General features: G+C 40.2%; 1 protein-coding gene across 3 annotated transcripts; it reads left to right on the top strand.

Moving 5' to 3' along the window:
• Positions 1 to 44,279: 44,279 nt before the first annotated feature.
• On the top strand, positions 44,280 to 125,851 carry clmpb (CXADR like membrane protein b). Of its 3 annotated transcripts, none has more exons than XM_086261238.1 (7): positions 44,280 to 44,771; positions 97,925 to 98,076; positions 104,320 to 104,524; positions 107,424 to 107,591; positions 116,917 to 117,039; positions 117,543 to 117,684; positions 119,910 to 125,851. In XM_086261238.1, exons 1-7 carry the CDS (start codon positions 44,723 to 44,725, stop codon positions 120,244 to 120,246), a joined length of 1,176 nt encoding a protein of 391 aa, XP_086117364.1. In that variant the 5' UTR covers positions 44,280 to 44,722; the 3' UTR covers positions 120,247 to 125,851. The 3 variants fall into 3 exon arrangements, with proteins under 3 accessions (XP_086117364.1, XP_086117366.1, XP_086117365.1); XM_086261239.1 differs by lacking the exon at positions 44,280 to 44,771 and adding an exon at positions 68,027 to 68,505; XM_086261240.1 differs by lacking the exons at positions 44,280 to 44,771; positions 97,925 to 98,076 and adding an exon at positions 68,025 to 68,505.
• The last annotated feature ends 18,328 nt before the right edge of the window (positions 125,852 to 144,179 follow it).

Raw genomic sequence — 144,179 nt, 5'->3', positions numbered from 1 at the left:
CTTTTTACCACAGCAACTCAAGTCTTATTTAGTCGTTTAATGACGAACCATGCTGCTGAAGCAGCAACGCCTCTATGCTAGCACACTGTAACATCATGACATCAATAACACTGGACAGTTTTCATTCTCTCCTGTCTCCAGTAGAGGAGTTGGCAACGTATAACAAGAGAACATAATGTCTGAAAATGATACTAAAATACATTATCACTACTACTGTTATTAGAATTTTTTTTAGTGGTGCTGATTAAAGTTAGGGGTGCCTGAGCCCCCCCAAAAAGAGTCTAAACTCGCCTATGCGCAATGTTAATCCTGTATGACACCATGAAATTTGAGGGAGAAATTAAGCATTCAAAAACAGGACTTAATGATACCCCCATGTACAAATCACGAATGGTAGAACAACTAAAATACGTGTAGTTCTACTCATCTTAGACAAAAAACATTGACTTTTCTACAAATCTAATGAAGTTCAGCACTGATTGTTTGTAGAGCTTTTTTGGCTTAAAATATTTCCTGTTTTGTTGCTTTTATTTGAAAAAGTTTAAGAAATCATTTTGCTCTCATTGATCCCACAGAACCTACAAAAAAGGAAGCCAGTCTGGTATGCGTGACCTCAGGACATTAGTGCACTCATAGTTTTGTGGTGCTCTGTTGCCATCCTTATTAACCTGCTCTCTCTGCCTTTTTGTCTCTCTCCTCTGATTCATTCCAAGTGCTGAAGGGTTGAAAAAGAATCACTGCAGGAATATAAATCCAGAGGAGGTGGCCTCTTCGTTGTTCTCGCCTCCTACCTCATCTCCACGAGCAAAGGCCTCATTCCATTATTGCTGCTATAGCTTTGTTTATTAAGTACAGGCCAAGTGTGAGTTACCAGCAGTACTGTTTTCGGTTTTGGTTACTTTTAGCTTAGTTTCCAGAACCAGGTTTAGGGAGAAGTCTGAATACAGTGGCCCATTATGCAGCTGGTTCATGGTCTGTTTTGATTGTTTTAGCTGGGGCTACCATTTTGAATTGTGTTCTCGCACCATTAAATAAGTATTTAAACCTGATGGTCAATTTAAAGCCTTTTATGTCAAATGTGTTAATTTTTGGTGGGCTGTGCTTCTACCACTTGCTCAGTATTAAGATGATGACCTGCTGTGTTGGTATAGTTTGAATGTGTCAATATTCATTTGTTTTGTATTGTTTGGCGCCCCTTGTGGGCACCGTTGGTACTTAGGAAGCAGCTAGTTCAGTACAAGTGTGCAGTTAGAGGTGAAACCTTGGCCCACGCGTGCCTGTAACTTTCCATGGCGTATTATAATCTTACTATTTGATTTGTGCTGCATATTTAATGCAAGCATACTGAGTTACTTGTTTAGCTGTGTGTCTATGAATCATTTGTAAATCAAGTGCTAGCGAATATATATCAGCATGTCTTTGCTAACTTGTTATGAGAAATAATGCTTGTTCACTGAATGTTATGTTTGATTAGGGCTACTTCGAGATTTATATTGTTGCAGTTTGTCACATTTTACAAAAAAGAAAAAGGAGGAAAAAAGTGGAAAATGGATAAAAGATAGCATGTATACAAAACTCAAAGTAGTGTGTCATTTTAATAGAATAGAATAGAACAGAATAGCTCTTTAATGTCATTGCACATGTACAATGAAAATATGGGTGCTCCACACCAACTGTGCAGGAATAAAATATAAATAGTAAGATTGCAGGAATAAATAACAAAGAAGAGAAATATACAATCAAGAGGAATACATAGAAACTAGAGGAACAATAGAAAGGAAAACAATGGAGAACAAAGTGCTTAGCAATAGTGCAAAGGCCTAAGTGAATATAGTCCGTATGCAAGTGGCCTAAGTGATGAGGGTTATTCAGACTGTGGCTCAGATTGGTGATGTGCGTGGGCAGGGGTGGGGTATGGGGGGGATGGTGTTTGTTGACAGTCCAAATGGCCCAGGGGAAGAAGCTGTTTGTGTGTCTGGAGGTGTGGGACCTGATTGAATGTTAAAAGAGCTCAACAAACACCACACACACAGACTGTTTCTACACAATTTGTGTCTAATATACAGTTGCTATATGCCCCAGGAAGAGGAAAAAATCTGCACTAATGTGTCATAAATTAGCGCAATCTTTCAGAGATTGGGGGGAAAAAAAGAAAGGAGAGGAAGATGAAAGAGTACTTTCAAAGGTAAGGAGTGTTTAGCAAGTCAAATTTTATAAAGCAGAAATTTGAATTTGCATGAAAATACTGCGCTATGGTTGTTTGTACAGTTTAATGCAGGTTGAACTGGTTACTTTGTGGTACTGTGATGAAGTTTACAGTGATGCACTCGACCGGTGCAGAGCAAGCTGTGGTGTTCATGGCCAATGTTAGATCACATGAAGTGTAGTAGACAATTTAAATTTACTGTGATGCTGCTAATTAGATTCACTCACTGAACTTCTGGCATAATCAATGAAGATAATTAAAGCTGTGGACTCATGACTCAAGTGGAAGCATGACCCAACATACACAGTGTATCATTTTAAAAGATTTATTTTTCAGGAGTTTGGGATTAAACAACCGGAATTTGCAACAGAGAGCCACAGGAGAGCTTCAGTTCACAGAGCAGGAGGAGACTTCTGTAAGAGAGGAGAAGTAGGTTAATCCTCGTTGCCAGTGAAATACTGAAGACTTAGAAATTTGGATTGAATTGGATTCTTACTTGGACTTCCAGGTGAAACTGGCAGCTGAGAAAGCAGCTGGCCAGAGTTTCCCAGGAGATAAGAAGATGGTGTTGGGTGAGCAGGCAGGTGACTTTGCAGATAAATGAAAACACAACTTTCTCCTTTGCTGGAATGGACCAGCTCAGGATTACAGCTAAACAATTTCCACAGTTAGAAGGCCCTTCAGCTTACAAGCAAGGTTACTAAGAAGCACAGAGAAGTGGCATCATCAAAGGTTTCTTGTGAGGAACTTCAGCTGGTATTAGAGAGGCTGAATATCAAAACCACCACAACAGGAGAGTCCTAACTCTCAAAGGCTGAACTGGTTTTTAAAGTCATGGTCACAACTTGGGATTGACATCACTCCTGAGTTAGCGCTCTAGTAGGTAAGTGAGAAAAGTGAGGTAGAACAGGATTTGTTTTGCTTTTTAGCAAGGTGGAGCCATTCAGGTGTCACTAGCATTACACTTGAGTTTTGCACCCAAGAACACTGATGCAGCACATTTATGGATAGAGCCTGATCAATGTTCTGTTTGTGGCCTATTTAGCAAATCAAAAATACACAGAAGTATGAGGACAGATTAAAAGTTTTATAGTTTTACTACTTGATACATTCACTGCTGCTATCTTAACTCGGGGTTGATGGGGCTGCTGGGACTTAACAAGTTGGAAGAATCCAGATGAAACTCCGACTTCTGACTTAATCTGAAATGCCTGATGAGGAATAGGTGCAGAAAATGTCCACCAGCAGGCAGAGCCCAAGGAGGGAATTGCCCACCTCCACCTCAGCGCAAAGGTAAGGAAAAAGATGAGACAGGGAGCAAAAGAGGGAGAGAAAACCTTGAGCACCTAGACCAGGGGTCTCAAAGTCTAGTCCTCAAGGGCTGGTGTCCGGAAATATTTTCATGTGTCCCTTTTGCAACACACCTGAATACAATTAGTAGGTCATTAGCAAGACTCTATAGAACTTGCCTGCATGCTGAACTGGCAATTCAGCCATTTGATTCATATCACAGCAGCTCATAAGTGAATGAACATGGTGCAATGAAAGTACTTTTAGAAGTAAATTCTTCTAAACACTTACATTTACTTGAGTAGGGTTAGGGGTTGCCAGTTCAGCATGCAGTCAAATTCTAACTCTTGCTAACCTACTAATTTTATTCAGGTGTGTTGCAACAGGGACACATGGAAAAGTTTCAGGACACCGGCCTGAGGCCTGGAGTTCCCCACTCCTGGTCTAGGGATTAAAACTCAGCCATAATAGCTATCATAACATCTGCTTTTTGTTGAATAAACTGGATAATTCCACAAAGAGCACTAAAAATTTGAGTAATAGCACAGCCTGAACACAGACAAATCAGCTTGAAATAGTTACAAAACTATAAATCACTAAAACTAAAGTTACTCTTTTAGTTATTTCTAAGTAATTCTTTACCACGTTATTTTTACTTTTAGAGTTGTTTAGTAAAACTCTGAATCCAAGGAGAATGCCTGAATCCCTAAAAGACAGGTGTTCTTTTTTTGCCAAATAAAGAATTTATTTTGTCAGTAAAATGCCCTTACAGTACAGAGAGTAAACACTGCAGGTCACTAGAAAGGACTTCAAACACATGCTACAGGCTGGAGTCTGTCAAATCAATAACACCTCCTGTGCATCACTGCCAAAACCACTCTCTTGATGACATTAAAGGCCTGTTGCAGACTGGGAAAGGAACTTTCCTGCAAGTTTGTGAACAAAGTAGCCAAACCTTAATAATTAAGTCACTGAACTTCATACATACCCAACAGAATAGCGACTTGCACTTGATTCTTGAAAGTGAACACTGAACAAAACTTTAGTGATCATCAGAGAGTCATTTTTCTTAAAAGGGTATCCAATCAGAATGTTTAGGCGCTAGAAGCTTTGTATCATAAGTTTATACAACATGCCTGATATATACAAGCATTTTTTTCTATATCTAAATGCTTTCTATCTGATGTTCACACTAATAATAAACACATTGGAGAGCAACTTGGCATTCAGCATCTTGCCAAAGAATTACAGTGACCCTGAGAGGTCACACCAGCAATAAAAAAATGCTGCTAAAGCACACAAAGAAGTGAGAAAAACACAAGGGAAGTGTTTCTGGGGAGACAATAACCCGACGGACCAGTTGCAGGAACCCAAAACATGGTAGGTGTGTTTTATCATGATTCATATAATACTGATGACGGATTTTTAGGCTAATAGTTAGGCTAACACACTTACCTCATCTTTTCTTTTCTCACAAAACCAATAGATCCTCAACTTCTTTTAAGTGTCTCCCAGCGCAATTCTTTTCATATTTTGGTTCCTGCAACTGGTCCTTCGGGTTATTGTCTCCCCAGAAACACTTCCCGTGAGCTTTTGGAAATCTATTTTTTCCTATTTCTGCTTTCTTTTTTCCTATTTCTGTTGTGTTTTGTGTGCTTTTGCAGTGTTTTTCTTATTGCTGTCCATTTGGCCTCTCAGGGCCACCGTAAAGAATACTCTGGCATGCAGACTGCATGGAGAAACCAATCACTCCAACCTTCCGATTAACAAATGACCTGCTCTACCTTCTGAGCTACAGCCACCCCGAAGTATCAGTATCAGAGGTTGAAGCACTTTTCACAGATTAATACAAATATTAAAGCATTTCGTAAATGATATCTCAATATGTATTTTATATGTATAGACACTATGATTTGGGACACTGACAACCAAATGAATCTAACAACCAGAACAATACTTTTGACACAAGACTGGGATGCACTCACTCTTCATAACCCAGGTAGATGCTTTATTTCTTTCTGGACAAATGCATTATTTTACAGAGAAAATCAGGCAAAGCAGTGTTTGAAAAGTTGTCACTGTGAATAACTGCCAGAATGTTGTGAACCACTGAACCGTTGCCAGTGTTGTGTCCTGCTGATATTCATTTTTGCTGACAGTCTCTTCCCAAAACCCCCTTATCACCCATTCTTGTGGACATATTATTGTAGCATGTCAAAGGAAGGTCTCTCTCACTCAGTCACAGGGATTCAACCATCCAAAAGCAGACACAAGAGTTTTTAGGTGTCGCTAAAGTATTCTTCAATCAGCTGCCCCATTCAGTGTGATGATAAGGAATGAGTTGAGCATGAGAGAAAAAGGAAAACAACAACACAGTGTCACTCGACTTGAGCGAGTGACTGCCTCAAGTTTTTTATCGAACTGTGCAAAGCTGACAAATAAAAAAGGAGATGAAAACATTCTGTCAGTTCTTCAATTTCACGCAAGGCTGCCTTGCATCATTGCTGTGTATCCCTATAATAAAGAGCCTTTGCGTTCTGAATAGTGATTACTTCACCTTCACTGTGGCAAATTGCTGCTCATCTAGCTATTTTTAGGATTCCTCACAAACAGCTGTTGACCACAGTTTAGTCACATAATGAATGAACAAGTATAATGTTTGTTTATTTGCTTAAGACTTTCTTACATTGCTCACTGGCAGCATATTACAGAAGGAGCCACAGAAGCAGGTGACTTCCCATTTTTGCTTTGTCTTTGCGCTTTCCCTATCAGCTGGGACACCTGTCACATGAACATCTCTCTAGGGTACTGCACCCTTGTGAGGGAAAAGAAAAGAAGGAAAAACAAGCAGCACAAGAGGAATTAGGCCGACAAGGACGCCTGTCAAACTGGCCAGCAGGTTGCCTGACACAATCTTGCAACTGTGTATGTGAGCAATAATTGCCTGATGTTGCAGACAGATGCACTGACGCGCACACAAGCACACATGTTCCCCGAGCTACAACCATCTCTATTCCCTGATTACCCTAACTCGTTTATTTATGTGTCCACTTATGCCAGCAAGAAAAATGTCTTGCATCAGCATTGTGCCACTGGGCTGTGTTTGCCATTAAGCTTTTGATTGCATTATGGGACATAAGCATGATTGATGCAAGTGGGGAAAATGGTGATGCTGCAGAGGGAGGACAGCACCTCCACGGATAAATCAATTCGTTTGCAGACGGATCATTTTGATCATTGTGTATAGCATTTGCTCAAACCAGGAGTGTTGGAGGAATTGTGAACAATGTAGAATTAAACCACACTTTGGCTACGTTCACACTGCAGGTCTTAATGCTCAATTCTGATTTTTTGATCAAATCTGATATTTTTTTGTCTGGTTGTTCACACTACAAATAAAATGTGACAGTAAACGTGCTCTAGTGTGAACCGTTCAAGTCCCTCAAAGTGGCCCGCATGTGCAAAAGAAGACGTCACACACAAGGCGCTCTTTTTACGGAAGTAAAAATGGCGGCTACAGAGCTAGTAGGTGTTTTTGCAGCGGTCTATCAATTTCTGCACAATCGTAACTGACAGAATTTTGACAAATGAATTCAAGAAAGAAGGACACTGAGAAAAAAAAGAGAGCCCATGCTTTAACAGTGGCCTTGTTTGGAGCAGTGGTTGCTACCTCCGTGCAGAGGTATATATGGACACAGACACGTTTAGCTTGAATAGAATTGTCTCCCCATATGCTAATCAAGTCCAGCAGTTGCTTTAAAAACATCAGAATTGTATCGGATTCAGTACAACATACAAAAGTGACCCAGGTCGGATTTAAAAATATCGGATTTGTGCCATTCACACTGTCACACCATGATTGTATATGGGTCGCATAGGGTCAAAAAAGTCGGATTTGATGCACTTTCACCTGCAGTGTGAACGTAGCCTTAGAAAAACAAAAAAATTAATAAAGCTGACCCAAACTATACATATTCAGACTTATTGCTGTCATAAGCAAGGAGTAATAGCCTAAAAGAAAACACAACAAGCATCACAGGAAAATTGTTTACAAAAGAGACATTTTTTGCTTTTCATGTTAAAGAAAGCTGCTTAAAGTTAATAATAGTAAGTCCAGGTGCTATAATTGCAGGCTAACTAAAAGTAATCCAATCCAGCTTGTTCACACAACACAGTAAAGTGTAAACTAAGAATGTAAAGAGTAATTACAGCAACGCTTGTGGTTTTTAAGTGCTTTGAATGTAAAAACATCACACTAATGAAGTGTTTTAAAGCCAGGAAGTAAAGCTGGGAAAAATGTGGACAGTGTAGGTTGATAGCCAGTATTGCTCGCATATTGCTAAGGTTCAGATTTATAATTAACTATAATTATAACTGTTGCATTGTGTTCATTGTTGCAGATAGTCCAGTAGCATATGAGGCAATTTTAATCTTTAATTTTTAAGCAGCAACTCTGGTTGTATGAAATGGTCTGACAGCAAGTAAAGCACAAACTTAAAACAAAAATAATTAAAAGCAGTAAGGAGGCTTGCTTGCAAATTTTATATAACGTCAACACAGTTTTAGTGCTTTGTTATAGGATTGCATTGCAATTTTAAGGCCTTAACAAACAATAATACTGCTCTCCAACTGCTGACAGCCAGTGGGGGTAAAGGAGTAGCCTAAAGTTGCTCCTAAAAATCAATAATTCTTGAGACAATCTTTAAAACTATGAAGCATCTTACTTATACTTAATGCATTTGGACTGATGTGACTTTGGACATGATGATCTCTTAACTTTAGCAGTACCTATGCAGCATTTGTTACCCTTGTGATGTACCCAAGTATGAAGTGAGCCATGTGCATATGTCAGGGTAAGCCCTAAACTTACCTTGCTGAAAAGCAAATTTACATTCACTGTACATACGTGTACTGCACCCATGAAGAGTCAGAGAAAAGGAAGAAGGTAAGATTAGTTAGACTGGATTCATTGGATTTTGTATACGTGACATTATCTTTTAGCTACATTAGTAGATTTATTTTGTCAACATGCAGTACAATACTAATTGTGTGTATTGACTGTATTTTTATTCTCTGGGTGTGAGGGAGTGTACTAGCTGAAATTTGACATAATCCCCTTTCAGTGTACTATCTTAAATGACATGATGCCAGATAAACTGAAGCTAACAATAATATGAACATGTACGTGATGTCAAATCTTAAAAGTATTTAGAATTTTTTTTTCAGATTTTAGAATCAAATAATGACCATAAATTCTGGACGATAAAGATAACGGAAATTAATTTTCATAATGCTGTGTTATTTGATTCAGTTTATTCTTTTATAAAACACTGACTCTTTTTGAAACGGTGGTCCACTAGAGTTTCAAAAAACTGCTCAGACACAACGGCTGCTTGTTTCACTCCTGATATGCCTTCCAGCATACAACATGGAACAAAATATGGAAATGTTAGCAAGGTAGAAAAAATTTGATTTTCATTGGTGACCTTAAAATGATGTAATTATGCCTTGGGATATCGCAGTATAAAAAATGAATCTGTCTCTTAATAATCCCCGTGTAATACCATTAGTTTGTAGCCTGATCAACTGAGTAACAAGTAATTCACAGTTGTAATATGGCATTTGCCCTTTACGTTAGGTTTCAGTGCTGAGTCAGAACATTATTCAGCATTGTTATTTCCTAAGCTTCCACCTTAGGGCAGGGTCTGCAGATGATGACTATGACATATGACTCGGTTTTGGTGTTCTTTTTATCCACATATCTGTTTCTAAGCCCTAACAGAACTATCAGCAATAATATCCATTGTTGTCCCTTCTGATTAAAACAGATATGCACAGTCATTGTAAAAAGAAAGTATACCCTCTTTTAATTCTAAGATTTTATGTATTAAGACATTAAAAACACTCTCATCCTTAGCAGGTTGTTTAAATACAACTTTTGATGACCTATAAAACATGACATGATACACTGAGCATGCTGCAGTGCTCTGAGAAACTGCAAAACACCCAATAGCTAAATCTCAGACTCTGCAGCCCTCAGTTAAAGTTGTGAAATGTTAAAGTTCATGATAGTAAAATGAGAAAAAGACTGTGCAAGTATGGCTTTTTTACAAGTGTTTCTGGGAGAAAGCCTCTTTAAAAAGAACATGTTAGCTGAATAAACCATAGGACACAAGACCAAAGTGCAGATGTTTAGCCATGAAGCACAGTGCTACATTTAGCAAAAAAAACAAACTCAGCATATCAGCACATACACCTCTTACCCACTGTCAAGTATGGTGGTAGAGGGATAATGATTTGGGCTTGTTTTGCAGCCACAGGAGCTGGGCACCTTGAAGTTCTTAAGCCAACCATGTCTATTTACCGGAGTATTCTGGAGTCAAATGTGAGCCTATGTGTCTCACAGATAAAGCTTGGTCAAATTTGGGATCATGCAACAGATCTGCACATCAGCAAATCTACGACAGAATGTAAAAGGAAACAATGGTACAGTCAAAGTCCAGACCTCAACCTGAAATACTACAGGGGACTTTGAAAGAGCTGAACTCAATGAACTGAAGCAATGTTGTAGAGAACAATGGGCTTCCACAGCTATTTGAGAACCTTAAAAAAGTCATAGAGAAAACAATTACTTCAAGTTATTTCTGCTAAAGGTTATTGAATCATGGGGTTTACATGGTTTTTCACTCACGGCTTCTACATTTTGGCCTAGTTTTTACAAAATCGGTAATGAAACTGTGTAATATGATGTGGTTTTGTTCATCTGAGGTTGGACCTGCTATAGGTTAGATCATATGCTGCATTCAGTCTTTGTTGTCATTTACTGTAATTTTCGGACTATAAGCCGCTACTTTTTGCACAAGCTTTGAACCCTGCGGCTTTTAGTCAGGTGCGGCTTTTCTATGGATTTTTCATGATTTTTGTGATATCGTAAGAGGATTTGTTTTGGTTTGTTCCGCTGTTGTACGGCACTACTTTGCCTGGCAGAAGGACATGTGATCAGACATACAGTATCGGGGAAAAAGAGTGGTATGTTGATCACATGTCCGTCCGCCAGGCAAAGTAGTGCCATACGAATTAGCGCGAAAAAGAAACTAGATTAGCAAGAGCAAGACGAGTATTACAGAAGCAAAGGAAGCTTTCATTCACAAACCCTCATCATGGCAAACAAAAGAAATGCATATGATGCAGCTTTTAAATTAAAGGCAGTCGATTTGGCTCTCAGCGAAGGAAATAGAGCTGCTGCATGTACCCCTGGTATAAACGAATCAATGGTGATATGTTGGAGACGCCACCGTGAAGAACTGGCTCAGTCTAGAAAGACGAAAAAAGCTTTCAGAGGAAATAAAAGCAGATGGCCCAAACTTGAAGACTTTATTGAAGACTGGGTGGACACACAGAGAGCAAACGGGCGAGGTGTTTCAACTGTGCAGATCCAACTTTCAGTGGCTTTCAGATTTATTAAACGAAAAGGACTGCCCATCAGGGCGCGGACGATGGTGACAAATTGATCTTCTGAAGCCAGCCAGACATGCTCTACTGGGCGGACGTCTGTGTAATAAGTGACAACTGCATGCTACCCAGTTCCAGCAAATCAACATTCAAGATAGAGAGCTCATTCACAGGCCTTATGGACACCACTGGTTCTGTAAGTGCCCGTTTAATGGGCCAGACACATAAATACATACACACAGACACAGAGGAAGTCAGAGGGCATAAAAAACAAATGATTCTGTCTTTCTGTTCATATCTCACTCATGAAATTCCACAGATTTTTGTCACCACTGCCATTTGATTATGTATTACTCCAAGAACTAGATGTTTAAAAAAACAGGATATGCCTGCGCCAAGGCTCAAGGGAACTCCTGTGTCCATTAAATAATTCATTGTCGGACAATCCCAAAGAGACAAACCTGACAAATATGTAACACTGTCTGTGAAGCTGGATTTAAGAAATATGTGCTCAAAGTTTTAAAAACATGTTTAGCTCCATCTTCTGTCAGTACGGACCGTGACGTCATGAGGTTGGTAGTTTGGTTGGTTGGTTGCGGATAATAGACTTGCATTAGTTTATGCTAGCTAATTAGTGATAGAATCGATAACTCAGAGGAAAATAAGGACACTAAAACTAAAAATCACTTTTGTGCTGCCCCTAGCTGCAACAATGAGATTTATGTTGAGAAAGCGAGGATATGCATTTTAACTCTGTCGCTTTAGCAGTAACCAGCTCTACGGTGTTTGGCTAGCTGAACTCAAACAGAAAAATCCACCTGTTAACTGTAATGTTCGGGTTTGTAAAGCACTTGAGGACAATGTGGAGGAGAGCCTGGTTGAGTCAGGTGACAGGTTGTTTATCTGAACCGACAAGCTGGAGTCAGAAATTCCCTTTTCTTCCGTGGCGGCTGTACCCAGCAACACAACCAGCTGATGTGAGCAGTGCTACTTTATGCAATAAAATATATTCTTTGCCCAAGCACATCCAGACAGTTTATTACATAGTTATGTTTGTGGTGTCGTGTAGTTATCTAAGTTTCATCCTAGCACGACCAGGGCCGTCATTTTTAAGCACTTATTTCTTAAATGCAGTTACATCTATGTCAGTTTTCTGTAAATTTGCCTTTATATGTGTAGTGTTTCATGTCCTCTTTAATGATATGAAAATGCAAGATGCTTATAACAACGAGCATCTGCAGACTTTCACCTATAGCCTTTTTTAAACTTGCTCTTCTTCTTTTTTGTTTTCTTGATGGAGTATCTCACAAAGCATACCCCTAGGTAGAGCTGGTGGCAGACAAGAGTTAGTAACCGTCTGGACACTCACCCCAAAGAGCACCCACTAAGGGAAAACCACCCAATATGAGGCCGTGCACCTATCATATTATATTTTGTGTAAAACGATGATGGGTGGCACCTTTGTTGACAAGTCTACATTCTGTGTGTCCCAAATCCCCATCCTGACTAAATCCTGAAGATCATGGACACATTGTCTCAAACACTCATTCAGCCATCCCTCAGAGGCTGGCTGTGGGACAGATGGAGAGAGGTGAGGATCCAATGATGGAACTGTTTTCCCACAAAGGACTCTTAGACTCCTTGTCTGTGCATTTTGATACACATGAGACTGGCAAAGAGTGAATAACAGGGAGCTTTGTGAGAAGAGATCAGCTGGAAAAAATCTCGAGGGCCACAGTGCTGAGATAAAATAAAGTTATATCTGACCTCTGTCAGTCATCCAAGTGAGGGTTAATGGTGTGAACCAGTTCACTTTTGTGCTGCTTTTTCCTTTTGTTGATTACAGAAAAAGTTAGACAGCAAATGGACATTTAATAAATGATTATCTATAATGGTAGTGGTTCACAAGTTCACTTAACCTGTGAGCTATCCTGCCATTTCCACACTTATGTGGGTGTTAAAAGGCTGGAGTCCCCACTTTCCCTAAATAGTAGTGTAGATAGGTCGCAAAGAAGCAGGGTACCATTGTGTGACCCGTGAATTAAAGCTAAAGTGAGACTGTAAAGGGAAACCACTGATGTTCTCCTTATCTTCAATGATGCCTCTCACTAAATGTAAAAGGGCAGGAATCCAATCAGAAAAAGGACTCTGGAGTAACAAGGCGTGATCTGTGGGCCTAGGCCTATGTGAGTGTCTAACCCAATTACTATGATGCTGGCGGTAAATTGCTGTCCAGAGTGTTTTGCTGTTTTGCAAGGCTCATGTTTTTGTTTGTTTGGTGCCATGACCTAACTGACCTAATTGCAGCCTTGACTGGAAAAGAGGAGTTCAGATGTAAACACAAATACTTCAGAGAAACAGAAAAAACGAACACGCTTAGAATTAAGGTTTGTTAAGCAATATAAAAACACTAGAACTAATATAGTAACCCTATAGTAATTGCCAGAAATTCTTTTCTTTTTCCCTTTTTTTATTGAACCTTCTGACTATGACACAGAGTAACAGAGTATTTTTTTTCCCACAATTTAGAAAAATAAAGAATACTGTCTGGACCTGGTCAGGTAGCAAAGCTGAACCAGCTGTGTGATGCCCATGCAGCCCCTTCTGTGGACACCTACATTTGCATTAATTTATGCTGGAGATAACTCAAACAATGGGCTGCGTGATGTCCTGCCAGCATCAGCAATCTCATGTGCTGCCTCACAACCTCACCAGCCGCGTGCTACTGAACCACATCTGACATGCAGGAGGTGACGTCGAATTGTCCTAAAATATATTCAGTGGAAGTGGCACAAAGTCACAAAGCTACCTCACATGTGCCAACAAAACAAATGAAGGGCTTCTCATTTTAGTATCACATCAAGGTCATGTTGCTTATCATTATCATCAAGCTAATGAAATAGAATAGCCTCCTCTTATTCATGTAGTTTGTTTATATTCATTTCAATACAGATTACAGAAAGGTGCACAACAACCTAGAAGTAAGACCTGGAATGGTTTGACCTATTTTAGTAATAATTACAATACTTTCACATGTTATGAATCCTGTCATCACAACAACCATAGCAGCTGCTTCAGATTAACAAATATAGATGGAAAACGTTTTGTTGCAAAAATATTTAAGAAGCCAAATTGCTGAAGTTCAGTGGTCATGTCACAAAATGGAATATGTCTTGCTCCAAGACCTCTGGTTGCCTTTAAGGAGATGTTAGTGAACCATCAGTCAACTCGGAAGGGAGTGCTGCTGATCTCGACTGCGGATAAAGTTAGACTGTTAAAGGAATAATCAGAGGATCTCCTATGGACACACTTTCCATAGAAAATGTACAGTCTGGAAAAAATCTCGAAGGTCACCATGCTGAAATAAATAAAGTTATATCTGGCCTAACAAAGTTAAATAAAATAATTATTTTTTTAATGAGGGTGGATCAGATTTTGCCTTAGTTCCTCGCGGATGTGTGGGGATAGACAGCTTCTTTCCCATTGACTTCCCAGTCGTTCCACCGGAGAAGAGCCAAACAAACACGAACACTTACGATACACTGTTTCACAAGATTCACTGAAATAATTGCATTTTAACAACTAACTACATTATTAAGACAACATACTAATATACACTGTACCATATTTTGACTATATAAATATAGTACACCAATAACTAAAAGCATCTCACATATCATGTGATTTATCACAATTTCGGAGTTTTCAACTTGCACGTCATCCTGTTTATATCTGCTCCCTGTAAATGAAGAGGTTGCTCAGACTAATGTAGCGTAGAGTATAGCTATACTTATACTAAGTGTAAACAGACGATTTCCTGCCTGGTGATCTGGATTTTAAGTGTTGGTTTCTGTCACAGTACTTACCATGTAAACAAAGTCCAGTGTCGCAGTGTGGAAGCAAACAACAACAGTGATGTGTACAAAAAGCACAGGTCCCTTGCTTCTCTGCATGTTGTTGCTGTGGTTATTTAATGTGTGTTTATGTGTGTGAAAAAGAAAAAAGATGGGGAGAAATGACAAAAATGCAACATTTATCTGCCTTTGAAAAAAAAAATCTCCTTTCTTTAATCCACATTTCTAAACAGAAAGGTTTGGTGTAAAACAGAGTCAAGGCAGTATCCATGTCTGAAAGATCTCCTTGTGCTCTGTAACTGCTTTTGCTGCCATTAGTCCAACCAGCTCCTACTGTTCTGCGTAGGCTATTGCCCATCATCATCACAAGCAAGTCAAAGGCCAAAAACACAGACCATACTTTCTTCTCCACAGGCCCATCTCTGCGGATGCCTCACCAACAGATGTCCAGGGATTACCCAGTCCCTTTGGAAAGGCACTGGCTACGGTTTTGTTTGTGAGTTTGCTTTACTAATTTTTTCAAGTATTTTTAGACAAGGTTGTGCTGAAATGCAGAATCAGTGGGTGGAACAGAACATCTAAAAACCACAGGTCTTCCGCTTTGACAGCAGGTGATGCGTCACAACCACCGCACATCTGGAATATGGCACTGTTTTATCTTCCATTTAATCCTGTATACTGTATGACTGGAACAGAATCATTTATAGTTAATAGGACTGAGTATGACATTACTCAGGGAATAGCAATCAAGCTGTTTGTCCTATAATCATGATCTTAGTGTTTAGTATGTATTTTGTTCAGTGGCTAAAGCTATTTATATACCATTTAACATGCAACAGTGAGTCATAACGTTGTGATGACTCATTGAAGTCTCAGTCAGAGCATCTCTATAATGGTAAGACTTGTTGGGTTCTCCCATTCGGCAGTGGTAAGTAAAAAAGGATAGTAGTCTTTGTATTTTTGTATTTCCTTCTGATATCTAAGCTGAGGTAACGCAAAAATTTCCCCATCGTGGGATCAACAAAGTCTTATCTTATCAAACTATTAACCAGACTGAGAAATCCTGAAATAATTCTTGTGTAAGGCAACACCAACATGGATGGATTAATCCCTTCGTAGGAGATACTAAAAAGCTTCTTTATATAAATTTAGTGGTGCTAACAAAAGATATTATTATTATTATTATTATTTTCTGTAGTCATTTATATTTGGTGATATGGCTTCATTGTGGGGACTCCCTGCCCTTCACCGTAAAAACATGAAAAGCCTAATGCATGCTTTCCTGCTCTTCCATGTACATACATAGAAAGCCTAAGGCAGGACCAGAGGGAGCACCCCACCTCAACTACCACTTCTCAGCTACAGAGTAGAGCAGACATTAATACCGACCCATAAGAAATTAATTCAGAGACAGCCCTAAATGTGGGAGCTTGAGTAGAGACACGTTACAAAGCAGCTTGCTAAGGAAACAAGTGTAAAAAGCAGCTTATTCTGTGTAGCCAGCTGGATGTCTGTACGATGTGAACGTCTCAGGTGGCTTTATGAGACATCATATGTATAATAACCTGTAGGGTTGCCCCGCTAGAGTAGTTAATATGCTAGCTAATTAAAGAATTTAGTTACAGCAAGTACAGCTCATATCTGAAAATTAAATTGTTAAATCCAAAAACTGTCAGATGAAATATTGCCAGAATGGACAGGTATATAAAGTTGGTGCTCAAGTGCTGTCGATGCTGAGGTCACGGTGTCTCGCAGAATTTCATTGTGTGTTGCCTCTGCTTCTGCCCCCTCTCTCTGTCTGTCGTTAAAGCTTTTCTGCCTGTCAATTATCTATTCCCACAATGACTCTCTGCCATCTGGCTATCTGATGTACTGATGTAGATTAATGCCACAGAGACCCGTATTAAGTCATAAGAAAAAATGTAGTTAACCCTTGCTCGCAGGAGAATCCATTTCTGTCACATTCGTTTGCATACTGTTTATGTTCTCTGCCTCTTACACATCAATTAGCCTTTTGTTTCACTCAGCTGATTCTTGCAAATTATTCTTTTGCAAAGCCAAACACAAAACTAAATTCTCCACTGGACTAAAGTAAATATCGATCAATAAAACTATAGAGCAGTTTGAAGTGAGATTTTAAAAGCAGTCGCAGGAAGGTGTTGATAAATGCTACGCACACTTTCTCACACATATAATCACTCATACTCTAAGAACTGCTGCTTCAGGAAAAAGGAAGACAACCAGGCCAGCGGCAAGGTGACAGCCTCCAAGCCAAGGTGACCCTTTTAAATCTATCAGCTACTCATAAGTGTGTGCACATCTCAAGAGGCAACAGCATGCTCACTTATTGTAAAGTCTCTCTGGCATAAAGACCAGTGGTGTAGAAAGCATTCGCAGCTTTTACTTACATAAATCTATAACTATATATCTGTGCGGGTATTGTTATGCAATCAAGCCTACTCTTAAAAATGGGAATTTAAATAATAATAAATAAAAAGTAAAATGTAAAGGCAATGCAGAAAAATGTACATATTGTACAGTAATGTCATTAGTTTTCTTAGGTTAGTATTGGTCTTGTATTATTGTAAACTTTGTGCTCATTTTTAATTAGTTTGTATTCAGCTACAAGTTGTGGCTTCAAAAATGTTTGTATGTATGAACAGATTTTTAAAAAAGCAAGTGGATGAATGGATTTTCTATTTCCTTCTTATACTTTGAATTTTCTAAAAGTATTGAGAAGGCTGTTGTAAGTGGTAAAGGATTATCAAGGGCCAATTTTCTGTCAGTTGACTGTACTTGTATAGTTTAGTCAAATGTTAAGTGAGTTCTACATAATAATAAAAATAAATTCTTTGCAGGTTTGTCTCCAAAAATCTTGTTTTCTTTTTTAAGTAATGAATAAATAAAGTACCTTGAGTAGATGTACACACTTCCATTACAATGCAGAGAAGACATGCATGCACAGCTCAGCTGGATGTAACCTGTAGATCGGTGACAGATAAGTGCTTAAGCAAATTGTATCAAAAGAAATATGAATCACCTCAAAGGGCTGCTAAAAGCCACTGACTGTGTCTGAGTTTTTTGTAGTTAAAGGTGGGAGCAAAGCATATCCAAGTGTTAATGTGCAGTAAGGACTTTCCAGCCAAGGTCCTCTCTCAACACAGCTATAAAAAAAAAAATATATATATATATATATATATATCTTCTGTAGATGTAATTAAAGAGATCATCCACTTGGACTGAGAGGCTAGCCCATGCTCCCTAATATGGCGCTAATTGAGGCAAACCCTCTCGTACTTCAGAGGTCACAAGGTTCTCCTCCCCTCTCGCCATAAATGTGCAGCCACAGCTGGCAAGAATCATCCTTCACGAATTGGTAGAAGCATGTTGACAGAGGGATGAGAATATATTCAATGAACCATAATACCTCTGGGTCAGTTTCACTGACGTGCTTGTCCTTGGTTTCTTGTACTTCTATAAATGGTGGCACTTCTTCATTGTCTTTGCCTCCACTTTTTTCACACTTTGAAGCCAACTCCAATCTATTCTCCTCTCGCTCACTCTTACCTCCCGCTGGCAAGAGTGCTGGCTCTTTCCTCCAGTTGCTTTGAGCAAACTAATTACAATAACTACACCTGCGGGAACCATCTTTTGGTTTGACACGTTGGCTAATAGAGAGCGGCGATTAACTGCTGTGATTCATTGTTCACCTTACTGGAGTCATGTGTCATTTAAGGGGTGTCTGCTCACAGATTCTGTAGATACAGGATATATTGTAGTTTTCTTTTCTTTTGTTGTTATTTTTTGGTTTTAGTAATGTGCCATAAATAATCCAATAAATTGCATTTTTCTTTTCAAAAATACTGTTTTAATATACGTGTGATTTAGTATCATTAATAGACACAGAGTTTCCAGTTCTAAGATGTTATATAACACACGACCCTAATGACATTGGCCAGTGGGCACACTAATATGTTCAGTAATTGTATGCACTAAGTAAACAGTGCTCCAGCTGAGAAATTAGCCTGAGGAGCACATAAACAAATTGTGTCCCTAAGCTTGTTAGCCCACCCCCTTTCACAGACTAATTACGACAAAGTTTGACTTTTCCATAAAATGGTCAGTGTTTCCCTGAGAACACAAGCACAAAAGCTCCCCTTTGAGTGACACCTGCCAGCAGACAAGGCATCTATCTGCATTCCCATTAAGGCAGATTCTTCAGGGCAATAGACTCTCCTTCCGTTGTCCTTTAAAATCAAGGTGGTGAAAAAAAATCAATGCTGCTCTACTGTGGTTCTGCATCCGCACATAGGATGCTGAGTGTATGGAGGTGGCAGGCATCACTAGGGGACAGGCTAGTGAAGCTATCTGGAGGAAATCAATAAAAAAAAAGCCCATAATAATAGCAGTAACAGTGTCACAATGTTGCTGAGAGTATTTTCTTTTAGTGTATTGATTTATAAAGACGGAAGCCTTATCTTCACGTGTCAATTACAGCTTTGGAATATAAAGAAAGAAAATGCGAGAACTGCAGGCACTGTTTCAGTCATGCTTCATTTACTGCTCCAGTAATGGCAAAGGGATTTGATTTGGCTGTCCTATAGTCGCTCAGAGGTCCCAATATATCTGCCAAGCCAGAAATGGAAAAAATCTCTTGGAAAGACCTGGAAAGGAAAAGGTTCCTCTGTAGAAAAGGAAAATGATGAAGGCAATCACCTCATGAGTGAAGAAAGATAAGGAGCTCTGAACCAAGGGGCTTTGCTCTTACGGCTTAGCACACTTGACCTCGTGGCCTCGTGAGATCTTGCAGCCACAGTCAAAGCTTATTGTTAACTTTTTGGGTCTCACCAGTGATGACGACTTCCACACATAATAGTTTCATTTGTTAGATAACAATGTGGGCTTTTGTTTGTAGAGCTCAAACTCACGGACATATATATGTTGACGTGAATTTAAATCATCAGTTTACTATATATAATATTGTGGGGCATTATAATATCACATAAAATTAAATAGCCCTAGTTGTCCTGAATGATACATCAGTTATATATATTCAGTTTTATTAAAGTAAGAGATCCAAGACACTGTGAAAATGAAACTAGTAAAGAAACACGTGATAATTAATCTTATTCTTGGAATATTGCATATGTCAAAGTGTAAGGTTCCGATTACTGATATTGTCTTTAGTTACTTGAACTGCATCTCACTGAGTCTCCCACCTGAGATTTTGCTGCTATTGAAATGTACATCAAATGTACATCTATATCCATCCATAATGACTACTTATAGTACTGTGGTTGGTTTGTTATACTCAACTATATATATTTTTTATTTTTTATTTTTTAAACAATTCCCCTCTTGCCACTGCGAGCAGTCTATCCTTCAAGCTCAGGTCCTTTACCAGAGGGAGCTTTAGGGTCCTGCGCAGTATCTTAGTTGTTCCCATGACTGCGCTCTTCTGGACAATGATCTCGGATGTTGTTCCTGGGATCTGTTGGAGCCACTCGCCTAGCTTGGAAGTCACTGCACCGAGTGCTCCAATTACCACTGGGACCACTGTTACCTTCACCCTCCACATCCTCTCGAGCTATTCTCTGAGCCCTTGGTACTTCTCCAGATTCTCGTGTTCCTTCTTCCTGATGTTGCTGTCATTCGGTATCGCTACATCTATCACTACGGCCGTCTTCCTCTGCTTGTCCACCACTATTATGTCCAGTTGGTTAGCCACCACTAATTTGCCTGTCTATATCTGGAAGTCCCACAGGATCTTAGCTCGGTCATTCTCAACCACCCCAGGGGGCATCTCCCATTTTGACTTCAGGACTTCCAGGTTGTACCCGGCACAGATGTTCCTGTACACTATGCCGGCCACTTGGTAATGACATTTCATGTATGCCCTGCCAGCTAGCATCTTGCACCCTGCTGTTATGTGCTGGATTGTCTCAGGGGCATCTTTACGCAGCCTGCACCTGGGGTCTTGCCTGGTGTGATAGACCCCAGCCTCTATGGATCTTGTGCTGCCATGATTAATGCCTCTGTGCGCTCTTTCAGTCCAGCTTTCTGGATTTGAGACACTTCTTCTTTCTGCCTTATATAAAATTAGGTTAATTTGAGAGCTTGTGAGTGATTTTTACATTGGTATTATAGATACATGAATTTTTACTGCATTATAGGCACTAAATCTTCACATAGAAGAATGCTAATTTGTGCTGCATCAATTCACATCTAAACACTGCATTTATTATTTATTCATTTTATTTATTTAAAAGGAGCTACTCTTCTATATGCCAGTGTTAGCCAGCTGGCTTATTTTCAGCTGCAGTTCTTTGGTGTGATGTTCCAATACCATGCAAAGCTGACCATCTGGCAGCATGCAAAGGACGTGGGGCAAGTTAACAATAATTTACTAAAAAACTGTTTTAATTCTAATAATAATAAAAAGCACATATCTGCTTTTCTATAAGGGAACACTTTTTTGTTACATGCATTTTTTTAAATAAGGCTGTCACATGTGCCTAGCATGTTGCACTGATGGTGCCAATGGCTTTCAGCTCTAACATTTTCATTTGAAAGTATAGACACTGACTGATCTTTGTGGAATGAAATCATTGGTTGGGTTTGTCACAAGTTTTCATTCGGCTAATGTTGGGCAGTTACCTACAAGATTTAAATTCTTTAGTGCCCAAGGACATTTGCTGCCCTGTTAAAATCTCCATCTGTCCTGTCCCATCTGTGTAGAAACAGAGATTTGCTCTCTGCTTGCTCACAGGTGAACACGTCCGGTATTCAAGGTGAGCAGCGACTGGCACACAACGACTGCTACTCTTGAAAGAGACTTTCAAATGCATTGTTTTAATAAGGAAATGGCTGCTGTACACTGCTGGTAGTGCTAACCCATGTCATTCTCACCCATTACCTACTGAAAAACAGGCTCGCCACACATTACTGACATAAATCAATAGTCTGTTGATTTTTGCCTCTTTGAGGCTTCATTTCTGAAGAAACCTTGCCACAGATAGGAAAATCGGCTTCCTGAAGACACATACTAATGCTTATTATTTTTAATATTCATACTCAGATTAATTCTATTGGCTCACCTTATAAAACAGGAAAACAACTGGGCGTTACATGGGCTATCTGTACAGTGAACGTGCTGAAAAAGTGCTGCTGGGCTTTTTTTCTCTAATATCATCAGCACGTCAACAGCGGGACAGTTACTGAAATATTCCTCCTAAAGTCATAATTCCACTGACTAAGCATTGTGACCTTTTTAAAAAAAAATTCAACTGACTAATTCAGCTGCTGTATCATTCCTCATTTTGTTCTATTCAGAAAGACACAGCAAAAAGAGAAAGCCATCTGGCCGTCAGCAGTGCATCGAAACATTATTAAAAACATCTCAAACACAACATTTCTCTCGTAAGTTCCTGCCTCATGTCCTATTAAACAATCAACACAGACCTATTCACATTTGTCTTGATTTTTTTTCCCGTCTTTAATGTTTGTCAATGTCAATGTAATGTCAATCTAGACATCTCTTCTTAAAAAAAATTCAGTGGCTAAAGTGCTTCGGATCCTGACATCAAAGAACAAGATGCACTCGTGTCCATGTGAATTACTTTATAAATTCCAAGGAAATATATTCCTATTTGGGCTTTTTACTGTTTTTAGCTTTTAAGCCTTCAAGTGTGGACAGATCCTATGCTCCTTTGTTGTCAGTTCTATTCCACTCAGCACACTTTGAGCTGTGCCTGTTAGACAGAGGAAGTCTTAAGAAGTTCTACAAAGTTGCTGCCACAGTGTAAAAATGTGTGACTCATTTACAGTGCGTGCACTTTGGGTTAAAGAGGACGCTGAAGCACGGTCTACAGAGTTTTCACTCACAGCAACTATCCTATGTATTTTATGAACTAGTTTCCATGAGACCTAAGAGAAACTGCCCCTTAGGGACTGTTTCTCTTAGGTCTTGAAACGCGTTATCCTAGATTTTTACATGATAGCTTTGGCTAGATCTGCATAGAAAGAAGATACGGGCTGCAGTGGCCCTATTGTCTCTGGACTGAGACCACTAAACACAAAGTGCAATTTCAGCATGGTTTTTCAGCGCTTTCAAAGATGATTTTTTTTCCTTTTACTTTTGTTTTTCAAAACTAATCTCAACATCGTTGAGACAACTGGGTAATTTAATTTTTCTTATTTTTCTAACATGGTATTTTTGTTCATTGGAAATTGGGACGGGACTTCAGCTCAGCATCTTTAACGCTGGTTTTGCCTGCTGTTAAGAAACATTTAAGTTGTTTTATGCCAGTCACTTTTATGCTGGCCACATATTAAGGCATAGACTTGCGTACAGACGGAAGAAGCCCATGCAAGTGATTTGATTTCAGTGCAAAAGTACAAAAATCAGGTTGATGAGTGATTTTTTTCATTTTACAAACTAGCAGAGTTTATCTGATACAATATACATACTATTCTTTGATTTTAAGAATTGTTTTTGTTCCTTTGATAAGACACCATCTTGATCTAATTCTCCAGCTATATGCAGCACCCAGGTTTGCCTGTGAATCTTGAAAGTGGAGTCACTGTGTCAGGAAGTGAAGTTTTAAGCCCTGTGGAGGACCAGACTGGAGCCTCATGGCAGCTTCGCAAAAGGGAGCTTTATTTTTAGCAGTTGAACAACAGGAAGGAGAAAAGGAGGCCAGTTCTACCTGGCAAGATATGTAGGAATGATGACATCGGCTCAGTGGAGTGTAAACTGAGCATGTAGAGGTTGGTACAGTTTGATAGGTTGAACACTGTTGGGGCATGAAATGCGAGTTGAAGAGAGAAAAAAAATAGACAGTGGAGCAGTGACAGAGATCCCAGAGCACAGAACTCAGGTCAGGAAGTTCCTGTGATGAGCAGTCACAGGATTAGCTTATAGGATTTCAAGAACCATCCCATAAAGTACAAAAATAAGAAGTGCAAGTATGCATACACCATATTAACACTGGCTCATAACCCCAGACAAAGTCATGGCAGTCAAGCTATTTGGACATATTTTAATATCAAAAACTATTGTTTGTATCATTAAAAAACAGTAACACCTACAACAAAAACAGCGAGATTTAGCTTCCTAAATAATTCCTAAATAACTAAGCTTCTGACACGTTGTTGACTGGTGACCTGGTTATCTTCTCAGATTTCCTGATTACTGTAGGAGTTCAAATAAGCTTACCTACTGTTGAGAAAAGGTGAAGGATGACTAATGGTGCTCAGATCACCCACAGAACAAACCAGAGCGCTGAAGGTTTGCCTCTCACCTTTGCCTGTGACGCTTTAGATGACCACAACTCTTCAGTGGTCAGAGATCACAGACTTTCATGGCTGCTCATTCCTATAGATTTAAAATGCTTGTCTTTAAGTAAAGTATTTAATTGTTGAAATAACCCCTGGTTTTTTGCTGTTGTTGTTGCTGTTTTTAATAACTGGAGTTCCCAAAAGGTTGATTCTGTTCATCTGGACGTAGCGTTTTCAGTGGGACAAACGTTTCGTCACTCATCCAAGTGTCTTCTTGAGTCTCAGCTGACTGCAGGTTGTTCATTCAGTGGACTGGTTTCAGTTATTGCGCAAATGTACTGTTTATAAGGTTTATAAAGTTGGGGAAACCTTTTGGGATTTACTTACTTGGATGATTGAGCATGCATCAAGATAAATAACTGGAGTTGTTTAAACTCTGAAACTCACACTGGATTCCTCCTTTGTTTCTCTGTATATGTCCTCTTTTGGCCAAATTCCAACATTTTGACTTCATGCACTCAAATGTCACTTTCACTTGTCATGTGTCGGTGCTAAAGCCTGCTGCTTTAGGACCAACATAAGCTTATTTATGCTTTATCTTCCAGGTGGATCACTGTAATCATCTCTTGCTTGGACTTTGTAGGAGGAAAAAAGCTCACATTATGTCCGAGGGGAAATCGAAGATTATCTGAAAGCTTGTTCTAGTTGAATTCAGTGGAATGGCTAAATAGCTAAATGGTGGATTTCTGATTTGGACTCTTGGCTCTACTAGCTTCTGCCCTCTACTGTGATCCGTTGCTGAACTGTTGCTCCGCATGTTTTAACCATTTTAACTGTTCCAACTGGAACAAGCTTTCAGATGATCTTCGATTTCCCCCCAAATCAGGCTATTTTCCTTTCAGATTAAAACTCTCTTTTACAGTATGTGCCAATGAGATATATACACATATACATTTATTGTCAGTGTTTATCTTCACTTATATGTTGTATGTATTTTTGCTGATGTAGATTTGTTTTTATTGTATATGTACCAAGATATATATATATTTTTTTTTTTAAATCCTTGATAAAATAGATATATTGTGTTAGGTAATAATAATTTTTTTTTTTAATAAGAGTCTCGATAGTTACCTTTGACCTCTCTGTTTCCCAAAGCTTTTGTACACACTCAAGTATGCTTTGCTGACAGCGCTTAGAAACCGTGCGTGACTTGTATGCTGAAATCTCAGACTTGGCTCAGTGTGTGACTGGTGGTACTGCACACTGGAGATAGCGCTCATCTCAGTGATAGCCTCTTTTCAGCGATTTGTTCAGGTACCAGAAACCAGTGAATTCATTGCTCGTCTTATGACAGGCTGCAGATATTGTGCCTGCAGAGTTTGGCAAGGCGGGCTTTTCCTTTGCTTTATTGTTAGTTATGTTGTTTTGAGCATTGGTGTAATAGTGTGTGAAAAGACATCCACTCCGAGCCACAATGTAAGCGTTCAGCTACAAAGTGGAAAATACAATATGTGCTCAAACTGTTTGTACGGCATCTATTTGTCAGCCAAGATAGCACAGCACTGCTTTGTTCACAAAAAGAATGAGTTGCATCCTGAAAATGTTTAACGTTTATTAAACTGAGAATTTAACAACAAAAAAAACAATTTGATGTTCAGTAGCCTACAATGAGAAGTTTGAACATCCTCTGTGTAGGTTCTCATTTCTAATCATCTAACAATACAAAAAACAAATAAAAATGACAAAGTCTTAACCCACATTTAAGCTTTTTGTTTTGCTTGTGAACCACCTGTATGCTGCACAAACCTTTGTCTGACCCACCTTCAACCACCTGCCTCTTGAAGTACTGCCAGCACTTTAGATGCAAATAACATATCAGACCAAACAATACGGGAGCCTGTTCAGGGGGCAGTTGTGTAGATAGAGAGCAGTGAATAATTTAACAGCAAATCCAATCTGTAAGTCACAGGGGTGGCATGTGTGTGTGTGTGAGTGTTAACCTGGCTTACAAGGAAGTGCTTCAGGGGAAGGCCTCTTCTTCTTTTCATTACAGAAGGCAGATTGGGAAATGGATCAAGCCCTGCATTCATTAGTGTGCACAAGGAGGAGTGATTATGGCACATAGACTTCCAATTCCTCACCTGTCAGGATTCTCTTGCAGGGAAGTTTTTATCAAGTGGAAAATTAATGTTCGCTACCATAAACACCTTTGAATTTTGAGCTCTCTCCAAGTATGACAACCATTAGCAGTTTAAGTGGCATTAGAAGCAATTAAAAGAAATGACAGGGAGGTAATCGCTTGGTACCCAGAGCTATCACTTCCACTGATGTGTCTGAAATATTCATAGGGAGAAAAAGGCTCTGGACCGGGTTCAGGCTCTAATTAAATGAAAATGCTCCAAGTAACTCAGATGTCATGGAAACAGCTTGATGATAAAGCCCAAGGGGAGGAAAGGTCAAGTTCCAAACCTTACACTGGACAACATGTGTACAAGTTATCTAAGACTATCAATCCTAAGGCAAGTTTTCCAAATAGAAATCATTGAAAAAAAAAATCTTTGATTTAGCTTTAAAAATATAAGGTTTTCATCTCATCTGATCTCTTTAATAACAGTGTTATAAATTAGAGTGCTCAATGAGCCAATTACCAAATATCTGATATCTCAACTCGTGCATTTTTCTTGTTTCAAAACGTTATCAATAAATAATGCTGGCAGCATCCGGGCGGTGAGTGAAATGCAAATGAGATTTGGTTTCTGTCTCCCATGTTCCACCGTTCACTTCTGGTCTTCCAGGGAGTTATTTTTGAGGCAAATTTGGGTCACGACTCACAAGGTGTTATTTTTAAACATCAGCCCCTTTAGCCAGTGTCTGAGCTACAATAAATTCAGCCAGGCTTGATTTGCATTTTTTAAAAGGACAGCTTGGAGAACTGGTGTACTTTGTTAGTCCTGTTGCTGTCTTTTCTCTTTTCCTCCTCCTTAGATGCAAGCTATTTCAAGAACGTGGACAGAAGCGTGATGTCTTGCTTTTGGTGGGGTCTGTTGTGATGTGGAATGAGACACGTTTGAAGATGCTGCGTCTCAACGCCGTCATTCTCAGAATACTGAAGAGCATTCGGCTGACTTGTATGCTTGCATAGCACTGTGTGTCACACAGACTGGCTTTAATTAGTTCCTTAGTTCTGTGTTACAATCTTCAGTGTCTATATTTGGATGTTGAAAGGCTCACTTCTCATATTTGTTCCGCAGTTTAACTTTTAGCCATTAGAGTTCGGCTCTGGTGACTGACCGCATTTTGGCATTGGGTTAAATTACTTCAAGGCTGCAGTGGGCGTGGGTGTCGCTGATGGCTTTTCCACTTGACCCCTTTTCCATTACAGAATTTGACAGAGCTAGTATTTAATATTCTGGCACTATTCTGGGCCTTTCAAAAATCCAATTAGACTCCCGAATTTACTGGATTATGACATAACCATTTGGGATTTAAAAAGCCTCTATTCAGTCTTTGTAAAGGAATCATCGTAGATGTTTGAGACGGGGAAAAATTTAATTGCAGCTCTGTTTATGCGCAAAAGGGTACCAATAAAAAAAATTTGCTCTTTGTTGGGATGACAGATCTTGCACATATTATGTTTTTATGCAAATTTTACATTTATTAAATAAGCAACTTTGGCCTATTACAGTGGGAGAAAATTCCCTGATGTTGCACACAGATTACAATTAAGTGATCAATTACAGTCTGGAGCTTCATGCAAAATCTGAGGATGATTATTACAAAGTGGCGGATGAGCCCAAAACTACAAGAGAGCAGCTTGTTAGGAAAATCTGAAGGCAGCTGGGACCGCAGTCACCATAAACACCACTGGTACGATTACTAAGCTGTAATGGACTGGCCAAAGGAGGAGACAGAAGCCACTGACATGAAGACGAGGAAGCTCCTGACCATGCATGGAGGGTTTCACCCCAAATCCAGCATCCTGAGAGTGTAGGCTAAGCAAAGGGATGGAGGCCAAGGACTGGTGTGTGTCAGAACCACTATCCAGAAACAACAAACATCCACGAGTACAGGGAAGATGGTTACAACCTACCATGTGCTTAGAGCAGCAAGGAAAAGAACGATCATGGATGGACAAGCCCTTGCATGGTATTTAGCACCGGTAGAAAGCAGAAGTGGCTCAAATCCAGAAATCCTTCCAGTTGGTGGACAAAGCTGGACTAAAAGGCAGTGCAGAGACACTAGTCATGACAGCACAGAAACAAGCTCTAAGTACAAGATCCATGAAAGGAGGGGTCTACCACATCTTTTTGCAGTCTGCAAAAAGATGCCCCTGAGACAATCCAGCAGGGTACAAGATGCTAGCAGGCAGGGCATACATGGAACCATAACCAAGTGTTCGGCATAGTGTACAGGAACATCTGTGCAAAGTATGGCCTGGAAGTCCTGAGGTCAAAATGGGAGACGCCCCCTAGGGTGGTGGAGAATGACCGAGCTAAGATCCTGTGGGACTTCCAGATACAGATGGACAAACTAGTGATGGCTAACCTACCGGACATAGTAGTGGTGGACAAGCAGAGGAAGGCGGCTGTAGTGGTAGATGTAGCTATAGCGAATAAGGGCAACTTCAGGAAGAAAGAACACAAGGAGCTGGAGAAGTACCAAGGGCTCAGAGAATAGCTCAAGAAGATGTGGAAGGTGAAGGTAACAGCGGTGCCAGTGGTAATCAGAGCGCTAGGTGCAGTGACTCCAAAGCTAGGCAAGTGATTCTAGCAGATCCCAGGAACAACATCGGAGATCTCTGTCCAAAAGAGCACAGTCCTAGGAACAGCTAAGATACTGCCGAGGACCCTCAAGCTCCCAGGCCTCTGGTAGAGGACCTGAGCTTAAATGACTGAAGGATAAAGAGGATATCATCAAAAATCACTCTAATAACATAAGTAGCCTGGCTTTTACAATACTCTAAAAACTCCACAATAGATTCCTATTTATTTTTATTAGTCTAGTGATCTGCCCTCAAAACACAAAAGCTCACTGAGAAAATTCCTTACGTGGAACATTTAATTATGTAATTGGGTTCACAGCAGCTCGTTGTAACATAAACACATTGTCAATCTGTTCCATTAAATGTACCATCTTGCTTTCAGAGGGAAAAGTGTGACCCACATGTTGTTAACGACAGGATCCATGTTGCACTGCGCATACAATTTGTGCCTGCAAATGTTTCACTCTGAAACAGTATTGCTTTTACATTGCCACGGCAAAGAGCAAATTAGAAATCATATTGCACAAGACTGTTTTCAATTTCCTTCTGAATTTCCTCTGAATGATGCCCCCACCCTTTGTGCGGTGAGGAAGCCTGAGCTCCTCCATACTTTATGACACAGGAGGTCTCGTTGGGTTTTTTTTCTGTCACATTTTGAGTAATCTGTTTGCTGAATCACACCAAAAGCCTCTCTCACTTCAACGAGCACATGTCAGGATCAGCCAGAGTAAAAACATAATGAGAATGATATATTTTTTAAAAAGATTTTCTCTAAGTAACGCTCCACGTCCGTGTAATATTCTATTATTTTCCCCACTTGCGTGACTTGTGAGTAGAAAGGACAGATTGTGTACTCACCGATCACAAACAGCAAGCGACAGAGGATATTCCACCACAGTGGCCAAATATGTAAAATGTCTGGAAATGGATTATATTGAGCGCAGTGCAAGAGTGATCTGCAAGTTAATTGGTTCTGGTTTGCACGGGATTATCTAAAGTAAGGGAAGTATTTAATGAATTTCAAAGTCCTATTTAGTATTATGCTATTGTGGAGGGAAGCATCAATCATTTGTTGGACTATTCCCACATGGCCTTGTGTACTTGACCATGATGTTTCTGGAGTGGTGCTTTGAAAAGAATGTAATTAGAATCGCTGTATGACAACTGAATAACCTGGGGATCTGAGACTTTCTTCTAAAGGCTTCACAGTGTTTCCCAAGCCTTGATATTCCAATCAAGACTGAAAATTATTCCTTTTAGCTTAAAAAAAACAAAGCAGCAACGACAACAAAATGCCATCTTTGTCTTTCAATCTCCATCTATGAGCTCATTAAACAAAGCTAAGGGACTGGGTGAAGTAAGCGGTGAGTTCTCAGGATTACTTTAACATAACGCATCACGCCTCCGGGCATGCTGGTCTGCCTCTCCCATCTCTGTCTGCAGTTGCACAGAGCTATGTGTGTGTATTTGCTATTATTAGGAGCTGAACCGCTGCAAGGTATAGAAAAATGTCATGGAGGGCAGCTATTTTTAACAGTCTGCGCTTAGTGTTGATCCTTCTTTTCTCTCTGTCTTCGTTGTGTGCTGGCTGGACATCAGTGCATTGCTCCCTCCTTCACCTCCATAGCAATTAACAAATAAATCACAAAGTGTCACACCCTTCCCTAAAAATGAACAAATTCACTCAGAAGCAAAAAAAAAAAAAGGGAAAGGAAGAGAAAGGGTATCAGAGACTTATGCGTGCTATTTTTAGAAAATGTCTTGGAATTACTACTCTGTCCGAAGCAAATTAATGAACTCCATAAATAGTTTTTTGCTCAAGCTTTGCAAAAACCCATTCATACGTTCACTGATAGCCACTAGTCCTCGCTGACATTGCAGTGCTAATGCAGGTAGGAGAACTCCTCCTCTTCTACTATGCAAGCACCAGAAGCAGCTCTCCTCTCTGTCCCTCTCTCATACACGTGCTTGCTCTCTCTCTCTGACACCCTGCTCAAACACTTGTCTCCCCAGTTTTGTTTGACTATCGTTTCCTTCCCTCCATCCTAAAGCTACAAAACGTTTTCTTTTAGCTTCAGCTTTTTCTTTGACCTCTAACTATCCCTTTGTCTCCTGCCAAATGAGAACGCAGATGATGGGGTGAAAAAAGAAAAAAAAATCCTCTCCTTCCGCCTCTCAAATGCTTTTCCTGGGAGACACGGAGCACAATGTTATCAACCACTTTAAATATCATCAGGGAAGATAATCTCCTGATTGCTTTGATCATACTGTTTCGGGGGCACTTTTTAAAAGAGACAAAGAAATGAAAGTGATATGACACTGTGATTATATCATCCTCCAAAAATATCCAATTTGTGAGCTGTCACTCTAGACTAGGAGATAATCATTCTACCCATTCATCTGTGGGGGGAAAAACATGATTTAACTGTTCAGGGAGTTATTTTTGGTGCTGAATGTGACAGGTAGAATTACAGAAGCCATATGGTCTTTTCTTATTTGTATTCCCATGGCATGGCTGAGTTTTATGTTGAAATTAACAGTGTTGTCAAGGCTACCACACGCAGCATATGAGCCCATGCAGAACACGCTATTTTCTTGTTCTGTTTTTAAAACCTTGACCACAAGCTGGACTGTGCACACGGCCCCATTTGCTGTGTTCCAAACTTAATGTGACTCGTTATGAAGAGGAACTTGTAGCTGGTGTCAGATTTAAGAATCAGACAGAAGTCTGAAGTCAAAATACATATCATGATTGCCTGTGTCTGCAAACGAAGAGCTGTAAAGCCATCCTCGGGTATTACAATAGCAGTGAAAGCCCTCACCAAGGGAAGGGAGACAGAGCAGAGAAAGGGAAAATTATGATTATGAAACTCTGTCGATGGAAAATGAGACAGGAAGCAACCGAATGAGAAAACAGAGGGGCTGCGCAGCTGGCATCAGCCCAGCAAACTCATTTTCTGAGGCCACAAATCAGTCAGTGTTATGTGAGTCAAGATTCACAACTTGTGTTTGCAGTGGAAAAACAGCAAGTGCTGGCAGTATTGGAGCACGATCAAAGTGGATTGCAGTGCAAGCGAACACATCCACTGAAGTGGACCTGGAAAGCATTTCGCCTTTAATTTACTTAAGTTCCTTCTTTAGCTTATTTAATGAACACTTTTGTTAGAAGCATTAAATACAGCTGTACTCTCCACCTACAGTGCAGCAGCTGACCCTGCATGGTGCAGACCAGTTCAGTCATGCATAAATGGCAACTATCCCTGCAGGGCATGTTGTGTACAAAAAATACCTAGTTTAACCTTACCTTGTTAGTGTATATGCAGTAACACTGACTTTCCCTATTTTAAAGAGAAATCCTTGACTTGGTCCTGAAATCTTTAATAGTTTGTTAATTGCAAATCAGCATATTTGGGCTGTTAGTACCCACATCACAATGCAACCAGAGTGAACATATGCCAGAATGGTTCCTTTTTGTACATTGCAGGGTGTCCTTATTAGAGAAATCTCTATATAGATTGCCTTTTTCAGCAGCTGTAAAGCTTGGTACAGTAATGAGCTAGGTGATATTTAGTGGGTGGCCCTTCTGACTAAAGCAAAGTGACAGCTGCATGCTAGGTTGTAATTTGTTTCTTATAAAACCCCAGTTCAGTGTCTGAGCTCATTACATGTGAGAACATGTTGCAAGGAGTATTTCAGTGGCAAGTAAACAGCAGTTTCAAGCACACTGCATCTTCAGTCTCAAGGGCTGATGCAAGACAACATCATGCTGTATCTCAGCTACACTGTAGTATAGGGTTGTTGTTTTTTTATCTATGATTAGAGTTTCTGTTTCTCTTTATTATTTATTCCACTATATTCTAGTTGCTTCTGTACGTTTTTTGGCACTTAACTACTTCCTCAGTTTTGGTGCTATTTTCACTGTTCAAATTTTATAATATTACTATTTCTATTACTATTTCTGCTCTTTCCTGCTATGACTTTTGGTGCTCATAATTTTTCAGATATTACATTTTTTATGCAATTGTTTTGTCCCATTGAAATGAATGGACCACATTATCAGTGTGGTCACTGATTTTGCTTGCTGGGGTGAGCTGTGTTTTAGCTCTGTGAGATGAGCAGCCGTCCTCAGAGCAGGAGGTCCGGGTTTGAATCCGGCTTATGGCAACATGTTTTTCAATTAACTTTTCAACTTTTTTAACTCGTTTCAACACAAATTTCAGCTTCTTCTTCCTTTTCAGCAGAATTTTCATTTTTTTCACTCCTTTTAAGCAAAATTTCCAGATTCGTCAGTTTTACCACATACCAAAGATGCTCTATTGGATTGAGATTTGGTAATTGTGGAGGCCATCTGAGTGAACTCATTGGCATGTTCAAAAAAATACTTTAAGATGACGTTCTGTTATCTTGCTGGAAGGAACCATCTGAATATGTATTATCTGAATGTGGCAGCAGAAATTAAGACTTATTCAATCAGGCAACGTTACTCCAATGTTTTACCGGCCACTTTTGGTGAGCCTGTGCAAATTGTAGCCTCAGTTTCCTGACTGACATGGGTGGCACCCAGTGTGGTCTTCAGCTCCTGTAGCCCATCTGCTTTGAGGTTTAACATGTTGTGCATTCAGAGCTCTTCTGCATAACTTGGTTGTAACGACTGGTTATTAGAGTTACTGCTTCCTGTCTGCTAAAAGCACACAGACCATACTACTTTTTCCTCAGACATCAACAGCATTTTCACACTGAGAACTGCTGCTCAATGGATATTTGTCTTTTTTGGACAATTCTCTGTAAACCCTAGAGATGGTTATGTGGGAAAATCACAATAGCTCAGCAGTTTCTGACATACTCAGACCAGCTCATCTTGCACGAACTATATATATATATATATATATATATTTATATATATATAGTGTGTGTTATTTTGATGCATTTGATTATATGAAACGAAAACATACTGTTGTTGCAAGAGGCTGAAGCAATTTCTCTATTTCTATACAGAGTTAGCCACAGGGCCTCCCAGAGGACTCTCATACTTGGAACTGCATTTGATTGTGTTTCTTCTGTCTGCGTCTCTCAAGCATTATAGTTTCCACAGTATGTCCCACTTTACCTGATTCAAACATGACTGACATATGAGGCCAGGTGAGCCTCTATTACCATATTCATTACTTGTGTTATTGGAACCTGCACATGCAGCTCTGAACTTTCCCCCTCATATGCAAGCAGCCCTTCCCAGGAGAGTGGTGGGTGCACCTGCCTCTTTCTCCAGCTATTGTTAGTCTTATATGGAATGACTCCCATCATGATTTGTCCTATTGAAGCTGCGACTAGGTGTGCGCATGGGAATGAGTCCATCAGGACAAATTAGGAAGGTCACAAATAAACTTCTCACAGGAAGAAGGTGGAAAATCAAGATGGCATTAGCGTGGCACCTGTGAAGCCTTAAACTGCTGTTATTTGATTTTTTCCAAAAAGTTACCCAGGATAAAATACGGAATCTAACAGCTATGCTTTCATCACAGAGAAGATGTGCTGATCTATATCTCTTCTTTCTTCAAACTTTGATGGCAAATGAAAACTGTGCCCAGCTGAAAAGGTCAAGACAGAGATGGAGACTTGTGCGCTCAGCCAGAAAATAGATCAGTCATAACAGTGATAACTGGAAATTAACTTTTTTATCCTCATGGTGTCTGCTCCATTTTTGAAAATGCGCTGTTGTGACAAACACGTTTGATGTGAGTTGTCGGATAATGTTAATCATTCAAACTGTTTGCAGACACCATCATAAAAAGTAAGAACTGAAAATTGGGCTTTTCGGTAACACGTATTTTAGCTTCCATTTTCATTCCTTATTTTTTGTGTTGCTATAATTCTCCTCGACAGACAACAGCACATATTTAACATAAGTACACTTATATGCTAAAGGGTAAACTTGCTCAAGCGCTGCTTGTGAGAGCTGGAGTCAAGAAATCAACCAGAATCAAACACCAGTTTGGACAGCAAGTGAATGGATAGATCAATTGATTGATTAGTGTGTAAATCCTCTCTTGCAAATGCTCCTAAATCCCCTCTTCATGATTACCGCTTTGTACTGTGAATGCTAAGTAGCCAATACAGCACACACATCCACAGTGGTCGATAAGGATATTATTGCTTTGTGTTGAATTTTTCATTTCTTGTCTTCTTTTCTTGTCAAAGAAATGATCTCGCTTCACTGGTCACTGCATCAGTCACGCCTCAGTCTGTAGTTGCTCTGGAAGATTGCCTGGACTTTAAAATAGTTATCAGCTTGGAGCATGGGATTGTTCTTCAGAAAATGATTTTTTTTTTTCCTGTTAAATTCAGGGGTTATTCAGGCAGCCCCCAAAGCACACACTCACCACATAATCCTACATCATCTTTTTATGTCTAGTTCAAAAAAAGAAAAATCACACACAGCTCATTTTATCCTTCAGCTCTATGTGTCCCTTTTTTATTTATTTGTTTGACTGGCTCTGGAACAACATTTTCCTTATTTTCATGTTGTAAAAATAAGTAGCTTCAAGCACAAAACACCACAAAAAAGTTATCAAGTTGCTCTGGCACAAAAGTCAGAATCCATCCTTGATTACTGCCCAATGTCTGATTTGATTAAAATAAAAGTAAATATAGTAGAATATTTCATGGAATTCAGATTTTTACCTTTACCGACCCAGAACCTACAAACTCCAGTTATTTATTCTCTTGCTTGCAAGTAATTTCAGTTTACACTTGTTGTTTGCATGAACTGCTAATCCCTTCTGCCTTCTTTGGGACATCTGAAACAATGAATTTTAATTGTAGTTATATAGGTATTTCACTCTCCTTTGCTCTTGAGGAAAAGAATTTGTTGTTTAGCAAATAAATATTTAACTATGTTTATTAGGCACCAAAGTTCAATCAAAGCAAAATCTATATGTGATGTAAAACAAACTACAGGGTGGGCCATTTATATGGATACACTGTAATAACATGGGAATGGTTGCTGATATTAAAGTCCTGTTTGTGGCACATTAGTATATGTGAGGGGGCAAACTCCTCAAGATGGGTGGTGACCATGGTGGCCATTTAGAAGTTGGCCATCTTGGATACAACTTTTGTTTTTTCAATAGGAAGAGGGCCATGTGACACATCAAACTTATTGGTAATGTCACAAGAAAAACAATGGTGTGCTTGGTTTCACCGTAACTTTATTCTTTCATGAGTTACAAGTTTCTCTTTGTTCACAGCCATTGACATGTCGAAGAGGTTAACACGTGAGGAGCGGATCGAAATTGTGTTGATATCTGGTGAACGCAGTAACCGGGTCATTGCAGCAGATTTCAATGCAAGACACCCTACGAGACCACCCATCTCCCATGCTACAGTTAGCAAACTGCTTGCTAAGTTTCGTGAAACTGGTTCAGTGTTGGATTTGCCAAAATGTGGACGCAAGAAAACTGTCACTAATGAAGAAACATCAGTGGCTGTCCTAGCTTCATTCAGCAAGAGCCCAGAGCGTAGCACTCGCCGCATGTCACTGGAGAGTGGCATTAGACGAACATCCCTTCGGCGGATATTAGCTACTCACAAATGGTACCCTTACAAACTCCAGCTACTGCAGCATCTCAACGAGGATGACCCAGATCGGCGCACAGAATTTGCAGAATGGGCAAAACAAAACTTGGAACAGGACCCTCAGTTCACGCAGAAGATTTTGTTCAGTGATGAGGCAAACTTTTATGTGAATGGTGAAGTTAACAAACAAAACCACCGCTATTGGTCTGACACTAACCCACATTGGATGGATCCCTCCAAGGCTGTTGGAACAACAAAAGTGATGGTTTGGTGTGGTATATGGGGTACAACGATAGTGGGTCCATTCTTCATCAATGGTAACCTCAAGGCCATTGGATATTTGAAATTGCTACATGATGATGTGTTTCCCTCTTTATGCACTGAAGCTGGCACGTTCCCTGAGTTTTCCCAGCAAGATGGTGCACCACCACATTATGGGTGCCAGGTCCGAGTATTCCTAGATGAACAATTTCCTGGAAAGTGGATTGGTCGTCGTGGACCAGTTGAATGGGCCCCAAGGTCTCCCGATCTGACCCCATTAGACTTTTATCTTTGGGGTCATCTGAAGGCAATTGTCTATGGTGTGAAGATACGAGATGTGCAGCACCTGAAACTACGGATACTGGATGCCTCTGCTGGCATTTCTCCTGTGTTGTTGCTATTAGTGTGTGAAGAGTGGGAGAAGAAATCCAACTCTTTCTTTTTCAAAGTTCACTCTAAAAATGTGACTTTTGCTTTCAGTTTACATATTTTCGATTTCAAATTTTTCTTTTAACTACACAAACATTATGGCCCTGATTTAACTCCATAGGCAGGCGCCTGGCGGAGTGATACGTACTGTGCTTCAACATAATATTACCGTATTGTGTGTGTATAACCTCTTTTTAAGTTTTGTGGATATTATACATGGTTATGCTGAGGATATGTCAGCCAATTTCCATTGGAAATGCCTTTTGGTTAAACTGCCAGCAAGGAATTTGCACTGTTACGTTTTTACATAACTTTAATGCACATAAAAAGCAGCTGCTTGTTTAAGTGAAAATACATTGATGGGGTTTTTTGCACTAATAAAGTTGTGGAGTTGTAAAGTATTTTGTCTAGTGTCAATTATATCGTCAGTTATATCGTTATCGCAAATTTTAAAATGTATATCGTGATAAATATTTTTGGTCATATCGCTCTGCTCTAGTCACCACCCATCTTGAGTTTTTGTTTTTTTCTTAAGAAATGCAAATATTCTGCATTTATCCACTTTACTTGTGTTCATGGGTCTTTCAAACTGTTTGGTGTTGCTGAGTTTACCAGTGCATTCCTTCTTTTTAAGAATATACCACATTGTTGAGCTCACTGCTACTGAAGTTGTTGCTATCCCACCGATAGTTTTGGGGTTTTCAGCCTATGGCCTGAACAATGGCCTCTTTCCCTTGCATCATTATGTCTTCGGAGCTCATTTTAAGAGTTTCTGTAAAGAGCAACCAATTATAAGTTCAAAACTTTGAATCAACTCTAAATCTTTTTTCCATAGAATAATGAGGGAGCTGCTTCTCAGTTAATTTTCTAAGAAAATCTGAACCTCTCAAAATGTGATTCTATGTATAAAAAGTGATGAATTCCTAACTAGCTAATACAGGGTTAGGCAACTCCAGGCCTCAAGGGCCGGTGTCCTGCAGGTTTTAGATGTGTCCTTGATCCATCACAGCTGATTCAAATTGCTAAATTACCTCCTCAGCATGTCTTGAAGTTCCCCAGAGGCCTGGTAATGAACTAATCATTTGATTCAAGTGTGTTGGCCCTGGGTGAGATCTAAAACCCTCAGGACACCGGCACTTGAGGCCTGGTGTTGCCTACCCCTGAGCTAATACAATACTGTGGCGGAGGTGTGGTCCCTGGCTCAGCTGGGGTGGCGCAGTGAGCTCAAGGGAGTGGTGCCAGGGAGGCTGGTGGGACAGGTGGTGATGATTTTCCTAACAAAGTCTCCTTTTTATAGTGAAGCTGTAGACCAGCTGGAAAGTTGGTGAACCGGGTGCCGAACCAAACAAAACTGTATGTGTGAAACGTCAATAAACACTCCTAAAAGTGATCAAGATAACACTGTGTCGGGTTGGTCTTTACAAACACTTTGTCAAATCCCTTGAATCAAAGTCTGCACTTCAGCCACATCTTGGTTGTTAGGCTTAAAATTCATAGTAGTAGCAAAACTACTTTTGGTCCTTAGCTAAGTGACAAACATTTTTGACACAAATGGCTTCAAAACTCCAACCACGCATCTGACATTGCAGGATCTGGAAGAATGCAAGTTGATAGAGATGCACCTGTTAGTCAGTCAGTAGATAAATGGAGCATATTTGTTGAAAAGGCCTTTAACATCACAGCACAAACTTTCATATTTTAATAGACACATAGTTGGGTCAGTTTACCTGGTTGCACTTTGGTACTAGAAGATAAGACAATATCTAGATAAGTTGTTTATTTTTTTTTTGTCTGTTTTTTGAAAAGAACAATGTTTTAATTTCTTTTGATTGATTGTAGATTTGAATCCTAGTGCATAAATAATTCACCTACAGCGGTGTGGACAGACCAAAGGTAATTCAAAAGTGTACCCCGTGGTGTTACTTTTAAAGTGATTATCTACACTTTGGTCATTTTCTATACTGGTAAATGGAGACATGTTGAAGATTGATTCCTCAGCCCACACCTGACACACAGTATGATGCAAAGCATCTGCTGATTTATGCTGGCTCTTCCCGACCATACGGCTCACATCACTCACTCCCCAGTGACTGGGCTGAAGACTTCTTCATCAAAGAGAGGGCAGAGAGGGTAATAGTTGTGTTGGGTATTGAACAAGGGTGGGAAAGGACAGAGGAACTTCTAAATCAGACAAATCAAACAAACAGCACTTCACTCGCTTCCCTCCGCCTTTGCTTATACCTCAATCAAGCCTTGTTTATTTGCTAAACGAAGATGGGATTGTGAGCACTCTGTCCTGTGTCAATAAAGCTGAAGAGGCAAAGCGATCAATGACAAAGGCATTCAATTTATGCTTAAACTTGAGGCTAATCAGCTAATTTGCTAGCTTGTGACAAAGGCTCCTTGAATGTTCTGGTAATGAGCATTAAGACTGTTGTATCATTTCACAGAAGTAAAACTATAAATAGAAAAGTTTGACTACACATTTTCATTTGTATGAGATTAGCCACCAAAAAAAGCTAATCTCATGCAAAACACAGAGAAGACCATTTTAGCGAGCAAGTAAGACACAGAAGAGCTAATATACCCTGTAGATGAATTTTTGCAGATGAGCAGATCATGGCAATTATGTCGAAATGAGTTTATAAGTGATTGTTTTGCTAAAATTAAGTTGACTTGTCAGCAGTATTTGACTAAAAATATGCATTTTTATTCCAGCATGGACTGTATATTTGAGTGATTAAGGTGCAAGGCTGTCAGGTAGCACATGGCACCTTGGTGGTGGTAGTGTGGTGTTCATTCAAAGCCCTACTTTGTTGAAAATCCATGTCTAAATAGCTCATACAACCTTCTCTAATTAAACATTTATTTGATTTTCTCCTTTTGGGTGATTTCTAGAGACAAGCAGAAGACAGCATTTTCCTGTAGCTGCTGGCATGGAAACTGTTAGTGTTGGGGGAAATAAATTCTAAAGCAGCTTCCAATGCAGTGAAAATTATATCCAAATATGATTGATCTGTTTATTCTGGACTGGAGCGGGCAACCATTTTTTAATTTATTTATTTTCTTTATCTCAGTCATGCATTTTCATTGAAACAATCCTGGCTCTTTCATTCTTCCAAATGACCCCATCATGTGTGCTCGGTTTATTCAGTCATTTTCTCTCATTTTGCTTGATGATTTCATCCACATTGTTCATTTGCCCATTCCCATTCAGTTCATTCATTTACCTGCTCACTGCAGACTGAAAGATGTGCCATAGTATAATAAAGCCGGGCACGCTGTTAGCTTCTTTGATGCCATTCTGTTTGGCCTCGCCTTTAATTAGAGCATGATAACATGTTTTTAAACTCCATCCTTCCCTGCCTCGTGTTTCCCGAGAAAGGCTCATAAATAAATTGAGGCGGACCACCACTTCTGAACTCACTGGGCTTTACAGTACACGGAGACAGGCATTGCACTCGCAGGAATGTGGAATGGGAAGTGGTCTAAAACTGGAAATAGCTGCTTCTTCTTTATCACACTGTATAAGCAATCTGCAGTAATGACACCAAAGAGTCCAGCTAACTGAATGATATCCTTTAAAATATCCCCACACAAACACCGCATAATCAGATAATCATGATCCTGTAAATCTATGAACTTTCTGCCATATATGCTACAAAATCTCAGGTTGCTCCATATTTGTGGTTGTTGTGTATACACCATCCACTGCTCCTTAACACATCACCGCTGGATGTCATGCTTATGTGCTTAAGGAGACGACTACAACAACAGATGAAGACTATATTCATTTTATTGGCTAAAGAAGACAATTTGCTTCTGTGGCGTGGTTGCACAGTGCAGGAGGGAAAGAGCTTTACTGAACCATAAACAAACATCCAATTTGGATCAATAAGCCGCGTGGCCAATGTCACCTTGAGATGTTCGCTGTAAATCTCAGAGGGCCGCCCTCTCCCTCATTAAATTATAAAGGATCCATGAGCCGTGAAACACTAACGGCAAAGCATCACATTGGTTGCTAAAAATAGGAAGCCCTAGACAAAAGAGTTTCTTTTTTTTTTTTCTCCTCATTCATATTGTTACTCAAGAATCCTTTTAACCATCCACTTCTATCCTTGCCTTAAGTCAAGTAGAGAGACATGGCCAAAGCCCGACATCCCTGCAGTGCCTCGCGTGTGTTTGCTCGGTATCGTCCTGGCGTCAACAAAACAGTAACACGTCCCTGTGATGTCATGATGAGGGAGATACAGCTGTTCTGGTGGACGGGAACACAGTTGGTGAAGTGCTCCGTCTCTGACAGGAGGTCCGAGGTGCATCTTGTTGCTCCAATTTAAATTTCAAATCCACTTAAAGTACATAAGTCAGGAGTGCTCCCAGCTAAAATGCAAGCCGTGTTGGGCCTGGAAGATATTTAAAAAATCATGGACATTGCACTTGGGAGGATTACATCTTCATGTGCTGAAAGGAAAAGAACGAGGGAGAGTCCCAACGCAGCATCATCATCACCTGAAAAAGGGGGCACCCCTCACAGCAAATGATGTTTATTTTAAAACAATGCTTATCATGCCCTTAGCTAAAGCCTCGTAATGAATCTCGCAACCAGTCATATGCTTTCCGTGCGGTGAGATATTGTCGTGCTCTTGGTGATGTGAAACTAATCAGGGAGAAAGAGTGGTTTCCACACTGGTGACTTTTCAAGGCCCTGTGGTATAAATATCAACCATCTGTGAGGCCATCTGCATTGGGGTGCTATATCATGCACCAAGGCCAAACTACCAAACACAGACAGGTTGCCTTCCGTGGCACAATTTACACTGCATGCAAGACAAAGTAACCTATTGCACAATCGCTACTGTCAACAAAGGATATGCCCTCATACTTCATGTTGCGCTGTCATCAGCTTATACATAACAAAGCTCCTCATTTGAAATGATAGTGTCACTGTTGTTTAATGTATTCTACAGCCACATACTCTCCTCTGCTTCCAGATCTCATTTTTGTGCAGAAAGACTCATTTTAAAAGGGGAAAACTGATATATGTTGGCTGTCAGGTGCATTTTCATTCAAGTGTGTTTATCTGGACTAAGAATCCAGGAGGACTGTTGTCACTGCAGGTGAAACGTGTCTTTTGAACCTGGCGATCCATCAGTTACACTGCTAATATTGCATCAGTTCCGAGGATTCCTTGCTTTTGTATTTCACTACAGTGCATGCTGCTCACTTTCTGTAAATACTGACCTCTGCAGAAAAGAGCTGTGATGAAACTGGGATGTTTTCTTTTTTTCTTTTCATGGAAAAGCAGGAGAAAGAGAATGCAAACAGGGAAGAGAGACAAAAGGGACACGCGACACTAAAGACCTCAGTTTTACCACTACCGCTATTTCTCACAACATCTGGAATTATGTTGTTGAGTCTCATCCTCTGCTTTCTGTGCACATATCTTCTTTTCTGTTCTTCTTTTTTCAAAAGCGTGTGTGTGTGTGTGTGTGTGTGTGTGTGTGTGTGTGTGTGTGTGTGTGTGTGTGTGTGTGTGTGTGTGTGTGTGTGTGTGTGTGTGCGTGTCTACTTGTGCGTGTGAAACATTGTTTCAAGCTATCTAGTTATTGGAACGGAAAGGAATGGCGGAAGGCTGGTGCTGAAGAGCAGGCCTCTTGAGGGGGGAAGAGAGAGAAGAGAGGGGCCACAGGCGAGTGAAAATCCTTTTTTGTTGTTTTGGCTGATTGTTGAGACACAGAAGAGGGGGATTAATTTGTCTCAAGGTCTGACAACAACCATCAACAGACAGCAGCTTTCCCCCTTTTTTTTTCTTTTTGCTTGTTTATATAACTGGTGCCAGTACCGGGTGTGGGATGACAGTTTTGTAAAGATGCACAGAATAATCAGATCATGGTCAAAATATAACATGGTAAACGAGAACAAATATGCCCTATGATTCCAGACAAATCTTTAAATTTAATTCCTTTAATTATAACATCATCATAGCCTGAATAATATAGTTACAAAATGCATACCTTTTGGGGGCTTTAACATGTGGACTTCTGGATTTCCCTGTTCCTATTATAAAGTCACACCAAATCCTCAAAAAACAGTTTAAGACAGCAATATTTGAAATAATGATGTAGTATAGTAGCTGTAGTATCACCAAAAGACAAAGAACTTTCCCACAAATATATGAACATTTGTAAAAAAGTAAAATACGTATAGCAGATTTAAAGAAAAACAACAACGTTGTGTGGTTTTTTGAAACACTGTAGTTATGAGGAATACAAGGAAAAATAAGCTTTAGAGAAAATGGGACAAACATTATAGCCTGCATATTATAGTCTCTTAAAATATATGTTGGCTTCACTGATTTAAAAAAAATTAAAAAATTACTGTATTGAGAAGGCCATTCATTTACACGCAAGCCTTATTATTTCTCATAAAGACACATGACATTTTCTGCAGTGGCTCGTAGCAAGAAGGGACACAAATATAAAGGTGCAGCTTTTCAAGACATTCGGTGTTATCTAAAGTGGAAAAATATTAACATCACAGAAAAATATAATAACAAAGATAGTCTAGCTGCTATTTAACTTCTGGTAACTACACAGTAAGACATGTTATACCAGTTCTAAATTATTTTCGTCTCTAATAACTGGTTGTAAACCTTTAAATGTTTGGTCACACAGTCATGAACCCTAATCACGCCCCTTTTTCCTGTTGGTCCCTTTTTTTTTCTCTTCAGTGGAATAAACACCAGTGCCAACCAGTCAGTGTTTTATTGATACGGAGCAGAATGCTGTAATTTTAAGTGTTAATGGCTTATGTTAAAAAAATAAGAAGGAAAAAATGCAATGATAAAGTTTTGTTATCAAAACTCTGGTTCTCAGGTGGTGAATTCTGCCTTACAAAGAGCATTGTTCATTTACTGTATATTGCATTAATATACAGATCAAAGATACAAAAATATAATTCCAGTGTCTCAACTTCACATGCAGTTTTGTTTAATGGGACTGTGTGTAGCTATTTTTCAGCTTGCATGATTTTCATTCAGTGATATGTAAACAGATTCCTGTCAGACTCCTGTCTGCTGCACCTAACTATGACTCCCAGCCACCCAACAAGCAGAGCGTGTGTTGCCGGATGCTCAAGCATGTGTAAGAGAACTTCAGACTCTAGAGGTCTCCATCCTTCAGCATCCCCTCATCATCATCCACCTATTCTCCCTCCTCCTCCTCCTTCTCCTCTCTGGCATTTTGTGCAGCGGAGGAGGATAGGAGGAGTGACTGCTGAGGAGGAGACAGAGGGGACTCTGAGACAACACGTCCCACGCCAGAGCCAGACAGCCAGGGAACTTTGATTTGACGCCAAGTAGCCTGCGATCAAAATTACAATGAAAAGAAAGAGCCTCGTTTCTTCCTCCTCCTCTTCTCCTTTTTCTTCTCGGGAGGCTTAGATATGTCGGGCGTGTGCAACATATGATGTCGTTGGACTCATAAGCTCAATGAAGATTTATTTATCTCTGATTTCGGTCCTTAATTCGCTGATGGTGCCGCTTCGTTGTGCTTGCGCTTAGGTCAGCCGAATGAATTTGAAGGCAGTCTGAGCGCATTGTTTCCAGCTCCGTTACATATGGGATTTCGAGCCGTGATGTCTGCAATCTCTCGCTCTTTGTTTCTGGGTAAGTCACTTTCCATTTCTTTAAAAGACCGGATTTATTTATGTAAAAGCAGCGCAGGCGTGTTGCTCTGAAAATTGCGGATGTGAACACCGAGGTTCATTTTTCGTATATATTTAAATATAATTCTCTTTCGTTGTTTCACGTGTCGTTAAGACCACATCTGACAGCTTCGGTTCAGAATGATGTCAGAATATATCTGTTGTCTATTTTCTCTTCCCCCTTATGACACTTTAAGATTTGGGTGAGAAATGACTACATTTACATTTAGATTCATCTTCAAAAACGCAAACGCGCTGTAGCCAACCGTGCGCTTTCTCTCAAGCTGGGAGCTCTCGAAAATGGGACAAATTAAAGCAACGTGAAGGGGATAAAAGTTCACCTGACCCCTCCCTTCAAATCTGCTTTCAAGATTTATTGACCCTGCGCGTTCTTGTATTGGCATTTTCTTCAAAGGCAGGCCCGCAGCAGATGCACAAAAACCTCCTTTGTCATATTTAAACAAAGGGAAATAATTCATTAATTTCAGTAACCACCAAGAAAACACTGGGTTAAAAAAAGATCTCTATTCTAGCTCTTCTGGATGTCAGTGATTAGATTTGTTAGGATAATTGTTAGGATAGGATATCTTGAAAGGATCTCTAAAAAGTCTTTTTTTTTTTAAATTGTTACTCTTATTTTATTATATCATAAACCATAGATGGACCTCTTTTTATTTTATAGAAACAGAAGTTTCATTTGTCTCCAAGGCTTGATTTTATCACTACTGCTATTTGCTGTGTTAACAGTAATCCTGCTTCTATTATTACTGTTACTAATATTATGGGATTGTAATGTAGAGGGGGCCTGGAACTGTTTTCAGGTCTGAAGCTCAATGAGGAATGTTTAATTCCACTGTGACCTCTCTGACTGGAAGTTACAGTTAGCACTGCGGGACGGTGTGTTAAAAATGACAGCCAATACGAGGTGTTATTCACCCCACTGCTGTCTCATCACCTGTGGTGTAACTGAGGGGAAAACTAGTTTTGAAAGCCACAGATTTGAAAAGACAAACTAACAAAAGATTTTAAAGTTTGAAAATTGTCTTTGACTGGGTGCTAGAAAAACTTTGAACCCCCACCCTGGTTGAGAGTTAGATTGGTTGAGTGTAGCCATATGAGGAGAAATCCACACGGCTCGTGCGCTCTGGTCTGAGTTCCGAGGTCGTGCTCTGGTAGTTTCTGTGTGGCTTGCTGCTTGTTGCGTATTGCAGTCTGGAGAGAAATCAAAAGACCTCGGCATTTGTTTTTAATTTTCTATTCCATTAGTTTAGACATACAACTGATGTTATTTGCTTATGCTTGATGTGGTTTGTGCTGCAGGCTTGTAAATGCTTGGAGAGTTTGTTATCTTCGTCTCCCATTATTCAGTCACTGACATATTGTGGTGATATGTCTGTGGAATACCCTGTCCAATGCCTAATGCGTTCAGTGGAGAGATCCTCGTCCCTCTGGACCTGGTATAAAATAAATAGATAGTTGAAGGATGGAGATATGTATGGATAAGCTAACCTGTCATGGCTTACATTGGTAGACCAGCAAGTCCAAAGAGTGTGGTACGCTGTAATGCATACTGATCCTCTGTTAAACTAAAGGAGCTGACTCTGCAGAGAACACTGCATGCAAGTAAATTTTAGGTTTAGGTCAAAAAGCACTCTGTAACACTGGGCAATGATGTAGGCTATTTTAAGCTAAGCATGCAGATTATCATAACACCAGCAGTGCTTTTCCGGTAATGACGATCTTAAATAATGCAACCGGCTCATTCAGGAGAAGGCGAAAACATTACACATTATCCCTAAATAATAGCAGTTGTTTGCTTTTCTTAAAATAACCATATGACTGCGCCTTGAGTATTAAATGACTTGTTGCCATGGTGAGGTATTTTTCCCCTCCTTTGTCATGTTTAAGACAACGGAAAGAAAACTAGTTTGTGCAGCGATGTGACTGGATGGCATGTTCAATACAGTTGGAACCGGGGTCACACGTCTCTCATCCAAGAACAAAACATCCATCAGTCATCCAAAAGAGTATTCACCCACCCCCCAACCGAGGGGATATGCAGCTTTTCAAGCTTGGCTGCTTATGGCTGTACCATACCGAAGGACTTTTTTCCTCTGAATTTATAGCCTGCATTAATTCAAGATCAACTAAAAGGCCAAGCAGAGGGAGGAGGTGGCTGTTTTATTCTAAAAGAGGATCAATAGTCATTAATAGGGGCTCCTTTTCTTTTAATTTGGATTTGGCTTCGCAAGTCCTGAGACATCCTTAAATTAATATCTGTTGGAAATGTAATATCCACTGGTCACATTACAGATAAGTAGCACAATTAATTGCCACAGAGAGTTCAATAGCTCCCTTCGGTAACTCTGCTGATGTGAAGTAAGAATCAGAACAAGGTCATACAAAACTGAACAAATCAAGTAACTCAGTAAGAGCACAGGGCACGTGGCAATTTGGCCAGGTAATGGAGACCAGTGATTGATTGCGTGTCTGTCCCAGTGCCAGGATTAAATGATTCTGAATGGGGGGAATTTGAAAGTGAAATGACTGTCCAAAAAGTAATAACACAATCTAAGTCACTTGACGGAAATCTAATTTGAAAGTATGATTAGCTTTTATATGAGAGCCGAACCTTAGCACCTTTGCTTCTTTTTCTTTTTCCTGCATGGCCTTTTGGGCCTCAGTGTCTAAGAAAACTGCAATGTGATCACTGCAGTACAGCAGGCTCTTAGCATTAAGATGTGTGCTGATGTCCACATTCATACAGTATAACACCGAGAAGATGGCAGTGCCTATGCAAGTATGCTAGTGTGTGATGTAGATAAAGAGAGCAGTGGCTCCAAACAGAAATTCTGTCCCATTCTATATTTAGCATGTCTGCCGGGGTAGGCAGAGGATCTCTGAAATGTGAAGATGACAGGAGCCTCCTGAGCCAGAGGTTATGAAGTGACATCTTGATGTGTTTGTGCCTGAATCACACTCCCACACACACACACACACACACACACCCTGCCAAAGACTTCTGACATTCCTGCACACCCAAAGACGTTCCGATATTTGACGTCTAGTTACCATACATTAAGGCTTAGTTTTGATCTTCTTTTGACTCATGTCGTGCGTCAGTGTTATCATTTGGCATCCCCGTTCTATATTTTCAGCTTTGAAGGTATTTTGTTTTTTGTTTTTTGTTTTTTTTTGGGGGGGGGGCGGATATGTGGTGACTCTGGAAGCTCTGCTTTGCAGGACTTGAACTTGTGTGATGTTTGACTTCTTACTTGCATGAAGACTAATCTCATGTTTTTAAAGCATAAACCATTCAGTTATTTTCAATTTTACTTGAATTACCAAGTTCAGTTAATTTTCTTAGTTGTTTCACACATTGGGACTAGTGTGATTTTACACAAAGTGTGTGTAAAAATCCCTATCATTTAGCGCGAATGCAGGACTTACAGTAAAGTGTAGCTGCAGCTGTTGAAGGAAATTTTGTACCAATGCTTTTTGTTGAATGACTTCCCTTGCACCTACAATGTCAGTTATTTTACATGCAGAACGAAGTGTAAAAACACTTCCATCCAGAGAGGATTGTATTACTCAAAACAAAAATGCAGAATCTGACTGGCTCATCAAGGGCAGAGCCCTCTGGAATACAAAACCTGCAACAATGGTGACTGAAGAGGCCTACAGATGAGTGCAGAGGTCCTGCTGTCCTCAAAACAATTGAACCATATCATTAGCAAACACTGATTTGCCTTCCAAGCACTTTCCTTCTGATGTGTATGGCCTTTAAATGACAGCATGGTTCCCTGAATAACAAGCCATCCTCTTTTTGTACCTGGGGGGATTCTTCATGTTTCATTGATTGTGGTGCTTTTAGTTGGAAGGTCTTTCTATTCTGTCGCAGCAAACCGAATGCCACGCTTTGAATGAGAGCGTTTGTAGGTGAAAGTCTAACTGCTTTGTACAGTAAGTGCTTTTATTCCTGGAGGATCGAGGCAGGTTTGTGTTTTCACTGAAACCGAAGACATCCGAAGGAAAAATATACAAAGATTGTACCGCTGGAATCGTCTGCAGTTTTCCACAATATTTCTTTGTTTGGCAGTTCCTTCATCTTCGTTTCACCACACCCGCAATTTCCGAGCCACCCGGTCGTTATTCTGCACGAGCCGTTTGTCGCTTGCGTCCTGCAAAATGAAACACACATGCGTAGACAGAGGTGGGTTTGTGTAGTGTTTCTGACCTACACAAACCCGGCCCCTTTCATCCGTCACTGGGAAAATTACTCCCAGATTGTTTTGGAACGTATGAACAGGAACTGCCTATTTCACTTTACTGCTAATCTATGACAGATGTTCTGGAGAAGCTCACGTTCACATTAACCAGAGACACATGTGCAGTCTATGCTGGGCTGAACAGCAGTATTAATGAATGTCAAGACTCCACTGATAGTCAGGATGATCAGATTGAGTGAGCTGTGACACATTTTAAAGGAAAGTGAATCTGGTTACTGAGTGGAGGAAATATTTTCTTCTATTAAGTCGCTAATATTTTGCAAATGAGCTTTTAGGGCTTAAACATTTTTTTGATCAGTTGATTAACAAATTGGAAGAAAATGAACCATCGCAATTAGGGGGGGAAAAAGGAGAGTAGCTGTAAAATAAAACAGCAAAAGCACATACACTTTACGGGAAACATAATCGTTCCACCTGCATCTGCTTTTATTTTTAATGTTTGCATCTGGCAAGAAAATGTGCTCTAGCCATGTTCTTTACTTGTTTACTGCAACCATTTGATCTTCTTTTACAATATCCATTCATAACAACTAAACCAGCTTAAATCTTATTTATGGTTATGTTAAAGGAACTCCCGTCACATAGGGATAGGGAAAGATTGTGGTCTTTGTTATTTACTGAAAAAGTCAACAGTGGCTATAAGAATGAGACACAACTTGATTGCAGTATTTAGCACAGCATTGTTTAGAGTATTTAATGTTTAAACTAAAACTTCGGGATTCAGAACTTGCCCTCTGAATAGCTAGGATTCACCCCGACCATTTACCAGTGAACTCCATGAGGCAAACAAATCTCAAGAACATGTTGGAATCAAGCACGCAGCAAGAATATGTTTGCCTAAAGTGTGTTGTGCAATCCAGATTCATTCTGTATACTCATCATTTGTTGAAAGCAGTACTGAAACCAGGAACGCCTCCACAGGTTTTTTGTTTTGGCTGTTTCACAACAGGCTGGACCAGATGTCACCTTGGGGAAGGGGTGCATCTGAATTGATAAATCAAAAAATCAATAACTCATTTTGTCATTTTGATCAAGTGTCTTATTAGATGAGCTCAAGGCAGCGTTCACCTTACAAAATAACCCTTCACCTCATCACTTGACCCCACTTCACATAGCTCTCTCACCAGCTGACCTAAGTATATAGATTTAGTTAACCATGCTTTTTCTTTAACCTGCAGCCATCGTGAACAATAAAATATTTTAGTGCTAAGCATGCATATTTCATATGATCATGTTAGCAGTGAATTAAAGTAGCAACAGCCTAGCTTGCTCCCACAACCGATTAGCACGACCCTTTTTTGTTTCCTCTGCACCACACCATATTCTGCTGACTTATCTGCTGATAAACAGATTTGCTCTTTTGAACATCCTTTTATAGTACTGTGCAAAATTCTTGAGCCACCCCTCATTTCTTTATATTTGGCTTCCAAGGAGCCAGATGTTTCTCCAGGATTTCTAAAGGTTTGCTTTTTCACTCCATTCCTTGTTCCTGACCAAGGAATGGTCAGTGCTTAGTCACCATGAGTCAGTGCTTAACACTGACTCATGAATCAGCATACAGTAAATACTGTGTCCTCACATAACAGACAAGTTAGAGCAAAAACATTTCAAATAATGAATTGTTTCTTTAGGTGTATGTTTACTAGCAGACTTGTGTAAAAACATTAGCCGAATTAGCTGAATCTATGAAAAAATAGCAAAAATAATGCTTGTCACAGTGTGTCGAGGTATGTCAAATGATACAAGAACTGGACTGCTAATCAGCTGCAACAGTTCCGAATCACAATTTAAAATTTCTGGTTCAAACTGTCGTCAGTACAAAGGTAGTCAGGAGAGAGTAGCTACAGCCATCTGTAAAACACAGTGGAGGCTCTTTCATCGTCTGGAACTGCATGATATTATAGATCTTTGTTAAAATCCATGGAATTATGACCACAGAAAAATACAGTCACATTTTAATTCACCATGCAATTCTATCTGGAAAGCATCTGATTGGCAAAGGCTTCATTTTTTAGCACGACAGTGATCCCAAACACTCTGCCAGTGCAGTAAATGCATACCTGGACAGAAAAACACACACTGGATCACTATCAGTCATGGATTTGCTTCCACAAAGCCCAGACCTCAATATCACCGAAGCAGTGTGGGATCATCTTGACAGAGAAGAGAAAGGCAGCCAACATCCAAAGGAGAGCTTTGAATGTCCTTCAAGAAGCCTGGAGAGCCATTCCTGCTTAAAGGTGTTCATACCAAAGGCTCCTTAGAATTCTAAATATATTGTTTTGCCTCATATGCTGTATTTGCATTTATGTTTGCACATGTCTCAGTAAATTATCACACCTACTTCCCAATTATTTACCAAAAAATAAAGAAATGAGAGTACAGCACTTTTAGTAAATACTGCCACTTTGTTAGAAAACACGTTCTCGTCCTTTTAACCTGCTTAACAAGCAATAGTGATGGATGGCCTCCATCCATGATCTCGAACACATCCTTGGTTACCAAAGTTACACATCCAATGACAGTGACCATTTCTGTCAAACTAACTTGTAGAAAATTATGGTGAAGATTTATCAAAAGCATTACAGGTTCTGACCAAGTGTCAGTATGAAATGTCTTTAAAGTGAGAACAGGTTGTAAAAACGGGTTGCAGATTTGCCACATCAGGATCAGATTGTACAGAAATGAAGCAAGCTGTTTAAAATTTGAATAAACTATAAGATAAGAGATAAGATAAGATAGAACTTTATTAATCCCTCGGGTGGGTTCCTCTGGGAAATTCGATTTCCAAAAAAAGCACAGCAACGACCGAAGTTACAGTTACAGAATTGTTATATATATATATATATATATATATATATATATATATATATATATATATATATATATATATATATATATATATATATATATATATATATATATATATATATATATATATATATATATATATACACACACACACACACACACACACACACACATAATTCTGATAGGGAGAAAATGTGTAGGAAAGTGAATGAGTGGTTGGAAACATTGTGTTGTTCTCAGCAATCTGTGATCTATTCTACCGTGGCCATTTGCTCCAAAGGGAGGATTCTTGCCTCATTTGCAGAAGTGATACACTGTGAAAGTAAATGAAGCTAACTCGGTTACTAGCTTTATAATTTCTTGGAAAATCTGAAGTGATTTGCTGCTTGTGAGCATAAATGTTTTAATCAAGGTCTATGATTGTGTTATGTAAGCAGCGGGCAGATCAAAGAGTGAACAAAGCTGGGATAAACACTGATGCGATTGGTGAGGTGGAGCAAAGAAGTGTCTCCCATTGATTCACCACACGGAAGGTCTGTCTTGATATTAATTTCTTTGCGGCTATTGACAGTACTAGAAGCAGGATGCGGCCTATTGCCAATCAAGCGTTCTTCAGCTGCAATCAAAATCCACACACCTTGCAAAAACACCATTTAAAATGATTTGTTTATCAGTGGTGGGGGTTGAGATGCTATCATCTCTGAGCTCCCAGCACTGTTGTGGTGCTTTCAAGTGCTTTCTGCCTTAGTGAAAACTGGCAGCGCGGAATAAAGCTGGCATGCTTGTCTTCTCTAAGCAGAACATGCTTTTGATCTATGTTCTCTGTCTCTGAAACCAGGTATATCTCTTGTTTTCTATGCAGCTGTGCAATCCAACTGTGCAGAAAAATAAACTGCTAAAAAAGCCTATTGCTCAGCTGCCTTTCATTTTCAAGCAGGTTGGGACAGGGCTTACACTTACTCAAAGAAAATAAAGTTACACTACTGATTAAACATTTATAAGCAATTATCAGCACACAGCGGTCAAGCATCCATGCCTCACCAAAGTCACCCGGAAGCTTGTTAGGATGATTGAAAATAACAACATGTGAATTTATTGGTTTCATATAACTTGTTTACTCAAAAGACTGGACCTCGACCGAACGCTCGGAAGTCTTCATTTTTGGACAAGTCTCGCGCATGGTTCCATTTCCAGTGTACTGTCTGCCAATAATTGATCATTTCCTACCAGTCTTACTTTAATTGGTCATGGGGTGCACCTGTCAGAACCCAGTGTGTGTGGTGCCTCATGTCACACTGTGATTATTGATTATTGTGTCCAGATTCCAACTTGTAAGTTTAAATGGCATCATGCTGCTTAGATGGGAATCAGCAAGAGAGCACAGCCGGACTATGACCACAGGGAATCATCTCCATAAATCTACATAAATCAGAGAGGATTTTTTTTTTTTCAATTCTGAAATGTATATGAATTAATTCCAGCGTGTCACCAATGCACAAAATATTGATTTGCCTTTCTCTCTGCGTGGAGTTCGACTGTAATTCAATTCCACAAATTGACTGCAAATGAATGAAAGCAACTTGCACTAAGCCAAACAATGAGATCCTAAGTGAGTTTTTCTTTCCACCCTCTTCTCACACTTTTCTGACTGACTGAACAGGAGGAAATGTTCCACGTCGCTCTAGTTAGACGCCTGCCGTTCCTTTCAATTTGAAGCAGTCGAGTAGCCCAGCAAGCAGGACACTCCATTAGGTGTTTTGAATGCGCATGCTCCTTTGTCTCACTCCATTTCCTCTTTTGCCTGCCAGTCTTCCCTAAAGCCTTCGTTGCTTTAATCAGCAGAGGCCCTTCTGCCCTTCAGACATTTATCTTCACCTGCGCTTGGTCATCACAGCGCAGCCAGGAAAGACCCAAAGATGGATGCTGTTGGAGACAGCGAGAATTCGATGGTCATTGATTAGAGAGGCATAAGAAAAAAGTGGTTACCTGCACGAGACCTGAGCACCATCTGGAGGATCCCTTCCTCCCTTAGTGGATGATAGCATGAAGTCAGATCTCTGCCCACTGTCCAGCTGAGATCTGGACAGTTTTATATCAGCAGGGAGGCAAGAAAGTTGTAACTTTAGTAAGTTTAAACAGTGGCCTTAATCTCTTTATGGACTGTAACAAAAGTTTGGAAATGACCTTTTAAAGCTCTTTATAATATGCAATTCTGCTGATAATTCTTCATAGGAATAAAATCCCTTGTCATCAGAACCTCACCTTGTGTAATTGCGCTTTAGTAGAAACTGTAAAATTCCATAATTAGGGTCCAGGCTTGGGTTGGCAGTCCTGTTCTCCTGCAGTGGATGTTGCGTGATGGATGATTTCATTATCCAACCACAATGCCGGCCACTTGGTCTTTCATACCACAGCGAAAACATTGTAAACCGAATATCATTCATCAGCTGCTCCATTGTCCACAAATTAAGTATATAATACCGCTGATTGCATTGCAGTCAGTATTTTCAGATTTAAGCACCCAGAGCCTTTTACCGGGTGAAAAGGTTGAGAAGTTTTGTTGTTTTCACTTTTGATAAAGTAACTTATGCAGGCACTCAGGCTGTGGTCAGGGTACAGCATGATGTCAGTGCTGAAAAAGCTTTTTTCCCCTCTTGCCCTCCCGTCTCTTTTCCCCCCTTCCCGGCAAAGTAGTTCAGAACAGATGGCACCACCACCTTTTTTTCCGACTCGTTAGACTTGACCTGTTGATGAAATGGAGCCTTTACGCTATACTGCCCATGCAGATGTTTAGCTGTACATATTTCTGTGTGTGCGTGTGTGTGTGTGTGTGTGTGTGTGTGTGTGTGTGTGTGTGTGTGTGTGTGTGTGTGTGTGTGTGTGTGTGTGTGTGTGTGTGTACACTCTCCTATAAACTGCCCTGCAGCAAAGGAGGGAGAGTCCACAGCCTAAAGGTATCTAAAGTATAAATGTTACATTTACATCTTAACAGCCTCTATATTTTTTCCAGGACCAGGAAAGCAACTATATGGCTTTGTATAGATATAAAGAGAACAGTGTGGAAAGTTTTTATGTTTGCTACTGCTGCATAGCCACATATATACCCGAGTGCTCTGCAGCACAACAACCCTGCAATTAGCCAATGCAGAGCTCATTCAACAAAAATTATGTTTTTGCCATTCTGTTTGTGACATTTTCTACAGTTTCCCCGAGTGCGGCCCTCTTTAGCCTGGTCTGTCATGGAGTTTGTCAGGCTCAACTTACAGAGTACCACATCTCTTGCTAAGAAACAGACAGGGGCTTAGGACTGCATTCAAGATGCCTGTTATGGTTTGGCAATGTTGTCCAAACTGTCACATTTTGTATGAAACTTGTCTTATTGTAGTTGCTGGATGGAAGTGTTTAAGTGTCTAAAACTGTTGTAGTAGCAAGCGAAAACTGCACTTTACTTCGAGTTTGATGTCTCTCTTAAAATTCTTAAGCATGTAGCTTTTTTCTATTTTGGACTTTCCGTTTTTCTCCCAGCATCAACCCTATTTTTTTTAATGCTATGTCTTTCTTCAATAGGGAAATCAAGAGTGCTATAGCATTTGGCTTGATTTGCTGTCTGGGATCCAAAGAAGCTGAGGAGGAGGAAATAGCAGAGTTTGCAAATTCAAGCTCTTAAAATAATTAAAGTTGGCGTGATGACTCTGCTTTCTAGACGGGACCAAGCTTTAAAAAAAGGCAGCACTGGGAGTTACCACACAGCTACAGCGAGCTGTGTTGTACTCAGAAATTAGGAATAATGAAGGTTGCTATATGCAATATGCAGATAAGATTACATTAAAAATCTGTCAGTGTGGAATGAAATAAAGCTTTTGGCCACTGACCCATCATAGTAGAAAAATAAACAAAATTTTCTATTTAGAAGAGGGAGATGTTGTTTACTCTATTAACCTTTCCTCTCGGTTGCACTCTTGACATTGAACAATGTGGAAGAGGCCGACTCGTCGCTGGCCCTTTTGCTAATGAGGCAATTAAGTCTATCCTGTGTTGGTTGAGCAAGGGGCCGAGAGAGCAAGCCAAGTCATCTGCTGTCTCAGCAAACACCAAGCATCTTAGCCATGCCGCAGTCAGAATATATAACAAGCTCTCCTTTGTTGTAATGGTCTTCCATTCCTTGTGGTTCTCCCTTGTCAGTGTGACCCACAGCACAGCTGGAGATCACAAGCACCATCAGGCTCTGTTTATCTAAGTGCACTGAATGGTGGCAAATGGAAATTGAAGAAAAACACTAGGTTAAAATAATGTTTGAGCTATACTCGGAAGCTGTTGTGAAGCTGTGGTGGAAATTGGGTAGGATAAATTTGGTCATTTGTTAAAATAATGTAAAAAACACAGTGGGCACTATTTAGGAATCAAGTTCCAACCGTCCATCCATTCTCTTTTGCTTATCTTTATCAGGGTCGCGGGGGGGCTGGAGCCTATCCCAGCTATCATAGAGCGAGAGGTAGGGTACACCCTGGACAGGTCGCTGGTCTGTCTCAGGGCTAACACATAGGGAGACACAAACATTCGCACTCACATTTATACCTATGGGCAATTTAGAGTTTCCAGTTAACCTAACCGCACTAACTGCTTATCTTTGGACTGTGAGAGGAAACCAGAGTACCCGGAGAGAACCCATGCAAACATATGGAGTGAATAGAAAGACCCTGGCCTGATGGTGGAATTGAACTCAGGACCCTCTTGCTGTGGGGCAAGTTGCCTCTTTTGGAAACACAGTGATCAAACCCTGATACAAGGTTGGTCAACATATTAAAATGTTCTAACCTGCCAAATTAATAAAAGAATTTATATATCTATACAATTATTCTAATAAGACTCTTCGTAGGCGCCTTTACGCTACTCTCAAACCTAAGCGAACAAAGCGAAATGGAAGGACTACCTTGTAGTTGCTATGCTACTACATTAGCAAAACTAAGCTAACGTACAACTTACTCGCCTAGGAAAAGACCGGTAAAAATGCAATGACTCAACAAATGATATGTAGCTGGTATATTTGTTCAAATACCTAACTCTATTTGCCATGTTTCTTTTATAGTATGGCTTATTTGTGAAGAAAAAAGGAAGACTGAATGACTCTAACACCTCTAATAGACTGCATCCTGTTGTCAGGGGTGGTGTATGTCGTGTTCGGAGTTTTATTTTAGTACATAATGGAGTAGAGTGAGGAACTGATCATAGACTCAAAGGTTCTCTCTGTCTTTTGAACCTGTATGCTGATAATCAGAGCAATCCAGATGCATGTATGACACAAAGACATATTATACAACCACGTGCATACATCATTGATAGAGAAGCTGTCAGTGTGTGAGGCTCATACCTGATTCCCATTCTTGACACATCTGAGTGGCAGTGTGGAATTGTGGCTTCCTTGAGCACTGTCTAGGATAATGTTGATTGCTGTGAAATGTGCTGCATGCATTAAAAACATCCTTGCTACCCATTTAAATGTGTTTGACAGCAATTAGCATGTTTACGCCCTCTTAGCCTACTGACTGTCTGCTATGAGTAGCTGCTGTGTCATACAAAAGGGGCCAGCGTTAGGGCCTAAGTTAATGTGTTTAAGGGATGCACAATTCTAACGAGTGATAACCGAAGGCTTACGGCTGCTCAGAGGGGATTAAGGGACGTCGTTGTCTGTCTTAAAGCTCAGGCTTAACCATCATATTCCTTTTTTTCCCTCCTCCATCTCTCCTCCCTGGTAATGAATCGCCAGTATTCCCTGACACAAAGCATGAAAAAAAGAACATCTTACTCGGTAGGGAATAAAGATGGCTGCTCATTAGCAGCGGAAAGGTGTACCGAACCAGAAAGAGGAGATGTCTGAGTAGATTTGTTTGAAATCAATGCTTGTCTTCTGAAGCTTCATCTACAGTATGGGGCTGCCACAAGATATCAGGCAAGATTTCCAAAGAACTTATGTCGGCATGCAAAAGTGTGTGCATAAGCCACACAGGCATTTGTACATTTTCCATGTTACAGCAGAAGGACCACTAAGGCTCCTTTTAGCATCAGATTTCAGCCTTCTTGTGCAGGTTTCGCTGTTGGCTATAACATATCTGCCTTTCATCACGTGACCTGATCAATACAGAGAGATTAGCCATGCATGGCGTGAGACACGGGTGCCCCCGAAGTTGCAGGACCGTCACAGAGGTGACGGTTTTCAATTACAGGACACTAAAGATGCATAGTGGCAAGGGCACCACAAAAAGAGCACAGTAAGCAACAATCTGCATTGGCAGCTGGCCACATGTGTTCGCTGCATGCTGAAAGCACCAAGCATGACAGATTACATGCCTTTTCAGCAAAATATACTAATTTACCCTGAAAGCACATGAAACTTTCTTTTTTGTCTCGCTGGAAAAATACATGCTTGAGTTGTAGGCCTACTGCAGATGAGGTTACAGCACAAGCCATTAAACGTTTACTTTATGCTTTGGTGGTATTTAGTATGTAGAGCAACGGGTTAGAGGGACAATTTAAAGCAGTCTTGTTACAACAAGATTGAGGCAAATGATACGACTAACCTTTGGCTCCATGCATATACCTGCGCTGTCATTTATCTAAAGCGGGCGGTCCTGTGCTAAGATAGATAGACCAGGGCACAGTTTTTCTGAGGTGACATCAATAGCTCTGTCACTCGCCCCTGTGGCGCCCGATCGGGAGACCTTTACCATTGACATGCAAGTTAGCGCTTGATTGTCATCTGGTAACTGTACTACACCGAGTCTTTGGGGAAATCACAATGCAACTGCATCGGCTTATTTTTGATTATTATCAAAAGTTATTGCATTGAGCATTCCTTGCGACATGGTTAGAGCACCGCCCACTCTAACATCGCCTTCATTTCCATATTTCACTCCTGTTTCAGCACATATAATCGAAATTCAGATTCAGTGGAAGGGAGAATAGAGGTTATGCTGTAGGGGTTAGAGAAGGGTATTTAATCCGCCCTGTCTTGTGGGTGGACATTTCGATGTATTACTGCACACATTATTATCTGAATTAATTAGCATGAGCAGCAGAATGTAGGTTTTGCAAGCCTTCATTATTTTATGTATTGATTTTTGTTTAACACACCTGTAGTTGAGCTCAAGTAATCCTACTTATTGTTTATTTATCACTCCTGCCATAGCTAAAGCATATTTGAGTGAAGAGCAGAAAAACAAATAGATGCCTTTCTTTCTTTCTTTTTTTGGTAGACTCCAAATGTTCTCCTACATTGCCAGTGTTTGCCTGCATGGCATTGGAACGCAATAGAAGCATGACTGATATTTCACTAGACTTACCAGCATGGTCATTAATCCTAATATTTGGACTGTAGCCACCATCCACTCCCAGCCGGGGCTTGACTACGTGTAATCATAGGCGTACACCCTTGTGTATTGGGCTGCAGGAAAAACACTACACGCTCAGAAGCTTAGTCCATCAATCTAAGAGGCCAGACATTTTTCCTCCAACCCCGATGTCAGAGGATTTCACATGGCACCCTCCCCCTTCCAGGCGGAATATGTTTATGAGCCCTTTCTCTTACTGTCCTGTCTCTTCCTAGTCCCCACTTCCTCTTATGAGACGAGGGGGTCTGAGCAGACAGCGCCTGCATAGCTCCCCGCTGCAGGGGCGTGATGGATGGCCACTCAGCTATACGTGCCTTACTCACCAGAGGCCGACCATATTTCTCCTTCACTGCCCGCGTAGGCCTGCATCTGCATGAAGACTGTCAAAGATGCTGTTTTCTGTGAGCTCAGCAGGGCTGAGGCAGAGTATTTGATTAGATGTAATGGAATTAAAGTAATCTGATTCCAAAAAGATGACATCTGTAATCTGTTGCAGTTACTGTAAATATGCAGTAATAAGATCAGAGTTATTGCATTGCTCAGTACAACTGTGGCATCTAAATTGTGGCGTTTCCTTGTGTATTGTGAAATAGTAGATTTAAATTATCCTTATTTAACTTTAAACTCAGGAGTCTGTAATAAATTAACTACCCTTGCCATATTAGCGGCTACAATTTTCTGCAGGTAATCAGCTCTTTTGGTAATTGCTTTTAAATGTAATACTCCTAACCCTCATAAGTGGTAATCCATTGAATAGTGGGCTGTGTGTGTGTTTGGTGCGATGTGTCGGAGAGGTAATAGCTATGGGATGACCTGAGGGCCTTATTGGAGGCCACTGCTCGGTCACAGAAGGAACACATGCTGCAGGATTCTCTGCATGGCAGCGCACTGCTGCTTTTGGGTCAGAGACATAAAGGAGGTGGGAGGAAAGAGAAGAAAGGGAGAGAGAATATCTATCATTGATCCTATGGTATTAGCCGGGGCTGCAGTCCTAATGAAGCTAGTGCTGTGGGCTCTAGGAATGCATGTGTGCGTTTGTGTTACTGATAACTCCTGTAAATATCCACATCTGGAGTGTTTACATCCTGGTGATTAATTATTAGTCATGTGGACACAAATAAATCACTCAGAGTGTGTGCTTGTGTGTGTGTGTCTGTATGTGTGTGTGAGTGTGTGTATCTCCAGATGGCCTGGCGTGAGCATATTGGTGTGTGTGTATGTGTATTGTACCTGTGCAGGTGTGCATGAAACCGTGTATATCTGCAGAAGCCTTTTTGTGAACATCTTGCACGGTACGCATTGTCTTCGTGTGAGTATACTGTCAGTGCATTTCCCTGACTTTGAATGCATGTTTGAGTTTATGTGCGAGGGTGTGTGTGTGTGTGTGTGTACACAGTGGTGAGGCAGGAGAGGCTGCTTGGCAACTCATCCATCATTTTCCCCCCTGGCCTGTGATGCCCTCGGAGGAGCGCTGCACTGTTACGGTGACATTGGGCTCATTTTGGAATAGAAAAATGGTGCATCCGCCCCCAGCGTCATTGCCGCACGTCGTTACCCCCCTCCAGCCAAACAGCCAGCTTAAGATGGTGCAGTAACAATCCCTCTAACGGTCTCAGACACGCTCCCTCGCTGTCAGGTTTACACGCCATATCCACAGGGACAGATTACTAATCAGAGGAAGTGCTCTGTTGAAGGGCCTTGCGATGTCCACGGCTGCTTAGTGAAGCTGCTTTAGGTGGCCTGTCATCTTTTCTTCCTCTCCCTACCCCGACCACTGCTACCTTTTCCACTCTCACCTCCCGCTGGATAACCTTGGAAAGGGTGGAGGAGGGGTAGCAAATGGGGTAGAGAAAGGGAAAGATGAGACCACTTTATGAGTGTCCTGGGTTCCCTGTGCCCAGCGTTTCTCTCTTGCTGGTGCACAGGGTGAGTCAGCATGAGCAACTGCAGTATAGCGGCCCAATCAATTTGTTTACGCTTGCCTCTAAAGAGACAATGCCATTGCCAGTGCTGCTGTGTGCGAGTGGTCTCACCACTTCACTTCACAGATTTCCTCATGTCGTACAGGACTAGCACACACTAGCCAAACTTTCTGGCATTGCTCAGAGTGAGCCACTCTGAGCAATGCTGGGAAATAAACGCACAGTCAAGCAAGAGGTTGGAAAATGGGGAACAGAAAGAAAGCATGGTAGATAAAGAGAAAATTATGTGCTGGCAATCTTTCTCAGCCCTAAATTGGTGCATCTTGCTGCAATAGATGGACGATGGAGTCCTGCTTTTTCATCTAGATTTAGGAAGGCAGAGTGTGTGTTTATGTCTTCGGTTTACAGTGCATGCTTTCTATTTCAGGATAGAGTCTTTCCAAGGGCATTAGGGTAACCTGTGAACAAATTGCACACGGGTGATAAAAACAAATAGCAACAATTCCCACTCAAACACACTCACACACAGAGAGATGTCACTACTCGACAAATAGCACAGACTGTTAGCGCAGACAGTGATAAGCAGATAAATGCATGCAGACGTAGCTCACCTACCAGCTCCCATTATGTAACCGTGTTCGCCACATTTTAATGTCATTCCTTGTTGCTGGAGGAGGAGGGGGATGTGAGACACACAGAGATAAAATAAATAAATAAAGCGAGAGAGGCGAGAAGGGAAAGAACAGAGGAAGACTGGAAGAAGAGAGGAAAAAAAATGTTTGCGCCCCACCTCCCCCGCCATCCTCCTTCGTCCTGACACTTCACACGCACAAGCGCATTCACCGTAGTTTCGCAGATTTACTGATACATCAAAAGAGATGCACACAAACACTCACACACACGCAGCTTTTCCTCAATAAGCCTCCTTTCATAGATAACCCCTCTCCGGCTGACAATAGCAACAATAGCATAAATCCTGATCCCAACAACAACAACAGCAGCGGAGGACAGCCTCGTCCTTCACTGAACTCACGTCAGCACACTGTCCCCTCTCTGTCTGTCCGCCAAACCTGTTTTTTTTTTTAACTTTTAAAAGGATCCGTTTCCAGAGCTGAAGTATTCTGGTAGGACATGCTGTGATGGTGATGATTGATCACCCTGTTCTGTTGCTGGAGATCAATTGCCATCCGTCCTCCTCCACTGAAGATCTTGTTTCCTCTAGTTGCCTGTAGCAGCTTTCCTCGGGACTTTTTATTCCCGAATGACCCCACCTTTCCTAAAAGTCAGGCCACAGGTCAACACCTATTATGAAGTTGTATGACCTCGTCGACTATAATGCCCTGTGCCTGTATTGTCTTTCATACAGTCCTGAGAATAACTTCCTTCCTGGTCGGGAATCAATAATGTAGCTTGGTTTATGAGAAATATTATGCCATTTCCCTCCCAATAATGGCCGGAGTCATGGAGAATGTATGCTAGCCTGCATGAAATCAATAGCCTAAATGTAAACGTAAACCTTTCTATTGTCTTGCTTCAATGTGTTTATGTACATTTCAATACACTAAAAGCTGATTTCTGTCTGAAAAAGCCACACCGAACGCATTTCACAGTACTGGGTTGCAAATATCACTTGCAGTTTTCTTTTGAATATCACATATCCCAGTCTTATGATGCACGGCTCCATGGCCTCTTATCACGGTCTCTCACCATGAAGCAATAGCACGTTTCAATCATCCTGTCATGGGAGAACTATAATCTTTTTCTTTTGCATGGCATATGTCCTTCCACTTCTAACTAATCCTTATTATGCCAGAGAAGCGAAGGTCATTGTCAAAGCCGAGGGGTGATTAAGTTAATCCACTTGTTTTCTGAATCCGATTTACCTCATTTTCCAAACTAGGGAACAATGTTCCAGCACAAAGACATCAAGATGATAGTGTGGCACACATTAAGGAGGAGGGCCCCTACACTGGAGAGGATTCTTTTATCTGTCTTCATCATCTGCATCCCCTTCTGATTCCCAGTTCTATCAGCTGACTTCTAATCACAGCATTCAAAGCTATCTCTGCCATATGGAGAGACAGAGCAAAAGCGAGAGGAGAGCAGACAAGTTAAAAGCAGCATGATCGCTCATATTCCTGAATCAATCTATGTCGCTGCGGTATGAGACACTAGTGAAGCAAAGCACAGTGCCCTGGTGTGTGGGAGTCCTGCAATGTAGCCAGCAAGCCTCTGAGTTACGCAGTGCAGTGGCATACAGTTGACTTCATTAGCAGGTCCCTCCCTTCAAAGGGATGGGTTATTTACTACTGCACCGTGCAGGGCCAGATGCTCCACAGATATTATACAATAGAGATTTGCGCAAGAACAAATAGGTTTGCATTATTGAGTAAAAGTGTGTGTGTTTTAGGGCCAAAGATCTTTGTATCCCTTGCAGTCAGCAGTGAACCTGTAATAAATCCTCAGCAAAAGCATATTTGACTTCAGAGAATGCAAATAAGGTGATTAAAATGCATCCCCGTGTCAGTGAGGGAATACGTGTGGATTATTGTTTTAAACGGCAACTCTGCCTATGAGCTCACATACAGTACAGACCAGCAAACGTCCCTGATTTTAGCATCTGCACCTCACTGTGAACGTGTTATGTATTATGTGCTTTTCTCTGTATATCATGCAAGTCTGCATCTATGAATATTTAATATAGATTCAGTTCAATTCAATTTTATCTATATTATTGTTATGCCAAATCATAAAAATAACCACCTCAGAGAACTTTGACACTATGATAATACAGAGAAAACGTACGACCCCCTGAGACAGTGGGAAGGAAAAACACCCGTTTAACAGGAAGAAAACTCAAACAGAACTGGGCTTAGGGAGGGGAAGCCATGTGACCAGTTGGAGGTGAGGGCAGATTGCTTACTAGTCTGTGTGGCTTTTAGTACGTTGATATCGCCATTAGTTTCTTCCTATCCAGTTTTGTCAATGTCACTTCTCTTTATTTTGTAAAGACCATACTGTATCAGAGAAAATACCATAATAGTCAAGCGCTTGACCTTCAAGGTCATCTGCTTGTGCAGTAAAGCACCACTTTTACCATTCCTAGAAATACACTTGCAATTGCGCCAATATATCAAAACACCAACCCATCATTTTGGAGAAGAGGATGAAATTTAAGGGTCTAAATATAGTGAACTGGGGGGAAAAAGACTCCTGCCTTTTGCTTCTTCAGGCTTTGACATCATGGGTTTTTCTACTGAACATTGTCTGGCCTCTGGAGATCAGTCCTAGTCACCAGTAATGGCCTTTGACATAGAGGTTGGGTCAGTTTGACACAGGTACCAGAACATGAAGAGAGCAGTGTCTGGCCCCCCAGAAGATGACATTAAAGGAGATACTGGCCAATTTACAATACTGTGCAAAAGTCAGACATTTTTTTTTGTATTTTTCTAGGTGTATTTTTTTTAATGTGCAAATAGTATATAAAATATACTAAATAAGGCAAATGTATAGTTTCTAGAAGTGTAATGAGCTTGAAAGTCAGCAATAGGTATAACTAACAAAATTTTTCAACACAGCCTGAAATCTCTTGGGCAAGCTTTATTTAAATTTATTGTAGTCTTCAGGAATAGTTCTCCAGTCTTCTTGAAACTCTTCTTTAGATCACACACACACACACACACACACACACACACACACCCTTTTCTGCACAATATTTTTCTAGATGATGATGACACTTTCTGGATTCATAATTTTCTTCCACACCACTGGCTAAAATACCTCAAACCATGACATAGTCTCCATCGAGTTTTACAAGAGGCTGTAGATACTCGCTTTTATCTCTCCCTCGGTACATCCTGGCCATGATTTGAACCAAAGATAATTATATATTCATACTTAACCCTAGAACACTATCGCTATAAATAGTAGCACAATCACTAATGCCGGGTGATTTCTACCCGATATATGACCAACAAAAAGTACTTGTCATCAAAATATATCAAAATATGACAACACATGACAAATCAGAGTGGTCTGCTTTTTACTTTTAACTGTGCCACATCTAACAAAATGAAAAAAGTGACCCTAAAATAATGCTCCAAATGGAATTCAATTCTGGAATTCAAAAAAATTGCTAAAAAAATAATAATAATGATACTGGAAAGCTGGTCTTTGATCCACCCATTCCTGGGACATTTGAGACTTCCCTGGTGAAGGCACAGTCTCCTCAACATGCTAACAGCTGCAGCAGAGAGAAATCATGTAAATGTATTGGTTCGGGTAAAAATCACTCAGCGATTCTAGGGTCAATATAATTATGAAACTGGTGCAAAGACTGGAATGAAAATGAGTGAAAAAGCATCCAGTATCCAAAGCAAAAGCTTGAATAACTCTTGCTCAAGACTGCTTTAAAAAGAAATACACGTTTGGTTCCATGGAAGGCAAATGTAGATTTGAGGGATCAAGCATTTTGCACAGTTCTGTGTGCAAAAAACCATCAAACAAACTTGCAGTAAATCTGAGTCCTTCTGCAATAAAATGGGTAACTTGTGTGTCATGAGTTGAATGACGCAGTTTTAAAGACGCATTGCTAACAGTGACTCTAACATTTAATGTCCAAACCCAACCTGAACTGCAGTATTCACAATAAAATAAGTCTGACTGTTAAGCCTGCTTTGAGATGGGTTTCAGATTTCTGTTGCACAGTCTGCACAAGCATGAGGGGCGAGAAAAAGACAAAGAAAGGAGAAAGAAAAACAGACGGAAAGGAAGAATGAAAGGGAAAAAAAGAGACTGAATGTGAAGAAGAACAATAGACAGCAAGTTAAAAAAAACAAGGTGTTTAAGAGTATTTAGCTCATCTTATTGTGAAGCTCTCAGTCAGTCGTAATAAGCAGACCTAATGCACAATTAAAACCACCTGGAGCCCGCCCGTCACTTCCAGAGTCAACCTTACAATCATTTCTTTGTGTGCGTGTGTTCTTCGTCAACCCTCAGTCTATCACCTTTGCAAAGCTTTGCAAATTAAGGTGTGACCGAGCCAAAATGAGATCTCTCCGTAGCCAGAACAAACACCATAATAGACATTTCAAACACAGACCCTATTATTTTTGTGTGACGGGTGTGCTGCATTCTGGATCCTAAGAACCTTCCATTCAAAAACACCCACATTTCCCCCTCCAAAGATCTGAATCACAACGTCCTAGTCCTTTCACATAAATGTCTCACTCCTACACTGAACAATTATGTTTACATAACAAAAACGCTTTATTGCTTTTACGTGAAGAACTGGGTAAGACAGATTTCCTTGAGGATAAATTGGTGCGTATCAGGCTCACCCAAGTAGTAGTAGTCTTTTTGCTGCTTTGATTGTTGTGTGGCCTTGGATTTTGAGAAAATTCAACATCGCACAAATAGTGTTACTCTCTTTTAAATTCATAAAACATTGAAAAAAACCTAGCTTTTAATAGTAGGACTTTGGTGGAACAAGCAGATACTGTAGTTGTTCCCATGTATTTAAATTCCTCTCCTTTGGCGTCAGACTGTGAGTGTGAGCAGCAGGATGCATGAGGTGTGTTTAACTTGGACTCATTGTGGGGGAAGGCCAGAAGCTCAGAGTGAAATCTGTAAAAGCTCACATACGAAAGACACTTTTATCTTCTTTGTTTTTCTCCGGTTCATATAATGTGGATGTTTGTTCTTGCTATGCGGTCCCTGATTGTTAATGTAGTGTAGCTTTTCTCTAGAGGTAGACCAAAATAAAAACAGCTCCAACATATTCCACTTCTATTTTCCCTTCTCTGCAGCTCGCCACCCAGCGTTGTTGTGTATCTGCTACATTTCGCAAAGCAATCTTGCTTAAACAAACCCTTTGAACTCTGTCTGATTTGGTCTCATTTAGACCGGGGAGCAGAGGGAATAATCAACTCTAAAACGTCAAAGTTGCACCAATCTAAATATTTAATCACCTTTGACTCTGGATGATAGCTGAGCGTGAGGCAGGAAAGATGGAAGATTACCTCAGTGACTTCACAAAAATAAAATCTCATGACTGTATTGACTATGATTAACACTTAAATTAATAATTACAGAGCATTTCATTAGAGATAAAAAACATACTGGAGGCAGTTGGATCTCAGCCCACTTACCTACTTTATTGTTTGTAACGATGGAGCAGTGTCGGTAGTGGCCAGTGTGGGAGCCGATTCTTATCACTTTTGTTCTCATAGCTCTTGCCAGATGCAGCTCTTGGTGTCAATTTTGAATTCCGACACACTAATGATAGAAGGCCTTAATGGTTAAAGCGTTAAACCTTGTCTTACCACACATCCTTATGAGCTGTTAAGAGTTTATGTTAATTAGCTTGTTTAACAGCCCAGCTGACCTCTCTTGGTCTAATATGTACTTTCTTGAATCCTGCTGCCTGTTAATGATCGCAGGTACTTTAATCAGTGATGAGTAAGAGTTTGGCTTTTTAAAGAGTGTCATTAGCTGATACAGTAGACCCTTCAAATTTCTTTCCATTTGGTGAGGTTATGACCGATTTTATTAACTCTTTCCCATCGCGCGAGTTAAAGTGCATCTGGCCAGGTCAGTGACTAAACAACTATATCACTGTCTACTTTGAAGCTCTGCCTGTCCCTGTAAATTCTCCCTTGTCTCACCCTGTGAGGTGGAGTGCAATGATCCATTTGAGCAAGAGAGACACCTCCCCCATTACTCTGAAATTTAGCTTGACACCCCTAACACTGCCATGCTGGTCATTGACACAGCTGACTAGAATTTGTTTGTGTTTGAGGTAAAGGTGTTTGTGTCTATTAAGTGTCCTTGAATGGATGAATCTGGTGCATTCGAGTGGTTGCACATGCAGCCTTGTCAGAGAAGATTCCATTTAAAAAAGCACAGATTCCAAAAGCCATTGCATAACTGGCATGTCTCGCATCTTATCAAGTGGAAGAAAATCCCCAGAAAAGACTCAGATGTGACTTATTTACACTGATCCCCCACAACTTTAAACCAGCATCACAATTTGTAGGTTCAAAACAGTAGCAAATCTTTTGGTTCCTGATGGTTGTGGGCTAGGACGCTGTCTTCTGGGTTCTGTGCAGTTTTGAGGATAGATCAACACCTTGGCTATTCGTCATGTTTCGGGAGAAGTAGGAGTTTTTTTATGCTGCACAAAATGGAGTTTTTTCCAATTCATGGAGGCTGCTGGCGGTGCAGAGGAAACCTTGCAGCAGAGTGCTTGGTGTGCGTGGTCTGCAACGCTGTATGCTGAACAATGTAAGGTAAGTGTCAGTGGTTATATTGTTGTGGTTGGTCAATGTATGAAGATTTATTGAGAGAAAGGCTGTTTTGTCTTGCAGAGAGCTACTAATCAGAAACATTAGAGGTTGAAGGTTAGTGTGGTCTTTTTGGATCTGTATGTTCATCAAAAACTAAACTTTGTTATTTTTGAGTTATGACCAGTGTCTTTCGCCTCAGCTTGGAGCAGAAACGACGCTACAAGGTTCTGGAGATGAACCAGTTCAGGCTTTGCATTCTTGGCTCGGCTTCTTCTGCATAGTTGCTAACTTGCAAATCACGATAAAGCTGCTAATAGTCAAATATGAAATGGGAATCTTTTCATGATAGTGTAAATCCACAGGCATGCAACCAGCCAGCATGTCTTCTTGAGTATCATTTTCCCAGAGCTATTAATCACTCATTCTTGCTTTGATTTATTCTGCTTTACAAAGGTAATCTGTTCAGTCAAAAGTTGAAATGGTAAGCCCCAACGTAGTACTTGAAAGTTCAGGCTAAAACAATTCTGGAATAGGTTATGATACTTTAGGCAGTTCATTTCGTGAGAAAATATATTTCAAGTTATGTGACGCTACAAGGTTTACTCACTCAGCTGGTATGTTAAAATGGACCAAAGAGGAAAAAGCCAGTCAGTGTGTAACCACAGAGAAACAAGCAAAAGCTTCTTAGATTTATCAAATGAGAGGCTAGTGGTCTGGAAAAATTCAGCGAGTCAGTCGCTGATGGGCCAGGATCGATTGGTTGGGTTGAGTTCCAGATGTTTGTGGACTTACAAATAATATGGCGCAGCTGGTCCTTGCAGCATCCAGAAAAATATGAAAAAACTTGGCACAGTAAAAGACCTTTCTCCTTGCCACAGTATGTTTATGTGCAAACTGCTTAGTCCCAACCCTCTTTCTGCCCTGCGTCATCACCACTCTCAATCAAAAGACCCGAGGCTTTCACATGATGTCATGTGCTAAACTGTTCCGCTTCTTTTTCCTTTTCCATTTCTTAGCACTCTAAACTTTGTTGTGTTTTTCTGATTCAAAATGATGTGAAGTATTTGTTGTAACAGCTTTGGCACCATAAAGAAACAATACAGAAACACATACTGATGATATTGCCTTTATAAAATAATAAAGCCCATTTATATTCAAGGTGTGTAAAGAGAAGCTAATCAAGGCAATCAGCAGCCGGTGTCTTGACAGCAGCTCTTCTCGTTCTGACATCCGGCAATCATCTCAGCTGAGGTTCCTACCTAATAATGATTGTTTCTTTCATCTTTGTGTGCAGAATCAACTGCTTAACAGGTAGTGTAAGATTTAACCAAAAGTGCTTTGACTGTCTTTATAACATCTCAAGGCTCTTAGTCTTCCTGGCCCAGGATTCATTCTGAGTTTATGGTGCAGCATTTTACTAACTTGTCACCATGTCTAAGGGGTCAACCAGAGTGCTTGCTCACTGACCTTACAGGTCAGCAGACATGCTTCACCCACCTCACCACTACATTGATGGAGCACCCATGCGTCCCTGAAGCTGATTAAAACACAGGGTGATGGGGATTATTTACAGCATGGCCCATGTGTGTGTGTGTGTTGTGTTTTCTCTTTATGTGTGCATATGTCTCAAGGACTCTAGTCCCAGGAGGATCCTAGCCTCATAACCTCCCCCATTCCCAGCCATGCCATGGATCATGTAAGGAAATAAGAAATGGGAGGAGCTGCCATTTCCTTCTGCTGGATGTGTCACCTCTTTAGCCTTGGTGAACAGCTAGCTGAAGGCTGAAGCCTGCTGAGAGACACTCAGACCATGACACACCAGAATGTGCTCGATGAGTGTACTTCATCTGGGTACTCAAGATTTGTGTGTTTTGTGCAGCCTGTTAGGACATAGCACATGTGTTGGTACGTGCATGCATGTGCATGTGAGTGTACACCTTAGAAGGCATTGCAGCTGATGGCTTGTCACTGATAGTGGCCCCAATGTGAAACAAAGGTCACAGTACTCTCAGGGTTTCATCTGGCCCTCTCACTGGAGTACTGCTGTAGCTGTCAGCTAATGAGACAGTAGAAGAGTGCAGGGGAAATAGGAGATAGATCAAAAAAAAAAAGTTGAAAGAGAGAAAAAGAGAGCAGGAGATAGGGATTTAATAATGCAACTGAAAGAGGAGGAAAAAAAGAGATTTTCTGTTTTGTTTCAGTGGCCGAAACGTAAGAAAACATGAGAATAAGCACAGAAGGTGGGGGGGACAAAAGAGCAAACAGTGCACTACAACAGAAAAAAAGGAGACATCACAGCAAGTCGTGAGTTTAGCTCTTTTAGAGAAAAAAGCACAAAATGGGGACAAGGAGGGACTAAAGAAAGGAAAAGCTTGAAGAAAATTAAAGGAAAAGTCTGCTTCAGTTCCATCACAGGGAAACCATAAAATGCAGTTTCACAGCAGCAGCTGCAAAGAGAAGCAGTTAGGAAACGGCCCCCTGCAGTCTGCCATACACCACACCCTTAGTGAAACTATCTGGCTCTGTCTCTTTTTAATTTCTATCTGTGCTCTTGTCTTTCTGTCTGTAACTCACTGTCTTTCTGTATTGCTCCCTTTCTGACTTTTCCCCTTTTGTTTTCCCCCATTCCTTTAGAGAGGCATCCTAGACAGTGCCTTGAGGCCACCTAACTCAGGAATGATGGATTGGGTCGAGGGTGCATGGAAACGCAGGGGGTTGTGGTGCACTGCAGTGTAGCATGACTGATGGGAACATGCATTATTTTCCTTGAAGGCTCGTTCAGCATGCACCAAAATACCAGCACGTGTTAAAATGGCCCGAAGCATAAAGAAAAGAGTGCTTTTTAAATGGTCATCCTGTTGCTTTGAATCATGACCTGTTATGCCAATCCGAATGTATTAGCTAATGGCACTGACAGAAGAGGATATTGGCAGATGTTCAGGTTACACTGCAGAACTTACGTATGATTAGCTGTCTTTAAAAGCCTGTTTGTGTGAGACTTGGTTGCTGAGTCACCGCCACCATGGGATGTCATCCCAAAACCAGTTGCCACCCTGCAGTACACTGTATACGTGCATTACTTTGGCTACCATCTTCCCTGTTTTGCTTTTCCTCCCTCAGGGTGAGCACATAAAGTGGAGTCTTTCCAAAACGGCATGAATATCCACCCAGCTGTTCGTGTAGTGCTTTTAATCACATCCCTGTGGTTTAACCCAAAATCAATATTCTTGACTGTGAAGTTCCGGTAACTTCACAAAAAAATGCTTCCATGTACTGTTGCCTTGGCCTGTCTCATTCATTTTTAAGGAGTCAGTTATGACTCCCAAGAGTTGTGCTGGAGACTAAAGTCTTATGGTTCAGTCAGCCCAAACCTGCTGTTGGAGCAGGAAGGTAGGGACGTGGAACCATACAGTGTTTGTAACAGAACAGCAAAGAAGTGCTGCAGCGATATTTGCATCTAGTGCATAAATGGGAACAGAATTATAGCTCTTTTTAAGACTATAATTGTAGATGTATCATTACAGAGCAGAAAAGCAGGAAAGGGAAAGCTCTAAAAACCATAAAAACCATTTACATACCATTTGCATGTACATATATGACAGAACTCAATATATGAAACCATTTTCTTAACCTATTCAATTATAAAAATTTACCATTGCGTATTTGTGTGAAATAACTCGTTTTTCATAAATAGGCCTATTATGGATAGAATAAAGGGAAATTAGCAACTGTGCTTCCACAGGAAATGAAAAGAGTAAGGTTGTCAAAGAAATTGATACTCGGATCCAAATCCAAGTACTATTATCTGCAATGCTGGATACTCATTTACAACAGTATCTATACTGGCAGGCAGGTACACAACCTCTCCCATTACTAGCAGCCTTAATATAAAACTGTTACATCACCCACTGTTTTCTGAAGTGCTGTTTTGAAGCCTTGAGATGAGCCTTTCTGCTGGTGAGGCGGGATGGATCTGACTCTAAAACTGGACGCTCACTGGCTAATGACTTGATTAGCCAATGAGCAGAGATGGGCAGTAACACGTTAATGTAATCTGATTACTTTTTTCAAGTAACGAGTAAAGTAAGGGATTACTATTGCAAAAACGGTAATTAGATTACCGTTACTTTCCTGTAAGCACGCTGCGTTACTGCGTTACTAAAACCGTGATTTTTATGCGAGAATGTCTCACGACAATGACGTAAGCGAGTGCGACGTTCATGACAACAGTTGTGTGCAGATCAACAATGGATAATATATCCAGTGTGGGAGAGAGTATGAGCGTGCAGCGTTTAAAGCGTGGAAGCACTGACCTTACTTTGAGTTTGATTCCATAAAAAGTGACAAAAACATTAGTGTCCGTTGTGCGTGGGAAGAAAACTTCTTTTTACAGCGAAAAAAAACCCTAAACTTCCAAGCAAGCACTGAGTGCGCTACCACGTAATGGGAAACTCACAGAGAAACTCACAGATTCTTCCACTGACCGCTGCGGCACACCTGCACCAGGGTAAACCTCCGCCTACCCCACTCCTGCTATACAGGTGAAAATAGAGCAACAGGACCGCTAGTCTTTGACTTTATTTATGTTCTGCTGTGTTTTACTTGCATCTATTTGAATGACTGAGTGTAAACACAAAAAATATTTTATTTTATGTGCTGGAATGTGCAGAAAATAGGTTTAAATGTTAAACAAATTTCTTCCAGTCAGAGAATGTTGCATATAATTAAATTTTTGCTTGATACATAAAGTTAAAAGATTAAAACTGATAAAAACAAGTTTTAAAATGGGACCTTTCCATTTGATTACATTTTATATGATGGATTATGCAGAAAAAGTAGAATTGGGCTGAAAGATCTATCACTTTATCACCTCTTCAGGTTGTAAATCGTGTTTTTAAAAAGTAACCAAGTAACTAAGTAATTAATTACTTTTGAAAATAAGTAAATAAAGTAAAGTAACGGGATTACTTTTTGGGGGAAGTAATCAGTAATTAGTTACTGATTATTTTTAGCCACATTAGCATTGTTTTTATTAATGTTTTTAGTGACCACAGTGGCTGAGGGTAGTTCTGCCTGTTTGTAATGTGTTAACATGATCATCATTTATGTTGAAAAACGTGTTTGTTTGTTTTTTCACAGATCGAAGCTTGATTAAAGTCTGCCAGTAACAAAACCAAAACAGTAGCAGCCTACCTTACCAATTTTATTTTATCAGCAAAAACAACACATCACCAGAAGCACAGTAGTACCTCTGATAAGCAAAAACAGTCTTTTTTTATTTTTAGCTACCCAAGAGAATCTTTAAAGCCCTTACCATTATGCATTTTTTGTTTGTTTTTTGTTTTTTGTTTTTGTTGTAGTAAATCAAAAAGCTTAAAAATAGTGTTGCTATTGAAATTATTGTTTGTATTATTGTAATCCTTTTTTGTTATGCTTCTTTTTGATATCTTTTGTAACAAAACTGGTATTATGTATTTTCCTGGGTATTGGTCCTGAGTTTGAATTTCTATTGTTGTGTCAACCCTAGAGGAAAGTTATTGTCATGATACATCTGAAATTCTACTGTCAAGTTATGCAGGAAATCATGGAAAAACAAAAATTACCAAGAAAGTAGACTTTGATTGATAAAAATGTGCTTTTGGACTATAGGATCTACATTTGGAGGAAAGTTTAAAAAGTCATTATTGGGAAAATTTTGTTTAAAAGTCAATAAATTAGAAAGCTTCTGTCACCCTCTTTTAATTGAAACTTCCAAGAAAAAAACAATACAAACCAAAACAGGTCATTGTAATTTTAAGGCATTAATTTTATAAGACCTGTGGTATCAGGCGACAGGATTTAAGCAGCAAATCCTTTAAGTTCTTTAAGTAGCAAATTGGAGATTAGATTTGTTTCAGCATCTTAACACTGGTTCATGGTTCGTCCCTACTTTACCTACAACAGTGGGTAGGTTCCTACAAATGCCAGCACAGTGATCAACATTGCTTGTTTGATCTGTGAGTTGCCATCATATTTTGGCCTCATACTGATATGAGAAAGGAAAAAAAACAATGGTACACCTTGGCAGGCCAAAGACACTGCTAACACGTGAAGGGAAACTATAATATAATAGCCATAATGATGTCAGTGATAAAGCCTAGGTATGGTCTGTCAGTGTTGAAACAAAGTCCTCTGCATGGTCCACACACTGAAAAGGTCATCAGTCCTGAACCATTAGTATCAGGCTAAACAACATTTGAGGCCAGTTCCTACAAAAAGATTTCATTACTTCTTTGATTTATACATAACTGTTTTCAATTAATTCTTTATCTATTTTTAACTATTTAGCCTAGCATGCATTAGCCTTACTGCATATGAGTTGCCTAAACTGGTGCCCCATTATACATTATTTGGTTGCAGCTTTATTATTTTCCAGCAGACCTATCAGGAAGCATAGTCATAATCTTCCTCATAGGCTTCTTATAATTTAATGTTTTGGCCACGCTGACCTTGCATAGGTGAGAAAGTAGTTTTTTTTTCTGGTTTATTAATAGTTCAAATGTTTTAATAACCAGCAACAGCATTATTCGCCATCTGTTTAAATACCATTATCATTCGTTAAAATTAGTTTGAGCCAGCATATTTTCCTCCTCAGGTAAGCTCCGTCATGTTCTGTGTCACCACTACTCTAAGCAGTCTTGACATTTTGCTTCATTGCATCACTACTTTTCATCCTTTCCCCGCAACAAACATGTGTAAAATTCAATTTTCTTACATTGCATTAGCTTGGTATGCAAAAAGTGCCAAGATATCTTATGTTATATGTCAGCCGGTGGTACTCTTCTGTGCAAGGATGACTCCATTTATAATGAAGACAGGACTTAGTGTGAAATTAACTTTAGCAGCTGAGAAGCTGATGACACAAAGAGAACTCTTCTACTGACTGCGCTGACAGACCAGCCGCCTCGACTCAGCTTGGATCTCGCTGGAGTCTCTCAGGTGTTTTGGAGTCTGGGAACAGAGGCTTTGCGAGGAGAATAGACTGCTGCCAAACGCCTATAACCTAAACACTGTGAGAGCACACTTCACCCTCTGTCTCCTGTTGTGTGTTCTTTGTTTAAAATGTGTTTTCCCCTGCTTCTGTCTATGTCACATTCCTACTCTCACTGCTTTCCCTGTACCTTTCTTTCTTTCGCCTCCATCTCATCCATTTTCAGCCTACCCTGCTACTCATCTGCATTTTTCTTCCTCCATCTTTCTCTCTGTTTTCTCTCATCCCTCCATCACACCCCTCCTCTCCTGCTGCGAACTAGTCGGGCTGCAGAGAACACAGAGCCTGAGGACAGGATGTCAGGAAGTCAGTTCCCATGAAAGGCAATGGGTCGCCACGATGCCTGTATAAGGCCAGATGACTGGCCATTGTCGTGCGCATCAGTGTGAGTGCGCGCGTGTGCAAGTGTGTGTCTATATCTGCGTGTTTTTTAGTTAAATTTGCTTATCGCTGTCAGCTAATGCGCATGCAGAGGTGTTTCTAGATTTGAAGATACATGTGAACATGTGCATGCAGCTACTTGAGTACATGTCTTGTCATGTGTATGTGTGTATTTTGGTGTGAGTGCAAACCCAGCAGCAGGCTGACGTGTGCCGTGCAGCCACAGAGACCAGAAGGGTTCTGCTCCCTCTCAGCTAATCCAAACAAAGCGTAGGCTGAGCCAGAATGAGGAATGTCTGCGCTGTTGGTCGTAGACGCAAAGGGTCAACCAGCATGAGTGTGCGTTTGCATGTGAGAGAAGAAGGGAAGCAGAGATCTTTTTGTATTTTTTTCCTAGGTTTTTGCTGTATTTGTTCATCTGTGCACACTATGTGAGTGTGTGTCTGTGGCTCAGTAATTCTTAATGTGCACTGTGTCATGGAGGGGCAGCTATTCTTATCCCCAGACTTACCTGATTACCATGTAAAGTCACAGAAAAAGGATACAGTAAAATAACCTCTGCTGGCAGGAATTCAGTGTCTGCTAGAATTAAAGGCAGCACTTCCACAGAAACGCACACCGAGTTACAAAAACAGGCACCATAGCAACAGCTTTTATTTCTTTCAGTATTTTGTAGTTTTCTTTATATGTTTATCAATCTTCTTCACGTGTTTATCTGATCCTAAATGCTTCCTGTGAGGCACTTTGTTCTGTATACAGAAACGACTCATTTTGTTTCCTGAAAGCGGAAACCTCAAGGTTTTGGGTTCTTTTTTCTTTTCTTTTTTTCACTTTTGCACGAGTCATTTGCATTTGGCTCTTTCCTTAGATTCCTGTTGCATTTCAAAACTCTAACCACTGACAGTGTTACTGTGTTTTCCTTGGGGTGACTGGTGAAATACAGATGGGATTTGGAAACTTGACTGTTTGCCTGAGCCAGAAGGATCATTAGGTACTTGTCAGTGACGGGCCTTATTGCATGTCATGGGTTTTCCAGACAGCTAAAGGGGGGCACAGCGAGTTCACAGAGGTTTACATTCACAGACAGCCTTTTGCAGAGATAAAAGAAACGGAAAGAGCACACTGTGCCCCAGTCTCAAACACATTAACAATCGTGTCGGTGCAATCATAAAAATTGACTTTTTGTTTAGAAAAGCCTGACCCGTTCCCTCAAAACACACAAGACAGATCTCTTCCTGCTGCTTACCTTGAATAATGATTCTCTGGGAGCTCATTTACGTGCTGTGTGCTTCAAGTTTTACTGTGCTCAAGGGGCTATTGTGAAGCCATCAGCGTGGCACAAGTGACACCTATCACATACGACTGTCACAATTGTCAAATAGAAGAAAAGGCATGGCAGAGCTTTTAAGCCCCTTTTCTGTTAGTATGTACTTGGATCGACTTGCCACGGTTTGCCCCAACTTGACTCAGATCGACTGTTTTTCATTACAATTTAGTACCTCTTAATGTGTGTGGTCGTTGTCATAGCAGTGTAATTAATATGCGACATGGACGCTACAACAAATGTGGACATCGAGGCAAGAAAATGCATGCTGCTTGGTCTGTGGCTTTTTGTCAGACTCAGGTATGACGGCGTTGTTTTTTGTAGCCATTTCTCTCGTTGCCGGGTTTCAGAAATGGCAGTTTTGATTTCCGTGAATGTGATGCTCTCATGAAGTCTGACAACATCACATTTTAGTACCTGCTCGGATCGCTTGAAATCCGGGTACTATGACCTAATGGAAAACCCTGAAAACCGTGGCGGACCGTGCCAAGTCGATCCGAGTATGTACTAATGGAAAAGTGGCTTTAGGTTGTGTTGTGATACTCAATACTGTTTGTTTCATGAAATGATTCTGCAGTGTAAAGTCACTGATGCCTGTGTGTGTGTTTTTGTGCAAGAGAGCTGTAGACAGCCAGAGAGTGAATATGTGTAACTGATTAGTCTCTATGTGTCCCAGGAGCCCATCGGCATAGGACTTTAGAGCAGCTGTGACTGGTTTGACCTCTGACCTTTGAATATTTTACTCTCGGGGTAAATCCCAGGGTACTGCATTTGCTCCTACAGACTGACATTTTTTTCTGCATTAAAATGAAGTGCATTATGTGTACTGCTTAATTTATACTCTATTTTCCCCAGTATATTGTCATTTGTATTGCACCACTTAAGTTGAGTAGGAATGTTAGGAAACAACTTCAGCATTCATTGAAAATGGTCCTCAGCTTATTTGCAATGGTACATGTTCAGGCCACCATGTGGCACAGGGTATGCTGAATTTGTCAGAATGCAATGAAAGCATAGTCACTTATGATCCATCAGTGGCTTCTGGACATAAATAACACTACCATTTCACAAGCAGGCCAATTAAAAATCGGTGACATTCAGGTGTGGGAAACAGATTGGCATTAAAGTTAATTCCTGCTAAAACCCAGTGACATTAGGAAACAGACAACTAGAGAGCAGGCATTCACTCTCATTCTTAATCTACTGCGTTCTTTAGCAAAAAATGTAGCAGTGTGCAGGGAAATTGCCAGTGGGAACTCAATAGCAATGGGCAGCCTTTCAAATGTCATTGGGCATCTTTTTCTCTGCATTTAGCAGTTAAAATGGCCAACGTACACTGTACAGGGTAGCTTGAGGATTGGAAGGAAGGGACATGGCCTCCTTCTAGTCATGATCAGCATCTAAACTGCCTTTTCAATGAGCGCTTTACCATTTTATGTGCATTTTATGTGCATTTGGGTGTGTTTCCACACGTTAGTGTATTTACATGTATTTACATGTACAAGCAGCGTACTGTTACTGTATTGACACGAATACATTAGCTATTTAGATTGGACCGACTAAAGAAAGGGAGTTGCTGGCCATGTTCCTCTGATGGCTTATGTTATTCCCACTCCTCCTTACTTGCATTAGTGAGGAGGAAAGCATCCAGGGATGAAGGACACTATGGCTTGAAGGTCAAACCATAGAATCAGTAGCAGATTGCTGTGGGCAGCATTGCTCTCTCACATTAGAGTGCTAGCTACTAATGTGACTATGAACTGCCAGGTCTGAACAATCTAAGTAGTATGTACATGAGTGTCATAACATGCTTTTGTGTTTGCTTTCTCAAATGCATAATCAAATTTGCATTGTCCAGAAGAGGACATTGTATTTGTACCTGAACACCTAACCCTAGGCTACACTGTTGTGTTCATTAAACCTTCCAGGAGTCTTCTTGTCATCCCATCACTCACAGTGAGGCTAAATCGGTGTACTGCTCTGCGCGGATCTTAAATGAACGCCAAACGAATGTCTGCACTAATAATTTCAGCATATCTCATTCAAATGCACTCATAGTACATGCACCTTACAAATGCTTTTAAGGAAGACATTATGCATAGATGTACAGCGTGCACGCAAACTAACAGTGGTGCCACATCTCAGGTGGAATAAAATCATCTCTTTCTCTTGCTGTCTCTGTCCCCCATTAGCCTTGCTTCTCATGCAGAGCCACAAGTGTCACATCACATCATTGCGAGGCACCCCTAATAGAAATATTAATAGAGGGAAGGATGATAGAGAAAAGCCATTTTCACTGCCTCTCGTTCTTTTTTTTCCCTTCAGCAAACAGATTAGTACGTAATCCACCAAGGATAAGGCGAGATAAAATGTCCCTGATTGGCTACATTGCGATAAATAAACATATGCCTGCTCCAAATGGATCTTCGCTGCAGAAGGCATTTTTTTCCCCTGATATTTAGCCTTAAAATTGCACTTTCTTTTGGATAATTGAATTCACAATTGCTTTCCAATGCAGTACAGGAGCTTTCCTGAAACAAATGTTTTAGTTCAGGTTGCTAATTACGTTTCCTTTTCTCATAATACAACAAATTCTACTCATTGCGTCTCTTTCTTTAAGCTAGAGTCTGTTAGGAGCTCGGTGTTGGAGCTCAGGCTCTTATTTGGTTCTTCTTCTGTTACTTAGTGATTTATTTTGGAAACAGACATTATGTTGATCTAAGCTGTGGTGAGTTTACACAGGCCCTGCTAACTCCTCTGATGGAATTAGTAGTTAGGGATGTACCTTGCCAGCATGTGGCATAAGAGAAAAGCTAAAATGTCTGGACACTTTCTTGTTGTGGACTCAGGGAAGAACATTTTCATCATCCTGGCATTGGTCCAGCCATGCATGGCTCAGGCATTATGTACTCTCCACTGAGCAGGCGACACGCAGGGCAAAAAGTGTGCTTCTTTGGCAATAACTGACTGTGTGCATGTGTTCATCATGAGATCTGATATATATGCTGAGAGATAGGATGGATGATGGGGATGGGGCGGTGGTGTTGGTGCTATCCATAACCATTTCCCATGTGAAGGCAGATGCACAGAGATGGTTTTTTGAGATGTCTCTGCAATATAACCTATAGCAAGTGAAGTGAAATTCACATACTGTACAGTGATTTATTTTTATTTTTTTAACCTGGCTATCCTCTTCCTTTTTTTAAATTTAATCACGCATAAAGTTTCTATGCTAATCGCAACAATAAAAGTATACTTTGATCGTTTAATCATAAATTCCAATTTAAACTCAGGAATATGACATTTGAGCAGTTCCACCACAATAATAAGGATAAGATTTTATCTCAACAGTTCCTCCAACAATTTTTATTTCATGGAGCCATCCAGACTCTTCTGGGATGGTCAAAAGTTAAAACCTGTGGCTTTAAGTTTCAGGGAGGAGAGGATGCACCGCAAGTTACCTGACCAGACAGACAGACGGGCGCTGTAATTTCCACCAGAGTGTGAATAGATAATAATAGCTCTCCCAGCTCACCCACACAAAACTGAGGTGCTGTTAGTGGACGTACTGTAGGTTAAACAGTTTGTTCTCAGCTTACTGTAATATGCAACACATGGACACATACTTGCACGCACTTGGTAGATAAAATGCATAATTTGTCAGCACAAGAGAGATGCGGGCGTAATGTAGTTTGTTTGAAATACAGCTGAGCTTCACTTTATTTTCTTTTTCTTGTGTTGGTGAAAATGGGAGAAAAAATGTAGGATGAAAAAAAATTGCTTCCCTGAGTGAGGAGAGCATCCTCGGTGGCGCATAAACCTTTCGCTGGTCAGAGGCTGTTTTTAACCTTTGTGTGGGATCCAAAATGTCAAAGAGCCAAACGTCTTTCATTAATCTCGAGACAAAAGCCCCTTACATCAGCAAAACCCGCAGATTGCCAGCAAAGTGAGAATCATATCCCAAACTTTAAGAGAAGAAAAATACGCGAGCAGACCGGGGCTGCTCCCTCCCAATTCTGTTCAAGCAAGCTGCCTACATCGTTTTCCTCCTGCACCTTGTTCTTTTTTTAATTAGGCAGGAAATACTGCCCAAGGGCTGATGCATGAGGGACAAAGCACTTAGCATGTCTGGCCCGATCTAAGATTCTACATTCTGGCTCCTAAAATAAATCCATTTATTGCTTCCTCCTGGGTATGCTTTCTCATGCCTAAAAGGAGCATGATGTTGATTATAGCTTTAGCTGCCACACTCTGTAGACTACCCGAGCTTAAGCTGTGTGGCCAAATGAGAGACTGTGGGACATGAATTTGTATAATACAAACATACCAAAAAAAAAGGGAGAGGGGATCGAAGGTAAAGCCTGAGATGACTTCTATAGCTTCTATAAAGCACAAATTAAAGAGTGTCCTTTCCCCCTCACCACCACTTACATCACCTCCAGATCCTGATTCTATCATCTGTTAAACTACCACCTCGATTCGATGACACATCCTCAGATACACCTCATACACATTCATCCTAATGTTTAATTCACTCGGAATTTGTGCACGCGGCGTGTTTTCCTTTCCCTACGCTCCCTATTTTTCCATTTCCCTGTGGCGATGTCACAGGGGATTAAGTCACGGAGGCCAAGGGACTTGTTTATGATTCATCTGGAGGAAGGCTGGAGCCGGTAGTAGTACCCGCAGGGCAGGCAACTAGCAGGCTATATCCCAAGCTCCCTAAGTTATGCTAACAGGACAGGAGCACTGAAAAGCGTCTAATGGAAATCACAGAGATGATGTGGAAGGAACATTATTAAAGTAAGATTAGACATTTCGTATGACGTAAATGTCCATGATGTAAATCCTGTGTCGTGGTCTGTGTTGTATTTATAGACTTATGTAAATTAATTGTTTATGATCCCATTAGACGGGATTAATAATGTCACACCACAATATGATAAACAAGACAGAAGAAAAAGTGAAAGTTTATTTATATGACTTTAGGGGAAAATATACCCTGTTTTTACTTTTTTTGTCTCATGATCTAATGATCTAAATTGGCTCAACTTTTCTTTACCCGCTCTTATTTTTGTTTTTATCTTTTATTTTGAAAGCACCTCAGGCAGATTGCAGTAGGGTGCTCCTGGAGTGTATTATCCCAATAAATTACAGGCATTTAAACCTTCTGCAATTCAGCCCAACTAATTGCATGTCAAGTTTTTAGGAACCTGTTGGAGTTGATTAACATTTTTAATAGGTGTGTGGGTGCTGCGGTGAGGCTTACATTTAATAAACCCACTCACCATGAGTAAACCACAGCCAGCACTAAAAGTTAGTTTGAAGCACATGTTCAACCTTTCCTTTTTTATATATTTTTGCAGTATTACTAGTCTCATTTGTTAGTAACAAAGTGATTTGTTATTGGTGACAGACAACATTAGAATAGTCTCTTTTTATAATGTCAGTGCACCGGTGTCACAGAAACTAACATATTGGGACTTACTGTCTTCTTTTAATTACTCTTTTAATTAACTTGTGTCTAACCTTCGTTTTGTCTGAGGATGCCCGAGCATGCCATTTAGCACAAGGTAATGAGATTAACCTCTCATTGACCAAGCAAATGTAGATTAAACATTATGGCTAAATGAAATGAGCTGGGCTTTATTTACTCATGTGTGCAGGCAGGCGGCAGGCAGGCGAGCCACAACTCTCTCAGCGGTAACATAGCTGAAATGTCAGGGGGATAGAGGGGAGTGTGTTTGGCATTGAGTCGTGAGTGTGGCCGACCAGCTGCATGGGAAGGAAAGAGAATGCAGCCTGCGCTGGAAAGAGTACAAAAGTCTCCCGTCTCTAATTCACTACCTAAGGAGAGACGACTACAGACGGCCAACAAAAACGGGTCGGTAATCGGTCGGTTCTGTGCATGGAACTTACATGTGAGTGCATCTACAGAACCCAGGCTTCTTCGCTGTCACATTCTCCCGCTGTCTCGCTCTTCACATTCACCCAGAAAGAATGCAAAGGACACCCTCTTTCTCCAGCCACACACATGTGTGCAAAAACATGACCTCCACGACTGTCAAGGCGTGCTCACTGGGTGTGCAGGCTAACTGGTAAAGGCAGTAGGAAACAACATGTGGCATGTTTGGCTGTTTTTCCTCTTTCCAAGTGAATTCTCGTCCAGAGAATGCAACATTGCACAACACTGACTCTAATGTCTGTGGACACAAACATGAACATTATGCCTCAGAGATCTTGGAAATGCAGTCATATCTTGTAAGTATTCAGGAGTTTTTGTTAACAGGCACACTGCACTCTTTAAGGTTTATTGTTCCTTTATGCTTCAAATGATACTTCAGAGGAACAAAGTTAAATTCTCAGGGGAGAATCTTTAAATCTAGGATCTAAAAAGGCCCTACTATTAGTATATTAATACGAGGTATGTTGTTGTTGTTTCTACAATTGTAATAAGAATTCATATTTTGGAATCATATCACAAAACCTGAGTCTAGTAAGACTGATGGCTTTATTTGCTTTTCCCCGTATCAGATTCTTCATCTACAGCAACGTTTGTATGTTAATGACCCTGGCTCTACAATTCAGGCTCTCATTTCCTTTGGCACATCTGTTATTACACATAAGTGGCCTAGTTTAAATATCAAATTTAAAAGCCAACAATACATGCATACCTTTAAGGCATGTCAAATGCATCTTTAGAGAAAGACTCTGGAATTTGGGGGATTTTTTTTTTTTTTTTTTTAAGAAATGTAGGAACTGTCTGTGCTTTTTCAACTGTCTACTGAGAGATTATGTGCAAATTTCCAAAACCTTAGGTGTGACCTTCGCCCCGTTTCCTTCTAGCCCAGAGTTTCTGCAACCAAATGTCCTTCTCCTAGCAAGAGAAAAGCTGCACTGGCCCAGCTAGAGCTGCACCTAGTTTTAATCAGGCTTTGGGGAGTGAAATATGACTCTGTTGAGCAGGCTGTACCCAAGCTCAATTCATCTGGTTTCAATCTTCTCTCCGCCCTCGTATGTGGCCGCGTGGGCATTCCTTTTCGAGACATGGTGGGGAGTAGTGCTGAGCAGCACAAAGGGCAAGCATATTTATTTGGAGGAGTGTGTGTGTGTGTGTGTGTGTGTGTGTGTGTGTGTGTGTGTGTGTGTGTGTGTGTGTGTGTGTGTGTGTGTGTGTGTGTGTTTCTGTATCACAGAACCAGACTGAGACTTACACAAACTTTCTTTTCTCAAAAATGCCACTGAGGACTATTGCTCTTGCACACAGATGCATTCCACACACCTTTAAATATATTAAAATAACAGAGTGGATATGTGTGCCATGTGTTAGTTCAGCTGCACACACATATACAGTGTAAGTGTGTTTTGTGTGTGTCTGTGTAGCAGGTGAATAAGTTTAGTGTCCTGCACGAATGGCCTTAGCTAATCATAAGGACAGATGGTAGGTTGGTCCATTAGTTCTCCTAAATGAGCCTAAGTGAGGCCTTTCCTGGAAACCTCACAGCCCCTGTTGACCTCCCTGGCCATCATACAGCCACCACTCTGGCTCTGTCAGCTACCCCACCAGTCAACACCTTTCAGCATACAGCTGCCAAAACAGACGTAGCATCTGCTCACCTCTGGGGAAATTGCAGCCATTGACGTGTCCTTCCACGTCAGTGGCTTGAACGGATAACTTACCTCTTTGTCCTCTACAGGAGCAGCTACGGCACGAGCGGCAGCAACAGTATCATCCTCTCATTTGTGTATGAGCTGTCCCCTGCTTTATTATTTTCCGCGTAACCAATCAAGTAAGAATGGCGTGTCAAATGCATACCATAAGACCGGCGACAGCCCTAATATGTCAGTGACGCAGCCAGCGCTGGGCGGATGAAGAGGGGGAGTTAGCGCCCCGTCTGTTTTCAATTAGCCGATGAAATGTACAACAGGGGAGCTGCTCTGCTGTGCTCAGTTCCTATTCTCTCGTGGATCCGGCGAAGTAAATTAGCTGGGAGAAGCTTTGCCGTCGAACCCCAGGTGAACTTGGACTTTAGACATTGACAAATAAACACAATGACCTAAATAATGGAAGCAAATCTGCATGTGAAGAAGAAGAAGAGAAGCATCCAGAATCCCCACACACTCATGACTATGAGCTCCCCAAATGCAGTGTTTACATGTCCAGATTGGATCTTATATTGCCTCTAAAGCTAAACTTTAGTGCTGCTACAAATATAACACTAGCTGCAGACTTGTTTTCTTCCTATTCCCCTTGTTCGTCACGTGCCTGCAAACCTAACCATATAGCCCACTGTGGCTTTTATTATCTTCCCACAGGTTGTTAAACGTGTCTTTGAAACACAGCTGGGGCATTGAATTGCGTTTAATAAAAGCCAGGGGTGCTGTAGTTTATAGCGCACGAGGCAGATAGTATTTGAAGTTTTCATCGGTCGCAGATTATCGTGAAGCATCCATCATTTGTGCGACCACGATGCACCCCGCTTCTTGTGGCCATGCACCTAGTCAGCTCTATTTTCAACCTAATGGACATAAAAAAAAATTGCAGATTGCAGCAAAATGGACTTGGCAGCACAAAAGCTTATTAAGTATTGATCCACTGAGGTCAGTCCCCATGTCCAGCCACTCCAACAATGTGAGAGGAGTTCATTCACATGCTTGCCAGCCACAAATTGAGATTAGACCACATAAATAACTGAGGAAATTGAGGAACATTTTGTGAACAGAGAACAGCTCCTGCAGTCACCTGATGTGCCAGCAAAAGCTGTAGGAGCTGTTTATATGTGCGCTGTGGGCTTTATGGCTGTAGCATAACTAGTCCATCTGTCCTAACTCCAGCAGTGCTTAGCTGATGATATCATACCATTTGAAAGCTCAACAGGAAAGCTTTAAGTTGATCAGCAGCAGGAGAACCTGTCTTCTACAGTCTTTTAATGAATACAGCTCATCTTGTTTCTGACTGCACCATCTGTCAGGCATACGGGGTCGAACAGAGCTTGAAGTCAGCAAAGAACAGCCTCCGACTGAGTTATCTATTCGGCTGTGATTGTAAATACGCTAGGGATCTCTGTGATGTATATTTTTCACTCTTATTCTCAAACTCCTACCAACAAAACTCCTTAATGCTGCTGAGATCAAGGGATGGTTGAGCCCTGGGATCAAAGTTTGTTGAATAGAGAAAAATAAGAAAAATGGTCTGCACAGGAATGGAAAGATAGTTTTGTTTGCGTGGGGGAAAGGCAAATCTGATTTCTGCCAAAGCAAATATAATTTCTGTAACTGGATTTGCAGTTGTTTTCGTTTGATATCCCAAATTGCTGACTTACCACTTTGAAAACGAGCAATTGTTTTCTGTTCAGTCGAAGACCCATACGAGAGAGAATGAGTCCCAGCAAAAATATCCTCGGCAACAGCAGAGAGTTTAATTTCAGAGTGCTTTTTTGTGACTTCTTATATATAATGACTGACTGTCCTCTACTCCTCTATTAAAACGTGTTTCCTCAGTGGGGGATGCAGCAGGTTTATTCAAGGCTGCATGCATGTGCTGCAGGGAAGATGTGCCCTTTACACACATTCACACGTACCCACACACAGCTTCAGTCACCTTGGTGATATGTTTCTGTAAGACGTTAACTTCCTCTCTCTCTTCTTTGCTGCAATGCTTTTCTCAGATATGCAGACTCTCACGCAGAATAAAGCGACTATCCACACATGCTGGTTTGTTTAGTCACTGCCAGATGTTGGGAGGGTCTGATGTTGCACAGAGAGGTCACTGTCCAAGCCCCATTTGACTGAAGCGTGTTATCTGGCACAAAACAGACCATTTGACATTTGGACCTTGTTTAGTGTAAAGACTTTGATGGGGGGGTCTTAAATGTTAAAAGGTCTTAAGTGTTTTTTGTGTGTGTTTGTTTGTTTGTTAGTTCCTTTAACCTGAATATAACCCTGTAAACGGTTTTACTCCACGCAGGCTTTTGGAGATTATTCTACAGGTCAGTCTCCAAGATGCATTGCTGTAATTAACATTTTAAATGTGGAGAGTCCTTTATAAAATGATGAATTGGTTTTCCAAAAAAAAAGAAGATGAAGAAGAAAGAAGAACTTTTTGCCAAAGACAGAGTTTTGTTGTTAAAGAGACTGGAGTTTGTCCAAGTCTTCTGCATGTCCGTCTTTCCACTTGGTCTTTTTTTTCATACAAAAGCCGCAGAAAGGTGGAAAGAATTACTCAAACTTCATGCAGTAGTGTGTCGTGTTTCAGTGTTCCCTTTAACTTTGATTATACAGTATATGTAAAATATGTGTTTATCTTCTCTTGGAAAAAAGACAAAACCAAAATTGACTGAATGGTAAAAGCAGCCTCCAGGCTGAAGAAAATGCTACAAAGGCTTTGAGAAGCCTTTGCTTTTTGGATTGTTTTAAGAGAAAAGTAGAAGACTTTGCAGTTGAGCAGCTACACCCAAGAGTGTAGGTTGTGCCACCAGATACAGCAGTGTAAGCAGGTTTCACTGACTCGCTCAGACCCCTGGGGAATGATGTAATTATCTTTTTCCCATTTTCGTTTCTTCATTCTTATTTTGCTAAGGGAAAATGCAGAATACTTTGGGGGAATTAAAAGTGCCTGTTGTGAAACTAATTTCGGATCTATTTTGGGGATCTATCAGCGGGATGCTGATGCCATCTCTTGACATGACAGCAATGACAAGGCCATGAAAGGTATGCTAATGAAGGTAATAACAGCATCACAAGGTGAGCATTTGCCACATCATTCAAACGTCGGTGGTATTTTATCTCCTTTTTCTTTTCCAATTAGTCTTCCTTCTCTTTTCCCATCTGCCCTCCCTCTGCAGCTTCGAGGGATTATTGTGGAAATTATTCTGTTCATTTCCTCCTAAACCCACCCATTACTGCTCGAGCCAGATTTCTTAGAAACTCCTCATCGAAGATGAACAGGAAACGGATGGCCTTCACTTTTACAACTTTTTGTGTAAAGCTTCAGTTTTCTCATTGATCTAGTGGCCCTCATATTTAATAGTGCTACAAATTAAAGAGGTTTAAATATTCAGATTGGCTGTACGAGCTCGTGATGTTGTGATTATTAATGGCCAGGCTTGTTGGGATTAAACTCTGCTTCACCAAAGACATCTGAGAACATGACACAAACATAACAGCACAGGATGCAAATGGTAACAGCAGTGCAAGAAGCCATCAGTTCGAAGTACTTCACATTTAATCAGTGCACGATACCTGATAAGTGGTACACAATATTTTATTTATATATATATATATTAGTAGTAAAGTATTTAATATTGAGTGCTAGATACTTACTGGATCCTGATTTAAAGTTACAAGATTTAAATCAGAGGAGAGCTTTGAGATGACACGTTATTCTGGTTTCTTCCAGTTAATTATTTTCTTCAGAGGAAACCAATGAGTACACCATTTCCATTTGTAATAGTACATAATGCACCTTTTTTAAGAGGTTTTAGCTGGTGTAGTATTGTTTGAGCAGCAGGACGGTACAGAATACCTCTATATTGAAGAACAGACATAAATATTGTATAATAATTTAAAGGGTGGAAAAAAAGGCATCACCTGCATTCTTCAACTCCAAAAAAAAGCCTTGTTACAGCACTTAACATCTGGTTCATAAGTCATTGAATTTGAACCAGATGTTCAATATGAGTCTTAAATCAATGTTACCATGAACCCAAATACCAAATTACGATACCAAGGACTAAGCCAAGGTTGGTACTGCATTTGGAGTGACTGCTTGTCAGTGGTTAGGGATGCGATGCTTTCCATACAGTGGGGCAAAAAAGTATTTAGTCAGCCACCGATTGTGCAAGTTCCCCCACCTAAAATGATGACAGAGGTCAGTAATTTGCACCAGAGGTACACTTCAACTGTGAGAGACAGAATGTGAAAAAACAAATCCATGAATCCACATGGTAGGATTTGTAAAGAATTTATTGGTAAATCAGGGTGGAAAATAAGTATTTGGTCAATAACAAAACTACAACTCAATACTTTGTAACATAACCTTTGTTGGCAATAACAGAGGTCAAACATTTACTATAGGTCTTTACCAGGTTTGCACACACAGTAGCTGGTATTTTGGCCCATTCCTCCATGCAGATCTTCTCGAGAGCAGTGATGTTTTGGGGCTGTTGCCGAGCAACACGGACTTTCAACTCCCGCCACAGATTTTCTATGGGGTTGAGGTCTGGAGACTGGCTAGGCCACTCCAGGACTTTCAAATGCTTCTTACGGAGCCACTCCTTTGTTGCCCGGGCGGTGTGTTTTGGATCATTGTCATGTTGGAAGACCCAGCCTCGTTTCATCTTCAAAGTTCTCACTGATGGAAGGAGGTTTTGGCTCAAAATCTCACGATACATGGCCCCATTCATTCTGTCCTTAACACGGATCAGTCGTCCTGTCCCCTTGGCAGAAAAACAGCCCCATAGCATGATGTTTCCACCCCCATGCTTCACAGTAGGTATGGTGTTCTTGGGATGAAACTCAGTATTCTTCTTCCTCCAAACACGACGAGTTGAGTTTATACCAAAAAGTTCTACTTTGGTTTCATCTGACCACATGACATTCTCCCAATCCTCTGCTGTATCATCCATGTGCTCTCTGGCAAACTTCAGACGGGCCTGGACATGCACTGGCTTCAGCAGCGGAACACGTCTGGCACTGCGGGATTTGATTCCCTGCCGTTGTAGTGTGTTACTGATGGTGACCTTTGTTACTTTGGTCCCAGCTCTCTGCAGGTCATTCACCAGGTCCCCCCGTGTGGTTCTGGGATCTTTGCTCACCGTTCTCATGATCATTTTGACCCCACAGGATGAGATCTTGCGTGGAGCCCCAGATCGAGGGAGATTATCAGTGGTCTTGTATGTCTTCCATTTTCTGATGATTGCTCCCACAGTTGATTTTTTCACACCAAGCTGCTTGCCTATTGTAGATTCACTCTTCCCAGTCTGGTGCAGGTCTACAATACTTTTCCTGGTGTCCTTCGAAAGCTCTTTGGTCTTGGCCATGGCGGAGTTTGGAGTCTGACTGTTTGAGGCTGTGGACAGGTGTCTTTTATACAGATGATGAGTTCAAACAGGTGCCATTCATACAGGTAACGAGTGGGGGACAGAAAAGCTTCTTACAGAAGACGTTACAGGTCTGTGAGAGCCAGAGATTTTCCTTGTTTGAGGTGACCAAATACTTATTTTCCACCCTAATTTACGAATAAATTCTTTACAAATCCTACCATGTGAATTCATGGATTTTTTTTTTCACATTCTGTCTCTCACAGTTGAAGTGTACCTCTGGTGCAAATTACTGACCTCTGTCATCATTTTAAGTGGGGGAACTTGCACAATCGGTGGCTGACTAAATACTTTTTTGCCCCACTGTATATGGACACAAAATGATAATAGTGTAGTAATCATAAATTACTGACATATTTCTAGTAGTAATATTTAAGTAAAGAGTTATTCTGGTTAGCAGTTACTAATTAGTGCTTTGGTCTTATTTGCTCCTTACACATTACTCAATAACGACTCTATGTACCTTATTGTAAAATGCTACTGACAAAAAATTCAATGTCAGCAGAGGGTTGCAATGGTCGCTGGGTGTGAGGCAAAAAGGATTATGGGATTTTATCCCGTCAAAGAGCAGCCTCCAGTCAGGGAAAACCAAACAGCCCGTTTGATTTCCACAGGCACAGTATATATTCATGAGTTGGACCTTGAAACTACAAGGAGACCACTATAGTGCGCCATATGCAAAACATATGTTTTAATGTGGTGTGATAACTTGGAACATTTAAAGAGACTTACCACTTAAAAAGATATGACTAAAAGAGAGGGCTGTGTTTGGATGAGTAAAGGACTCTCTCACAGAGCATGCATGGTGGCTCTTTTTGTAAGCGTTGCATTTGTTCTAACAACTGAAGGCAGCCTCTCGTCTGCTGAAACATGTTTTGCACATTCCTCAATTTTTCTGAAATATCAGAAAAGAAAAGAAAAGAAAAAGGGACAAGATGTGACCTATATTTAGAGATGTACCACACTCATACACTATGCTGTATATGTTTGGCATTTGAATGGCCCGTTCAGTCACATAGGAGAGCTGTGAGTGGAGGGAAGCTACAGCCTATAAAACACGCTGACCTGTGAGTATGTTGCCGTTGTCTCATGCCCTGTGCTCTTCTCCAAGTCAGCTAAAAAACACTAGCTCTATGTCAGCAGCATGGATGGATAAATGAGATTTGTATTTCCTGTGTGAGATTTTGCTAGTTAAATAGATAAAAGTTTGATGAAGTTCCTAATCCAGACTCTCCTCTTCCTCCTTGCCCTGTACAGGGAGTGCAGAATTATTAGGCAAATGAGTATTTTGCCCACATCATCCTCTTCATGCATGTTGTCTTACTCCAAGCTGTATAGGCTCGAAAGCCTACTACCAATTAAGCATATTAGGTGATGTGCATCTCTGTAATGAGAAGGGGTGTGGTCTAATGACATCAACACCCTATATCAGGTGTGCATAATTATTAGGCAACGTCCTTTCCTTTGGCAAAATGGGTCAAAAGAAGGACTTGACAGGCTCAGAAAAGTCAAAAATAGTGAGATATCTTGCAGAGGGATGCAGCAGTCTCAAAATTGCAAAGCTTCTGAAGCGCGATCATCGAACAATCAAGCGTTTCATTCAAAATAGTCAACAGGGTCGCAAGAAGCGTGTGGAAAAACCAAGGCGCAAAATAACTGCCCATGAACTGAGAAAAGTCAAGCGTGCAGCTGCCAAGATGCCACTTGCCACCAGTTTGGCCATATTTCAGAGCTGCAACATCACTGGAGTGCCCAAAAGCACAAGGTGTGCAATACTCAGAGACATGGGCAAGGTAAGAAAGGCTGAAAGACGACCACCACTGAACAAGACACACAAGCTGAAACGTCAAGACTGGGCCAAGAAATATCTCAAGACTGATTTTTCTAAGGTTTTATGGACTGATGAAATGAGAGTGAGTCTTGATGGGCCCGTGGCTGGATTGGTAAAGGGCAGAGAGCTCCAGTCCGACTCAGACGCCAGCAAGGTGGAGGTGGAGTACTGGTTTGGGCTGGCATCATCAAAGATGAGCTTGTGGGGCCTTTTCGGGTTGAGGATGGAGTCAAGCTCAACTCCCAGTCCTACTGCCAGTTTCTGGAAGACACCTTCTTCAAGCAGTGGTACAGGAAGAAGTCTGCATCCTTCAAGAAAAACATTATTTTCATGCAGGACAATGCTCCATCACACGCATCCAAGTACTCCACAGCGTGGCTGGCAAGAAAGGGTATAAAAGAAGAATTGAGATTGAGAACCTGTGGTCCATCATCAAATGTGAGATTTACAAGGAGGGAAAACAGTACACCTCTCTGAACAGTGTCTGGGAGGCTGTGGTTGCTGCTGCACGCAATGTTGATGGTGAACAGATCAAAACACTGACAGAATCCATGGATGGCAGGCTTTTGAGTGTCCTTGCAAAGAAAGGTGGCTATATTGGTCGCTGATTTGTTTTTGTTTTGTTTTTGAATGTCAGAAATGTATATTTGTGAATGTGGAGATGTTATATTGGTTTCACTGGTAAAAATAAATAATTGAAATGGGTATATATTTGTTTTTTGTTAAGTTGCCTAATAATTATGCACAGTAATAGTCACCTGCACACACAGATATCCCCCTAAAATAGCTAAAACTAAAAACAAACTAAAAAATACTTCCAAAAACATTCAGCTTTGATATTAATGAGTTTTTTGGGTTCATTGAGAACATGGTTGTTGTTCAATAATAAAATTATTCCTCAAAAATACAACTTGCCTAATAATTCTGCACTCCCTGTATTTAACAGAGTCTCTATTTGACAGAAGATAAACAGTTGTGGGAAAGATTGGCAGGACTGGGAGATGATTGTTGCTTTTCCCTGCTGCTGTAAGGCTGTAAATGTAACTCAAATGCGACTTGTGTCTGTATGTGTAAAGTAGCGATATTCCAAATCATAGGTCCTGATGTTGAGGCGCTGATTTGCTGTCAGCACGAGATAGTCCCTTGCATCTGGAGTGGAGGTGTCTTTGTGAAAGAGTATCTACCCACATACAGCATAAATCATATACACCGGCAGCTGGGAATTTACATGAAATATAGATGTTTGCACATGACGAAAAAGCAGCATGAATGCACACAGCAGGAAATTGTCAGAAATTGTCAAAAAAGATAAACCAGCCGTCCCTCCTGTCTGTAGGGGCGGGGTGTGTGTGCATATGCTAACCTGTGTATAAAACCACCTTTGTGGCGGTATAATCCTTCATCCACACCAGTGATTGAGCTAGCATAAGTGGTCAAATCAAGGCATTGCACCATTCCTCCACCCCTCCCTCAAGCTATTTCTCCCCGCCCTGTCACTGTCCCACACCCCTCCACCCCGCTTCCCCCCACTTTCTGATGTGCCATGTTTGAGTACCAGAGGTCATAAGCGTCGGACGTGGCAAAGGCCCCAGCCAGGCTGATGTGCTGACTGAGGGGATATGGGGCTTGACTTTGGGCAGTGCGAAAGATCCGGGCCTGTCTTGTTTGTCTGTCTGTCCGTCTCACTGGCTACACTATAATGAGATTGCAGGGCTCTGTAAGGCGGATTTACTGGAGCACAACTCCCCCTAGGGTCTTTTCATAGAAATTGGTTCCTCCATATTTCACCCAAGCCTCTCACTCTCGCTCTCTTTGTCAAATGTGTCCTGCACTCACAATCTCTCTCCCTAAACCTCCCTCTCTTTTAGCTCCCACTTTTGTTAATTATGATTGTCTTCTTTCCTTCCTTTCTTTCTGTGGGTGAAGACCGAACGCAGTCACAAATGGAGGCACGAAACTGAACCAAGCAGAGCTGTAACAAGAAGGCATAATGAGAGAGAGAGAGAGAGAGATAGAGAGAAAGCGGGATAGAGGATATGCTTTGGGATATGGCACAAGCCAACATATCGCAAGCCCGTACCACATTTATCTCCCCCTCAAGAAGACAGTGTTTATTTAGATGGTCTTTTCCATGCCCCTATGGAATCTTATAAGGTCACGTGAAAGCATGCACGCTGCTGTGACCAGGGATGTTACTGAAGCTGAAGGTTATATGGCTCACTTTTCTTTTATTATTCTTTCTGGGTCACCTTAGCTGCAAATTGAAGCCCAAGGTCACGAGCCCATACCAAAGCCAAATAGAATTTCCATAGTGTTTGCAAATCTGCCACAGAGATTAATTCTGATGTGTCTCATAGCTGATGTGTTGATGTTGACACAAATGATGGGGTCTTGCAGTCCAGCCACCCCAGCTGTGCACACGGTGAATGAGGCCAAACCAAATGCAAGCTCAAACTCACATCAAGGCAAGCTTATTTTGGGAGCACTGTGTCATCCATTCCACAGCACAAAAGCCCCTCTGCAAGACCATAAATAAATGGGAAAGTGGGTAGCACGGACTGCATATCGACCAAAAAAACCCCGTCTGATTTGTCTGCCAATTCTTTCTGTTAAAAATGAAAAATATTTTCTGTCACAGATGGAAAAAAATATTAGGCGTTTGCTTTTTGTTTCATTTCTAAGGAATAAATTAAATACCTGGAACTGAAAACTTTACTGTTTGATGATAAAGGGAATATTTAACACCCACAAGTCAACGTTAGTGAGCTGACACAGGTCGCTTTTTTGAAGGTCAGTTTAGAGACAGTTAATGAAAAGTAAAGTACTTTGTGTGGGAAAAGATGGCAATTCCCCTCATTCTTCAGACACATTGGCCCTATCTATCTTTCAGGGGAACTCTTCCATTTACAGAGCCTACAGCTGAAGCGGTGGGCAGTTAAGGATGAGGTGGGAGGCGAGGAGGGAAGCACAAAGCTCTTATCAGGCCAGCTACACAGTGCCGGGTTCAGCCCCAGGCTGCTGATGACTGTGGGAGCACCGATTACAGAGGCTAGCCTGAGGAGGGGAGTGGGCACAGGTCTCCCAGCAGACCCTGTACCACCATCAAGCATTAACTCGAACCATCAAGCTCAACCAGCTGTGCATTCACACATGGCCTGAACTTTCTTCCTCTTGAATATTTTCTAATGCTGCAAAGCCCTCACTCTCTTTTCTGACATTCAAAGCAATATCAGCAGGGAGGCTAACAAGATGAATAACCCCTGAAAATGCTGCATTAAAAAGTCATGAAAGGGGATACCCTTAAGGTGCAGAAGCTTCTCTGTGAGGAGGGGTGGCCCATCCTTTTCTGCTGACTAATGATTTGAACTGGGCAGGTGGGCAAGCAGAGCAGAAGGACCTCAGCAATTTGTCCTGTTGCTCCTCGGGTGCCAAAGGGACACAGAAGCTCTCAGCCAGCCACAAAGTACTTTCAATTCCCTCTCTTTGTTCCTCCAAATGGCAAATTCCAATTGGAAACTTTACATTTAACTGGCAACGAGTAGCCCAAATCTTAAGTTTAGAATGTGGGACTCGGAAAATCAAGACATAATGTTGAGGATTCACACTGTGCACAAGCTTTTATTGCCACTGGATGGCACACTAGAGCATCAGCTTCTCAGAGCAAAACAAACCTAACCAAGAACCCCAGTGAAGCCCTTTAGCAACAGGCATGAATCTATCTTAGGAAAAAGTTGTGTCATATGTGGTCTTGTACCTTTCTTTGTGTTTTTTCACTGGAGAAAAAGTGGAAAGACTAACTTCTGCTAAACGCTTGGGTTTGCATATAAAGTGGCTTTGGAGGTTACTTTCTATCCAGCCTCTCATTCATCTTTTTCTTAACTTCTTTCCCTACTTAGGGTGGTCAGGAGTGAAGCATAACCTGGCTGACGTCAGCTAAAGGCGTGAAAAAGTGACGGGCTATCAAACTGAGACTACCAAAATTTGAAATCACCAGTTAACCAAATAAGCATGTCTTTGGTTTATTGGAGGAAAGAGGAGCAAGTACTTTCTAGTCTTTTTATAAACACAGAAAGGTCCTAGATCCGTTAATATACATGTCTCTCTGGCCATTAAAACATGGAACAGAGAAGCTACAATACACACCTAGGAATTGTGGCACAAGTCTCAGAAAAAAATCAAAAAAATTAGGAATAATCTGTACACAAACCACAGCATAAAAGCCTCTAGCTTAAAACTGTGTTGTCCCTCTTTGTGCTGCCCCCCCCCCCCCCCCCCCGATGGGGAAGTGATTAACACCGCCGCCGATGCGCACAACCTTTAATCAAAACTTGAAGAGCAACTGAACTCAAGCAGATGACGTCATCTCAGCAAGGATGAAGCTCTTTAAGGAGAATTCGTTTCTGTGAGGTTACTCTTCATCTCTTTGTGTGCTGTATCAGCACTGAGTCACCCGTTTCACAGCACTGAGCTGACATTTTCATTGGCCCTGAGATCACTTATGGGATAGGGCGTTAGCTCCTATGAGGGTGAACCGGTTCACAAGTGGACAGGCGCCCAGTAAGCGCTGATGCATTCACATGGCTTCCCGTGGAACGTATATGAGGTTATATTCTAAACACAAAACTATTCTGTCAGTCAGTATCAGCATAACAGACAAAACAAAGTGCACAGCTTTCATTCAGATGTGTGTCCCACACTACGTTTATTTATTCTGTTCAAACAGCAGGCCATGTTGAGTGTCTAGTAAGGTGGCATGATAATGAATAGGAGCAACAATATTTACACAGTCTGAACATTTCACTTCAAATGAGCATCTGTTAGGCAGGATAACTTTAATTCCAAGCAGTCAAATTCCCCTGGAGCTATATGATTATTCAGCACAGCACACTTAAATTAAAGGCAGGTAGTTAAGATGAATATAGCAGGGCCAAAACTGTACGTCACACGTGAGTGCGTAAGCACAGTCAAGCTCTGCAGTCTTTCTAAACATATCTCACCATTGCACCACTGCTTCTTGACACACACAGTCCAGCACATGCACGAACGCGAGCACGCACAAACACTATCCACAGTTTCACTTTCCCAGCATCCCCTGTGACGCCTCTGGCTAATTCCATTCAAGCCCTCTAGGCTGTCCAGCATCCTCCAATAAATTAGCCCTGCTGCTCCCCCACTGATACGCAGGCCACACTAGTCTGGCCAGTGCCCAGAGTCACTCACTTGTGCACACGCTCGCAATTACTGCTACCTTTTACTGCGACTGTCGGTCTTAACTGAGTCGACAGTGGGAGTTTTTGGTATGTGCGTTTTCTGTGCGGTTGGGACTTTCCATACTGACATTCACTGTTAATGGGAAGGTGGCCTGGGATAGCTTTTGGACTTTTTTGCAATGGAAGTGACTCATTAATTGTATCTTTTCGGGGTTTTCTGGCAGAATTGTCCATGTGTCAGATGTGTCGGCACAGTACCCATCCATAATTCCCCCAAACTGCAGCTGTGAATAGCTTTTTTTAGTATTTTTCCTTCAACTCCTCAATCAAACTTTATTCCCTCTGAACAGAATCCATCTGTTCTGTCTCCCTTCAATATTTGGATGTATCCTCGCACCCGGTTTCCTCTATCATTGTGGTTTCGCTTCCTGTCCACAGCATCTGTCTCTTGCCTCAAGCTTAGCTAGTGACCCCGTCTGACATGTCTCTACCTCTGTCTCAAGTTTTTTTTCTCTCTCTCTCTCTCTTTCTCTTGTTCTCCCTCAGTTCTAGTTAGCCTTCTGTCAGTGGGGGCCCAGACAGAGATGAAAAAGGTCGTTGGGGACAATGCCACCTTGCCATGCCACCACCAGTTCTCATCATCCGTCCCTCTTGACATTGAGTGGCTACTGCAGAAACCAAACTCCCCACAGAAAGTGGTAAGATTGTATTCCTTTTTTCCCTGCATTTAATACAGTTTAGAAGCATCTGAATTGTTAAAAGTCCCTGCCGTCTTACTCTGCCATGACTTGGGTAATATTTAGTAGTTGCTGCAAAGTTATTGCAACACCAAGACTGACCTTTACTGGGATGAAATGGCAATGACAGTGACATTTAGGCTAAAAACCAGAAGAACAACATGTGAGGTATATGTATAGACTGTATATGCCTTGCATAGTTTTTCTTTTCTTCCTCTCTTTCCACTTCCCTTTTTCACACACACAAAAAAAAACATTTTAGCTTTTCTCCATTTGGGTTACGCTCGCTGATTTCCAGCAGGACCTATAATAGTTGCACATTAACACAATCCCAAAATTACTAAGGCACTTCAACTTTCAGTGGCATTCACAAAGGAGCAATTGTGTTCACCAACACATTATATATTTCTAACCTTGGCACTTTTACTCTTAACTTTTTTAACTAGTGGGAGATAAACACTGTAACAAGTGGAAATAAAAAACAAACCTAATGACCTTTTCGTTACTATCAAGCTGACAAATTCATCTTAGTTTTGTAAAATATGTAATTATAGAGGCAATTGAAGATTACAGCTGCAGCAACCTTCCACCCCAAAAGGAATTGAAATCAGAAATTAGACCAAACAACAGAATCTGGTTCAAATCTACTATTTAATAAACATACAAGGGCTCACGTGCAATCAGGCATTCAGGGACGCAAGCAGAATTGGCAAGGTTGACAGGAAACGGTCTCAAAACAGATCATACATGAGAACTCTCTGAAAAGTAGTCAAAATCAGCAGTCAGGTAAATGCAATAATCGTACACTGTGGGTACAAAGACATTCTGGCAAATATGTCCAAATGTTTTGGGGCAAGGACATAAAGTACTTAGTTTTGTGCTTCTTTTCTTGTTTTGTTTTTTTGTTTTTGCAGAAGTGTATAGGCTTTTTCTGGAAATAGTAAAATTCAATGCTTTAAAAAAGGAAAACATCTGTTAAACGAAATAAAGAAATTCCTTCATTTTAAAGTTTTTAAAGGTTTAAGTTTTTTTCCCCCTTTGTGTGCAGTCACACTGAATTTTAAATCAAGCAGTCAAGGTGTGCTTTAAGTGCAGTTTCAGCTTTACAAAAAGTATTGCATTAACTGTAAAGGAATTACAGCATTTATAAAAAAAAATTCCCCTTGTTTGTATTTTAAAGTTTTAGTTGGCACAATAAAATATTCTAATTCTGGCTTCATAAAGTCTATCAGCCTGTACCAGGAGGATAACTGAAATCTTTAAACGGCTAATTTGGTTTTGTTTTTTAAAGCCTTTGATAACATTCTGGTATAATTTCACTGGTGTTTGAAAAACCGCCATTTTTTTCACTCAAATTGAGCTTAGAATCTCATAAGAGAGCGCGAGAGAGCAAAACATCTCAACAGCGTTCTGTTGGAAGGAAGGGACTTCCATTTTCTTCTGAACCCATTTCTTCATGCGCTCTTGCGTTGGCACAGAGAAAGGAATGAATAGCAAAGTGTGGAAGGGAAGCGGCGGGGCTAGGAATGAAAGAAAGGGGGAAACTGGTGGCTTACACTTTGATTATTCAGACTGGGGCTGCCACATTGCGATGAATATTTAACGGGAGGATAACATTGAAGGCACCATTAATTAAAATCAAACGTTTGAAAATTTGATTAGGAAAGAGACTACGCCTGTAGCCGAATGAATAAATCATTCTTTTGTTCTGCTCCAAGGCCGTGTTGAGATGGAAAGAGCATCTTGTCAACATTTAGCCTCTGTTAGCAAATGTACAGGCTACATGTGTTTAAGACACAGAGGGGCACAAAATTCAACTCCATTTAGTCAGATGAAGAGTAAAAACAAAAAAAACTGCCCTTCTCTCACTGTTCTCAGCTGTGTTGGTCTTAGATGATGAGAGTTACTCAAAGATGGCATTTTATAGCCTATCATAGTGTAGTTTCAGCAAAGACCAGCGATGGTTAATAAAGATGAAGTTATTAATTTCATTTCCATCCTTTCTTGGGAAATTGCTCCTGCCACAGTGCCACATTAGTTAGTGCATATTGTGTGTTGTTGCTATTTGCTATGCATAATTGCTGCCCTTCAGCATGTAAAACTGAAGATATTGAACTGGCATTATTGCGAGGACAATTATCGTCCACAGAGATGATAAATATATTAGTAGTAGAGTAAAATGACAGAGTCATTGTTGTATATTTGTTTCCTCTGTGTATTCTTCATTGACTATAAAATTATTTATGGAAAACACTTTAAAAACCGAACAGCTTAAATATTTGAATGTTAGCCACACTGTTCATATAATCTGCTTCCAGTAATCTTTAACAAGCTGCTTTGATCAGAGCAGCAATTCTACTGTGTTAATGTTTTTGATAAAATGATGTGATATAAAAAATTCTATATTGTGCTGTGCAAAAGTTTTGAGCCACCCCTCATGTCTTTATAGTTTGCTTCCAAGGAGCCAGACTTTCTCCAGGCCTTCTGAAGGTCAAAGTTTTTCTTTGGACATGTTTCAGTCATTTTCAGTCCAGTCCTTGTACCTTTTTCAGAATTATGCTTTTTGTTTGTTAAGCATAAAACAGGCGCCTGACTCAAGAATGTTGCATCTGCACATAACAGACAACTTAGCAAAGAAACTAAAAACACATCATTTGTTTCCATTTATATACTTAAACCTATGAAAAGTGCGCGACATTCACATGCAGAAATTCTGCCAAACTGTATTTTTGCACCAACAGGGTGATTCCCAAAGCTTTATTAGCTGAAAGCTTTCCAAATCTCCTCATCATGTACAGAATTGCCTTAAAAACATTTGAGGAAACTGGACGAGTAGCTGTCATTAAGTCATTTGAAGGGAAACAAGGAGAAAAGACTGAAGCATGTCAATGTTTGCTTCAAACTGTCCACAGTAAGCATGGGGAAAGTCAGGAGAACAGTACAAGAGTGAGCGTCTACAGCCATCTGTAAAGCAGAAGAAGCTTTTTCATGGTTTGGGGTTGCATTTTGTCATCATTATCATCATTTCATGACCTGTGTGAAAAAGCAGAGACACTTAATTATTTGTGTACAGTATTTTACTGAATCAACAAAACACCTTGCCTTAATAGAACAATTCACTAACAGACCGTACAGACATTACCAGAAGCAAAAACACATATACACATGTAGTTTGGTTTGTGAGTAATTAATGTTCTGATTTCATGAAGGCAACAGTTGCATGCCCACAGGACAGGTACAGGTATGCCCTTTTTTGTTTTGGTGTTAGAGCCCGGTTACTTTCTGTGTGTAGCTGTGGCACAGTGATATGTTTCTGTTTGCATTCATGGTGTGCCACATGTTTGGTAAACGGCAAGTTTGTGAGTAGGTTTGGGTATATACATGTGTGTGTAAATGGCCAGTCATCACCTGTGATCACAGCAGGTCCCCCTGCTTCTTAGGCACTGATGCGCTGTGGCACCAGCATTTAGCGGTCCCCATCTGCAGGCTCTCACTTGCCCTGAGTAATAGGCCACTGTGACAGCTGTGTTTGTTTCTGTTTGTGTGTGTGGATAAAGCAAGAGCGTGAGAGAGCAAAAGACACACAAGGAAAGGCTAGAAATAAACAAAGACAAACTGTAAACAGCCAGGGAAGAGAAAATGAAAGCTTTCTGGTGCAGGTTTACAGATGCTACAAACTTCAAATTAGCTCATTTTTTTCCTTTGAACACCCGGTGTCTGCAAACATCAATGAACCTTGGTGGTAAATAGAAGGGAAAAAAGGGAGAATCAAACAGATTATGTCAATCGCAGGCTCTAACAACAACATCTTTTTGCGTACCTACAAGGAATTTCCGATTAAGGTTATCAGTGTGTTGAGTCCAGCACTCCACTGTGTAAGTGTGGGGTGCCGGTTCATACTCTTTCTTGTAGTCAGAACAGCGGGTGCTCAGGTTGATCTGCCTGGTCTTGGAGTCCTGGTGTTCTGCCGTGTCAAGTAGCTGGTGCTCTGTTGTTTCCAATGACTTTATGAGATTTGCTTATGTGATGACTAGTAACTACATCTTATGGTCTTTCATGTAGCACATGTTTTATTTATGTAAAAGTTTTTCTGTTAGAAAAAACTGCTATTGCAGGAGCTAATGGGGATCTTAATAAACTAATTAACTAACTAATCTCGGTTGCTATGACACCTGAGCTTTCATGTTGCAGAGAAGCAGGTAATCAGCTAGGAGCTCAACAGCTTTGTGCCCTTATGGGGCACAAAACCTTTGTGATCAGGATTGTCCTGCCCTATGTTAGCACCTGTTGTTAGCACCCCAGTTATTTATGCTGCCACGTGTTCTGGAGTGCTGTAAGCTTCTTAAACTAACAGGCATGAGTCGTGTGAGGTACTGGTACTGCCCAGCTATTTTGTTGACCTTTGTCATTGATTTTGTTCTGAGAGGTTGCTGTGGTCTGCTCTTAGGTCCACCAGCCACTTGGAGTTGGAGGCTTTATGACACCACATCCTTGCTCTTACTCAGTCTCAGCTGTGGTGAGATCCGTCCTTGTCCCATTGTTGCCTATCCAAGGTGTTATGGTTGCAGCTGGGAAAACACCTTGGATAGGTCTTTGGAGAACAAGCCATTTATTCTCTCTGGTTGTGTATCCCTTTAACCTAATAGCCAGTGTTATGAGCCTTTGTTTGGTACTTTGTAGAAGCTCTGTTATGAACACATTGTTATCCTGTTATGGATATCTGATCTCTGTGATGATGCCTATCTCCAGCTCTGATAGCCAACTGTAATAGCCAATATCCTTCTGGGCTTCCTCCACAGGCACGCTCTGCACATATTCTTGAGCTTATAACCAAATGTTTCTATGATTACAGTGGCAGTAGCATACACAAACTCACTGGTTTATGTGATACTGGTAGTGGGGGTGGTGAGTGAAGCTGTGTGACTCGCAAGCATTTTTTCTGAGGGGATTTACCTTTCTACCTTAGCTCAAGAAGTAGAGCAGGTCATCTACTAATCAGAAGGTTGGCCATTTGAGAACCGGCAGCTCCAGTCTGCATGCCAAAGATCTTTGGGCAAGATACTAACTCCATGTTGCTCTCCAATGCAGCCATTGGAGTGTGAATGTGTGTGAATGAAAGTACTAAAGCATAAAAGAAAGTGCTGGTGTGAGTGGCTGAATGAGGTATGCTGTATAAAGCGCTTTGTGTGCTCAAGTAGAGTAGAAAAGCACTATATAAGAACCATTTCATTTAAAAGGGACTAATCATTGAGAATTATGGTGTTTGAAGCCAAGCCTGATCATAATCTGACTAAAATGGCCTAAAAGCTGATTTTTACCTTTTCCATTATTTTTTTTTTTTTACATTTTTCTTTTCAGTTTTATTTGTATATCCTTTGAAAAGGGGAGTTACAAACGTGTCATTCTATAGCCATTTTGTATCATCTGTATGATATTATGTACTTTGCTGTTTCTGAAGATGTTTTCTGGTGACATCACTTTTAGTGCCACTGTGTGCACTTTAATCTTTTATCTTAGGGCCAGAATAATAAAATAGAATTGTTTGGGAGGGTGTTGTGGGGGTTTTTTCTTTTTCATTTGACAGCTTTATTTGTGGAAACACCATAAAGAGATAACAACACTCACAGATAATCAGCTAAATGAACACTGGCAGGATACTGGCATTCCAGCAAATGCATTCATTTGTAAAATATTATTTCCCAAGTGTTAATTAAAAAGTGATTGTTAACAATGTTACCCATGAGTGCTGGTATTCTGTTTTTCTCAAGACTGTGCCTCCAGAGAGGAACTACGTGGAACTGTCTTAACTGAGCATACACAGCCATTAGAGCCATGTTATTTAAAATGTAAATGGCAGCCTACCAGTGAAATATATCAAGGGTAATACTGTTGGGACATAGGAATTAAGCGAACCAAATGTGCTGTTAAGAGATGAAAATCTTATTTGGAGAATTACTTGCATAAATCAGTTAAGAAATGACATCACCAGCTGCTAAAATGTTAGTACCAGGTCCAGGAAGAAATGGGAGAATTCCTTCAAAAGAAAGATAGAATCAAGATAAGTAGAACCGGAGCAATTATGAATCAGTCAATCCCTCGCTGTAATACATCAGGAGTTTTTTCACTTGTGCAAGAATTTCATTTCAGACAACAGTCTCTGGTCTGAACTAAATCCTTGATTATCTTTTCTTTCTCCACATCTAGATTATTACCTTCTTTGGGGGAAACGTGTACATCAGCGACCCCATGGATACTGAGCCCAACCATCTGTCCTTTGCTGGGGAGTACCTGGGTGGAGACGCCTCCCTACTCATCAGTGACCTGCTGCTGAGCGACACGGGGGAGTACTACTGTAAAGTCAAGAGTGGGGGAAAGTACCACTGGAGCCAAGTCAACCTCATTGTATTGGGTAAGTGTGGATACATCAATGCACGTGCGCATACCATTGGGTTATGAAGAAATTCATTTGTACATGGAAAATCCTCATACACAAACACACATACACACACTTCTTACACACACAGACCTAATCACTGGATCATTAGCCTGGCACATTTCCTCTGTCATGCTGACTGATCTAATGATTCAATTTGATTCAGACAGTGTGATTTGATTTTGTTCGTGCTGTTTGGGTCCATTTGGATTGGTTTGTTGATGAGGTGAGACCAGAAACATGCAAGTAGGTTTGGCAGGGCACAGAAATGATTGAGTTAGAGACTGCATTACATGGGCAAATTTCAAGCTAGATTCTAATGTACTCGTGTCCTCTATGACATATACAGTACAAGACAACAGACCAGTTTGATGTTCATCATGTTAAAAAGTTAGCTTACATCAGTTTAAGTACAGATAAGCTACTTAGAAATATTAATTGCCCAAGTGACTCTTAGATCTTATAAATACAGAAAATCCCATTTTGGTACGGGAAGCGTGTTGTTCTAATTTGCACATTATGCAGATGGCTATAAATGACTCAACAATACAACTACCTCAGTGGTAATGCGCTTCTCTGTCTGCATATCAGAAATAGCTGAACAACTATGAAGGACAGACAGCTGCAATAGCTGGCCACAAAGTCCGGCGGGAGGAGTGAGATCGTTCTCAATGTCAAAAAAGCATGCGATTTATTAAAACATCATGGGAGATTAGTTCAACCCGTGGTTATTGGTTTTCTAATGGAACAGTCTGTTAATCCTTTCGCTCTCACTCCCCTCTCTCTTCCATAAAGACATTTCAGTGAGTTAGTGCCTCGAATTTTACAAATTGCCCTCAGCTTCCCAGTGACACTTTCGATTTTGAGAGAGGCGAACATTTGCATTTTTTTCTCGCGCTCCCTACGCTAAGATAATGGCTTGGCAGCTGAGCTGGTAGCTGGCTTGGCATGAGACGGCGTGTGTGTGTGCCATAGTTTGTGCGCTTCTCCAGTGGTCGGGTATGTTTCTGTGCAAGCTTGCACAATCACGCCTGAATGAGCGTGTGGATTTGCATGTGAAGATTTTAAATGTGTATATGTTGCGTTTATTAGTATTGGGGTTATGAGCTGAGGTTACGCCGTCCAACTGCTCCTTCTGCAGTTTGGCTTAACCGACCCCGACAGAGCTCAGAGACGCACAGACGAATGCATCAATGCTTCCTGATCAGCTTCTCTCATTATATTCTTTACAAAGTCTGTGAGCAGAATACTGCCTGCAGGGTGTCGAGAAAAGAAAGACAAACAAAAGGAGAAATGCACATAAGCTATCTGATTTTTTTTTTTCTCTCCACTGGCTACTGTTAATTCACTGCATGTTAGCATTTCGCAGTTACTACTGCTGCAACTTCACTGACAAGCATCCTAAGCCAAACACAAAAGTCAGCATTGGAAATATGTCAGCGTGACAAAAATAAAAAATAGATATTTAAATTTAGCTCACCACTGATTTAAAAATGTCACTCGGGAGGGGGAAACAGTATGCTATTTTCATGCTTTTAAAGTGTAGCAGTGCCTTTCAGCATGTATCCAACAGAGCAGGGCTCAGCAGATTCTAGCTATACTGTATTAAGCCTTTAGCTAATAGACTATGACCAAAACCTTTGACATGAGAACATATTACCATAAGTATTCACAGCCAGCCTTGGGGTTGAATTGATCCCTTCTCTACGGGAGGATGTTGCTTTTTTCTTCAATTTGTGTTACCAGAAATGACTGTGATGGCAAGGTAACTGAACATCCCTCAAACAGTTGCACCAATAAAAAATACTGATAGAACACATCAAATAAAGTTTACAATCTACGTCAAATATTTCAGCTTTATGCAGCCTAACAAGCTATGTTATTATCTACATTTTATTTCTTGCTTTTCATTTGAATGTAGTGCTTTAGTCTGGGGCGATAAACACAGGTGGTGGACAGTTTCACATTATAAAATAACTCCCGCTTCAGTAGATGTTATGTTCAAAGAAGTCTATTTCAAACATAACTCAATATTCAGCATTCAAAATAAAAAATGTCAGCCCTTCCCTTTCAAAATAAAGATTCATTTTATGAAATGCAAAGTTCCTATAATTGGCATAGGAAATGTTGTGGCAAGCCCACATGATACACGTAGGCCACGATTTTCTGCAGAGTAGTAATGGAAACCATATTTTAATGCATGCGTCACTGGCAAATTGATGACTACATTATATGCACATATTAAAAATTAATCATTTCGGTGAACGCATTTATTTTTGCTTAATTATTGTATTAATATATATGCTGCTTAACGAATTCACTAGACCACCATGCAATGTAAGGTTTATGTCACAACTGCCCTAAATTAGCAGCAATGTAATTGTAAAATAATTATTGATGTTCCTGTAATGGTTGTATGCATGTGAAAGCTGTTTAATTGACATTTTTATTGCTAAATATATTTTATGTTGTTATCCATGATTTTTAAGATTCACTGTTTTACTTATGAAAAAGCAGAATAAAATAAAGCACATTATTTCCTTTGGTTGAGATGCTAATTTACAGTCTTTTACTTACATTCGTGAACAGAAACATTAATTGTAGTGATTGATTTATTTCTGAACTTCTTGGAGAAGTCCAGTGTGCTGGCTGAGATTTGGATTTAAAAACATGAATTCAGTTTGTTATATGCGTCTTAGCTTTAAACAAGTTTTTGAAAGATGACAGGTTTAGTGTGTTCTTGTTTTTATGGCATGTGGTTTAGTAAATTTGTTAAACACTGTGAGTCTTTTATACACTTTATGTTTAACTGTGATAAGAAGTTTTGTTGCAAATATTGATTCAAGCATTTTTTGATTCTTTTGTTTTCTTGCAGTCAAGCCTTCCAAGCCGAGATGCCGGATGGATGGCAAGCTCCAAGAGGGCAGTGATGTCAAGCTGAGCTGCAAATCCAGCGATGGTTCAGACCCCATTAGCTACAAGTGGGAGCGAGTGCTGGACAAAGGCAAGAGCCTGGGAAAACTGCCAAACCTGGCGCTGATAGGTAAGAAAAATAATCGGCACTACGCTTACATGCTGATTCACTATTCGACCCCTCTGCAGAGGAATGCCACGAAGATTCATTTTCATATTAGTGATTTTCATAGGCTGCTTGTCGAAGGCAAGTTGTGCTGAGCGCGTCATCTTCCCTTCACCTCTTCCCATTTTCACATTCATACATTTGCAAACACTGACACCTAAATTTGCCAGTGCCAGCTATATTGTCTACTGCTGCTCCTTGAGCTGCTTCACTGGAATAATTAACACTTGCAGCACTTTGCTCAAGGGCACTTTGATGGGCTCAGGCTGTCCCAGTTAATCCGCTGATTCTTCATGCCTCTATTATCTTTAGTTCGCCTCTCTCTCCAAATTTGAACAGTAAACCCAGGACCACATAATGTGTACTAGTTTTTTATTTTTTTTCCAGAAAATCAAACAGAACACAGCCTTGTGATTTCTAGTTGTATTCTATTGGGATGACTTATATAAACACAAGAGCTGATGCTGTGATCTGATGAATATTTCTGTGACATTGAAATGTCAGCCTGGCTCAAGTGAATACCTACATGCACGAAGTCAGTGTGACTGTTTGTGTGTAAAGTGGAGAAAATCAAATGTAATAGGCAGAACTGGATTGGCAGCTCAGACTATATTCTGTACCAAAGAGGCACTGGCTCCGCAGTAGCCTTGAGGCATACTTCACTCACATGGTGTGGATTCTGGCATTCCTCTTGAATCATAACCAGGCATATCTGCCTCTAAATAAGAACAGGGATGGGTTGTAACAGAAAAGCTAATAGCAGGGCACCGCCCCCCTATTGTGCATTCTCTAAACCAGGAGAAACAACGTCAGGGTGCCAATCTCTGTTTTCTCTCCTCTGTTACCATCAATATTGGTCTTTTGGTTAATTTTTAATGGCTTGCAATGTGACACAGGCATCCAAAAAGTTTGTGATTCAGTTGGAGTAAGTAAATTTTAGTAGTGTAGGTAAAATCTGTGCAGCTCACTGATGTTGTGGAGCCAACAAGAGGTCAACATTCAGCAACAGTCTTCATGCCTTTAAGCATAAGCCATCAAGAACATTTAATCTAATCGCATTCAGCTTCAGACTCACACCCCTATACTGCCCACACAGATCTATGCCTCTGATAACGTTTCCCAGAAACTCTCTTTGTGCTCTGCTAAATGAGTGTTGGGACTGAAATATGAGACTCTAGGGGCTTTCAAGGCTTGCCTTGATTTACCAAGGTGACAAGTGTGGAGAGAAGTGTTTATCATGATTCTACTTCAACATTTTCAAGTCTGAAGGAATGAACTTTGTTTGTGGAAATTAGAAATTGGTCTACATGGTCTTCACAGTTATGCCGTTGTTACATAAATGTGTTGCTAGTTTTACTTCTTCGCCTGAATTCTTTGATCATATGTGACTGTAACTCCCTTTTTGCATCATGAAACCAAGATAAATTCCTTACATGTGTCTTCAGCATTACTGGGTTTCTGCAGCTCCTGGTTTTCGTGTTTAATATATTCCAACACACAAGCAATTAAACACTATGAACTGGTTCCACAATATTTTGGTCACTTTATGATGGGTAAGTTGTACAAAGGCAGTCACCGATCAGCACCAGAACATTTTGACAATAAACTGTATTTGAATAAAACTGTTTCCTGTAGTTTAAATTATGGCTCTGTACCTCAGTAGACTTAAAGATTTCCTCATAGGGTTAATAACATGTCTACTAACTATTTCATGTCCAAATTACTGCTGAGGGTTACTCCAAAAACTTCCTTTAGTGGCTCTTCATCAGAATGTTTTTTTATTTGTTTACATGAAAATCAGCCACTGTGTATTTTTAACACCTATGTGATGCCATGATCCTGCTTAACATCCTGCCTAAGTCTCGGAAAAGGTTAAGTATGGAACATAATATAAATGGAAAATCTTATATTGCACTCCAAACACAGTCAATGTTAAATGACAGGAAAAATCAGTGCTCTGTTGCAGTATGCAGAGTACTGATGTATCATAGTACAAAAAAACACATTGCTGATGGTATACTTGCACATAAACCACTACATTGGACACTGATGTGTCACTCCATACCGTGCCACCCACTCAAAATGTATGTTGTCCACCTAAGTGGACATGTAAAAAACTCTTTGAAAAGTGCATGTTTAAAAAAAAATGAAGTTCAAAAATCTTTTTTTCATGCCTAAAGATGAATAAAAATACTTAAGAAAAAAATCCAGATTGAGGTTGTCATAATTCATGCTTAAAAGGGTTAATGCAGTTGACACAAATTATGCAGGTTAAGGCATAAAAAGGTAATTGAGGTTACCAGGCTGAAAATCTGTATTTTATCTATGTGCACACAGTCCAGTAAAGACTCTCTTAGATGTGTTTTTTCAGGCTTGCTACTTCTTCTTTTGTCCTTCACCTCCAGAGATGGTCGTGTGGGAAATTCCCACCCAGTAGATCAGCAGTTTCAGAAATACTCAGATCAAACCATTTTGCACCCGTAGCCATGCCAAGTTCAAAGTCACTTCAATCACCTTTCCTTCGCACCATTCTGATGCTAAGTTTGACCTTCGGAGGGACTAAATCTAATTTGCTCCTGACCCCAAAGGCCCCAACATGAACCTTGGAGCGCATACTTTTATACTTCAGTTAATCATTGTCGTGTCCAAATCACCCAAATAGATTTTGAAGTATTAGAAGATGCTTTAGAGTATTTTTTCAGAAATTAGAAGTACAGTAATTACAGGGTACAGTGTGGAAGACTTTTTTTTTTAAAGCCCACAGCTCCATGGTGCCAAAGGTCAAAAACCCTACTGGGAACTTTTTATGGAAAAGAGGAAAAGTCATATTTATTATTATTCACATATTACACAGACTGTGTGTGCTGACTGAACAGGGTCAGACCAAGGAGTGCAGTTCCTGGCCTATTTTCAAGTATCATTAAAGTTACAGTGTGTAAAATCTCACCATTAGATGTCAGTAGATTGCAGATTGCAGTCAATAGAGTCACTTTTCTTATCCTTCCTAATTCAAGTGCATAAACCATTGTTCAATAAATCCTTGTTTAATCTCTTTATTTGCTTTTTGGGGAAGTAAAAAAATCTCTTCAATCATATTTGCTTTGGTGAACAGAAAACAACCTTTGTAGACTGTTGTAGCTGTGTATATACCAGCTGCTGTCAGGCTTTAAATGTATGCATTAGTCCACTGCACAGTCCACTGTGTTGTAAGCCATTGCTTTACTGCATAAGTTCCCATCTACTGTTAGAAAATGAAGATAAGCAAGCATATAATATGAAAAGGCATACTGTAAGTTGACGTTCTATCTTTTGTGATTCATCAGTTTGTATGCATCTTTTCACAGGAGTGACCTAACCTACACTTTATTTACTTATACAATAAATTGTTTAGTGTAATGTAGTGCAAAATACATAGCGTGATTTCTTTTCATTTAATAAGATAAAACTCATATCAAGAGTTTCCATATTGGCTGTTCTAGAATTTTGCATTCTTAAATCAGACTATCTGGTCTTTAAGTGATTTAGGGCTCAAACTGCTCTACTTTTATTAAGGCTGTTGTGTTTTTAGCATGTTTTAATGCTTTTATCTTGTTCTATTTAATCTCAACAAGCCTCTAAAAACAATCAGTGATCACTGTCGGTCTCTCTCGGTTTTTATTACCGCTATTCATTTTAAAGCTCAGTTTTTAAACCTTACGATGTAACTACAGCCCAGGCAGTGCAGCAGTATATTAACAACTAACCTTATATTGTGGATGGATTATCTCAGTTGTTCTCCCGACTGAAGTTTGGTCCGTTTACAGCATCCTGCAATGCAACTGCATTTGTCCCTAACCATCGGGAACCCTCACGTTAACTTTTATCGAGTGGAAAAAAATTTGCATTTATCCTTCTGTGTTGCTAGCAGTGTTGGGTAAGTTACTTTAAATTAGTAACTTAGTTACATTACTAGTTACTTCTATCAAAAGTAACTCAGTTACTTCAAGTTACTCATTACTTTCAGAGTAACTAGTTTACTAGGGAAAGTAACTTTGGTTTTACTCAGAATTCTCTTGTTAATGTGTTGCTTCCGTAACTGGATACCCAGCAAGATTGCCAGTCTTCTAGCTTGCTTACTTGCCACAAGTGCACTGTGTCACCTACCAATAGAAAGGAAAAAATAGTGTGCACATTTCCACGAGAGAAATCCCACGCCTGATTCTATCCTAGCCTGCTTTTTACATCCAACACAAAAACTGCAGTCGTGGTGCTTTCGATTGTACTCAGAACTCGGAAATTCTGCCTTCTGAATAGGAAGATGTAGGTAACACCAGACTGCAGATGAGCTGCATACAGAGCTGGACTGGGACAAAAAAATCGTCCCGGGCATTTTGACTAGAGACCGGCCCACCATTATAGGAAAAACCATAAAGCCTTTGAATGAAAATAAACACTGTTGTGACAGTGATGTACACTGTCTTGATGGTATATATATGTATATATATTGTTTGTTGTAAGACTCAGATAATTATTTTTTTAAAAGTGAGACATTTTAAATGAGAATAAGAAAGTATTTCTTTGTGCCCCCCTCTCCCTTTTAATGCCCTACATGGCCCCCTGGCAACACTTTGCTAGACCCGCCCCTGCACAGTTACCAGCTGTCAGCTAAGTAAAAAAAGGAACCTGGTGTTATTTATCTTTCAGAAACAGTTCATAGCTTCTCTTCAACTCATTCATGTCACCTAAAAGGTAAACCTGTTTCTCCATCACAGCTCTGATGATTCAGTAAGGACATCTCCTGGTTTCATCTTCATGTTTCCCTCTCACCAGATAACCAAACTGATATCATGACCAGCAGGTTTACAGCTGTGGCTCCAGCCAACATCAGCTGATACTAGAAATTAATATTAAATAAACTCTAACAACAGCTGATCAAGCTTAAAAGTGCTGCTGTTGTTTAGCGCGACATCCGCTGGTTTCCTCTTTCTGGCGCAAAGTGGGCGATAAATAAACAAGAGAGAAAAGCCGATCAGCTGATCATTGATCAGTTTCATGATTGAAGTAGAAACAGGAGAGGGAGGGTGAGAGGATGAGAGAAGAAGAGGAAACTTTGCAGCAAAGACACAGAATAACTCCAGCTTTGTGTCTTTTTCATTGTAGCTGAAGTCCGGGACAAACTGTTTCTTTTCACCCCAACACGAAACTCGTAATATTTTCTCTGAATACGAGACGATTCCGTTTTTTACGGGATGGTTGGCAACTCTAATAATTAACCTTACGAACAAAATAAAGTTCAACATCAGTAACATAGCACCCACCCAGCTGTATAGAAACTCCGTCATGCTAGCTAGCACGCAGTACGAAAAAGTCAGTATAACGAAAATAAACTCCACCTAAACTTGGTTTATATCTGACCCAGATGGACTGCAGGTCATAACTTCTTACCTGAAGTTCAGTTCACCTGACACTCTTGGACCAGCGGCCGCTTCGGGTCTCTCCTCTTGCCTCCCTTTTCCTTCATCCACCTGCTGGCTTCCACCACTTGCTAATGTTATTGAATCTGTGGAAGCTCCGCGATAGCCACCACACGAAGTAACGAATAACGAGCCTATCTAACGAGTAACGCGTTCCTGGTTTTGGCATAATAACTAGTTACCGTGCTCGTTACCACAATAATAACGTAGTTACTGTAACGCGTTACTTAATAACGCGTTAGTCCCAACACTGGTTGCTAGCCACCACATAGCACATCATTATATACCAGCTAGCCAAACTTCAGTAACTCTAAAAAAAGTCAATGCTGTTTACTTTACTGTCTTCATTTATGTCTGAAGTGATAGCAAAGCTCAACGTCTTAATTGGTTTCAGAAATCCCTCAGTCAGAACAACATATATTATATTTAGATGGAAGCTAGCGAGCTAATTCCGTGCTAACTTCTAACTCTGTTAAATTTAATAAATTCTGTTTTCGTGGATGCTGCATGGATGTTACACATGGTAGAGCAGCCACACTGATTATTTTATTACAGATGAAAGAGTTTGGACAGTTTTTCAACTCTCAGTGATGCCGCAGTGATCGTTTGACTTAGGGACCTGCAGCGACGTTTGGGCCCAGACACAGCTAATCATGTCAGACTTAAAGACTGGATAAGAACAGCTCATCTGTGCAAGCAAAACCGTCATGTTCAGAGCATTTTCAGGTGAAGATCTTACCTTACGCCATCATTGGAGAGTATTTGACAGTTTTTGTTCCAGACTGCGATACGACTATAACATCTAAATGGAAGCAAGTCGAGGAATCTACAAACCCATCAGGGTATGTGACAGCTTTTGTTTATACTGCATTTCAACAATTTTCAGAATTTGATGTAGAAAAGTTGACAAATTGAGAATCGTTTTAAATAACAGTGAGTAATTTGCTATTTCTTTGACAGGTGTTGTTCAACACACCCATTTATGACACAGCTGTAAAGATCTACTGCCATCTTCCCGGCTACAGGGCTCAGGTAAGACCCAGATCCATGCAAACCAAAACTGACAGAAAATATCAGGAAATTTCTGAGGAACTGAGAGTTGTGGTGATTAAATGTCTCCTTTTACTTTTAGATTGCAATGATGATGGAGTTTCTCAGACTTTAGCAGGAAAAATTTTTATTCTACCGAACACCTAAACTCCTCAGCGCATTGGAGGATTACATTCAAATCCTGAAAGAGAAGCAGCAGGAACCACAAAGCACCAAACTTCCCACCGCCCAGGAGGTGGTGATAGAGGTCGTTCCCCACATCCTGCAGGTTGTTTGGGAGCTTCCTCCTCGTCCCGTCTTGAACATGGCCTCCCAGAGTTTAAGCATACTCTCCACGAGTGTCACCAAGGCCACTTTGGATCGTGTCCCCAAAAATCTCACAGTGATGGAAGGCCATGCCATCTTCACCCACTCCATCTGACACGATACGGTCCAAAGTATCCTGACGAAGATCAGACAGAAATATCCTCAAGAAATTCTATGTAACTTTGCACCAGTGTTGTTCAGGATGGTTGCTGATGTAGCAAAGATCCACATATCCAAAATCTTCAAGCCCCCTTCAAGTTTTCCTGATGGTTCTTCTAAATGAAGAACTTCCATTTGAAAGACTGACAATGTCCAATAGTGTTCCCCGTGAAGGACCTCCATTTGAAAATCTGCCAGTGCCTAAATTTACACAAGTCAAAGAACCTCCTACAGAAATTCTTACAAAGTCTGAAGTTCTTCCCCATGAAGGACCTCCATTTGAAAAGCTGCAAATATCTGATGTTCTTCCCAGTGAAGGAGTTCCCTTTGAAAATCTATAATTATCTGATGTTCTTTCAAATGAAGAACGTCCTTCTGACAGTCTCAATGACCAACATTCCACCAGCTGAAGAATCTCTTTCAGAAAGTGTCCCAGTGCCTGATGTTCCCTGTGAAAACGCAGCTTTTTCTATGGTTTGGGCCTTTTGTCCACACGTAAACATATACATATACACACATTTACATATACATACGCAGTTACTGTCGCTCCATTTAGAAAGACAGAGGCATCACAGTGAAGTTCGGACATCGGACATTTGAATACATTTTTTTAAATTAAATTTGTATATGCTGTATGCATTTTGTTCTTTCCTAGTTGTGAGTCTACACCAACCAAAATGCTGTCTTTAGTTATTAACATTTGAAATTTTGAAGGCACTTGAAAAGTAACACAAAATTATCTGACTTTCCAGCAAAACACAAACTTTTAGGAAGTACTTCAGGTTTTGTCAGTGTACAAAACCCTGTTTAGTCTTTCCCTCCCAGGCTTCTGGACTTCTGATTGGCCAACATTTTGTTTTTAGCATTTACATGTGGATGGAGCTTTTTTTTTCTTTTTTTTTTTTTTTCTTAAACGAAAACGGAAAGTTTCCATTTTCAAAAATACCCGTGTACGTGTGGTTGTAGCCTTAGTAGTTTATTTTATTGCTACCTGTAATTTATTTCAGTTTACTTTCCTGTGTTTAATTGTTTACTAAGTGTTTGAGGTGTGAAATAAACTGCAGTGGAGTTTGAAAACAAAATATGGGTGTGTGTTGATGTACTTTGTGCCGGGTGGGGGGGCGAAATTTTCTTGTAAAACAAAGGGGGGCTTCGGAAAAAACGTTTGAGAACCACTGACTTACAGTATGATTTCTGGCCCTTTTACAGCCAAAATTACCAAGTAAGTCCAGGCGGTCTGTACGATACTTGTTCAGTATATTAAGTAAGCTTTATTCCATTTTTTTAGGCACTAGTTTGCATAGATTTTGTGTTCTGGGAACTAATGAGGTTGTACAGTATACTCAAAATGAATAAGTTGCCCTAACTTAGTCATCTTAAGTAAGCTGTACACAATTTTGTTTTTTGAGGCAGCGAGTCTGCATAGTTTTGTTTTGTTTTTTAGATCCGGGAACTAATTAGATCTTTGATGAAAAACATGTTTAATGGGCTGAAATACACCGAATCATTCACCTGACAGCCAAAGTGCAGAACTGAAATTCACACAGAAGAACTTGGAAACTAGCTGAACAGCCATAAGCAAAACATGTCTAATGGCAAAAGAAAATTTTGAGCTAGAAAACATCTGAAGAAATATTGAAAACTCATATTCCTTAAATCACTGGAAGAGCTGGATTCTGTATTATATGTTTATATGTCTAAACTCAAGAATCTCAAATTTAAAAAATTTAAATTAAATTAAAAAAAAAAAAGAATATTTTCAGAATAGCTGCTGTGTGTGTGTGTGTGTGTGTGTGTGTGTGTGTGTGTGTGTGTGTATCAGCGAGTGAGTGACATGCAGAGAACGATCTGAACTGGCATCAAGTGAACAGGAAAATTAGTTTTAAAACTTTAAATGTTTTGGGGGTTTTATTTTATTTGATTGGTTAATGTGTTTTAGTGGGGAGATAAACTATACAGACTAAACACAGAGACATTAACTTGCATCCATAATTGCACGTGTCCAACTAAAAACCTTCAAAATTAATTACATCCACCAAACAACACCTGTTCAACCTAATTAGATTTCACTGGACAGTAATACACAGCCATTATTTATTGGTCTGGGATGGCTGTCATTGGTGGGGATGACTAAATATCCCATGGGACTTTGGGGCTACATCGGTCTGTCAAACACGCTCCCATGATGGGCTTCTCTCTAAGATAAACACTCCAATGTCTGTCTGTCTCTCTACCTCTAAGTTCTTCCTTCCGTCATTATAGACATTTCAGTTGTCTCTCCTTTATAATTGATATTGCATTGTTTTTCTTGTTCTCCCCAGATCTGAAGAACCCAGAGATTGTGACCCTGAGGAATCTCACCATGGACAGCACAGGTGTCTACAGGTGCACTGCAAGCAATGACGTGGGAGAGGAAAACTGCACCATCGAGGTCACAATAAAACGTGAGTTTGGGGAGAAAAGGGCGATGGAGTTGACCTAACAGCATTCACCTCGCACCAAACTGCCACTCTGATTGATGGTTATTGTTTCAAACAGCAGCTAGAAATACATTTATTCCCCTCCCTGCCTTTCCATCTAGCTCCTTTCACCCTCTTTATTCTCCTTTAGTGCTTCAACTGGACTAAACCAAAATTGCTGGCTATGGTCACCACCCCTGCCCCATGTCACGTTTCACTCTAAAACTAGTACATTGCATCAAAGGCCCAGCACGATTATGGTCATGTGTAGACACAAGGCAAATCAAGTGGTTCAGCATAAACAGTTTTCAATTCTTAACTAGAACTCAGGTGCTGTAGCAAAAAGATAGGGAGTGTTTTTCCAGCAAATGGGCATGAAGGATAAGTATTTGTGAATTTAAGAGTTCATGGGAAAACTATGAATAATATGAGACCAGAGACCGTAAGTGACTCAATCTTTCATCAACTACCTCCTTTCTTGTTCACAGACGTGAGGGATGTGGGGATGGTTGCGGGCGCAGTGGTGGGTATATCCCTCGGTGTCCTCATTGTGATATTAATCATCTGGCTCGTCTTCCGGAAGAAAGAGAAGAAGAAGTACGAGGAAGAGGAGACCCCAAATGAGATCAGGTTTATTAATCATCATTTGTCCAGTGATTGTTTCATTTTTTCACCATTTTGCAGGTTTTATGTGTGTTAGCGTGTCAGTCTTTGTTACTTGTGGGGCTCTGTGGGGCTGTTGCGTTCTGCTTAGCTGCAGTTTAAATTTTTTGTTGAACTCAAACATTTGTTTCCTGGCTGTAATCACTTGTAATCAATGGTGATGACTTTTTTGAGTATTTCTGCATTTTACCCTTAATCTAGTTGCTGCGTTGCACAAATCAGCTGACGACCAGCACATTGATTTTGCAGATACTTGTATTCTGCATACTCTGTATGCAATATATTCTAACCCCTTCAATTTGTACTAGAATGTAAGGGGCATTCCTTTTGTATCATTTTCTGTCTGTATCATTTTCAGAAACTTTCGCAAGGCTAAAAGTATTTGCTTTTAGCGCTGCTGTCCAAAGTGAGAAAGATGCAAACTTCTCTGATTTGCTGCAAGCTTGTGTAAATTTCCTTGGTTGCCGCAATTATGCACACTGCAACGGTTATGACACCGGCAGAGCACTTTTGTTCACTACATCAGTGATGTAGTAGTTCACCTGGCTCATAGTCCTTCACAGTTCACAAGTTACTGAAAAGTGTGAAGTACAGAAAGAAGGTGAGAAGTTTTCTTGTTTAAAATCCACTGAGAATGAAAAACGTGTACGTGACCTTGAGCACAGTTTGGGTGAAGAGCTGTTAAGTGACCACTGTGTGCAAGTTTCACTAAAATCTCACCAGTAGCCCAGTAAAGACTACCTGTTACAATTTTTATGAAAAACATAAATATTCTATTAATAATTTATGCATGTTTAAGTGTCCATGTGACAGGTTTTTTTTGCAGACAAAAATGAAAACATAAAATAATGAAATATTTAAAAAATCGCCCTCAAGTAAAAATTGTTATATGACAACATGCTTCTGAAATAAGATAAGTGTAAGACAGTTTAGCTGCAGCGCTGTGTAACACGTGGTTGGTTGGATGAACTGATGTTGATTGGTGCATGTTAACCTGCTGTGTGTGAGCACTGATTCCACTGGAACGGTTTTAAACTACAGCTAAGCAAGTCACATTCTAATTGAAACAGCCACAGCCCCTTTATGCCTGCATGTGCTCGATGTCATCCCGTCGTGCTGCCTGTGCTTTTTTTGTGTTTCTGTGTGTCTAAAAGGGGAAACAACTACAAGGTAGTTTTCATCGATTATCTTTTAGGAGCTTTCTTTTCAAACCACCCTTGTATTTCAGTGTGTGCCTGTGTGCTCATGGAGCTGAGATCTCACAATAGTTTTTATTTATCCCTTTAAGACCTGAATGCACAGGTGGACTCTGTGGACCTTGTAAGAGCAACGTTTTTGTGACAGAGTGGACTTGGTGTAGGTGCATATTTACCGATGTAACAATGAATAATGCAGCATAGCTTAGGAGTAAATAAAGTAGGTGTAATGAAGTGCTTTCTGTTTTCATAACATTCTACGTCTGAGCTTTTCCACTGTTGTTGCTGTACCAGACCACCAGAGCGATGCAGATCTCATGGGTACGGCTTTTGAACCACCCAACACTGTTTAAAAACTGTTCACTTTATGCAAGGGCTATGGGACCCTCTGTGGTGTGCCTGGTGAGACGTTGCAGTGTTGCCAGTAGTGCACAGCTGAGAAGTTTCTATTTCTAACTTTCTGAACAGATCCTCACTAATTCAAGTACCATCCAAACACCAATGACAGCAAAAATGTCTTCAGAGTTGCTGTTTAATGGTAGGGTCAGGGACAAACTCTTTCAGGTTACTTTTACCCAGCAGTTTATTGGAATATTTCTTGGAATATTTTAACCCTGTTATTAAAAGCTGAGGCAAAAGTAGAATTATAAAGTTTTCACTGTGTTCACAGCAAAAACTTTTTATCCCCCCCTTGTAACAATTGTATCTGGGGAACAAGTGATTTCAGCAGATTTCATTATTTCATGCAAATGTGTTTCACAAAAGTTAGACGCTGCAGGAATCTCATGAATTACATGAGCCCCCCTACATAATACTACTCCCATGTGTCCTAGACCTTAGAATAATATATTGAAATGGCACTTCCGTGTACTCTTTTGCAGTTTATTGTATGTTTGTACGGTTCTAATTTCAAGTACAGGTACAGTTAATTCAGCTAAATTAAAAATGATATGGACTTTTGTCACGATTGTGTTTTCTGTGTGTTTTTAACCACAGGGAGGATGCCGAGGCTCCCAAGGCCAAGCTAGTAAAGCCCAACTCCTTGTCCTCATCCCGCTCCGGCAGTTCACGCTCCGGTGCCTCCTCCACCCAGTCCATGGTGCACAACACTGCCCAGCGTGGTCACCGCCCTCGCCCACCTGCTGTAGCAGCTCTCAAGGAAAATGGACACCCTCCTGGCTTCCCCCAGTCCCCTCCATCCTACACTACAGTGGTGCCCCCTAAAACCACTGAGCCCCCTGCCACTCCCAAATTCAACTCCAGGAACATGTCCGCGCCTACACCCCCAACCCTCATGGTGCCCGCCCAGACCAAGGCCTTTCAGACTGTGTAGGACTGAAAGCCAGCCCCTTCTTACAGCCATGCGAGACTCCCATCCCTTTCCAAGCCCACCAGCCCCGTCCCAAAGACTAAGACTCTTCCATAAACAAAGAAATGCGACTAGTTAAAAGGATGTAATTAAAAGAATCAATACTATAAGTCGAAAAGTACTTTTAATGAATGCATATTTAAAAAGGGAAAAATAAGACATGCTTGCCCCCTATTGAATTACATAAAACAACAAAACAAAAGAAAAAGCAGTGACCTAAGTTTGTCTCATGGCTAAAGGCAGAACTTATTTTCTTGAGTTCCTTCACTTGACTTCGGAAGGCACAGGGAAGCACCATGAACAGTGAGGTGGAAGAAGCCCCTAGTAAAGCTTTTATTTATTCATGAAATCCAAGGGTTAGGCATACAGTAGGGGGAAAAAAGGGAAATAGTCTGGATAATAGCGTAAATCTAAAGTCTGAACCAATGGAGTCTCATTGCTTTTGAGCATCAGTTGTAAGATATGAGTGCAAGCAGGATGGAGGAAAATAAGGACGAAAGCAGAAAAACGTATGACAGCAACTTTTTTTTCTCTCTCCCTCTCGGAGGACGGGGTTTGTGGTGATTCTCAGATTCATGTCACCCTGCAGCCCTGACTTGCTGCTTCCAGCACCTGCTCCGAAACCACAAAAGCCCCCCTTTGCTTCCCATGGGCTGGGCCAATCGTGCCCATCCGTGTAGACAGGCACGGCGCGTGGCATGTGCATCATCTGCCTCGGTGCTCTTGGTCTTTTCGTGCTCTCATGAGGAACCCATGAGAAACCATGACAGTTGTGAGACTGATTCAGTTGCCTCACAAACAGCTCATCTGCTTTACCAATCAGCAGGGGATACTTCAGGTACAAGGATGTAGCACTGATGTTAAGTCAAATCAGTCTTACCCCCAGTCGTTAGCCTCCCCTCTTCCCCCTCGCGGATCCTGTGTGCATCTATGGACATCTTTTTCTGGTACCAAATATCCTCCCTGAATAATTAAATAGTATTTATTAGGCTTGTAGTGATACTTTAAATATAGGGATAAGCATTCTATTAGAACCAGCTGGACTTGTTTTTCTTTTCTGTGTATCTTCTCTATGAACAGGTTGTAAAGAGTGACAGACAGCCATGTGTCCATTCATTCATATTAAGAAGTGCCACCAATCCCTAGGATGGGTTATTATTATTACAATTATTATTGTTATTATGGCTTTTTTAACTCTTTTGTTTACCTACTACATTTCTGAACTGAAACCAAAATTTTTCACCATGAATGTGTGCTGTACAAAGATGGTGGATCCCATTGTTTTCAGCCTCCTGTAAACATACCGAATCAATGCTCAAGCCAAGGCACAAAGAATTGACCACGAGGTTCAATTTGAATGAAGGGAGCAAGGAGTATGATTCTAGAGATTTCTATTGTACAGCGTGTGTGTGGTATCATTGTCAGTACTCTCATTGGATCCATTAAAGTGGTGTGGCACTTGATTGCTGTCTTGCTCAGTCACCAGGTCCTGCTTGGTCATTGGTTAAACTGTGCTTATCAGCCAGTCCCGCTTTTGTCATGTCCTCAGACATACCCAGTGCAATTTGATTGAAAGTAGCTGAGAAAAGGGCAAGTAGCCTATCTAGTGTGCCTTCGCAATCCCTCTTTCCTTTGATGTTTTTTTTTTCTTTGTCCTTATCTTCAGCACACCAGTGGTTAAGTCTCACATCCAGCTTTGAAGGTCAACAGCAGCAAATACTGAGAGATACACCTAAACAAACTTGCCCCTAGTAATAAGCGAGGCAGCCTAGGGACCGCCAAGCAGAGTGAATTATCCCTGGTGAGCAAAGCAATCCCATGCCACGGGACTATGTACTGTACATTCTGTAATCAGTCTTGTTTTATATTGTACATACAGATAGATATACGCACATGATGTCATTTAATTTAAAACACAAGGGTATGTAAGGGGAGATCCCCCCCTCCCCCCCCCCTTACAAAAGAGTCAAAAGGGAAACCCAAAGTGAATTTAGACCGTGTGTTTTTATACACATGCTGTGTGAACATGTGAAGCCCCTGTGTCACCAGATTTACATCAAAACAAATTCGGTGCAACACAAGGTATAAACAATTAAAATCAATTTGTTTTGTCTAAGACAAGATCCCATCATACATACTGGACAGATTCCCATAAGAGGTATAGATTTTATTAATTAGTGTGACAGTAATTGTTTTCTTTCTGTTTTAGTGACCCTTTGACCTTCCTCATTTTATCCTACCATTGGGATAAAATTGCCCTTTTACCCAATATCAACACATTTGATATGTAAAAAAGTTCCCAAATTCATTCCAACAACTGACAAAAAAAAGAATTATTAATTTAGGATTAGTTGGGTTTAAAATCATGCTAAACTGGAACTAAAACCACTGCCAGCACTATCTTAACATGGTCAACAAAGGAAAACAAACTAACCCTAACTAAAAATCTATAAGAAGCTGCCTTCAGATAGGAATTTCAAGGTGAATGTATGAAATAGATATTTACTGATATTTAACGTAATATGTAAAGATATGTAATAGTTTTAAAGCAATCAGGTGGAGTTTTCATTTATGTTAGAAATATTAATTATGTTAACCAATTAGTGGCCATCCAGTATGTTGACCTATGCTTACTTTATTTAAGTCAGCATGGCCTTCTGGAGAGTTATGTTGCACATACCTGTTCTAAATGAACAAACAGGTGGGGACAACAGAGAGCATTACATGATGAAGGTGCTCAACCAGTAACCGTGGCAATCCCATCTTACCTAGCATATACTCTGAGATAGCATTTTAACTATCTAGCTATCATTGTGTATCCTTGACCAGGTCTCCACAGCGATAATTTGCTAGTTATGATGAAAATCTTCATCAGAGCAGAATTTATACTACTCTGAACTCTAGCTCGCCAAAAGAAAAATTCACTATTCTGCATTTTCAGTCCTTATGTTTTTAAATTGCTGAGCTCAGCTATGAAAGTGGAAGACCACTAAATGAGCAAAATTTATAGTATAATCAAACCATGCACAGTCTGTATAGTTAATTGATGATGAATGTTTGGCAAATAAATTAATTATCTTGGTTTGGACATATAAAAAAAATTTTTTTTTTTTGTTAGTTTTATGACCCCATTGCCTCTCAGGACAAACGGTAACTGAAGATCCCTTTACTGGTTTAAAGTAAGTTGCTCTTTCCTCCATCAATACTTATATACCTGTAACTTCTAAATCTGAATTCCACATTATAGTGAAATGTTTCTTGTGCAATGAAGTTTTTTAACCTAAAATGTTCAGAAAACCAGCATCTGTCTGAAAAGCACACTTGGTTTGATTTCACACACGGGATTTCACACATGACTAAGTGTGAGGTAAATTTAGAAAAACACGAAACAAAACAATGCCTTTTATATTTAACTACAGACAGCAATTCATATTTGAGCAGGGAAGCTACTGTGTATGTGTGCGTCTGAGTGTGCGAGGGTGCATGCGTGCATGCATGCATGTGAATGTGCGTGAGTGTGTGGGTGTATGCATGTAAATTCGGTACAAGCCCTCGGGCCACACCCACACATTCCCATGTTAGCCATTCACTGAATGAGAAGGATCCAGCCAGGCAAAGCAACTTCTATCCAAATTGATATGACTGCAGACTGGCAGTGTTTATTTTAGTTTTCACTGACTTGTATGCCTATTGAACTTGGCTTCGCAGGCGGTAGTCTTGTTTTTGCTCGTGGGGGTGGCGTCCTGAGATAAAGCACGTCCATAATTCATAACTATCATGAGCTCTGGAGGCCACTTGTGCGCTCCCTCCTTGGTCTTGCTGTCTTTTAACACAGAATGCACTTGGCCCTGGGTGTACTGATGGCATCTCAAGGTGCATGCGTACGCACATTTAACACAAACAGGTAAAAGTTGTATATACACACACATACAGACATGTATACGCTGTATTCAGGTGCACACAAAAACACAGGTGTGTGCCTCATGTACATTCACAGTTGGCACGCACATTGTCACAAACACGTACACGGTGTACGCAAACAAAAGCCAAACCACATTTCTTGTTTTTTCTGCTCCTTCAGAATCAATTTGATGGATCAAATGTCTGAAGGTATTACAGCTGACTGATGGAACCAGGATACTAAATACAGCACAGAAAGGGACACACAACAGTGCATCCACCCAGAGGACATCTGCTGTCTTACACACACACACATGCACATATACAAAAGCAGCTAGTGTAACAAAACACACACTTGCACTTAGAAAGACAGACACTGCTATGCATCTTAACAATCTGGATGGCATATGCCTAAAGACTTTTTTTTAGGAATCTGCAAGTGTAGTCCTGGGAATTAGGAGTGGTGTAACAGGATTGATACTGAGCCAGGAATGTAGGCTCTTGTCATTGAAATTCCCTCCACCACTGATGAAAGTAGCAGTGGAGGTGGAGGATGGGATGCGAGTCTTCCAGCTGTTAAATTCCTCCAAGCTTTTTGATTTGCTTTCCAGCATCTGCAAGTCTCAGGTGGCAGATTCCCCAGTTTATGAGCCCTCGCGTTGCATCTCTCCTCTCATGTGTGCAGCTTAGTGGCCCGGCAAACTTGTGCTCTTTCCAACAAATTAATTTTAAGGCGCTTCAATGTCAGTTCAGCAGAGAGGAGGAGGAAAGTCTTAAAACAAGTCAGTGTCAGCAGCGCATCCACTATCATCCCTTAGTACAGTATCCATCAGTACTATATACTGTCTTATTATCATCACTCAAAGGTGCAGTAAAATCAGTAATGGTTATCTTGCATTATATGATAGGAGTATGACTCTCATGTAGCCACATTGTTTTATGTTTGAATTAAATGTCAGTTGTGTTCTGATTAAAGTTGTTGAGCAGGGCAAAGTGATGCTCGGACTTTGTGGTTTGGCCTTGTATGTCAGCATAAGGGAATGTGATGTATTAATACTTTTTTCCAAAAGGAGACTGATGGGGCTTAATTCAACTTCAAGAGGGAAAGAAAGCAAAGATACCTGCATGTTATATAGGAAATGAGCAGATGATTGGGAATGCTTTGCTTTGATGTAACATAACTGTAATCGGTTTAAAAAAAATACAAATCAAAACTTGTAAATATATCCACATAAAAATTTTATGAAGCTTTATTTTGTTATCTTCCTTAGTTTGTTTTTTTATTTGATTTCTTTTTTTTTTTTTCAAAATCCTTGTATATCACACTATTTTGTGCGCCAAGCTCATCATCGGCCTGTGTGGGATCTGAGTGGTTGGCTGTTTCTCTTGGCTCCATTGTTTCAGTGTCAAGGGGAGACACGCTCATCACGGCGTTACTAAAGGGAAATGTAAGACACCTTTGTTTTCTTTACTCGCATTTGTTTTTCTAATGTGGCGTCTTCTTGGTTTTGTAAAACAGTATACGATTTTTTGGTTTCTTCGTTCGATGAAAACAATCCATGTAAATATCACGAGTCAAAAAAATGTATATTTTTACGATCTCTGAGTTATTACTCTTTCATTTGCAAATAAAATATTCAATGACAACTTATATTGTCGTCTGGCATCTTGATTTGGATCGTAAATTATTTTTTAAATTTGTTTGTTTTTTGCGTACAAAATTACAATTTTCAAACTGCATTTTGTTTTTCCCCAGGTTATCTTTGTCTAATATTCAAATTTGCTAATGATCTGAAAAATATAAGTGTGGGGAAAAAAAGAAAGGAAAAAGGCAAATACTTTCACAGCCCTTTCACTGCTCTTTAGACGATTTTTTTCACTCCCTGTTCTCATATTTTGCACATTTTGTTTTTTCAGACATGTCAAGAATTAATGTGGAATATAAACTTGCTTGATGTTCTTTACTGAGTAAGGTACTGTAAATATGTATTCACACAATCGTCATTTCGTATGATTTGGCTGATGGGACTGGAATTTGACAGCTGACAGCAACATTTCATTCATGACCTACTTGCAGGAAATAATAAAACGCTGAAGGGGAAAACAAAAGCAAACATGAATGTTAACAGTGCATGGTTTTTGAAAAAAAAAAAAAGGTAAATGTTGAAGAGTGTGAACCATTTTGTAAAGCTTCATATAGTGTAGCTTTGTAAAATAGTTATTGTGTTAAAACTTTACTCTTAGGTCCTGTGTACTGTACAGCAGTGGTCCCCAATCCCTGAGTCGTTTGGTACCGGGCCACGAGAGTTGAGGCTCAGATGTGAAATTTATGGTTTTCAGGGTTTTTATCAGTTTTTATCGTTAATTCAGTTTCCCTGGGTATTTTCCCTTGTGTTATGAACAACTCTTCTTTTTTTTTGGTAGTGGTACTGGTTTTATTTTGTTGTATTTATCTGCAACACCTTAAAGTCCGGTCCGTGAAAATATTGTCGGACATAAACCGGTTCTAGGCGCAAAAAAGGTTGGGGACCGTTGCTGTACAGTATATGGACTGGCAGAACAACTAGCCCTGGAATTATTGGTTCACTACAGTTCAGAACACCATAGTCAGTTTTTTAAACATAAATTTACTGTTATAGTTCTGTATATTAAAAACAGCCATTACATTCTGTACTAACTAAGCCCATCCAAATGTGAACCTCTCGTCTGCTTAGGAGGCAGCGTTTGTTAGAGGGCTCCTTCTTCTGCTTCCTCCTCAACCATCTGCTGTTCTTCTGCCTCTCAACGTGACACTCAAGCCACTGACAACAAGGTCAGCGATATATCTATCAACCTGTCAGCCACTTATTGACTGACATTCATCTCTTCCCTCTGAAAAGTTCTTCTTATGTTGACAATCTGTCCAGCTGCCAAGATGGAGTGCATGCGTCTTCTCTGGTTAAGGAGATTGGGGTGACTTTGCCTCTGCTTCAAAAATGCATAGTCCCATATGTGGAGGAAAACACTGATAAAGGCACAGGAGCAAACTGTGAGGGATAATACAATTACCAATGTGTTCCCTGACATCTGCTTGTTAAGTAGTTGGCTGCAGAGTGCTTGCTAAATTTACATATTTTCAAAACACAGCATCCATATTAAACAGGATCACATTTTCGAGGCCAGATCACATTTCTCCACCCCGTTCCATGCCACCGTGCCCATTGTTCCACATGATTAGCCATGTGTGACGACACCATCATAAACCCATCGCACTGCCATGCCCACCCACACACATGCACAAACTTATCAATGTATGCGTACGCAACATCAGTGACATTTAGGCACACACTGGGAAATTTCCAGATTTGCGCATTACAAATGTGTTCACATATCACGCATGCATGTCTCTGCTATTTTTGTTAAATAACAGCAGTAGCTGTACGGTGGGCTAATATTGTAAAAATATTAATATTCAGTAAAAACAAATTGTGCGCATTAATCAAACAAGCATTAAATAGTTAGGCACTGATGTGAAGCACTGAAATTAATTTACTTTTCAGACATGATATTGGTAAGCACTTCAGTATGCAAGCAAATTTAAATGAATAGACAAATAGGTAGCTGAAAGAATAAGTGATATGATAAGTGGCGTCATTTTACAACAACAACAAAAGCAAACCTGGAGTTAAATTAATGAACTGCCTGAAAGAGTGGATTAGACTCACAGTGACTTATAAAAAACATTAATCACATTATGAAGCATGTGTTTGCATAAACCATGCCTCATAAAAAATAGATTTCAGTGGATCGAAAGATGCACACTACTGGTTTCTTCAGATCATCTATCAACATGATGTGTCACAATAATGAAATAGCACAGATACACTAATTAACCCAAATAAATACTAAAATGATCTAATGTGTCATCACACAGATAAGAAATCTTTTGGCTCCGAGCAGGCATTATAGTTTAATTAATAAAGATTCATATTTTGCCCTCGGTGGCCCTCTGTAATCTGCAAAGTAAGCCAAAGACTGCTGCACGAGGCATCCTGAACTGAAGACACTAATATAATTGCACCCCCTGGTGTTGACTGGTGATAGCTCTCACTATCTGTGAAGCAGAGAGGCTCTTAATGAGATGACTGAAATCCTAAGTGACACACTATTAGGCATCAGTCGATAATCAGAAATCTCAAATGAAAATTAAAAAACTAAATGCAGAGCGGCAGGTAACTTCTAGAATACACACCACACATCATTAAGCCTGTTTGTCAAAAAGAAAGCAGACTTAGCAGATTATATAGCTGCTTGTGCTGTTGTTCAATATGCCCTAGGAGAAAGCATCCAAGTAATAATGTCACTGGGTCTCATGCAGGTATTGTATACATGAAGCTCTTCTTAAAGCCTCTGGTGGCACTTGACATGTGTACAAAGACAAACACACAGGCATATAGAAATTATTAAGAAGGGGTGTAGACTCTTGTTTTGAAAAGGTGGGATATGCTCAAGTCTTTCCTTTTAAGATGCGTCCATGTATTTACTAATCCTGAAATATTATTATTATAAGTATTTTACCACAACACTGATAGCAATACAGTGTATGGACTTATCACATAACAGGAGTCTTTACACAGATCATTTCTGGATAATGAATATTGCACTGTGCCCCACATCTCAACTATATTTAACTCTTTGACAACTGTACTAATTATAGTGCTGCCATTAGTTCAGATAGTGAGGTTAATAGTGTTACTATATCTGGCCGTCATTCTACATTAAAAACACTCAGAGTTATGGAAAAATTATACATGTGTGAGGGTAAACTGTGCAATAGCAAACTAACACTGACAGCCCAAATATGATTTGAAATACCTGATAGTTGTTTAATAATGAAAACATGAGACTTAAAACACAAAACAATATGGATCGATATGAATTTAGCAAACTAGAATTTTATTGTTACAGCTATAGCACACCTAACTGTCCCTGTCCTCTTGCAAAAACAACCACACATCTGTGGACTTTACCATCAAGTTCAGTCTGTGATAGTAAACACATTTTTTTCTTCTACTCTTGTACTACTTTTTTTCAGAATCCATTTAAAAAAAAATAAATACATGTTTTACTAAATCTAATGTAACCTAGCATTTTCTTGCAGGCTGCACTGGAAACATTTATTTATATATACAAAATTCACAATGAGCACAATGGCTCAAACATAGCTATTACAGAAGATTCATCCAAATCCTCTACAACTGTAGGAAATGATGCAGGTGGTTATTTAGTAGTGAAAAATAAATGACACAAAAGGTGCACTGTGTGCTCTAGGACTAGCTTACAGGTGTAGGCCTTTGTTTTATTTAGCTAATATGCTAAATGCTTTATGGAGTTCTGTTAAAAAAAATAGAAAAACAATAGTGTTTAAATTATGAATTCCACTGTCCTTCTGGATGTCGTCTTTACACATCCCATTTTTAATATACATAGAGAGAGAAACAGTAAGGAATGATGATTTTATAGAGAAAATAACAGCTCACTATTGAAGCTGTGTGTGAAATAATGTCCACATAAACAGAGACCTCTAGGGGATTTTTGCCTGACTCTGCAGGCTTCTCCTACTTCAAGTTAATGTGGGATACTGTGGCTGGTCTACAGTTCAGATAGTAAACACTATTTATCACTATCAGTGAACTGTGGTCTAGCTGCTCCTTGAGCAACAATAACAGCGCACACATTTTCTGTGGATATTGGGCATCTTCTCCTACAGCTAAGACTAGGAGAGGCAGCAGAGAACAAGCTTTTTGAAAAGCCCTATCTTGCATGGATACCATTAAGTTATTCAAGATTTTTCAGTCAGAAGAAACAGTTGTGAGTGCAGATCACTGTTTTGGTTTCTGAATGTCACAGATTACGGGTGACACACTGTTGAGCGAGGATAACTTACGGTAGCTATTACCTGAGGAGTAGAAAATAGCACAGCTAGCCTATCAGCTAGCTAGTTAGCATAAGCATCTCGGAAGCTCAGGATATTTTCAGTAAGTAAATGCAATTGAGGAATATTCATAAACAAATTGATATACTTTAATGTTGAGCAACCTCAGAGTTCTGTGCCTGAATTTGCTAACATTTAAAGTACGCTGTTTTATTGAATAAAGGTAATACCTTTTTAATCTTCCTCTTTAACCTTTAACTGTATAGATGTACATTTAAATGCACACGTGCACATCCAAATGTGAAATGTACAATTAGCAAATATACAAATTGCTGTATCTTGTCAGATGTACTGTTTCTCATTTTGCATGAGAAACAATGAGCATGTGCATGTACGGCAATCAAAACGCTAAAACCTAAATAAATGCTGAAATATCCACTCCTCGTGTAGCTACGTTCAGGGCTCCTTCATTGACGAGTTGCTTCTCCTTTCTCTGGTGAGTTATTCTAATTAGTGAAGTAAAGCTGGAGGTTTTTTGCAGTGTTTTACCATGCAGAATTTTAAAATCTTATATTTGGTTCTTCATTCCTTGTGTGCACATTTTATTCATGCCAACATGAGTTGAAAAAGTCAGTTACATTTGGGAACTGAGACACTATTCTTTTTATTCACAGTGAGTTTTGTATTCATAGTGTGATTCTACATCCAGATGATGGAAAGTTTAATGAATCTTGGGCTTTAAAGTTTAATAAACCTGACTATTTCAAGATGTTACAACAGAGTCGGGTGTATGAGATATTACTGCAGAACTGTAGACATCTCTGTCTGTCACTTTGGGAGCAGTCACCTGGGACAATTAGGAACTAATTTGGGCTTTGTTTAATATGAAAACTGGCTATTGGCAGCCACAGTGGTAGGGTGATTAGGCATCCACCTCTTCCTCTCTTGAACAGTAATCAGCCCCACCGATGTTGTAAATCTATCTAGTGAATCTCTGGGTAGAAGTGATGTGTGCCAACTATGTCAGAGCCACATTACACAGCTCAGTGATGGTGTTGAAGCACTAAGGGCATCTGTCTAATGATGTGGCATCTAACGCTAGCTTCTGGTCTGAAAGAGCTGCTCTGCACAGGGATGAGATTAAACCAAAAGTGTGAAATATGCCAAATTTCTTATGACATACCCTCACTGTGCAGCAATTTCCTAATGTTGTAAACCTGCTCAACATTTGGCAATAAACCCCATTCTGATTCTGATTCTGATTCTGTGGGTTGAAATTTACAAAAGTACTTTCTGGCCAAAGGGGGCGCTTTAATGATGTTGCTTTTATCGCGTAGGGACCTTGATACCATGGGGATATATATATATATATATATATCTTTTATTTTGCCTATATGTCTCACTTTGACCATTACAGCACTGTCTTTTCTGCTCAAAACAATTACTGATCATCATCCTTACTGCCCCATTAACTGTGACACTGCTGATCACACTTAAAAGACTTTTTATTAGCTGGAAATTGTTTATTTCACTGCTACAAATTTCACACAAATATGTCGGTTGTCTGCACCATAACGGTTAACCTTCCTTTCAGAAGAAGAATGGGTAAAAATAGTTTACTGTGAAATTATGAGCTGAAGGACACTGTGAGCTCTGCTGAATGGTGCACACTTGTCACTTGCCAGGTGCCCGAGCTTGTCTCAGGAGGATGTAATTTGAGGTTTTATATAATCGTGGTGCCAGCCCCTCTGGCTGTCTCTGTGGCAGCATAAAGCTATAAAAATGTCACTGCTGTCCAGACAATTACAGCTACACTGCTGCTGTTTTTTGCTATGAGCAAGTTATAAATCTGTGACATTCATCACTGAATCATTTCTTGCAGTGCTTGCAAATGAGTTTGTGGCATTCACATATCATCTGATAATGTGGCAATGTGACAAAACTCATGTTATATAAGTTTCTGTGAATGCAACTTTTTTTGTATGTGATTGAAAAAAAATCCCTTTAGCCCCCTGTTACCCTTTTAGGGCATACTGTACAGATTCAATCTGCAGAAACTTTACTGCTAGCCCATTAAATTGCTCCTAAAGAAGGACTGTCTCATAACACTTCTCCTAGGCTGGTGTAACTGCTAAATGATACTAAGATAAATGATGATGCTTCTTTGACTTCACATAATTGGTGCTATTGAGTAAAATTAAAAGCCTCTGGTCCCAACCCCTGACAAAAGGACCCCCTGATGATCCTCTACCTAATCACATGAGCCAAGGCGTGAAAACGGGTGTGGGTCACAATCAGCCAGGGTTTCGGGTGAGCTCAATGTGAAATCTAGCCCCACCCTATCATGTGATTTTACTGAGTTTAGATGGCCCAGGGTGTGAGTGGGCGGGAAGGGATCTCAAAACTGGATTATAGATGGCAGACAGTTGCTGTCGTAAGCCACCGCCTCTGTTCAAAGATGGTCGCTCACAGTGGACATAAATGGCCTCTTTTACTCCTCTTTCAAACCACCTGTCTTCTCTGTCCAAGATGTGAACATTGGCATCCTCGAAAGAGTGAACTTTGTCCTTTAGATGCAGATGGACTGCTGAGTCTTGTCCCGTGGAGGTGGCTCTTCTATGTTGTGCAATGCGCTTGTGAAGTGGCTTTTTGGTCTCTCCAACGGGGCTAGGGGGATACGGTGGGGCTAGATTTCACATTGAGCTCACCGGAAACCCTGGCTGATTGTGACCCACACCCGTTTTCACGCCTTGGCTCATGTGATTAGGTAGAGGATCATCAGGGGGTCCTTTTGTCCCTCTTTGGGGCGAAACTCCCACAGGGTTTAAATCTGGGACTCTCCCCATTTGACCCTAGAACTGAAGAAGCTTCTTGGATGAGAGGTGAAACGTCTTCAAGCAACTTAAAGAAGTCCAGAAACTTTTCTTTCCAAGCTCCTTAGACTGCGATGACCTGGATGATTGAGAACCTTCACAGACAAAGCTCAGGAAATACACTATTAAATTCTGTCCGAGATCCACATATTTGTCTGGAATATTTGTCAAGCTGACTTGTGTTTTCATTAATGTCAGCACCTCTTTGATTAAGCACGTTGCACCTCATTCAGAGTTTTTATTGCTTTCATTTCTGTGCTTCTGGCAGTGGATTAGGATGAGCTGAAGTGATGAACAGGTTGCATCAGACAAGATCAATGTAGGTTATTTATGCTTATTATAATGAGTGTGTTCTGTCTGGTGTGCTGAAGTATTAAGTACATATGGAAAAGTAAATACTGTGAGCTCTATTCTTAAATGCATGCATGTTCTCTACGTCTACAAATGTCTTTGTGTGTTGCAGGGGACTGAAGGGTTTAAAGTCTTGTGTTTGAGCTCTGTGACTGATCCCATTGCACTCTCTGCAACACTGGCCTACATGGATGCTGGTGTATGTGTAACATTAATAATTGTGGATTTAGTCAAAGCTGTGTCTGGTAAATGAGGCAGAACCCAGCTTTGGTCAAGCAATTGATCTTTTCTTTTATCCCAGCAAAGTTTTATGAAGTATCTCCCTCCAATAATCCGCAAACACATCTAACATCAAAGTCATAAAACTGTGCATTTTAAATCTGGGGTTAAGAAACTGGGTTTCGGATTTTGGTCTATTTTAGCAAGCAACACTATTAAATGACTGATTCTTTACAATGGAGAGAGAGTAACACTGCTGGATTACTACATTTTCATTAAAAATGTTTTTTGGACAAAAATATGGTTACAAGCAGCTCCCACGGTCCATAGATAGATATATAGATGTTCATTTGCTGTAAGAACATAAACTTATAAACTGGCAGACAGTCCATCTGGTAAGTCTCACTCCTGCAACATATTAGGTCCTTCATATGCTGTATTTCATACTGCTAATCTATGATGTTGGATTCTCAGGAGCATGAAATGAAATGCAAGAAATAAATGTGGCTGTTGGATGTAGGTTTCTCTCTAAACCCTGTGTTAAAGCTTATGAGTGTGAATTAACAGTAAAAGAGTATTGTAAGAGTCATTATGGATGAAGGAGCTAAGGGGGAGTGCAGAAAATTCCAATGCCAGAGTAAAATGCGTGCAATGCAGTATTAATATATGTTCAACAGGAGCCATGTCTTCTGCAAAAAGTAATATTACTAAACCAGTCTGCTCTAGGCCTCTTTTTCCTTTGTTTCAACCATTTAATGATCAGATGTGTAATTCCTAGCGATAGTGTTAGACCAAGTTTTAGCGCCTTTCTGTCTAACCTTTATCCTTTGTGTGTTAGCTGCAGATCTTTGTATCTGCTCGCATAAAGGTTGCCATCTGCTTACCCAGGCAGGTACCTCGTAAAATGTTTAATTGTCCTGAACATGCGCTTTTAGAGTCTAAGTCTTTAGTGTCCTACACAAACACAGGCACACAAGCCGGTACACAAGCACAGAATAGATGAGATGCAGTCTGATTGTGCTGACTTACCCCTCTGGAGGCAAAAGCCAATATTTGGGGGGTTTATTGTAAATAAACTATCCAAGACCTCCAAGATGAGTGGTTTTTTTTTATTTTTTATTTTTTCCCGCAAGATATTCTTTGCCTTTGAACATTCAGTACTGTGCAAAATTCTTGAGCCACTTTCTTTATATTTTGCTAAGAAAAAACTAGATGCAGCAATTTATTGAAATATGCAAATATACATGGAAATACAGCGTATATGGCAAAAACAGAGGTTGTACAATTCAGTGTTTGATATACCTGCCTTCAATCGTCAATACAGCCTGAATTCTCTTAGGAAAGCTTTCTTGTAGGTTCTTTAAGTAGTTCTCTGACTTATTGAAGGACATTCAAAGCTCTTCTTTGGATGTTGTCTCCTTTTTGTGTTGTCTGTCAAGAATCCTACACCCAATCCCATGACTTATACTGTTCCAGTGAAGCAGATGTATCTCTCCTGCGTCAGCTCTTTGCTGGATTTTTTCTTAAGGACATGACATTCAGATACTTTTCATTGACTGCAGATAATTTTTTTAGGCACGGTACTTCTTTTGTCCTCTACTTGTCTAGTTTCCTCCGATGTTTTTAAGCACAGCATGAAGCATGTGCACATTTGCACAAGTTTTTAGCGCTTTGTGAATCACCTTTTTTGGTGTAAAAAATATACTATTTTATGCCTGTCAAACTGTATCATCTTTGCGATTTTTCATAGATTCAACTAAACAAATTATGTGTTTTTGTGACAGGCTGCTTAGTCCTACACAAGTTTGGAGCCTGGTCAGTGGAGACAGGTCAGTGTTAAGTCGTTTAAGCAGCAAAAAGAAATGTCTGAAGGTGATCAGGTACAAGGATTGGTGTGAAAATGAGCGAAAAAGCAGCCAGTTGCCAAAGAAAAACTTTGAAAGCCTCGAGAACTATTGCTGATGACCATAAAGATTAAATGAGAATATAAAGAATGTATTTGTCGAGGCTGCAGAATAAATGTTGAAAATACATACACATTTTCAACTGTCAGCAGACAGCAGCTGATTCTTTCAAAATTATCTGTGGGCAAATAAAGCATGTCCAGTTGTGATTGATCTACAGAAATAAAACAGATGAATACAAAACAGAAACTTATGGAACCAAAACTCTTCCCTACAGATTCTTCATATTTATATACAGACATCTGTTTATAGAGAATAGAGCTCCACATATCAGCCAATATTAGCTATTGGCCAACATATCAGTATAAGTTTTATAACCACCAATAAATAAAACATTTTCAAATGTAAAGAAGAGAACCAAGAAACACTGTTATGAGTTATGAGTGTTGATGTTGTTGTCTACCAGAGGGCAATCAATATCAGATCAATATCAGTCTTATATCAGTTGGACTCTAATGGAGTTTAGGTGAGATGTAAGTCTTCAGATATTGCTGTAAGACTGTAAAGTGCTTCCAGCTGGAAAGTCTAAAAATAAAAGTGTTGTAAGCTTATAATCAGTAAGAGTGTCTCCGGGTTGCATGCAGAAAGTGTGAAAAGGCTTTGTTGAACTTTCTGTCTCTTATGTTATGTTTTTGCACAAACTGTTTATTGTTGTTTCACAATAATGTGGACCCAAGTGTAGATTTAATTTTTTATATTAGAAGGTAAATTCCATTATATAATATAGATTTTAGCTGGATCTGCTCATAATTTATCTGTTCATAAGTGATCAATTTCCACAGCATTCGGTTGCAGCAAAGCAATCAGGCCAGGAGGATGCAGAGTCAGTTAAGCTCCTCTGCAAGGTAATTAGATTCAGATAATCCAAACAACAAAAGCTATAATCCTGCTCACATTCAGTGCATTCTTTTGGCGTTGAATTGGCAGACCTGTTAACAAACTGCAGCCAGAGAGATTATAAAACTGAGCTGTTTATTGGATCACAAGGCTCAAGTTTAGCCACATTAATGTTTTGCCATATGTCATAGTGACGACTAGATAAATGCCTTGCTGTCACAGGGATATATTCCTGTGCACTTGGTTGTGTGTTATATATGTCTCAGTAGTCCAACAAATTCAGCAAGTGACCGACAGTTAAAAGCTTTATGTTAGCTTTTTTCCACATTGTTCATTGGAACCAGGAATGTCAGTGTTGGAACAGTTTACAATGGTGGTTATTTAGTTAAATGTAGAAAAATAAGGATATATAAAAAAAATTCCCCTCTCACCCCTGTGGGTGCGCTTATTTGCAGAGTAGTATTCCAACAGCCCCTTTTTCTCATCTCTTGCCCACTTGTGCCTTCTTGTTTCAGTAGCCCACTTCTCATCCATGTGTCCTGGTTTCTTAACAGCTGGCTAAATTACCCTCATTGGAAAACTGTTAATGTGAGAATCAAACAATCAACAATAATCAACCGGCAGAAACTGTTACTGCCATTTTTGTGTTTATTGCAATGTACGGAATTCCAGAAAAGTCAAACTTAGACTCAGTCTTCCAGTACAAAAGTTAGAGTGTAAGAAAACCTTAAAAGCTTTTAACTTTTAACCAGCTGCACTTTGTGCTGGGATCCTTATTTGATGTAAGCTTAAACTAGTGGTTTTGAGATGTATTATTGAGAAATATTTCATGTAAGTACATAAATGAAAAAGATGTAGATGAGCAATGTCATGTTTTTACTTTGTATTGCAGTACAGGATATAGTTTTGTGCCTATCTTACTTCAAGAGCTTCACCATCTGTTTTTTTTCTTCATACAGGTGATCCAGGTGTTTTGTTTGTGTGTTTTTTTTCTTTCTTCTTTCTTTCTTCTCCCCCCCCCCCCCCCCCCCCCCCCTTCTCACCGTCTCTTCTCCCCTTTGGTTTTCTTTCTCTCCCTCTCTTTCTTTCATTCTTTCTCCCTGTCTGTGGCGTGGGTGTGGTCCTTGGCCAGCTGCAGAGGAGGCGTGACGCAGTGAGCTCCCGGGGCGGCGCAGGGGCGGGGTGAACAGGTGTGCTGGGATCTGACAGTGATTGTGTCTCTTTATATGTTGGCAGTGACAGACGGAGATGGAGGTGACAGCAGAGAAAGAGAGCGCGGGAGTATATGTGTCCACGTACAACCCCGAGTTTAATAAAAAGTTCTGCATTGTCAAAGTCGCTCCGGCTGGTATTTCTTGGGTCCACCGTTACACTGTCCTATCCCCCAGTCATGTCTGTCCCATTTGTAGCAACTGAAAATAAAATAAATACATAATTATAATAAAGGTCAATCAAATGGACCAATATGGCAAGGCCATGATGATCCACTTGGTAAAATAAATCCGCTTGGCATCTTTCTTGGCCTTAAGACAACAATTCTGATGGCTAAAGATCCAAACGGGACACAAAAAAAAAAAAGAGCATCACCAGAGAGCGTAGTTTACCCAAGGGCCCGAGCTAATGAGACAATGCAGCAAAAATGATTTAGTCTCCACCTTCCTATCTCTATTCTGTGCAGGCCTTTCATAAAGCGGGCTGAGTCCCCAGTGTAATGGCCCAGTGAGGACCTCCAAACGAATTTCTTTTCCTCTGACTTAAGAACCTGAATCATTATGGACCAGCAAAATCTTTGATCAGGTGTAATTAGGGAGCGTATTGAAAGGATTTAAATCTGCACTGTTAGCAAGTACCTAAATGGTTGTAGAGATATGTAAACTGTAATTATTTTACACATAATTAATCTCCAGGTGTCTTATTACAAGTGTCTTATTTCTTGTTAACACAATCTTCTCTATAACAAAATATTTTAGTGGTCAAAATTTTATAAGTAAAATAAAATGGCCTAAAAAACGCCTCTTTTCAACCTATATACATGGTTTCTTAAATACATGCTTGTAAGTGCATTTAAATTCCCAAACCTTACATTTTGACAAAGCTCCAACATGTTGTAGTTGATTTGTAACATATGCATCTCTTATAAACTTGTTATATGGTACACTCGATGTCTCCAACCCGAACTACTACTTTAGCCAGAATGCTTTAAAAATAATTGTAGTCAAACTCAATCTGGGTCACTGAAACATATACTGATGCTTAAAATGATGGTTTACTCTAGTTTCCATGATATGCTGCTAGATCAGCTCTAAATGAAATGCTTTAAATACATTTTGACGCCTGACATTAGGTGAAAATAGCCCAAACAGGGGTAGGTGCTGAAATTCATACGTCATACTAAACTATTCATCCAGGTTTGATGAAATTGGAATTTGATATGATTTTCCAAGAAGCAGGAAATCTGTGAGGCTGCAAAGTAAAGTTACAGGTGTTTTAAAGCATATTGTGTATATATCATAATATTCTGGATAAAACTGAATTGATATTTCTCCATATCACAACGTCCCACCTAGACATAACATCCTGACCTGACCTGGCGGTCTGATGAATATTAAATCCTTTTAATTGATTGATTGATTGATTGATTGATTGATTGATTGATTGATTTTAAACAGCAGTGGAATAACACTCATTGCCGTCTCTTTTAGAGGGAGGAATCATTTCTATATCTTTGAATTTAAGGGAACTTATATAATGTCCAGTCCTGATTTTACAAATTTGGTTCTACAAGAAATCCCATTTTTAAATTTAAACATCCTCCCAGTGAAAACAAACATACCAAGAACCTCAGAGATATATTAGTGAGGGCTGATTGCCTTTAATAATCACAACATTTTTTATCTTTATGTGTTTTCTCAGATGAGAATTCCCCATGTCGAAATTATGTCCATGGTACTCCCACACTTATAGGCTATTGTCATTAGTCTTAAATTACATATTGATGGCTTACTGATGAAATTCAGCATTTTTTTTTTTTTTTGGTCATTAACAAACAACTTTACATATTTTTTTTCCTTTTTGAGATCAAGCACCCTGTATGTCATCTAAAGACTTCAGGTAAGCATACTATTACTTTGTATTCTAGACACATTTTAAAATCTAGACTGAAAAATAAAATATAGAATAAATGCCTGCACTTCGGTGGGAATGTTGAACATTAAGGTAAATGAATGAATTTAAAGAGCAGAATAATTCCTGAAGAATTGTTTGGAAAATCAGTTTACGCTCATACATGAAGTGAAACAAACATACATTTTCCATTCTTACATGAATGTGGTGTAGATTACTGTCCACATGGTGGCACAATAGCATTTCTCTTCCTCGCTGATACTAAGGAATTATTTATGGCAGGCACCCCCGGAGAGTTAAAATCTGTCAAATTTTCATCATAAATGGAAAAGGCTTGACTTATTTACCAACCAGCCTTGAGATTTTTCCTCAAAATATATTATGTCAGAACTGCCAGAGAAGTCAAATGATGCTGCAGCCACGGGCCAAAGAGTAATGTTGCACTCCCTGTGTGGATCCAAACAAATCTCTGACATGTCTGCTGGTGCATCAGGAGCACAACCATAGCGATACACATACACACACAGACTACTTCACAGAGCAGCAAAGGTTAAATAGAGTGTGTGAATTAAGCATGGAAGTTACTTTTCACCAGCACTCACAGGGGACAGACGTGGACAGGCCATCTTTTTTATGGATTATTAATGAGCATGAAAAATCATGATTTCAAAAAATCCTCATATTTGAAGAGAGTGCATCATATTTAACTGTATGTCCAGAGTGGTATTTGCAAGCTTCAGACCATTTATCAATGCTATGTGTGAAGCAGACAGTGCTAAATAAAGCGCGCATTTAATGAGCCCATGCTTTCAGCAACGGCTTATGAGAATAGAACGCTCATGCAGTTTGAAGTCCTATTCGCATTGCAATCCTCTGAATCAAGATAACAACGCAGCCCAGAAGCTTATAAATTATTGACGTATGTCTCGCTCTCCTTGCAGCAGTGTGGCTGTTATACCACAAAACTAAAAATGAAAATACTGCTATGGATATAATCTAATCGTGTGGTTCAGAATATGTGTGCACGTGCACTACTGTTGAGAAAAAAACTCCATACTGGGTGATATTAAAGCCAAGTCTTTTAATCAGGCAGCAGCTGTATTTTACAGGATTTGATGACTAAACAACGTTCACTTCCTGGCTCAGACTAGCTGATGGCTTTGGCCTAATGTTTAAAGGACGAATAATAGTGTTGTACTATTGATTTCCTTTTCAGGTCTTTGTATTTCTCAGTCTAATCAAAAAACCCGGCCCTCGAGCTAATGCTCTGCAATTTCAAGGCATTTAAGATGAACATGGTGTTTTCTTAAATGATGGAGAGATTGACAAATAACTGAAGAACCAATGTTATGGTACCACGGAATAATAACAACCTTACATTGGCATGTAAAGGTTATTAGCTTCTATACAGTTTGCATTTCATAAACCACCTATTTAATTTACTATATATATATAAACTGACTCCCACATACAAGCGTATCTTCTCTTTAAAGGCATCCTGCTTCCCCTTTCCTTTTTCTTCAACAATATCTAGCATTTCGCTCACATACTTAAGCCTGATATTATCTCCTTTGTAATCAAGCACTATTCATCTGCCCAAGAAGAACCGGCACCATTTTTTCTGCCGATTATACCTGTATTGACACCAAATACCAATTTGTGTCACATAACACTGTGCAGCACCTTCGTGCAGGTGCCTTGTCAAAACTAAACATATCATTTTATCCTCAGTGCATGTACAGTGTGCAGTAAAACCAATTTTACTAATCCTCCCCAAATGTACGGTACAGTGCTGTTTTTTAACTGATGGAGAACAGCAAAGACAGTTGCAAACCATATAATAACTATTCCCCTGCGCTATGAGTTTAATCTTCCTGTAATTATACTCTGACTATTGCTTGCCTCTTTCATTGCTCTGGAGAGAGAGAAAGGTTATGTTGAGCACTCTCCAGTGCTCGAACCTTTCAATTACCGTGTTGTTGAACTGAGGAGAATGAAACTAGAGAGAGAGGTCAGTCAGATCTGAATTAGCCCAAAGAAACACTGGAACATTTACATGAACAGAAAGTCTGCATGTTATCAAGACTTTTAATTTCGTGCCAAGCATTTAAAGAAAAAAATCGATGACCTAAAAGAAGCTGAGAAAATTGTTACCTAAGCCTTTAATAAGACTTGGGTAACAATTTCAACCAATCAAGTACTTGTAACTAGCTTCACACTACAAGCTGTAATTTGATTTCAAAATACTGTATAAAATATTAACCAAATTTACTTTTAGTGCACAGTCCTCAATTATAAACAGCAGGCAACAATCACTGAAGACCAATGCACAAATCAGCCTTCAGTAGGGTATCTGTTGTTGCATCTCATTTTGGATCATCATGAGGCTTGGAATAATAGATTGCTTCTGATTTGTACAATCATGCTGATTACAATTTTATACCTATTATTCATAATTAGAGCATGGAGTGAGCTACTCTGCAATTTGGTTTATTCACGGAAACTGATCAAAAATGCTTTTTACAGCATTTTCTTATTATTATTATAGGTGCTTTTAAGGATGACACTCCACCATGATTCTTTTTTTTTTCTTTTTTGTTTTGGTTATGACAAGAATTTTCTTTTAAGTTTAAAAAAAATTTGGCTGACAGAAAAATAATGCACTGCACCTGGCACAGAAAAAAAACTTAACGAGGTTGTTGATTGTAAAAAAAATAAATAAATTAATAAATAAAACTATTTAGTCATATAATAAGTTCATGAGTTTTATGAACTAGTCATCTTACTTTCTAATGATTACAAAAATCATTAAGTATCAATCAGTTTTCCTGTTGACTCCTGGGGGAGCATAGGTCCGCAACAACACCACGCCAACGGACTCTGTTCTGGGCTGCTCTCTTCAGCTGGGTCCACGTCATTCCGGCGGCCTTCACTTCGCTCTCGACAGATCTTCTCCACGTGTGTTTGGGTCTCCCCACTTTCCTTTTCCCTTGTGGCTTCCAGTCCAGTGCTTGCCTTGCGACGTTGTCGAGTGGTTTTCGAAGTGTGTGGCCTATCCAGCCCCATTTTCTCTTCTTGATGTCTTGACCGACCGGGTTCTGGCTGGTTCTCTTCCACAGGCCTGTGTTTGAGATCTTCTCAGGCCATCTGATGTTGAGGATGTGTCGCAAGCACTTGTTGATGAAAATCTGTATCTTGCTGGTAGTGGTCTTGGTCACCCACCACGTCTCGGACCCATACAGAAGGACTGCTTTCACATTGCTGTTGAAGATGCAGATCTTGCTGTGCTGAGATAAAGCTTTGGAGTTCCAGATGGGTCGCAGGGTGTTGAAAACAAGCCTTGCTTTGTTGACAACAACAACAATCATTAAGTATGGAAAGTTACAAATATAAGCAAAAAAAAGCACAATCATAATTAACACTAGCTAGAAGCACTGAAAATTCATCCAAATGCAACATAAAAACATCTGCTAGAATAGACCATTTTGATATAACTACAGTTTTTTAGAAGTACTGTGGACAAAGTTACTTTCTATGAATTCAGAGATGGTTACAGCCCCAAATTCTGCATAGTTCAAGCACATAAGGCAACATGACCGTTGGTGTGCATGTACTTTTAACCAGATGTTGGTGGAACAGAGGATGAAGCCCATGTTCATGGTAATAACACAGTGACAAACAACAAATAACACAGTAGCAAATTTCCCACACGTGGGACTAATAAAGCTTATCTTATCTTAAAAACATTCCCAGTGAAAAGTTTACCTTACTACCCAATTTAGAATGAGCTCTGAGTTTGCTGATGTTGGTGGTGGTGATCATCTTGAGCCACAGTCCAGCAGTTCACTACATGTTTACAGTCTTCCACATTTTTAGAATGTAGAATGCTTTTTTGTTTGTTTGTTTTCTGTAAATTTCCTTTACAGAGATTAAACTGTAGAAAGTTTAATGGAAAGTCACAATAACAGTTTATGGGTTCACATGGGTTCAGTTTATGGGGACCTTTTAATGGCACTATATCCTGTACTGAGAAATATACAAAAAGATAAACACACAGTATCATTGGATTGGATCTAATTTATGTTGCAAAATGAAAATATTTTTTATGCATTTTCTAAAAGTAAAAAAATTGAATATGGTAATTGCTGAGATTATACATTAAAATGCATGGAAACAAACAGCTTTTACAGTGTTATGCAGTGGACAAACTTTAAAAAAAGTTTGTATTTGCAAATGAACAACACCGGGCTCCAAGAAATTAACAGACATCTTAAAGCAGCTACATTACAACAGTAACTGAGGATGTTGATAATACAAACAAAAATAAAATGTCATGTAGAAACCAGTCTTTAAAATATTAGAAAACAAGTTTTAATGTGCTCTATTATTCCAATCACACAGTGGAGAAAAATGTTTTTTATTTTTTAATGAACTGACAGAAATGAAAACTTTCAGTCAAGATGTAGGTGTCCTTTGCTATCACAGAGCATGTCTATCATCACATCACATAAATGTTCTAGGTCAAAATGACATTTGTTTCATAGTCACAATGGCACAGTGCTGTCAGATGTAGTTACTTCTAAACCAATGTGAGATCTCTAGAGAAGGGTTTTAGGCAACCCCTGATTATTGGTACATAATCAGCGTAAAGCAGCAGATTGTTGTTCCTGTGTAAGGAAAAGATTAACAGGTATTGTGCCTGTCAGTGTGACCTTC

The sequence above is a fragment of the Aulonocara sp. 'chitande type north' Nkhata Bay genome, linkage group LG14 (assembly GCF_057382095.1).
Source record: "Aulonocara sp. 'chitande type north' Nkhata Bay isolate Kocher_YH1m ecotype deep benthic linkage group LG14, A_spYH_male_GT1.1, whole genome shotgun sequence".
Classification (NCBI taxonomy): Eukaryota; Metazoa; Chordata; class Actinopteri; order Cichliformes; family Cichlidae; genus Aulonocara; species Aulonocara sp. 'chitande type north' Nkhata Bay.
The sequence above is the reverse complement of the archived record's forward strand: the minus strand, read 5'-3'. Positions and strand labels throughout refer to the sequence as shown.

Bases quoted from the DNA above. Each gene is read 5' to 3' on its own strand.
- clmpb (XM_086261238.1), top strand. From the start codon at position 44,723: ATGGGATTTCGAGCCGTGATGTCTGCAATCTCTCGCTCTTTGTTTCTG. The intron at 98,077-104,319 runs GTAAGATTGTAT...CTCCACATCTAG, and splicing joins CAAACTCCCCACAGAAAGTG to ATTATTACCTTCTTTGGGGG. The intron at 117,685-119,909 runs GTTTATTAATCA...TTTTAACCACAG, and splicing joins GAGACCCCAAATGAGATCAG to GGAGGATGCCGAGGCTCCCA.